The 144,179-nt window shown below is 35.6% G+C and overlaps 3 protein-coding genes and 1 pseudogene across 7 annotated transcripts in view; 1 reads left to right on the top strand and 3 right to left on the bottom strand.

Annotated features, from left to right (window-relative positions):
- The first annotated feature begins 1,269 nt into the window (after window positions 1-1,269).
- Window positions 1,270-8,799, top strand: LOC122469313 (annotated as a pseudogene).
- A 34,570-nt stretch (window positions 8,800-43,369) lies between these two features.
- LOC122478835 (UDP-glucuronosyltransferase 2A1) lies at window positions 43,370-96,838 on the bottom strand. Of its 5 annotated transcripts, XM_043572541.1 has the most exons (7): window positions 96,123-96,838; window positions 83,448-84,079; window positions 55,572-55,720; window positions 52,760-52,891; window positions 50,585-50,672; window positions 49,116-49,335; window positions 43,370-45,033 (listed from the first exon to the last, which is right to left on the bottom strand). In XM_043572541.1, the coding sequence occupies exons 1-7, from the start codon at window positions 96,836-96,838 to the stop codon at window positions 44,754-44,756; spliced, it is 2,217 nt and encodes a 738-aa protein (XP_043428476.1). In that variant the 3' UTR covers window positions 43,370-44,753. The 5 variants fall into 5 exon arrangements, with proteins under 5 accessions (XP_043428476.1, XP_043428478.1, XP_043428477.1 ...); XM_043572543.1 differs by lacking the exon at window positions 83,448-84,079 and having other exon boundaries at window positions 96,121-96,838; XM_043572542.1 differs by lacking the exon at window positions 52,760-52,891.
- Window positions 96,839-121,938: 25,100 nt separating this feature from the next.
- On the bottom strand, window positions 121,939-131,111 carry LOC122469309 (eukaryotic translation initiation factor 4H-like). Its single transcript, XM_043556575.1, is given in 4 exon segments — window positions 121,939-122,118; window positions 126,820-126,880; window positions 130,664-131,060; window positions 131,063-131,111. Coding segments are annotated over 4 exon segments (687 nt in total).
- Window positions 131,112-134,793: 3,682 nt separating this feature from the next.
- Window positions 134,794-144,179, bottom strand: part of SULT1B1 (sulfotransferase family 1B member 1) — a 16,583-nt gene continuing 7,197 nt past the window's right edge. The window contains exons 6-7 of the mRNA XM_043572540.1: window positions 140,354-140,534; window positions 134,794-136,517 (exon numbers count right to left, since the gene is read on the bottom strand). Coding sequence (XP_043428475.1) covers window positions 136,405-136,517; window positions 140,354-140,534 — 294 coding nt within the window. The 3' untranslated portion in view covers window positions 134,794-136,404. The remainder of the gene's footprint in view (window positions 136,518-140,353; window positions 140,535-144,179) is intronic.

The following is a 144,179-nucleotide window of genomic DNA, read 5'->3' as shown; positions in this document are numbered from 1 at the left end:
TAGCATAGAAAGTAATATTTGTTTTTAACTGGCATGGATCAGGGACAAGACATGATGATTCTGAAACATTTGCAGGCAAATATGTCCTCACCAGGAGCCTTATATAGTTTGAACTGAGCTACTAAGGAGGATGACCACATGTCTGCTGGACAAAGCCCTGCATACTTCTCCCACCGCAGTGCAAGTGCTCTCTGAGACACTCACTGTGGTGAAGACCAGGGCCCCTCCATTGACTTCCAGCTACACACAACACATTCTGATGAGACATCAATTTTACAATATAATTTCAGGGCATATGGTATCATATGTAGACAAACCCAGCAATATTGTTACTCAAATATGTAGCTACAGAAGTATATTTCCGGGTTATAAAGAAGATTCGTAGGATGCTTTCACAAAAGTTCAAACTATAATACCATACTCCTCAATGTCAGCAATCAGTAATTTAAGGACACAGTTTGGGAAATTTTGAAAAATTTGAAGGCAAGGTATAAAGAATTATAAGGCTGAGATAATGTTAGATATAAACTCATCTTAATCGTAAGTAACATTTTCTAGTGCTCATAGTCAGGTAAATGAAATTCTAATGAGTAAAATAATTCTCCAGAAAACCTGCCTGGAATAAACACAAATGATTTAGTAGAAGTATAACAATAAACGATAAATGCTGTGTGGCTCTCTTCCAAAAATCCACGGTAGTAATTAAAAAACAAGGTTTTTAAAAAAAATATTTATTTATTTTTGAGAGAGAGAGAGAGAGCGAGAGCATGAATGCGGGAGAGGAATGAAAGAAGGAGACACAGAATATGAAGCAGGCTCCAGGCTCTGAGCTGTCAGCACAGAGCCCTACATGGGGCTTGACCTCACGAACTATGAGATCATGATCTGAGTCAAAGTCGGACGCTTAGCTGACTGAGTCACTCAGGGGCCCCCACAGTAGTAACTGATAGCTTTATAAAGAATCTGAATATAATACTCTCTAAGAGTATCTCCTCCACACTATTGTGTGCTGGCTCTTTAATTTCTTGCTTACACACACACATACACTCATTTGCACAAATATATATAATAGAGGAAATTGACCTCATGGACACATCTCTTTCCCAGGATATGAGGGATTAGATCTGTTAAAAAACATCCATTACTGAAAACAACAAGGAGTTTCCTCAAAAGATTAAAATAGAATTATCAAATGATCCAGCCATTTCATTTCTGGGTATATATCTAAAAGAACTGAAATCAGGATCCAGATGACAGATTTGTACAGCCATGTTCACAGCCACACTATTAACAAGTGCCAAGAAGCAAAAGCAACCCAAGTGGCCATCAAGAGATAAAGTAATAAGCTAAACATGGTATGAACAAAAAATGGAATATTACTTGGCCTTTAAAAGGAAGGAAATTCTGACACATGTCACAACACGGACTAAGTTGACAGCAAGTGAAAGGAGCCAGTCACAAAAAGACAAATGCTGTGCAACTCAATTTACATGAAGTATCTAGACTTGTCAAATTCATAGAAACAGAAAGTAGGATGATGATTGCCAAGGGCTAGGGAAGAGGGAGATAGAGAGTTTTAATAGGTATAGACTTCCAGCTTTACAAGACAGAAAAGTTCTGAAGATTGGTTGCACAACGAATACACTACTGAACTGTATACTTAGGCATAAATAAGATGGTAAAATTTATATGCATTTTACAATTTAAAAAAACAGCTGCTCCCTTAATTCCTGATTATATTTTATGTGTTTCTATAGTTATCCTTTAAATAGTGTTTGCTTTGCTGTTCCTTTTTTTGTGATAGAGCAAATTCTTTTTTCACAGGAAATGGGAAAGTTTTCCCAGAGCCCTGGAAAAAAATGGTATTGTGGTTTTTACTCTGGGGTCCATGGTCAGTAACATGACAGAAAAAAGTGCCGACGTGATTGCATCAGCCCTTGCCAGATTCCACAGAAGGTAAAGTATCTTATAGCAAACAGCTACTTAATAAGTCAAGCTCTGTAAAAGTTTTGATTATAAACATTTCCTGCAAGACAGGTAACTATTATGCCTACAGATTTACCTCAGATATCCATTTAAAAACCAAAATAAAACACAGCAGGGGCTAAAGTAGTACCGAGGGTGTCTGACAGTAACTTTGACATTGACACTGTAATATATATCTATATACCATATGGAAATTATATATATATGTGTATGTGTTTGTGTGTGTGTGTGTATATATATTTATATATGAGTTGCACGATGAAATTTTGGTATTATAATGGTATTGTGGGCAGGTACAAAATCACTAAATTCTACCTTATCATTTGCTCCTTTTCACTGAAGGATTCCTGACGACCCTGTGCACGCTGTAGATGTTATCAGAAAAAAGTTAAACTTTCACAGTAGCTGTACTAGCACAATAATGTTAAGCAATATTGATAAAAATCTGAATGCATCATGCAGTTTTTACACATGCCATATAATCCTTCTTTTATTTCCTCTAAATTTCGAATAGGCCTATTCAGTGTGCTTTTCAGGATGGCCAGAGCTCACCAAGCCGTGTCCAGGTATCTAAGCCAGCCACGATGATTTAGAGAAAGAAAAATCAGTCTGTCCTGGTTGACTGGGCCCTACTAAAATCTGAAACAAGAAAATAAAAGATAGTTGAGATGGGTCCTGTCCTTAAGTGAACCCTGTGCATTATAAAATCTGGCCTCAAATGGACTCTGCTTCTAACTACTGCTCCTGATGGAGAAAGAAGGAATAAAAGGAGTCAAGCAGAGGGAAGACTGCATGTAAAGGGCTCAGATGCATCCTTCACCTTAAGATATAATAGTTTCTACTAACATATAAAAAATACCTGGGGTCTTTGGGTATTTGCGAACTACTTTTTAGTTTCCCATCTGATAGAATCTTCACTTAATCACCTATGCTAATTTTTTTGCTGAAAATCTAAAGTTACTTTACATTCTGCTTAACAAACAGAATTTAAACACTAGTAAATTATAATCCAAGTCATGGGGATTGCTTGGAAATTCCAAAATCGGCACCGTATTTTGGTACTGGTATATACATAAACCATGTTAAACAATGCCGTCAATGCTTTGTGCTTCATTTTTTAATTACTGGAAGTCAGCTGAATAAATTTTAGCATTACAATTTTGGAACTTTTTCAACAGCCACACTGCTATTTATACATTATCAACATCGAAAGAATTTCTCTGTTTACATCGAAAGAATTTCCAAACCAGCAGTAGTGTTAATACTCTGGATTCATGTCAAAACTTATCAATTGAAATTTTTCTTGGGGGTAGTGTTTTAACAATCTATAATCTAAAAGAAGTTATACTTATTTCCTAAGCAGAATTAATTATTAATTATAAGGAAATACAAATACTTCTCATAAGTAGTTGATTGCATATATTAGCCTTTTTGTATATCAAAAGATACAAAACTCCATGTAATAACTTGAGAAACAAGTGGATATAAGTAAATTCCCTTCTTAAGAGCCAAAAACAAATACAGGCTAATATTAAGTTTAGAAAATGAGAGCTAGTATATATAGCAACATAAATGTGTAGATTAATTTGCCACTGTTTTCTGCTGTAGAATCACGACAGCTTTACAATTTCTTAAGTATCTGAATTTGTCATTGATTATGCCACTATGATTTGCCTACGCCACAATATGTGACTTTACTCCATAGTTGACTTAACATAAAAAATATGTACATGTTATATGAGCATTTCTATTATAACAGTGTCTTACTGGTTCTCGTTACCTAACACCTCCGGCCCTCATTTCTTTATCCATCATATGGAAGGGATTTAACTGGATGTCTTTGAATCGCCCTAGAATCCTAATATGCTGTAACTTTGAAGTTCAACTACAGAAAAGTATTTTATCTTAACAGGTTTTATGGTGGTTTGATGGCAAGAAGCCAGAAACCTTAGGACCCAATCAATACTCGGCTGTATATGTGGATCCCCCAGAATGACCTTCTTGGTATGACTCAGGAGAACAAATACTGAAAACATAACAGCTGAGCAATGCGATAATAGCTCAACAAAAAACAAATTTAGTGAGCATTTATTATTGAAACATTAAAAAATAAAACAAGTTATTTTTATTATTTCCAGTCCTAGGAAAATTAAGGAAAAAATGTAAGAGTTGGCATTTCATTACATTCCTTATGGCCCAAATCAAAATACTTTTATTTCAGGTGTAATTACTTTTCACAGGTGAATTTTTCAATAACTTCCAAAATTGTTGCTGTCTTTTAATTCTCTCCATACACCTATCTATCTTTCTCCTAGTTGCAGGGGTATTTCACATGCTATTGAAAAATAACAGCGCTTTTATTGTACTCCATTTTCTATAGGAAAAAATATACAATGTTTTTCATTAATTAATAATACGTTTCATGAATAAATGTGGATTTTCCTTCTTCTGTTTCCAGTGTCACCACCATCACCCTTTCTGCTGCCCTGAAGTCCTTTATATCAGACTCAATGACTTCACTACTTTAAGAGAATGTTTCCAACATGCCCCCTCTTTTTTGCACATGTTTCTTTTTACCCAAAATGTTCTTCCAATTTGTTCACCTGCCAATCTTGTGTTCATTTTTGAAGTTCAAATGACACACCACTTCTTTCATGTAGTCTTCACTTACCTCTCCAGCAGACTTACATGCTTCTTGCTCTGAGCTCTGAAAGCAGTTTAAATGCAATTTCACATATATAATATTCTGTTATCTAAAAAATACTGCCTCTAGATTCAGTGCATTATAATGCTCATTTCTCATTTTAAAGACTTATAAAATAATTTTATTTTTATTTATTTATTTAAAAAAAATTTTTTTTTCAACGTTTATTTATTTTTGGGACAGAGAGAGACAGAGCATGAACGGGGGAGGGGCAGAGAGGGAGACACAGAATCGGAAACAGGCTCCAGGCTCTGAGCCATCAGCCCAGAGCCCGACGCGGGGCTCGAACTCACGGACCGCGAGATCGTGACCTGGCTGAAGTCGGATGCTTAACCGACTGCGCCACCCAGGCGCCCCCTTATAAAATAATTTTAGTAAAATTCTCTCAATTCTAGGTCATCCAAAAACTGAAGCTTGTATAACTCATGGTGGAACTGATGATCTATCACGGGGATCCAAAGGTGGGCATTCCTTTGCTTGTGGATCAACCTGGTAACATCGCTCACGTAAAGGCCAGAAAAGCAGCTGTTAGACTGAACTTGAACACAATGTCAAGTACAGATTTGCTCAATGCGTTGAAGTGAGTCATTAATGATTCTTCACGAGTACATTTTTTTTTTTTACTAGATACTATTTCTAGAGAGATGCTAATATGAAGGTCAGGTGAGCAAAAATGAGTCCTGACATGAACACAATTATGAGTAAGATCTGCTCAATGTTTTGAAGATAGCCATCAATAACCCATTTTGAGTGGCACAGTAAGTTTTCTTCAATGGTTTTAGGGGAAAAGTTTGTAACAGGTTTAAAAACAGTGGAGAAATTTTAGGGTGCCTGGGTGGCTCAGTCAGTTAAGCATTTGACTTCAGCTCAGGTCATCTCATGGTTCGTGGGTTTGAGCCCTGAGTCAGGCTCTGTACTGACAGCTCAGAGCCTGGATCCTGCTTTGGTTTCTGTGTCTCCCTCTCTCTCTGCACCGCCCCGCCCCCCACTCACACTCTGTCTGTCTCTCTCAAAAATAAATGTTTAAAAATTTTAAAACAAAGAATAGTGGATAAATTTTGAAATATCAATAAAAAGAATCACTGAAGTGGTTAACAGAAAGATTAAGAGGAAGCACTGAGAACAAAGTTGAAGTCGGGAACCATGAATGTTGTTATAGTGATGCCAGCTGGGTTCCTTTGCACGGGTACCACTTGTAGTGGCCTTGCCACTCTGCCCCTTACCTGCAGCCCTGAACTTTAAACCCAAGGATTAGGGCAAAAATGAAAAACAAAGCAGGGTGCCTGGGTGGCTGTTGGCTGGGCGTCCTACTTCAGTTCAGGTCATGATCTCGCAGTCCATGAGTTCGAGTACTGTGTTGGGTTCTGTGCTGACAGCTCAGAGCCTGGAGCCTGTTTCAGATTCTATGTGTCCCTCTCTCTCTGCCCCTCCCCCACTCATGCTCTGTCTCTGTCTCTCTCTCTCTGTCAAAAATAAATAAAACATTAAAAAAAAAGAAAAACAAAGCAAAACAAGAGAACAAACCACAATACAAAAAAACAAGGAGAAACAAAACAGCCAAAGATCAAAACAACCAACATACCTGGCCCTATGCCCTACACTGGGGAGACTATACCCAGAAGCTTTCTAAGCAGCAGAGACTAGTGTCTGTATCTTCAAACATACTTTGTCTAGGCTCTGACATGTAAAATCGCAAAAGCAGTTTCTCCAAACACCTCTGTCCAAAGAATCCGTTTGGACGTCTGGAGAAGGAAAAGGAGGAAAATATCAAAACTGGCATCATCTGCGAGGTTCAGAAAAACAGGAGGTACAGAGTATGCCTGCTTTCCAACACTTCCCACAGGGCTCTGAACCAACACGCAAGTCTCAGAAAACCAGGAAGGAAAACTGAGTTTTACAGAAACTGGAATAAAACTGACCAGTCTAGTTTCATTACCCAAGCTAGATGGGAAATGCAAAAAAAATCAAAAAAAGTAAACAGAAAAAAAAAAAGATTAGTACTGTTATAGTACTAATCTGCACAATTATGATTTTCTTTCAGCATGAGAACTAAATTGTTTTAAAACTCGTCTAAAATAGTTTACTTTCTGTAAACCAGTATGACCTGATCAGTCTCAAATTCCCATTAAATACTTCCCAAATTTTCTATGGTAATATTTTGATCCCACCACAGATAAATGATAAATAACTAGGGCTTTCAAATTTACTTGATTAAAAATTATGTCAACACTACTTATAAAATTTAGTTAAATTCTATTAATTTTGTTTATGCTTGTTTTTGTCTTATTTGGTAGAAGAACCATAAAATCAAAAAGCAATTGACTTAGAAGAGATATATTGGAATATTCCTTTTAAAAGTCAAATTTTCTGTATCAGAAATATTTGGTTTCCAAATTAGTTCAGGATGTTACTATTCCTATTATTATTCCTATTATTATTATTCCTATTATTCCTATTATTATGTATACATAATTATATCATAATTATGTATGCATTTTCTCCTTTTGGTTTCATAATGACTTTAGAAATAAAATTTTGCTTGAATATATATTGGTTATAGTATCATTTGCATTTTAAATGGACATTTGCATTTTAAAAACAATGTTATCTAGTTTTAATTTAGTCCAACTATTATTCATCTTAAATAAGCACCACGAGAAGCACATTTTTTTTAAAGATTGTATCTTCCATTTGGTGGTTTTATGTAAAGTCACATCTTTCTAATATAGATGTCTTTCTACATTTTAAAATTTTTAATAAGGTAAAGCTGTGCCCAAAAAAGAAAATTAGCTGATGTATACTGAATGTTTCTGATATGGTACACATTGTACTAGTAAATTCTTTGTAGGGAGTAAGTAACTTCTTCACTATAGTCTTTGCTTATTGTATTACAAATATGTTTCAGGATTACTTCTCTCCTCTCAAAAACCCAGCATTCTCACTGGTTTTTACAGGACAGAGACAGATATTACCTCCACTGTACTGCTACAGTCCCATGTTGTAGTACTTTGTGATTTAAAGTTTGTAAGCCCTCTTTAGCCTTCTTCCTTGTCTGTTAGTTCATAATCATTTCAACAGTAGAAACCAATGAAACTGGCAATGCCTGAAAGTGGAATGCTGAGCACTCTCCAGATTCTAAAATGACAATACCAACAAGAAAAACCACAACAGCAAACACAAACTGGGTCACCAAATGATAGGGTCAAATCCAAGAATCAATACATAATTCCTCAAAATAATCAGATAAGAAAGGTACTATTCCTATCCATTCAGAAATGAAAACCCGAGGAACAGAAACACTAAAAAAAGCACACAAGTGTCAGAGTCAGGATTTCAAGCCAATACAATCCACTTCCACACTTCTAATCACTAATTTCACTGCTATCATGTCAATACCAGCTCCTGATCAGCTCTGCCCGGACATGTCCATTAACCTCATCATGGACTTATATCCTATCTCTGGATTATAATAATATTTTGAAACTTGCTCAACAGATCTATTAATAATTCCTGACTGGATAATTCAAAATTTGCACACAGAAATCATATATTTCAATTTTTTTTCCTTGCCTTTCTGAACTAGAAATACTTGTCCTTGCCCAACTTCTCTTTCTTCACAGCTTGAAATCCTAGACATTAGCAAATTCTAGCCCGTTAAGATCTCTATAATCATCTCTAAGAAAAATGATAGATTTTTCTTCCAGGGTTATGTGGCACTCATTTTTACCCTCCACGTGAAAATCAACATACTTCTCCAGTTTGTTCTATAAATTATTTGATTTTCCTCCAGCTACAAAGAGAATGGTATGTGGTTATCAACCATTCATCATGATCAGCTTCTAAAGCCTTTGGATGGAGCAGTCTTCTGGACTCAGTTTGTCATATGGCACAAAGGAGCCAAGCACCTACGGCCAGCTTGTTACAACCTCACCTGTTTCCAGGACCACTCTTTGGATGTGATCGGATTCCTACTGGCCTGTGTGGTAATTGCTACTTTCTGTGTCATAAAATGTTGCTTGTTTTGTTGTCAAAAGTTTAAAAAAGAAAATAAGAAAAAAAAAGGGAGTAGGCTTTTGAGACACAGTAGGCGTAGTAAACATTTGAAATAGCTAGTAAGCACAAGCAAAGTCATTCTATTTAATTCAACCACTGTGGATCAAGTTGTGACAGATTCTCCTCCACATGTTGTAAGATGTGTGCCATACCCAGATATTTTCCTCTTGGCTAAACATATTGTGTTAGTTAACCCATTCCACCCTAAAGGGGAAATAACTCTATGTATTTTTTGACAAACATTTCTTCAATATTTATCTTGAAATTCTTCAATTCTGTTCATCAAATCAAAGAAGATGTGGTACCTATAGATGGATTATGCTCAATTTATAATTATAATTGTATAAATCCTCAAATAATTCTACTTTAATACTGACATATATAATTTCCTAACTGAAAAAAAAAACAGGGGTTTCACTAGAGCCTTATTCTGTGGTTTAAGAGTGAGAAGCCTGATTGTTTTTACCAAGCATTTTCAGAAACATCTACTGTATAAATAAAATCAATCAAATAGAACATATGTGTCCCTGACAAAAAAAACAACAACACAACTGAACAGTTGTTAAAGGTGGCAAGACAGATTTTATTCATTTATTTATAGAAGGGGAGAGAGATTCCAGTATGAAATGAGTTCAACTCCAACTAAGATAAAGGTGACTGATGTTTTTAAAGGGAGAGAAGACAGGGAACAAAAAGGGACTATGGAAAAGTAAAAAGGGGAACAAAAAAGAGACGAGGTGACTACATGGAAATGGAAGATTACAGAAAGGAGTAAGTGGAAAATTACTGAAAATGGTTTGGCAAGTTGGGTTTGACAATGTCTGTTTTGTTGTTTGGTAGGATCATAATTTCTTGAGCAAAGACTTTTTTTTAATGTTTATTTATTTTTGAGAGACAGAGAGAGACAGAGTGTGAGTGGGGGAGGGACAGAGAGAGAGAGAAAGACACAGAATCTGAAAGGCTCCAGGCTCTGAGCTGTCAGCACAGAGCCCGACGTGGGGCTCGAACTCACAAGCCCTGAGATCGTGACCTGAGCCAAAGTCGGACGCTTAACCAACTGAGCCATCCAGGCGCCCCAGAGCAAAGATTTAAATAAGGGAGCTGGGGCCAGTTTGAAGGACACAAGCCATGACCTACATACAGATGGAAGAGAAGTTAAAATTTGGACAAGTTCCTTAAGCACAGTGTTTAGGCAAGTCCTTTGTGTTTACAGTTCACAACCCTCATGAAATACAAAATATTCCTTCCTGTAAATTTCCTTTGTTACAGGAATCTGAATGGTTCTTACTGGATTCCTACCTAAATCTGGGCAACCAGTAAAAAAGATCTTTGGTTAAAAAGACTAAAGATAATTTCCACACAAAGCCTTGGGTATGTTTCAATTACTCTTCTCAATCGATCAAACAATGCTTTATAAGTGGATGGTAAAACACAAAATAAAAGGAGGGTAGGAATGCTAGGTGAGGCCCAGCAAGATTTGGCCCAATCCTCTGGATTATGTTAGATTTCCCTCCTCCTGCAATATGATCGCCCATATTTTGGTCTTACCTTGTCAAGTCAGTCAGATATTTCCAACTCTAATACCTGGGATATTGAGAATATCAAAACAGAAACTTATATAATCTTTTTATTGCTTTTTTCCCCCACACATCTCATAGAAAAATAAATTGCAGATGGCATAAAGAACCGAATATTGTATGCAACAATTTTTAAGTCCATGCATAAGAAAACATTTGAAATAGCAAAAAGATCTCCAAAGCTTGCCTTTAAATATTGGTAATCGAGCCTTTCGAACACAACTTAAAAAGTGAACCACAAAGAGAAGAAAGAAACCAAGTTAAGAGCAGTTCTTCTGCTTGACAAGAGACATGTTTAAACAGTTGGACAGAAATGAGGCATACTTTGCACTTTTGATATACGAAGATATTTTTATAGCATTCTTCTATACAACAAAATTACTTTCAGCAATAATCACTGATGAAACTAATTATAATAACATCCAGAAAGGAAACAATGAATATTTATTAAACTTGGAACATATAATAGTAAAGTACAAAAAAGAAAGAAGTAAGGCATTAGTGTTCTTTAATACATTAATATCTTTTTAAAAAAAAATAGGATAGTGGGGGAGGGATCAGAGGAGAGGAACCTTACACATACACATTAGCATGAGGCATAAGGAAGCCCCGCTATGCAATACTGAAACTGAATTCCAACCTACTGGTTTTCTTAATGAAGTTAACTTCTGCAGATTAGGTAATGACTTTGTCAAAACTGATCTTTTCAGGAGGAGGAGCCAAGATGGCAGAAGAGCATGGAAGTTTTGTATGTCTTGCATCCATGAAATACAGCCAGACCAACACTAAACCATCCTGCACACCTAGAAAACTGACTGGAGGATTAACACAACAATCTGCACAACCTGAACCACAGAATTCAGCAGGTACGCAGCATGGAGAGGTGAACTTGGGGAGAGAGAAGCCACAGCGGGCAGGGAGGTGCTCTTGCGTGCAGAGAGAGGATGGAGATGGTGGGGAGATTATGGGAAAAGCACCCCTCCCCAAAAGCAGCTTGGAGAGAAAGTGGAAAATTGGAAACAGCCGCAGGGACTAAACTAAAAAGGGAGAAAGGAGAAAGGAGAAAGGAGAAAGGAGAAAAGAGAGGGTTTAAATTCTATTAAGACTGTAAACAGGGGGAGCGCAGAGTCTGAAACTCCGCAGCTCAATACCTGGAGGTGCTCTGGTGGGAAGGGAGAATACCCAAGAGCAGAGTGGGGTCTAGGAGGTTCTTGGGCCACATGGGAAGAAGTGGTTCCACTGCTGGAAGGACATTTGGTAGAGGCTATGAGACCACCTGGGCCCAGCAGACCCCAGAGAATGGCCACATTTGCTGCTACTGGAACAAGTTCATTGTGGGTGAAGCCTGGTGCCAGATGTGTGTTGTGATTTTCCATAATCCCTGAGGCACTGCTGCTACACTGTCTTGCAAACTTTTTCTGGGGTGGGCTGGCACCTGGCCACAGTCTCTGGGCATCGGCAGCAGCACAGTCCCACAAGCATTCCTGGGTGCAGCCGGCACCTGGCCATTGCTCGGTGAGACCCTCCACAGAGGGACAGAGTGGGTCAAAGCTGCAGTTCCTCAGAAGTGGGGGGCTGGAGAAGGCAGCTGCATCTGAGGCAAAACTCAGGAGGGATGTGCTTCCTGGAGCTTGGTCATGGACAGTATGGAAATGGGGGGTGGACTGAACCCTAAGACAGACTGGTGCTCGATGGCTGACCAGAGAGAACAGAGTTCCGATACTAGAGACTGGGTAGGTGGGTGATGCCATTTTCACCACTCCTGCACATGCACATACGCACCTACAAGTGCCACAATAATTCACCCCAGTAGGCTAGCAGCGCTATCTAGTGGAGAACAGACCCGTTACACTAAACCCTGCCCAAGTGGGCCAACCTCGCTCTTCAGGAACACAAGTCTCATGCCTGCTTAGTTTATGAACTACAAAGCACCTCATAGTTGGACTTCTAGGGGAAAATGAAGGAATTTCAGTCATGTTTGAGTCTGTTAGCTGGTCCATCTATTCAATTTTCTTTTTTTCGTTTTTTTTCTCTTTTTCATTTTTCTTTTTCTTGAATACAGAAAAAGAAAAAATTCATTTTTATTATCAATTTTTATTAAAAATATTTTTAAAAATTTGTCTCTACTATATTTTTTACTTTTGTGAAAATTTATTCAAATTCTGTTTTACTTCCATCATCTCATCTTAGTCTACTTCAGTGTATTCATTTTTTCAAATTTTCAAACAATTCTTTTCCTCTTTTTTTCTCGAATCTATCAAGCCACTTTCCACACACTGAACAAAACACACCTAGGATCCAGCATCAGCTATTTAATTTTTTGTGTGTGTGTGTTTTGAATTTTTGAATTAATATTTTTTTAATTTTAATTTTTTTAATTTTAATTTTTTTATACCTCATTAATTCCTTTTCTCCCTTCAAAATGAATAACTGAAGGAATTCACCCCAAAAGAAAGAGCACGAAGAAACGACAGCCAGTCACTTCACCAATACCGATACAAGTAAGATGTCTGAACCAGAATTTAGAAACATGATAATAAGAATACTAGCTGGAGTCGAAAATGAATTAGAATCCCTTTCTGCAGAGATAAAAGAAGTAAAAGCTACTCAGGATGAAATTAAAAATGCTATAACTGAGCTGCAATCACGGATTGGTGCAGTGGTGCCAAGGATGGATGAGGCAGAACAGAGAGTCAGCAACATAGAGGACAAACTTATAGAGAATAATGAAGCAGAAAAAAAGGGAGATTAAGGCAAAAGAGCACGATTTAAGAATTAGAGAAATCAGTGACTCATTAAAAAGGAGCAACATCAGAATCATAAGGGTCCCAGAAGAGGAAGAGAGAGAAATAGGGTTAGAAGGGTTATGTGAGAAATCATAGTGGAAAACTTTCCTAACCTGGGGAAAGACACAGACATCAAAATCCAGGAAGCACAGAGGACTCCCATTAGATTCAACAAAAACCAGCCATCAACAAGGCATATCATAGTCAAATTCACAAAATACTCAAGCAAGGAGAGAATCATGAAAGCAGCAAGGGAAAAAAAGTCCCTAACCTATAAGGGAAGACAGATCAGGTTTGCACCAGACCTATCCACAGACACTTGGCAGGCCAGAAAGAAGTGGCAGGATATATTCAATGTACTGAATCAGAATAATATGCAGCCAAGAATTCTTTATCCAGAAAGGATGTCATTCAAATTGAAGGAGAGATAAATAATTTCCCAGACAAACAAAAATTAAAGGCGTTTATGACCACTAAACCAGCCCTGTAAGAAATTTTAAGGGAGCTCTCTGAAGGGAGAAAAGATAAAAATATAAATAAATAAATAAATAAATACCAAAAGCAACAAAGATTAGAAAGGACCAGAGAACACCACCAGAAACTCCAACTCTACAAGTATCATAATGGCAATAAATTCATATCTTTCAGTACTTACTCTAAATGTCAATGGACTCAATGCTCCAATCAAAAGACAGGGTAACAGAATGGATAAGAAAACAAGACCCATCTATATTCTGTTTACAAGAGACCCACTTTAGACCTAAAGACACCTTCACATTGAAAATAAGGGGATGGAGAACCATCTATCATGCTAATGGTCAACAAAAGAAAGCTGGAATAGCCATACTTATATCAATCTAGACTTTAAAATAAAGACTGTACCAAGAGATGCAGAAGGGCATTATATCATAATCAAGGGCTCTATAGACCAAGAAGAACTAACAATTGTAAACATTTATGCGCCAAATGTGGCAGCACCCAAATATATAAATCAATTAATCACAAACATAAAGAAACTCATCGGTAGTAATACCATAATAGTAGGAGACTTCAACACCCCACTCACACGATGGACAGATTGTCTAATCAAAAAATCAACAAGGAAACAATGACTTTGAATGACACACTGGACCAAATGGACTTAACAGATATATTCAGAACATTTCATCCTAAAGCAGCATAATATACATTCTCCAGTGCACATGGAATGTTCTCCAGAATAGACCATATACTGGGGCACAAATCAGCTCTCAGCAAGTACAAAAAGATCGAGATCATACCGTGCATATTTTCAGACCACAATGCTATGAAATTCGAAATCAACAACAAGAAAATTTGGAAAGGTAACAAATACTTGGAGACTAAAGAACATCCTTCTAAAGAATGAATGGGCCAAAAAGAAGTTAAAGAGGAAATTAAAAAGTATATGGAAGTCAATGAAAATTATAGCACCACAACCCAAAACCTCTGGGACACAGCAAAGGCAGTCATAAGAGGAAAGCATATAGCAATCCAGGCCTTCCTAAAAAAGGAAGAAAGATCTCAGATACACAACCTAACCTTACGCCTTAAGGAGCTGGAAAAAGAACAGCAAATAAAACCCAAAACCAGCAGAACACATGAAATAATAAAGATTAGAGCAGAAACTAATGCTATCAAAGAAATAGCAGAACCGATCAATGAAACCAGAAGCTGGTTCTTTGAAAGAATTAACAAAATTGATAAACCACTAGCCAGTTGGATCAAAAAGAAAAAGGAAAGGACCCAAATAAATAAAATCAAGAATGAAAAAGGAGAGATCACAACCAACACAGCAGAAATACAAACAATAATAACAGAATATTATGAGCAAGTATATGTCAATACAATGGGCAATCTGGAAGAAATGGACAAATTCCTAGAAACAGATACACTACCAAAACTGAAACAGGAAGAAATAGAAAATTTGAACAGACCCATAACCAGTAAGGAAATCAAATTAGTAATCAAAAATCTGCCAAAAAGCAAGAGTCCAGGGCCAGATGACTTTCCAGGGGAATTCTACCAAACATTTAAGGAAGAGTTAACACCTATTCTCTTGAAGCTGTTCCAAAAAATAGAACTGGAAGGAAAACTGCAACAATTCCACTGCAAACAATTAACGTGATTCATCACATCAATAAAAGAAAGGACAAGAACCATATGACCCTCTCAATAGATGCAGAGAAAGCATTTGACAAAATACAGCATCCTTTCTTGATAAAAACCCTCAAGAAAGTAGGGATAGAAGGAGCAGACCTCGAGATCATAAAAGCCATATATGAACGACCCAATGCTAATATCATCCTCAATGGGGAAAAACTGAGAGCTTTCCCCCTAAGGTCAGGAACAAGACAGGGATGTCCACTCTTGCCACTGTCATTCAACATGGTATTGGAAGTCTTAGCCTCTGCAATCAGACAACACAAAGAAATAAAAGGCATCCAAATCGGCCAGGAGGAGGTCAAACTTTCACTCTTCATAGATGACATGAACCCAAAAGATGCCACTAAAAAACTGCTAGAATTGATTCATGAATTCAGCAAAGTTGCAGGATATAAAATCAATGCACAGAAATTGGTTCCATTCCTATACACCAACAATGAAGCAACAGAAAGAGAAATCAAGGAATCGATCCCATTTACAGTTGCACCAAAAACCGTAAAATACCTAGGAATAAATCTAAAAAAAGAGGTGAAAAATCTATACACTGAAAATTATAGAAAGCTTATGAAAGGAACTGAAGAAGACACCCCCCAAAAATGGAAAAAGACTCCATGCTTCTGGATAGGAAGAACAAATATTGGTAAAATGTCAACACTACCCAAAGCAATCTACGTAGTCAATGCTATCGCTATCAAAACAACACCAGCATTCTTCACAGAGATAGAACAAACAATCCTAAAATTTTTATGGAACCAGAAAAGACCCCAAATAGCCAAAGCAATTTTGAAAAAGAAAACTAAAGTCAGGAGGCATCACAATCCCAGCCTTCAAGCTATACTACAAAGCTGTATTCATCAAGACAGGATTGTACTGGCACAAGAACAGACACTCAGATCAATGGACCATAATAGAGAACACAGAAATGGACCCAAAAATGTATGGACAACTAGTCTTTGACAAAGCAGGAAAGAATATCCAATGGAATAAAGACAGTCTCTTCAGCAAGTGGTGCTGGGGAAACTGGACAGCGACGTGCAGAAGAATGAACCTGGACCACTTTCTTACACCATACACAAAAACAAACTCAAAATGGATGGAAGACCTCAATGTAAGACAGGAAGCCATCAAAATCCTTGAGTAGAAAGCGGGCAAAAACCTCTTTGATCTTGGCCACAGCAACTTCTTCCTCAACACGTCTTCAGAGGCAAGGGAAACAAAAGCAAAAATGAACTATTGGTACCTCATCAAAATAAAAAGCTTCTGCACAGCGAAGGAAACAATCAGCAAAACTAAAAGGCAACTGACAGAATGGGAGAAGATATTTGCAAATGACATATCAGATACAGGGTTAGTATCCAAAATCTATAAAGAACTGATCAATCTCAACACCCAAAAACCAAATAATACAGTGAAGAAATGGGCCAAAGACATGAATAGACACTTCTCCAAAGAAGACATCCAGATGGCCAAGCAACACATGAACAAATGCTCAACATCACTCATCATCAGGGAATTACAAATCAAAATCATAATGAGATACCACCTCACACGTGTCAGAATGGCTAACATTAACAACTCAGGCAACAACAGATGTTGGCAAGTTTGCAGAGAAAGAGGATCTCTTTTGCACTGTTGGTGGGAATGCAAGCTGGTGCAGCCACTTTGGAAAACAATATGGAGGTTCCTCAAAAAACTAAAAATAGAACTACCCCACGACCCAGCAATTGTACTACTAGGCATTTATCCATGGGATACAGGTGTGCTGTTTTGAAGGGAGACATGCACCCCCATGTTTATAGCAGCACTATCAACAATAGGTAAAGTATGGAAGGAGCCCAAATGTCCATTGATGGATGAATGTATAAAGAAGATGTGGTATATATACAATGGAGTATTACTCGGCAATCAAAAAGAATGAAATCTTGCCATATGCAACTATGTGGAACTGGAGGGTATTATGCTAAGTGAAATTAGTCAGTCAGAGAAAGACAAAAATCATATGACTTCACTCATATGAGGACTTTAAGAGACAAAACAGATGAACATAAGGGAAGGGAAACAACAGGGAGGGGACAAAACAGAAGAGACTCATAAATATGGAGAATGAACTAAGGGTTACAGGAGGGGTTGTGGGAGGGGGGATGGAATATTCTTCCTTTAATTCCTGAAGAGGCCTACAAATCACTGTGTTCCTTTTAATGAGGGCAACCAATGAATGACAAAACTAAAAACTGCAAAATAAAATGCGTGTGTTTATTTGGGATCTTAGGAATTGCAATCTTGGAGACAGAGTTGACTAAAATCAAACATGTGCTTCTGAGAGACAAAGAAGTTTAGGGTTTTTAAAGAGGAAAGATACAATTTGCTTTGAATGAAGTCTGATTGGTGCTGGTATAGCTACAGTTACATGAATCTATATGTGATTGGTTACTAGGGCAAATGCTAGGCAGAAAGTACATTTATGTCTATTCTAATATGCATCAAATTCCTTGGCTTTTAACTGAGTTCAGCAACAATTCTGAGAATTAGAGACAGGAGATGTGCATAAACCCTAGTTCCTCAATGTCCTCCTAGCTCCATTTTAAACAACACTTTTAGCAATGTTTATTTCATTTTATTCTCTCCTTTATCAATGGAGAAAATGGCAAAATGTGAAAATATATTCTCTATTTGGGATGTGTCGAGGTTTATCTCCCACTTTCTGGATCTCATGTATCTCACACAAGTCTCCAAAATCCTAGCCACTTCTCGCTCATTCTGTGTGATTTACATAATGACATCAACATAGTGGATTAGAGAAATTTTCTGAAGGATTTCCATATAATCCATATCTCCTGGAGCTAAGTTATTTTATATAATCCTGAGGCAGAACTGTAAATGTATGCCAATGACTGACTGCTCCAACAGAATGAAAATTATAAGAATGAGAAATGTTTCTGATCCTCTTTCCAGATAGGGTTGGAAGAGGACACCAAAGCAATGGCCTCAAAGATGAGTTAATCTGATCGGTCAGGGAGCGCACCTCTGGCACAAGAGATGATACTGGAGCAGCTACTTGGTAGAGTTTCCAGGAGTCTACTATCAGTCTTCAGGATCTGTTGGTTTGCAGTGGCAAACTGCAACGGAGCTAATGGAAATGTAATGGAATCCATCATTCTACATCCTTTAAATTATTTAAGAATTTAAGACATTTAATGTCCACCCCTCCCCCAGAAATGTGATATTATATTCTATTCGTCTTTTGGTTGTGGCCAGGGAGATGGTGGAAGGAAGTTATTTCAAGGATATAGAGGGTTCAATAGTGGTCCTTCCAAAAATATGTCCAAGTCATAACATCCAGAATATATGAAAGTGACTTTAGAGAAAGAGTCTTTGCAATATAATTAAGTCAAGGATATCAAATAAATTCTGTTGGGTTTAGGATGGGCTTTAAATCCAATGACAGGACTATTTATAAGAAAAAAGATGGAGGTAGATTTTGATACCTATAAAAGAAAAGGTAATGTGAAAATAGTGACAGAGATTGGAGGGAAGCCACAGCCAAGGAACACCAAGGGTTGTCAACAACCATCAAATGGTAGGAGAGTGGCATGGAATGGATTTTTCCCCAAGCCTCCAGAAAGAATGGACCCTGACAACACTTTGACTTCAGACTTCTGGCCTCCAGAACTATTTGAACAATAAATGTCTATTGTTTTAAGCCACCAACTTTGTGTTAATTTGATACAGCAGCTTTAGGAAACTCATGAAAAGTGCTTCTATTTGGCCTTTCCTATTATGACCTTATCCCACAGGCTGAGGATGCAATCTGGGGCTTGTGCCAATGACAAAGTATACCTCTTCGATTATATATTTTAGGGACTGAGAAAATCATCAGTTGTTCCAGGAATTCTGTTGTCCCTTTAGGAAAAAATTGAGGGAGTTATTAGCAAGTACATGCACTGTGATGTTACAGGATTTTTTCTCTGGGGGACCCACTCTTATATCAGTCAATGAATTTGAGGTATGAAAATACTCAGGTCCAAAAACTTGGCAAGTGATTGTGATTCTAGGGAAGCAATTGTCCTCACCCTTTAGATATCTATCTTTGAAGTAATCTGGTAGTATAGACTGAGCAATGCCGTTTTTGGTGGCTTATCTATTTTGTCCCTAGCTCTGCCTGCTGTATAACCATATCCATAGCTTTAGGCCTGCCTGGCTGCCACTCTGACCTTACCGCTCATTGTGATCATCCTTATTGGTTGACTTCTGATGACCGAAGCACCATCAAGTGGTCTCTATTATTTTCAGATTTGATTATAATTAACCTAAAACTCAGTTTTGTAATTATCAAAAGAACTAATTGTCAGAGAACAGCCACATTGAGCATTTCTTATAACTTAAGTAAATAATCACTGGTAGATTTTCCAGACTTATATAGTACCTCTATCTTAGTATATCCACTGCTCTAAGCCTTTTGATTCCTTCTTCCACTATTTACCATGGCACTTTCAGCCTGTCAGTTTTACTTTGTGTAGGCCATTGCTTTTCCCAAGGTTCTGTGGGCATCCTAGTAGTCTGTTACCACCATGTCCTGGAGTTTGAACACAGGTATTCTGTGTTCTGAGAGAGTGCTACGAAATAAAACTATTCTTCCTTCTGCAGTTTTACATTCTACTTTCCTTAATCTTGTCCCTCAGCATACAGTTTCCAATATAATCTCCTAGTTACTACTAGGAGATATATTCTAGGTCCTCCAGTTCTTTTGAATTAGAGTAATATCTTTTCTCCCTTAATAGGTCCAACTTATACCTGGCTGTTGACAATGTGATTTAACCCTACTTATTGATCTATGGCCCAGAGCTATGGTTCTGAGAGGGACACATGAAGCCCTGTGGAAAAGATCATAATATATCATCTTCAAACAATGGAAAAGTATTATTCCTTAACAGCGAGGAGCAGGCCACTGTAGACTCAAAGCGTTCAGGGGAATCTTGGAATTCAAGATTGCCAAATACAATTAACCATTTCTCAGATGACTTGGGATTCTATTCTCTTTCAACTAGGGCCCTGACATGGGTAAGAGATCAGACTAGGTTGGGAATTTAAGTAGAACTGGAAATGTCTTATTTTAAATATATACGCTTTTTTTTTTTTTTTTTTTTGCCTTCTGCTAGAGATGAGAATCTCTTTATATGCTGCAAAGGAGGCCTCTCTGGCTTTCACACTTTGCCTTAATTTGATGGTTAATAACCATCACCTTTTCATTTTATTTTCCAAAGCATGAATTTTGCAGAAACCACTATCTCCACTGTCTTTGTAATTTGTCCTGTGTTCAAACTCCAGGAGATGGAGTTGTTTATCAAATACCTGAAATATCAACACTACTAGTGCCTTTTCTCCCAAAAGTATATGAACCCATTCACCATAGCTGAAAGTAATAAATATTTTAGTTCACACAGTCCAGGCTCTCTGGGTCAACACTGGAGTATCAGGTAAGTGAATTGTTTATTTATTACATTTTCCCTGCAGTTAAATAGAAACTTTGATTTGTGTCATATGTACATATGTATGTATGTATGTATGTGTGTATATATATACATATACACACACACATATACACACATAATCATTATAACAATTTAATATAATATATATTATACATGTACATAATACATATATTCATATATGCTTATATAATACATATATTCATATATATGTATATAATCCACATATTCATATATTCATATTTATGAATTAAAATATTTTACATCTGTTAGGAGTAGTGAGGAAGTGGAAATATGATGATTTCTTAGTCAAAATATATTTAGGCCATTATAGACAGCTTGTGCAAAGTATCCTGTAATACTCCAGACCTCTCTCCAGTTAAACATTGATCCATTATATTTACATTCTTAGGGCTTAATTTGAAGAGCAAAATATGCATGGTATTTTTCACAAATCCTAATGTCTCTGCTTATTGCTGTGTAACCCACTATCTTAAAACTTAGGGTTTAAATCAGAAACATTATTTGCTCATGATCCTGTGGACCAGCAATTTGGGCTGGACTCAAGGAAATGTTTCTTCTTTGGGGCTTTCCTGGGCTCACTCAGTAGGCTGAAGCTAGCTCTCAACTTAACTAAGGAGGAAAGGTCCAGGAAAGTGTCACTCATGTGGCTAGGTTTTCTAGATTAGCAGGACACTTTGATTCTCACTTCATGTGGCCTCTCCAGTGCACCATCTTGTGCTTTTTCTAGTGACAGCAGAAGTCTACAAGAGCTTGCATGAAAGTTCTAGGCCTAAATGTAGCAGTCACTCTATGTCATTTCTGCCACCTCTATTGGTAAAACAGGTCATGAGGCAAGTCCAATCAAAGATTGGAGAAGTAGTCTCATCTCCTGATAGGAGAAATTGCAAAAAAAAGTAACCATTTTTAATATACCATAGCAAAAAAATTCATTAAATGTATTTATGAAATCAAGTGAAAGTTAGTTTTGGGGAAATATATTTTCCAAATCTGTTTATAATAAAAATATACACTTTATATGTATGGAAGTATGACTACTTTGTATGAACTTTAAGTTTATTGCCCTTTACAATTAAACATTTCTATGAACTTATAGCTAAGGTTCCACTCAGCTTTGAAAATCAAAGTCTCTGATTTCTGTTTTCTAGATTCAATTTTCAGTTATATCTGTATTATTTCTTTCATCTGATCATGGAATATCTCCCTTAGGAAAGAAAATTGCCTAGTTGTGGATGAGTTATTTCTAGGAATTATTTACTATTACTCCTTTCTTTTTATTGGATCAAAATTATCTGCTAAGTAAACCTAAGATATTGGGAATTACATTAGAATTATCAATTTCTGTTTTTTGATGCTAGATTCAGCACTTCTCCTCAGTTTGAAAAATGAAGAAATATATGAGGGTCCAATGTATTTTTCATATCCGACTGATTCCTGTCATGATTCTGTGATCACATTCATTCAATAACAAAAATTTACTGAGCTTCACTTATGTCTTTTGGTTAAAGGGGAAATTAATAAACATTTGTTGAGAATTTACTCTCTCCCAGGAAATCTTCTATATTTATTAACTCATGAAAAAACACAGAGAAATCCTTACTTTTTTTAAGTTTGTTTTCATTTATTTTGAGAGAGAGAGAGAGAGAGAGAGAGAGCTGGGGAGGGGCAGAGAAAGAGGATGAAAGGGAATTCCAAGCAGGCTCCGTGTTCAGCAAAGAGCCCGACATGGGGCTCAGTCCCACAAGTGTGAGATGATGAGCTGAGCTGAAATCAAGAGTCAGATACTTAACCCACTGAACCACCCAGGTGCCCCCAGAAATCCTTTTTATAGGCATTATTATTCTTTTCATTTTACAGATGTGGAAACTGTAGTACAGAAAGTTCAGGTAACTTACCCTAGCTATCATGGAGAGAAAGTGGTGGAGATGTGATTGAAATCAGCAGCAGTCTGGCTCCTGGACCTAATCACTTCCATATTGCATTTAATAAAAGGAAATAGAGGGATCCTGACTTCAAAACCCAACATATTACTCATAAAGACATTGTACCAAACACCAAGGAAGACCATGAGGTTAGTTTTTCTTGATCTGGGTGGTGTTTTTAACAGACACCTTCCATAGCTAGAATATCACTCACCTATCCAAACTTATATTTGCTAAGAGAGATGTTCCCTCACTGCCATTTAGTAAGATATGTGAAGCATTTTTGGTTGGGGCATTATTGTCAACGTTTTAGTAACCTAAAAAAAATCCCTTTTGAATGGAACTTAACTGTCATTAACATAAATGTAATAATTACTCTCAAAGACTAAGAAGGTATGCAAGATTAATTTACGGTTACAGAGGAAATAAATACCTGAGTTCTAATAAAATATTAACCTTTGGCTGTATATATATATAATACATGAGGATACCAGTGCCAGTGAGTTGAAGCATAGGCCAAGACCAAAGTCTCCAGTATAAATCTGTAAAAATTAATCATATATCACAGGTCACAGAAAATAAGCTCTTGGAATGAGATTCCAAAAAAAGGCATGCAAGGTGACGTGAAGGAAAACAGTTCATCAATGGTAAAGAATCAAAGTAGAAAGCTGGATGGTGATTGAAATGAATCAGTGGGTTTGTGGATCTGTGGGAATAAAAGACTAAAATGAATAATCTGAAGTCACAAAGAAGCTTAGGGAACATTTTAGGTACCCTAAGCGATCCATATTTTATAGGTAATAAAAAGTATCTTGCCAAAAATCATAGAACTTGTCACATGGTGGGCCATCTGATTGTGAAATGGAGATGTGTGACCAAGATAATTATTAGAGGCAATGGTTGTATAAAAATTAGACTTATTCAACACATAATAATAGTCTTACTTCAGTCCTGTGATATTTATTTTGTACATTGGCTTCTGTTCACTTAAGTTTTACATTCAAATATATATAGATGATTGACTTCATGCATGTATAATTTCTTCAAAATAATATTTAAAAATCACTATATTCAGTCATAGTCCCAATAAATATTCTATTATCCAAAGATTATATTGTGAGCTAACCTCTAATGACTTGTATAAGACATAAAATGAGAAAGAAAGAGAGGAAAATGGTTAGTATTTACAAATAAAACATGTAAGTGACAAGCAAAGAGAAAATGTCAAAGCTACTGTAGTCCTCACTTCTGTAAATTGGTCATGATGTCATAGTTGATATCGATGGCTTCCTTCCTTAGCACCCATCTCATACTTCCCTTATCTTCAGCCAAAAACTTCTCGGGATTCTTTATCTGGTGGAGTGACTTAAATCTTTATTTCTGAAAGTTCTGAGTCTTTAGTCATTCTTCCTTTTTTGGTTGCTGTTAGTGCTCTCTTAACATTTACAATTTGACATGGAAGTAAAAGAGGCATTCTAGAGAATCCCCTGGGTTCCATACATGGTCCTATTTACCTCCATGTGTAGCAGTAACTAAACTTCTCCTTGTTAATCAGAATAAACCACTCCATACAGTAGACTACCTTTTTCCACCCTGTGGTTCAGAGGCATAAAAAGTCCACAATGGCTAGGTGGTCATCTCGTCTTTCAGTAGAACCATTACTGTGTTCCCTGGTGGAAACATTTCCCACTGAGGATTAAGATCAATTGCTGGAATGGGAAGCAAAAATTCTGCAGGGGTAATAGTGTAATCCCACTTCTACCCCTTGATTCTTGCACCCATATATTCTGGCTATGAGGAGAAGCACTATATAATAGTCTCTGAATAAAAGCATACACTATCTCCTATAACAAAGAACCCCACCTTTTAGGTGTTGCCTCTCAAGTGTTACCATAACTTACTCATCAGTAGGTCATCCCTCCTTTCAGTTAGGCCAGATACTTCTGGTCATATGATAAAGTCCATTACAAACTTGTCCACTCACTCTATGCCTTGTCTATTCACTGTTTTCATGGTGTCTTTAATGGGTTAAAGTTCTTTCCTTTGATGTGCTTAAGTTTGTATTTTTTTTTTTTTTTTATGATTAGTGCTATCACTGTCTTCTTTTCTAGAGATTTTTCTCTGTGTTGAGATCATAGAAATGTTGTTCTATAACATACTTTTAAAAAAATTTTTTTTAAACGTTTATTTATTTTTGAGACAGAGAGAGACAGAGCATGAACAGGGGAGGGTCAGAGAGAGGGAGACACAGAATCTGAAACAGGCTCCAGACTCTGAGCTGTCAAAACAGAGCCCGACGCGGGGCTCCAACTCACGGACTGCGAGATCATGACCTGAGCCGAAGTCGGCCGCCTAACCAACTGAGCCACCCAGGCGCCCCTATAACATACTTTTTTAAATAGTTGATAGTTTTGCCTTTCACATTAGGTTTTCCATACCTTGGGGTTGATTTTTTTTTTTTTTTTTGGTATGCTGTGATAAAAGGGGATTTTTTTTCCTATGAAGATAAGCAATTGTCCCAATGCAGTAAAATGGAACATGTACCCTTCTCCTCTTATGCCTCTAATCATTTCTGTCATATAGCAAATATCCATACATGCATTTGGTTCCACTTCTCAATCTGCCTTTCTGCTCTAATGTCATATTGTCCCAATGGTTATAGATTTCTCACGTGTTCAAAGTTGGGTCCGCATTACATAAGGCCTGTTACCAGGTTGCTTGCATGGATGTGGTTCTCCCCATGTTCCTGGGAGGATTCCTACTGAGTCATTGGGTTGGTCCTTGGGCAGGTAAGACTAGCCCTGTACCACAGGTAGAGGGGGTCTGGAACTAAGTCACAGAGATGCTTTAAGGTCCACAACTGAATCCAAGGTTTGCAGGCCTGCCTGTGGGAGCATTAATAGGCATCTCTCCTACTAGATTCCTACTCATGCAAGACATCTCCTGGATTGTGACTAGGAGGGGTAGGAACTCAATGAAAGGATTGCATCAGGACTTGCAGTGGACTGAGGTTTGCAGACCTGCCTCTAGGGGACAACGATGGGCATGTCTCCCATTGGGCCTCTGGGCTGGACCACGGCTGGGGTGGGGCTGGAGCCTCATGAGTTACAGGACTGCTTCGAGGATTCATAGCAGGCACCAAGGTCAGCAGGCCTGTTACCCAAGGCACACCTAGGCGTAGCTCCTCCTGGGTCCCTCCTTAAATGATACTAATGGCAGGACCAGGATCAGTCATGACTCTAGCAAAATCCACAAGGGTATGGGGATATTTCTGGTCTGTAGCTAGCATTATGGTTGGCCAGCCTGCTACCTGAGTGCCTGCCTTTTTAAAGGCCTTTTTAAAAATAGCCTTTCTTAGTCCTAGGCTTCATTGGGGTTTCCAAACTTCTTACCTGGATCCCAAAGCTCCCACAAAAGCACTTTTGTTGGCAGATGGCTGCAAAATTATTGTTGCTGTTGGTGGATATGAGTAGGGATCTCCTATTCTGCCATCTTGCTGGCATCACCTAGCCATGGGCATTTTCCTAACTGTATAATTCAAACAAGTCTCTAAGGTTATTCCTTAATATAGCAAACAATAGTCGATTCTGTTCTGTATTGAGCAAACTATACCCTCAGCATCATGTTCATATTCTAAATGCTACAATCAAGAATTATGTTTAAAAACAGAATTCTTTGCATATCAGAATTTCTTGGAGCAAAGAAAGCTAGAACGCTATTTTATCTCAGATGAAAAATACAGATGAAGCTATGTGACACTATCATGAAGAAAATAAGCGTTAGTGATTAAAGCTTGAAACTTATCTATAATGAGGTTATATTTTATTTTATTTATTTTTTTTTTAATTTTTTTTTCAACGTTTATTTATTTTTGGGACAGAGAGAGACAGAGCATGAACGGGGGAGGGGCAGAGAGAGAGGGAGACACAGAATCGGAAACAGGCTCCAGGCTCTGAGCCATCAGCCCAGAGCCTGACGCAGGGCTCGAACTCACGGACCGCGAGATCGTGACCTGGCTGAAGTCGGACGCTTAACCGACTGCGCCACCCAGGCGCCCCATGAGGTTATATTTTAAAATGCATTTATAGAAAAGCTGCCAAACACTTAGATGTATTTTATTCAATCAATTTTTGTGATATTGGTGGTTTGAATAAAGATTAATTTTTAAGTACATGGTGGCAGTTGTAGTTGCTGTGTAGGGAAAAATGGGTTGAAAAAACAGCTCTGTTGAGATTTGTCAGGACAGACAATTTTGTTTTCTCTTTTGAAGGACTAAATTATTACTACAATATAAATCCAGTTATTTCTCTGGACTTTAACAAATGAGAAATATATATGACCCAGAAATAAGCAGCAATATGAAACTAATTACGAAAATTGAGATTTTTTAGATCTTTCTCCTGTGATTTGGTATTGATATCATGTAATATACTTATATTACTATAAAACATTTAAGTATAGACATATTGGCAGTAAGAGTATAAAAGTGTATATGTGTGTGTGTGTGTGTGTGTGTGTGTTTTCTTTAATTGATACCTTAGCAGTAGTTACCTAACATATGGTCTGCCCTAATTAGATTACATGCCAGAGGAAGCTCCTAAAGTCATTTTAATTTTTCATTTAAAAAAGTCTTTCTCTAGGGGCACCTGGGTGGCTCAGTCAGTTAAGCAAATGACTTCGGCTCAGGTCATGATCTCACGGTTCGTAAGTTCAAGCCCCACTTTGGCTCTGTGCTGACAGCTCAGAGCCTGGAGCCTACTTTGGATTCTGTGTCTCCCTCTCCCCTCCCCCAGCCCTCACTCATGCTCTGTCTGTCTCTTTCTCTCTCTTTCTCTCTCTCTCTCTCTCAAAAAATGAATAAACATAAAAAAAAAACAACAAAAACAGAAGTCTTGCTCTAACTAAACCCAGACTCAAATCAAGCACAGGAAGCTCATAATCCAGAGTTATGATAAATGTATTCCATACTTCATTCTTTCATCCAGTTGATGGTGAATGGACTGAACTTTGGACAGCCTGCCTATGCCAACATTTGAAATTGAGTATAGTAGTTCTGATGTAAAAGGTCAATAAAATTGAGAAACATTGCTCAAACTACCAAAATTTTTCTAAAAGCCACATTTAGAGGATAGGAATACAAGTGCTTAAAATTTAATCAGAGTAGTTTCTAATTGAATCTGAAAGAAGTCATCATTGTACACAAGTGATCATTGTATTATCAGTACTTTTGCTATTCAAAGGAGAGTCTGCAAAACAGAGAACACTGACATCGCCTGGGATTTTGTTAGAACTGCAGAAACAGGTCCTACTCTGAATTGCCTGAATCAGACCCTGCATTTTAACAAGAATCCAGGTGATTTGTTGCACATTAAAATTTGAGAATCACTACTTTAAAATTTGTGCGAATTCTATGAGTCTTCTTTTATATTTAATAAATATTTAGTAAGAACTATTTTAAAGTATTGAAAAAGAGCTCATCATCAATGCCTGTTCAAATATAATACTTGGTTTCTTTAGATTAATTTGAATATTCATTTGAGCAGAATATATATTTTCTCTCACTGTTGTATTTTCTTAATATTGGAGTGATGGGAGATGTATGCTTTGAGGACTCATACTCTAATTTACAACTTTTTTGTTTTTGTTTTTGTTTTCGTTTTGTGACTGGTTTCTTTCACTTAGTATAATGTTCTGAAGGTTCATCCATGTTATGGCAAATGATAAGATTTCTTTTGTTTTTAATGCTGAATAACATTCTTTTGTATGTGCATCCCCATTTTATCTATTCATCTGTTAATGAATATTTGGATGACTTTCACATCCTGGCTATCGTAAATAATGCTTCATGAGTGTGCAAATATCACTTTGAATATATACCCATAAGTGAGATTTCCAGATCATATGGTAACTTTGGGAACTTGCATAGTTTTCCATAGTAGCTACACCACTTTACATTCCCACCACCAGTGCACATGTGTTCCTTTTTATCCACATATTTGCCGACGCTTGTCATTTTGTTTTTAGCTAATGGACAGGTCCAAAAGTTTCCTTATAACTTAGTAGTCTAGAGTTCAGAATCTCTTTCTCTCATAGAAACAACTTATACCCTATGACCCAGCAATTCCACTACTAGGTATTTATCCAAATGATACAAAAATACATTTGAAAGGACACATGCACCCTAATGTTTATAGCAGCACTATCAACAATAGCCAAGTTATGGAAAGAACCCAAATATCCATCAACTGATGAATGCATAAAGAAGAGGTGGTATGTGGGTATGTGTATGTATATATATATGAATAATATATATGATTAATATATATCATCATAATATATAATGCATAATATGTAATATTAATATAATATAATATATAAGAATATAAGAATATTTTTCAGCAATCAAAAAGAATGAACTGTTGCCATTTGCAATAACATGGATGGAACTAGAATGTATATACTAAGCAAAATTAGAGAAAGACAAATACCATATAATTTCATTCAATGTGGAACTTATGAAACAAAACAAGCATAGGGGAAGTGAAGGAAAAATAAAATAAGATAAAAACAGACAGGGAGGCAAGCCATAAGAGACTCTTAACTATAGAGAACAGACTAAGAGTTGCTGAAGGGGAGGTGGGTGGGGAATGGGCTAAATGGGTGATGGGCATTAAGAAGGGCACTTGTTGGGATGATCACTGGGTGTTACATGTAAGTGATGAATCACTAAATTCTACTCCTAAAACTAACACTACACTATATGTTAAGCAATTTGAATTTAAATAAAATCTTAGAAGAAAAAAAAAAAGAGAAAAAAAACTAGGTTTGAATTTTGTCTTTGCTATTAACAAATTGTGTTAACTGGGCCATTTAACCTTTTTAGACCTCTGTTTCTTATACATACAAGGTTGTTTTAAGAATCAAAGAATAAATGAGGTGCCTGGGTGGCTCATTCCGTTAAGCGTCTGACTTTATCTCAGGCCATGATCTCGTGGTTTGTGATTTCGATTCCCCCCCACCCCGTCAGGCTCTGTGCTGACAGTTCAGAGTCTGGGGCCTGTTTTGGATTCTGTGTGTGTGTGTGTGTGTGTGTGTGTGTGTGTGTCTCTCTGCCCCTCCCTGGCTCACACTGTCTTTCCCTCAAAAATAAATAAGCATTAAAAAAAAAAGAATCAAAGGATAACTATAGCAAAATAAAATCCTTAGGTTTATACTATAAGTTAAAACAATGCAAATTACATTTACTGAGTGAAATGAAAAACAAAACAGAAAAATAAGTCTGCCTATTTAAAATAAAGGACAAAAAAATCAACAACAAAAAACCAGTATTTGCCTAAGTGATAAGATATCAAAATTTTGATATTTAAACATTGAATGATTGTGAGGAATAATGTAGCTGTGGGTTTAAATAAAATATCTAAACAAAATCATTATATAATCATTATATAATCAATATATGTTATATATAATCATTATGTATATAATCATTATATATAATTATTTTTAGAGAAGACTGTATTTGAAATTGTGCAGAAATAAATAGTGAGCAGTGTAGAAAACCTACTTTTGATGTTCAGGTTTATCACCTAAGTCATTCCTGTTGATTCATTTCATAACTCATATTTGGATATGTTGATTGAAAGGCCAGACTAGCATGTTCTGAGGACATTTGAGTCTATTAATGTTATCTGTAAAGTGCAATGACAACATCAACAACATCAACACATGGAATTATTGAGAATTATAAGTTACTATATGAAAATCATGTAACATGATTCCTGGTAATGTTCAGTGTTGGAAATGGAGAATACTATGACATCGCAGTGTAAGTAGCATATTTGTTGATAATAAAATAGAAAATAAATAATAATAATGTTGAAATTTTCAAAAGGTATTTTCTTTTGCAGAAAGCAGAAATGGGAGGAAACTAAAACAGATTTTAAAGAGAAAATGGCCACTCATCAATAAGACTGATATGGATAAAACACATACAGTGAAACATAAGGATGTAGGGAGCAAGACAATCATAACACAGGCTTCTTACCTCCACTGTATCACACAAAGCTGTTTTTGAGAAAAAGACACTAAATATACTTATTTCTGGGCTGGCCAATAGATGACATGGTTGGACTCGATAAGACTAACAAAATCAGGACCTAGGGAATGTGGAAACAGTGTGACTAAATTCATGTGCACCAGTGAATGGCATAGAAACAAGGAATGCCACTCTTTTGAATAGTATTAATACTTTGGAAGGAATCTTTTAAAATCATTTACTTAGTTTTCACAAATGTGGTAAAACTTATGCATAGGTAAAACTTTTAATGACATACATACTTGATACTTAATTTAGACAACAGAATGGCTGACACTTAATTGACTAAACCATCCCCAAAATTTATCTGTAAATTATGGATCCCAAATAGAGTAATAACTATGTTCTCTGCTGAAATTGGATAAAAATGTATCAGTAGTTTTATTTATATGACCTAAATTTAATAGCATTTTCCTATATCTGCTAAAATTCTTCCTACACTTTGTGACTTATCATATTCTCCAGGCTTTTCATCTACCTTCTATTTGCTCCACTTAGTGTTTTCCACCTCCTCCCCATCACCCCCGTTATAGTAGCTTCTGTCTGTCTAGTAAATATGAGGGTTCCTTATTTATTCACTATTCCAGTTAATAATTACTAAGTATCTTCTGTATCTTCCATTGTTGTGGTCTCTGGATGGGATGCCCCTTCATTTTTTACTGTCTTTTTTTTCCAATTTTTAATTTAAATTCTAGTTAGTTAACACATAGTATAATATTAGTTTCAGAAGTAGAATTTAGTGGTTCATCACTTACATATAACACCAAGTGCTCAATGCAACAAGTGCCCTTCTTAATACCCAGCATCCATTTATCCCATCCCCCTATACACCTCTCCTCCAGTAATATGTTGAATAAAAGTTGTGAGAGTGGAATCCTTTCTTGTTCTTGACCTTACATGAAAACCTCTGTTTTTCCCCACTGAGGATATTAGCTGTGGGTGTTTGTTATATGGCCTTTATGATTTTGAGGTGTGTTCCCTCTATATCTCTTTTGTTGAGGATTTTTATCAAGAATGGATACTGTATTTTGTCAAATATTTTTACTGCATCTATTGAGAGGATCATATTATTATTAATTCTCTTATTAATGTGGTGAATGACATTGATTGATTTGTGAATATTGAACTACTCTTGCAGTCTGGAATAAATTTCACATACTTGTGGTGAATAATTCTTTTAATGTACTATTGGATTGGATTTGCTAGTATCTCGTTGAGAATTTTTGCATGTTCATCAGGGATATTGGCTTGTAATTCTCTGTTTTAGTGGGTCTTGGTCTGGTGTTGGAATCAAGGTAGGGTTGGCATCGTAGAGTGAGTTTGGAAGTTTTTCTTCAGTTTCTGTGTTTTGGAATAGTTTGAGAAGGATAGCTATTAACTCTTCCTTAAATGTCTGGTAGAATTTCCCTGTGAAGCCATCTGCCCTGGGCATTTGTTTTTGGGGAGACTTTTGATTACTGATTCAGTTTCTTTGGTGGTTATCAGGCTGTTCAAAGTTTCTATTTCTTCTATTTCAGTTTTGGGAGTTTGTATGTTTCTAGGAATTTATCAATTTCTTCCAGATTGTCCAATTTGTTGCAATATAATTTTTCATAATATTCTCTTATAATTGTTTGTATTTTTTGCTGTTGGTTGTGATCTCTCCCCTCTCTCATTTGTGATTTTATTTATTTGGGTCTATTTTTCTTTTTTGATAAGTCTAGCTAGAGGTTTATCAATTATATATAATTCAAAAAAACAGCTCCTGGTTTCATCAATCTGTTCTATTCTTACTTTATTTCTTTATCATTTATTTCTGCTCTAATCTTTATTATTTCCCTTCTTATGTTCACTTTAGGTTTCATTTTCTGTTCCTTTTCTAACTCCTTTACGTATAAGGTCAGGTTGCTTATTTGAGACTTTTCTTGCTTTTTGAGGTAGACCTGTGTTGCTATAAACTTTTCTCTTAGGACTGTCTTTGCTGCTTTCCAATGGTTCTGGATTGCTGTGTTTTCATCTTCATTTGCTTCTGTCTTTTTTTTCTTTAATTTTCTGGTTAACCTATTCATTTTTTAGTAGGATGTTCTTTAACCTCCAAGTATTTGTGGTCTTTCAAATTTTTTCTTGCAGTTGACTTCGTTTCATAGTGTCATGGCTGGAAATATGCATGGTATGACATCAATCTTTTTGTATTTCTTGAGGCCTGACTTGTGACCTAGTATCTGATCTATTCTAGACAGCATTTCATGTGAATTGGAAAAGAATGTGTATTCTGCTGCTTTAGGATGAAATGTTCTGAATATATCTGTTAAGTCTATCCAGTCCAGTGTGCCATTCAGAGCCATTGTTTTCTTGTTGATTTTCTGCTTAGATGATATGTCCATTGTTGTAAGTGGGATGTTAAAGTCCCCTACTATTATTGTTATTATCAATGAGTTTGTTTATCTTTGTTATTAATTGTTTTATATATTTTGGTGTTTCAGATTTGGGGCATAAATATTTACAGTTCTTGGGGATTGCCTGAAGCATGGCCAGTACACACTTTAGCTGTTTCCCCCCCCCCCCCCCCCCAAACACATTAGGCTGTTTTCCCCCACTTAATTATCCTTTGATAATGCTTCTGTCCTCTTGTTATCAACATGAGTCCTTCCAGAGGTCTTTACTAAAATAATCCAATTTTACTAAAGTATGGCAGTGACCAATTTATAGTTCCATCTCTTTAACTTACCTCTGAGGTGGACTTGAGGCCAAGATCCTTATGTTTTTTACCCAATCTATATATAGTCTAACATGTAGTCTGCATATAGGCAATGTGTACTGATTATTAAATTAATTAAATATAGTAAATCAATGCATTTAAATTAAAATCATGTCTAAATCTAAGGACTTTTGAAGTGGGTTCCTTTGAACATCAATTTGGTGAGATAATTAGATATTCAATGAATTAAATTAGGTAATATTTTCTTTCTAATATGAACCTTTGTTCATTACTTCATATCTATGTCTAATACTCAGAGACAATTGAAGTGGAAGTCTGAGTTGATCGATTCTGACCATACTTGAGTATATGAAAATTCCAAAGAAAAAGCATTTTTATCAGAAAAGGCAAGGAATTAAAAACAAGTAGAATAAATTTATATCAGTGAAGTAAAAAAAAAATCTCTTTTTTACTGCTAAGAAACGTTTCTTAGAGTTTTCTAATTGCTTTTTCAGGATTTTGTATGGTACTCTCTCCAAAAATATAAAGCATTCTAGGAAACTTTTCAGTGACAAGCCATGATGAAACTTTCCAAATAGGACTTTCTGAAGTTTCATCTACAATTTATAAGAAGGCAAAAATGATGAGCAGTCTGTTCCAATATGAATGGTATAAGATTGGGTGTAATAATCCCTAATTATCAATAATTTTTGGAGCAGATTCAGATAAATTAAATATTTTTGTTAATCTCCTTGTTAGTGTTGACATATTTCAATTTACTACTGGTGTCAGTAAGTAGGTTTTATCTTACTTTTAGAATAAATATTATACTATTTTTACCAAGAATATCTACAATTTCTTCCTATATGAAAACTCTTGGTACTGAACTGGTATGTCATAACCAAACCTGATAAACAATCTCTCTTACAGAGGATTAATAAATTTTTGAGTGTTTTGTATTGTTTTGGACATGAATTTAACAAATATGAAGGTATCTTATGGGAAATGATTTGATGACTATAAAGAGTAACCATGGCAAGAAATTTCTTGTCTCCATTCTCACTTAGTTTTTGATAACCAGTTCATTGTTGTCACTTGTAGAGTTAAAATGGAAGACAAATGTTTTAAAATGTATTCCTTTCATTGATATAGATTTCACTTAAATCTTTCTAAATTTCTTCTGATAACAAGTTTAAAATGAAAAGCAGTGTCTCTTAGCTAATGCCTCACTATAAAACTGTTTCAAAATGAATGTCATAATCCTGGATCCAGAAGTCAAAGAAAACAGAAAGCATTACATTTCTCATTCTTTCCGGAAAGGACATTCTGTTAATCCTGTCATGCGAACAACTACATAGGAAGGTAGGGCTGGAAGTTTCCTACAATGTTTCTCCTTCATGCTTCCTACAGAGGCTCTTAACGTGGTCACAAAAGGGACTGCAAGCAATTCTGCCACCAGCTCCCCAGAGGGCATCACAGGATCTGTAATCATTACATTGTAGTTGATTTTCTGGAATGTGATTGTAGATTGTACTCTCCCATAGGACTTTTTTTTTTTTTTTTTTTTTTTTTTTTTTAAATTTTTTTTTTTCAACGTTTTTTATTTATTTTTGGGACAGAGAGAGACAGAGCATGAGCAGGGGAGGGGCAGAGAGAGAGGGAGACACAGAATCAGAAACAGGCTCCAGGCTCTGAGCCATCAGCCCAGAGCCTGACGCGGGGCTCGAACTCACGGGCCGCGAGATCGTGACCTGGCTGAAGTCGGACGCTTAACCGACTGCGCCACCCAGGCGCCCCCCCCATAGGACTTTTTTAATTTCAGTCATTTCGACAAAGAAATCTCTGTTTCATTGTTGACTACCAGTATGTTAATTCTGGCAAGACATTAAGAGGTAGGTCTATAAGTTTATTATTTGAATTTTCAAATAATGTTTTGATATCCACTGAATGGATTACCTTGAAGTTCAGAGCAGGAAAGCTTCTTCTAGTCAATGAGGAGAGCATATGAAGGAGTCAACACTGTTACCTCATGGTCTTTCACTGTGAGTTTGTCCAGAATGATCTTCCTATGAAGCCAGTGGCTCATGTCACAGGGCCACCCCAGAATCTTCCCACAGAGTCTACAACCAGAGCAGAGCTGCAACAGGAGAACTGCCCTAGCCCCCTTCTCGGACACCAAGACAACAGCACCCTCACACATTGTTCTGCAGAGGTTGCAGTGTGTTGCTGCTGGATGCAGAGAAAAAATGACAGTTTAGACACAGAAAAACTTAAAAATTAATTTTAAAGGAAAATTTTTATTTATTGCTTGCAAGTTTTATGTTGATTGAGAGAATAAAACAGACAGGCAAAAATACCTAGGAAAAATTATTCCAAACTTCTAGAACTAACATAAAATAGAGATACATGTATTCTCTGGATTGGCAATGAGATAAACAACAAATAAGAACCCTCTATAATTAGTATTTCACACATTGAAACACACACACACACACACACACACACACACACACACTATGTTTAAAGGGGCCAGGTGGTTTAGGCAAGCATATTCCACATCTTTTTCCCAACGTGGAATAGCAACCAGTTTGCTTAAATACACTTGGATACCTAGAGGAACACATTGGTAAAAGTCAAATAAATAGTGCGGGGTGTTCAGAATTCCAGAGGAAAGTAAACGTCATTATTGCTATGGAACAATTAGAAACAACTTTAGTAAGGCAGATAACACATGGGATGAGGTGAAAGCTTTGGTAGAATCTAGGCAGAGTATGGCAAAAAGGCAGGTTTCACGATATATAGAAGAAGGGGGAAAGTTAAAGGATATTAGGGAAGTATTCAAATGGATATGGATCTCAGATAAAGCTGTGGGCAGTAGGTTATAGAAGAAAGTTGGATTGACATAAGAGACATTAAGTTAAACTTGAATGATATAAAATAAGTTTGGATTTTAATTCATAGGCAAAAAATATTTACTTAGGTTTAAAAAATCACAAGATCAAATTTTTCCTTTAGCAGACAGTTCTGGCAGCTAAATATAAATTGGCATACAAAGGCAAGAGTTTAAAGAACAGAAAATGAAAAAAAAAAGAACAGAAAATCTTTAAAAATATGGATTAATAACTTAGGCATGGAATCAAAATAGCCTGAAACATGAACTACTACTAGTAAATGTTAGAAACATAGTTGAAATTTGTAATTACTGATTAGGTCTGTGACTAGAAAAAATATATTAAAGATGTATGGTTTTGTACAAAGAGGTGAAGAAATGTGATTTCTGCCTCAATAACCAAAAGGCTGATAATATCATTAGGTAAAATGTGATACACAAAACACAGCAGGTCTAGGAATCAATATCATCTATTTGAGATTTTTTCCCCTACAGTGATTGATTTAATAAGACAACTTTATGGGAATGTTTATATGCCCCTTGAATATTAAGATTTAAGTACATGATAATGTTTCAAGATATGAAGTGGATAATCATTCATCTATTCATCTATCTATCCCTCCATGTTAATAATGAATGTACATCAATGTAATTCTTTTTTTATTAACACACTCAATATACAATGTCTACCCTGTTGAATGAAAATGTTTCCAGCAGTACTCAAACTGCACAAGATTTTATATCAATAGGTGAATTTGGAAAGGGAGGAAGAGTATAATTTTTCCCATCTTGCATCACTGAGATGACTGTGAAGAACTGTGACTCATTGTGTGGTATGTGTATGTTCATGTGAATATGTGTGTGTGTTTATGTGTGAAAAATGAGAGTAGAAGAAAAAATATAATATTAAAGAATGGGATATTATCTAGAGAGCCATGAAAAATGTCATGCCTTATTTTTTATGTCTAATAAATATTGACTCATTACTCCTACAATAGTAACTCTCAGTCGAGGTTGGATTGCAACTATAACTTGACTAGGGAAAAAAAAGGATATTCAAAATCTTGAAATAAAACTTCAAACATCAGTACACATTGTACCATAAATAGGAATCAAGATCCCTCCTTTACCTTGCAATCTTCCCAAAGAGATTTTACTCATATTCCTACAACCCAAACAAAAGATGGCCTCTCTTCACAGACCCTATTATTAGCTAAATAGGTATTGGTCCCTATTTATCGTTACTATCTTTTCCTTCTCAGTACTGTTTCTTTCCAAAATCCCTAACATGCTACATTTCTTTTTTGGAGACTTGGAATGTGTTATGCAATTTTCTTTTTTTACTTAAAAAAATCAACCATCACACTGATAGAGAACCAACCCATGTTTAGGTCTCTCATTTCCATAAAGTCTCCTTTCTGCTGGTGAGTTTCAATCTATTTCTTTTGCTATTTGCTGAGATTGAGACCTTGTGTTATCCAAATGACTTCTAAAAATCTCCATCCAAATATCACTTTGGCTCTTCAAAGTAAATAAGTTCAAGACAGAACACAGCATATTAATCTCAGTGAAGCTGCCCCTCAAGTTGTTTTCTATTTCTGTAAAAGCAAACTCTGTCCAAATACACTCACAAGGTAGAAATCCAGGAGTCCATCTTAATTTTCTCCTCCCTGGACTTCCCTTTCATCGTACTTTTCTCTATGAAAACTTAAAATCTAATAGAAGCTCTTAAAGGGCACCTAACTTAATTTCTGTTGTTGATAAATGGATAAGGACAGTCATATTTATGGTAGAAAAATACAGAAAGACATTATGGTCATAAACTTCTCAATATTATTTTCATATCCACACTTGCAATTCTTTTCTCTAGAAAATTACTCATTTTTCATAAAGAAGTACAGTGTTTAACTTATTAACTATCATATCCTCTGTAATAGCACAATTATTCTCCAAAACTTCTCCATGTTTTCTCTAAAAATATTTGTTGAATAAATGAGTGAATTAAATCAACATTGAATGAAGTTTCATATTTCTAGTCATTGTTCATTAGCACATATAATTTATACAAATGTAATTATACTTATATAAATGTAGTTATATGTAACTATTTTTTCCTCTAAACTGAAGGTTGATGGCGGATGGGGAAGAGGGGAAAGTGGGTGATGGGCATTGAGGAGGGCACTTGTTGGGATGAGCACTTGGTGTTGTATGTAAGCCAATTTGACAATAAATTATATTAAAAAAATTCTAAGTCAAATGTAAGAGGAGACTATTACAGAAATAAAAATATATATGCACTGTTAACATGTAGTTTATGTATATAGTTATATATAAACATTTGTTTTTTCATGTACCTTATGATTTTATTTTTTATTTTTTTATTAAAAATTTTTTTATGTTTATTTGTTTTTGAGAGAGAGAGAGACAGAGCATGAGTGGGTGAGGGGCAGAGAGAGAAGGAGACACAGAAACCAAAGCAGGCTCCAGTCTCTGAGCCATCAGCACAAAGCCTGATGTGGGGCTTGAACTCACGAGCAGTGAGATAATGACCTGAACCGAAGTTGAACACTCAACGGACTGAGCCATCCAGGCGCCCCTCATGTATCTTCTGATTTTATGTCCCCACAAAATAACATTAAGTACATACATATGGCTTTCTTACTCATTCTACTAAGATGAATATGTCTGCATCATGGAGTTGTTTTAAGTACTACAGAAATGTGTATAAATCACCTCACAAATACTTGGGAAAAGTTTACTCAGTAAGTTCAAGGATGTAGAATTTTTAGTATCTGCTCATTTTACTGAGATTCTACTAATTCTAATACTTATTTGATTAAATAAGTTTAGACCTTCAGGTAAACAATTGTATCTGTAAAATTGATTACATTGGTGTCCTTCTCAGTGATAACTCATGCGTGTCTTAAAAGTTAGTGTATTGTAAAAGTTTCCCTGGTTTTGCATCATGTATCAATGAGAATGCTTAAATAATTTCACAATTATTCTTTCCCTCCTTCTTGAAACAACATCCTCTCCTGGTATCCCTAACAATAAAATCTCCAGTTTTACTCCTGATACCTAGTCATTCTTTCTTATTCTCACTTTATAACTTCTGTTTCTTTGTCTCTGTTCTGAATGGTGGCCCTGGAATGCTCTAATTATTCTTTATTTATCTTACCAGATTTATTATCCTCAATTTTCTTTTCTACTTTTGGCTCTCAGGAAGCTCACATCTGTGCACTGTATCATGTGAGTTCCTCTGCCTTGTCACTTCTGGTTCAGACAATGGTAGAAGAGAGCAATTGTAGTTTTTTTGCTGTTTCTTCCTTGGTTTGGGACCTTGTCTTCAGCAATTGGTTTGTCCTTCCATTACCACATCTCTTGTCATTTGTTTCTTCCTACACAGTTCCTATTCTCACTAGTCTCTGGAAATATTACCGCTATCTTTTATGCCTTAGCCTAATGGGTTAGTAATGGCTTGAACTGTTGTTAGTCTGGGGGCCTCACCATTCCTTTTAGTATCCTTCACACTGTCCAGATATTTGCTAAGTATTCTTTTCATTGAAGTGATCCTGTTTGAAACATCTTAGGTGACTTTTGTCATCTGCATGGAAATTGAGTGATTAAATCTGAATAAAGTGGGCAGAAGATCTGAATGGACATATCTCCAAAGAAGACATACAGGTGGCCAATGTGTATATGAAAAGATGCTCAACATAACTAATCATTAGGGAAATGCAAATCAAAACCACAATGAGACATCACCTCACATCTGTTGTTAGAGTGGCCATTATAAAAGAAAGTATTGGTGACAATACGGAGATATCAGAATCATTGTGCACTGTTATAATATAAATGTAAGTAATGTAACACATATGGAAAGTAAAATGATGCATCCACTATTGAAAACAGTATGGATATTACTCAAAAAATTAAAAATTTATTTTTCTATGATACAGCAAGTCCTTTTCTGGATACTTCTCCAAAAGAATTAAAATCAGTATCTCAAAGAGATATCTGTACTCCCTGGTTAATTGTAGCATTATTCACAATAGCTCCGATGTGGAAGTAACATAAATGTCTACCCATAGATGAATGGATAAAGAAAATGTGGTATAAACATAAAATAGAATATTAATCAGCATTAAAAAAAGAAGGAAATCCTGTCATATGCTACAACATGGAAGAAACTTGAGGCCATTATGCTAAGTGAAATAAGCCAGGCGTGGAAGGAAAAATACTGCGTGGTTCCACTTATATGAGGTGTCTAAAGTAAGCAAACTTATTGAAGCAGAAGGTAGAATGGTAGATGCCAGAGGCTAGAGGGATGGGTCAACAGGAGTTGCTGCTCAAGAAGCAAAACATTTCAGTTATGCAAGATGAATGATCTCTAGCGATCTTTTGTACAAACACTGGGCTTATGCTTTAATAACACTGTACCATATACTTAAAATTTTGGTAAGAGGGTAGATCTCATGTGTTGCTTTGTTTACCACAATAATAAAGAAAATCCAAGGGTAACTACTATGCCAGTACCAGATAGCAATGTTAAATAAACTTTTGACAACCCCCAAAAAAGAGAATCTTAGGATTTTGAAGCAAAAATATGATCCATTTTCATGATATCTCTTTCCCATAAGAAAAAAAAAACATCTCCTGGCTTATTACTGAGCTCTGGCTGAGATGAGACACTTGACCATGGGTACCAAGTGACTATGCTACTTGTGATGGCCTATGTTGTGGTAGCAAGAAAAATGTGACTGAACGTTAGCAGCAACATAATACAATTAAATAGATACAGTATATATGAGAACAGGCCAAGCAGGCCCAGAAAAACAAGTAAATTTTCTCTGCAGGTGGCTTAGACTCTCATGGAACTTAACGAATATCTTTAAATAAATTTGTCAATCCTCACTTTCAGAATCACAAAGGAATTACCCTTTGAAAATAGGGAAAACATTCTTAGGGCTAATTTATGTATGAGTATATATGATATTCTCCCAGCAGCAGGAAGTAGCCATTGTTACAGCTCCACTGAAAGGTGTCTCTGAAAGATAGTGGTGAAAACAAAATTTTCCCCATGTGTAAAATATCAAGCAGTATATCTAGGTAACTCTGTTTTTATGGGGAAAAGGTGCTTTACAACTCTATAGATTCATAGGCAAAGACTAATGGATTGAGTGGTTTGTCAAAGACAGGAATAATTAGAGAGAAGATTAAAAGCAAGAAGATCTAAGGGTAGAGGTATGTGAATAAGCCTCTTGGAGCTTGCATAGATTATGAAGATACTTATAATCTGTAAAAATTCCCTTCAGAAGTCATGTGCTATAAACAACTATCTCAATAATAAGGTGGTTTGGATGAGCAGTCCTGTCCTGTTGGAGTCTTTTTCCAGACAGTCCAGAATTTTATCATAAAGCTCATGCACAAAGCAGTGAAGACTGGGATGAAACTATGTATGAATGCACAGCAAGAAGTTCACCTCACCAAGGCTCATCTGGCTGTGCCAGCTGTTACATGCTCAATCTGTTATTAGCAAATATGTCCCCACCTCCTTCCCAATATGGTAAACTGCCTAGGGTTCTAGCTATCTAGAAAGTAGAAAAATTGGTCACCTTCCACTGAAAGGATGAACCATTTTATTCTTCATAGAAATAGTTGTAATTTCAAGATAACAGATTTCCCCTTCACCTTATCTGTAGTATTTCTGCCCGATCACAAACTATGCACATGAGGCCTTAGTAAAATGTTGGTTTTGATATCAACATTGTGTATGACCAGGAAATATATTTACAGCCAAGGAAATGCTGCAAAATCTAATATTCATGGAATTTGCTGATTTTACCAAATTCCCCCTTAGCTAATGAAAGATTTTCAGGGTTTTAGCTGGGAGACAATATCCTATGTATTTCAGTTTCTGTCTCAAAGGATGCAATGTATGCTTCAAATCAGAGTCTTATATAAAAAGTCTTCTGTATTTTAGTTTGAATACATGGGTTCAGATCTCAAGGGGTTGAAAATGGTGAGTCCCCTACAAGTATGTGTCACCATTTTCCTTAGACAAGTTTGTTTTCCATTATTACAACTTGAAGTCAGGCAGTTGGAGGTTGCATTTCTCAAAAGAGGAATGATATGGCCATGATTTACTTAGATTATAAACCATGAATGTTTCTTGATTATTTTGAGCTCCTCTGCTTCAGAATTCAGTCAGAGATTGTGTTACTCTCTTGGCTGTAGTCATGGATTTAAAATACCAAAGGTAATTAAGCTGCTGACGTTTATTTGCTGTGGATGAAGTTTTGGATCACCCTATCAGGTAAAGAATCCTAACTAGAGGAGATGCTGTCAGAGGATAAGGGGAACATGTAATGCTTATGAACAAAATAAGTAAAAGTATTAAGTGCAGCCTCTTGAGTATCTCTAAGTTCTGAGAATGTAAGGGCTGTGGAACAGTGCTCTGATAGGACTTGGTTTCTGCTTGTTAGGGATGAAAATTTCCCCATTTGAATAGTTCTACAAACAACCGCTCAGGAAAGTTCATTTTCAGTGGGTATGTATGTATGTATGTATAAATGTATGTATGTGCATATGTATTATTTTTATTTAATTGTTTGTTTATTATCCAAATACATGTTGCAGTTAGACAGCTAACTAACAGGAATTTTTGCCAGCTGCCTTCTGATGTTCAGGCAGGGGAGAAAGGAGGTGAGCAGTGGCTATTGAACATAAACAAATCTCTATGTGGTAGGTGGCCAGTCTCTGAAACCAAATGGGTGTCTGAACATGGGTAGTGCTCAACACCATGAATAGCTAGCCAACCTCTCATTGGACCTTAAGCCATTTACTGCAATCCAATAGCAGAAAGTGAACTGGGCATAGAACAAACAAAAGCAGCTCTTCTGGGAACATGATCAAATTGTAAAATTAAAAACACATCAACATGAATCAACTACTAAAATGTTAACATTTAACAAACACATTTTCAGCCTTCACAAAAAATTTTTTAAGAATTTATTTGCATTTCCAGTCATGTACATATTCAAAAAGAAATTCTTATATGTTCATGTATCATATATCATTCAGTTATTTTAAAATTGGAAGTAATTTTCAAAATGCCACATTGAAATGACAACAGATTTCAAAATTTTCAGTAAGCCAATGGATGTTATTTATTGCCTCAACTATACAGCTAATACTGGAATTAAAACTTTAATTAGAACATGTCATTAAGTTTATAAAGGGTAAAGAAAGTGCAGTCTTTAATCTATTTGCTAAATTAATGCAAAGCTGATTCAAATATGATCTTTGCATGGTAACTATTTACTATAGCATGCCCTTAGTCATGTAGACCTGCTAATACCATATGTCCTTGGCATAATGCTTAATTAATAAATTTAAATTTGTAGAAGACAAAGACTGAAAAATGATACAATGATCTTATATTCCAAGTAAATATTTGTTTTTGCTAGAAAACTGAACAAATTTGATTATAAAGAGTGATTATAGATTATGTGCATTAGTCATTTTTCAATATACTAAATTGGCATTTAACTTTATCAATTGTACTGTTAATTAAACATTTCATAAAAGTACTAAAGTCTTTTCTATATTTCTTAGTTATTTCTTCCATAAATGATCTCTTCATCTTTTACGTTGCTGACATTCTCTGTCCCTGAGAGCAAATAATGACCCACTTAATCTCTTTTGTTTGAGGGAAGTCCCCAGACCCTTGCATTAGAGTCCACACAAGAGTACTGGTTGATTACAGGCTGGAACATAGGCCATGATTATCTGTGTGTTCAGTGGGAATTTGTAGACTTTCCCTAGAATGATACATTATTACAGTTATCAATATAGGCTCTGACTCCAGTCGCTTTGGGCTAGCAGAAGGGCTTATTTTTATGCAAAAAGAAATAATTACTCTTATTATAGCATACTAATCTTTTATGGTGGTTCCTTGATTTGTATATTCTAGGGGAACTTGTGAAGTTTAGTCTTCTATGTTCCCTACATCCATCACATTCAACTCATACTTTGTGTGTTAATGAGGATTCAGCATGTTGTCAGCCAGCACGTTCCTAAGGTTAAGCATACTGAAAAATAGTGATATTTTGAATAGCGTATACATAAAATTATTAGTGTCCCTGTGCCAGGAAAATGAGAAGAGGGTAAAGGCACCTGGGAGAAGACAAAAGAAGACTGGGACATGTTTACTAGTTAATGATCCTGTTGAATTCTAGGCTTTATCTCTAAGCTAAGGTAGAGGAAAGGGAATTTTGAAAACAGGATGGAGATAATGTGTTTTCATTAAGGTCACTGTGGCTAGAATGAACAGGATTGCCCATTAAGGCCTTTGCCAAACTTAGAAAGATCTATTCCCTCTTTTTCTTCTTTCCTGTTTTACCAAGTTTTTGGCAAGAAAACAAACAACATTTTGTGACCAAGAAGATAGCAGTTGCTGCACAGACCAGCAGGAAACCAATCACATCGAAAGAATGGTACTGGAACCAGGTGAGGTCATGGGCAGCTGGACGCAGGTGCTTGGCTCCTTTGTGACGCATGACAAACTCTATCCAGAAGACTGCTCGATCTAGGGGCTTTACAGGTTGATCATGTTGAATCCTTGATAACCTTGTAGCATTCTCTTTATAACTGGTAGGCAAAAATAGACAAATGAGAAATTACATAGAAATTAGAAAAAGGTTTTCTTCTCATTATAGGCAATATGTCATGCATGTTATATGTTAATTAAGCCAAAGGCCATAGATACCTTGAGAAAAAATTCATTCTTTGTGAGACATTAACTTTGTTGATTGTATAGAATCTTAAAAGAGGTGTTAAGAGAGGATGTAGAAGAAATATATTCTTAACAGAATGCGGTGAAATGCAAACATAAGAGATGGAATAAATTTGTTACAAAAGTATAGCCTAATTTTCCCAAGGAGCAATTTTGATCTTGTGTAAAGTATAGTTTCCAGGATAGTTCCAAAACCAAGACTGTGAATAACCCAATATTGTGGGAAAATATCCATAAGAAGTTCCATAAGCATGGTCTCTAATCTCTGGCTAGTTCATGACGATAGACAAGTAACTGATAATTAACATAAGTAAACCATTTCTTCGGTGTCTAAGACCTTGACTCTGATAATTCCTCTGCTGCACGCACTTGTGTTTTTGTAATGCGAAACACAGTGTCTGTATAGGCAATATCAAGATTGGGTAAAGATAATAGGGTAATTTTGGAAGTATCAAGGACATGAACTTTGAGTTTTTCAGATAATAGAAATATCCTGTTAGAATTATTGCCCCTAATCAATGTGACATCTCTGTAGCAATAGTTATATAGAGTTTTCACAACTCTAATCTCTCAAACAACAATGGGAATAAGTATGTATTTGAAAGGCAAGTAATGTCTTCACTGGACATTTCTTGGCTGGTGAGCCAGAATTAGTATATTTTATTTTGGTTTTGTGTTAGAAATAAAAGTTCCAAATGGAGACATGAAGCTAAAGGAAGGTTGGTGAAATACGAAGAGATGTCCTGATGTGAGTTGGACATTTGGGATTGGAAAAGGAGGAATGTGATCATTAATCACCAGTGAACATGGTATGCTATATCCAGTAGCAGGGGGTAATTTACTTGTATTCTTTTTTGGTGTGCAGGGAGAAAGGATAGTCATACTATTTCAATTGGATTGTAATATAGGTAGGGTTAAGTAGAATTTCACATAGCTCATCCTAAAACATTTCAGGCAAACTGTGGTGGCAATAAATGCCTATTTTTCCAAATCATATTTTTGTTCAAGGTTTTCTCCATTTATAGACAGATTTAAAATCTGAAATACATATATACTAGATAGATAAACTTGCATTTGTAAAATATACTTTCCTATCAATGTGAAAAGAAAGACATTTGCTCATACTTAAAATGATCATTTAATATTTTATTATACACTAATGTTATATGACTGTTATCTCAAAACATTCAATTAATTAAAATTACTATAGTTTATGTATTTAAGTGTAATCTTTTGTGTTCCTTAATTCCTTTATGGATTAAGAAAAATGGAAACTAAATATATCCATATATACACTCTACAGTAAACCCCTTTGTTCCCAGATAATTTCAGAATTAGAATTAGGTTTAGAGTTAATGGTAAGATATTTCAAGAGAAATAATTTTAGGTATTTTACTGGAAAATTCTGATTACTTATGTTTCTATCTTTTGCGTCAATAGTTTCCAAATTTACAATAAAATTTACTGGCATTCTATGCAATAAAGTAGAGTTTTAAAAAATTACAGAACTGACTTACTCTGATATTTAGTAAAAGGAACCACATTATCAGCAATTAACAACCCAGCAAGTCTAATGCATTAGACATCGAGATCATCATTTATGAGAAACAGAAGATCATAGTAAGCCTTGATGAAGCTCTTAACCCTAGATCCAGCTCGTGAATTGATGATACCAAGACTATTTTGAAAATTAAGACTTAAAATGCATTTAATAAAAATCATTTGATTGGAATGTGTGTGAGAGGGGAAAATGAACTACTAGCACTGACTTTTTAAGTTGGATATAAAGCAAACATTGAGTGTTCTCCTGCTTGGGAATCAATACCTTGACCCCTTTGTCTAAAAAATCCTGCAAGTAGGGCTTTGAATAGATGGTTTTACATAGATTAGTTCCACCAAAAAAAAACCAAAACAAAACTGCACAACATTGCCTTTGAGTTTACCTTCTCCTCTACCTCCTGAATTTCAGATTTCAGTAATATAAACAGAATGTGATAACTATCCTTTGAGTTTTGCCTCTGAATAAGATAATGGAGTCTCAGATAACCTGGAAACAAGTTTAAATACAAGACACCTGTACAAATTCAGAACAAACACTGAGAGAGCTAGATGAAAAAATATACAATATTGGGGGGAAACATAAAAATGATGGACTCAGAATGTAGTTAGGCATAATACATAGCTTAAGGAGAGTTGAATTTTAATAAGAATGCAATGGTGATCAACAAAAGAGTAAAAAATCAAGTTATAAAACAAAAAACAGTGATAAAGGATAGAAATAGGCAGTTTGAATGGTTAAAATACCTCCTTAAAGGATTAATAATGAAATTAGAAACAGTAATTTTCTAATGGCAAAAAGTAAATTTACTAATTATGGATTGTTTGAGGAAATCTCAATGAGTTAAGAAAAGTAAAAAATATTAGGACACTTAGAAAATAATACAGAAGCAAAACAATCCAAAATATTTTAACATAGAGAACATTGAACTTTGATGTCTCTGAAATAGAGAGAAAAAAAATGGAACAAACATTCTAATAAATAACAAACAAAAAAATTTTCTGAGAAGAAAAAAAATTAAATATTTTTTATTCTAGATTAACAGTACTGAAAGGACATACCATAACCCAGGAAAAGTGTAGACAATAACTGATAAAGATACATCATTAACTAGGTTTCTGAATTTAGAAAAAAAGATGATTTTTTTTCCAAACTGAAAAAGAAACAACCAAAAATAATCAGACAAGCCTCAAGTTCTTACAGAAGGAGTTAAAGCCAGCATACCATGAGTAATATTTACACAGTTCTGAAGAAAAGAGAGAGCTAAATATATTATATTCAGAGAGGTGTCATTCTTATATCAAGGCATTCAGCAAATAAGGCTAAACATGTTCTCAGGGAATTCATACAATATATTCAGTTAAGAATGAATCCAAAATATTTTGGAGTAAAAAATCTCTGAATCAATGGCAAATCCAGATTCCCTTAAGATACAGCCAAAAGAGTAAATATGAGGAAAATAAGTGGCATACATATTGACATGTTAAGAAAGAATTTGGAGGTGGGGGAGAGAGAGAGGGAGATCACGAGTGGGGGGACATGCAGGGCCCAACATAGGGCTTGATCCCAGGACTGTGACATCATGACCTGAGTTGAAATCAAGAATCACCTGCTTAACTGACTGAGCCACTCAGGCACGCCAACAAATTAAAAATTTAAGTAATACATATTAGAGATTATTTCTATAGCAGGAGTTCAACTATTGCTAAAATTAAAAATACATAGTTAAAAATAAAGACAAAACTGAGTTCATGTATTAATTCTTAATCTTGGTGAGATCTTTCAGAGAAAAAAAAACATAATGATATATACCTGAAGTTCAATATAGTTTATTGATTTATTGCAATTAATCTTTACCTAAATCAGATAAAATACAAAATTTTGTTTAAAAATCAACACATAGTAATAACCAATATTTATAAAATTATTGCCTACTCTATATTTCTCCTCCCTGTGTATATTCATAAACTGCAGAATGGTATATAGTCAGCGTTAATGATGGGTATTTTTGAATGACAGTGTTAATTATTACTTCCAATTTTGTACTTACTGAATGGTTATACTATTTAAATAAGCATATATATGTGTGTCTATACATATAAGCGGATTATTAAAAAATATCTGGGAGTTTATGTCATCATGGAAATTATTGATTTTGAAATTACATTGATAAAATATTTGAAGTATTAGTATTTTTTTGCAATTTCAGCAAATTACTCCAGTGTATGGGAAATGAAATAATAGAGTGGTTCTTATATTGATAATGTTATGATTGCTATTTGAAAATAAATCAGTTAAAAGGCATGAGACAATGGACGTTTTTCCAGGAGTGATGGGCAGTATAAACAATGGTAAGCCTTTAAAAGCAGTAATACTTACGAAGGTTCATTAATGACTGTTCTCAAGGCATTGAGCAGATCTTCACTTGTCATTGTGTTTATGTTCACCTCCACAGCTGCTCCTTTGGCCTTCATGTGAGCGATATTATCAGGCTGATCAGCAAACATGGGAACTCCCACCATAGGAACCCCATGATAAATAGCTTCATAGATCCCATTGGTTCCACCATGAGTGATAAAAGCTTTTGTTTTGGGATGACCTAGTTTGGGAAATGGGTGAGAAGTGGGTGAGGATTTCATTAAGACAGGTTAACAGAGTTTCAGGAAGAGACAGGGAAAAAACTACAGGGTAAGTCAATGAAGAAAGCAGCATTTTCCACAAAAGCTGAGCACATGGGCTATTTCTATGCACATAGAAAACAATGATCCCAGGAAAGGAGGAATTAGTTCCCTCTGCATTGTGCAGAAAGATTTGCTTGAGGAAGTAACACCTGAACTGAGATTGAAACTTGAAGAATAATGAGAGTCTTAATTGAAGATGCTCTTTTGTGAACCGAAGAAAGCATTGAATCTATAAAATCCACAGCCAATTCTCAAATATTTCTGCTTTGAAACTGTAAGTAAAATGTAACATTTTATTATTTTTTCTAGCTTTAGTTTTTAATTTATTTTTTAAATTTTATTTTAAATTCCGGTATGGTTAACATACAGTGTTCTATTAGTTTCAGGTATACAACACAGTGATTCAATAATTCCATATTTCACCCAGTGCTCATCACCATAACGGCACACCTTAATCCCCAGCATTTGTTTGATCTACCCCTCCCCCACCTCCCCTCTGGTAACCATCCATTTGTTCTCTGTAGTTAAGAGTCTGTTTCTTGCATTGTCTCTCTTTTATTTTTCCTATGCTCATTTCTTTTGTTGCTGTTTCTTAAATTCCTCATATGAGTGAAATTGTATGGCATTTGTCTTTCTCTGACTCAGTTCTCTTAGCATTACACTCTCTAGATCCATCCATGTCTTTGCATATGGCAAGATTTAATTCTTTTTTTATGGCTAAATAATATTCCATTGTGTAAATATACCACATCTTCATCCATTCATCCATCGGTTACACTTGGGCTGCTTCCATATCTTGGTTACTGTAAATAATGCTGCTATAGATATAGGGGTGCATGTATCCCTTTTATTATTGTTTTTATATTCTTTGGGTAAATGGCCAGTAGTGTGATTACTGAATCATATGGCAGGTCTATTTTTTTTTTTTTTTTTGAGGAACCTCCATAGTGTTTTCCAGAGTGGCTGCACCAGTTTGCATTTTCACTAACAATGCAAGAGAGTTCCTTTTCCTCCACACCCTTGCCAACACTTGTTGTTTCTTGTGTTTTTCATTTTAGCCTAAAATGTGACATTTTCAATTACATACTTATTGAATTTGTTTGTTGTTAAACAGTCCCTTTACTTGTCCATTTCCAATTGTACAGCTTTTTTTCTCCTCAGTCTTACCAAGAAGATCATTCTGGGGTATCCAATCATAGAGCCGAGTATTGGCTCCTAATGTGGCTGGTTTCTTTCCTTTGTATCTCCATAAAACCTGTGGAAGACGGTACTTTAATTTTGCAAGTGAAACAGAGAATGAAGTCATCTTAAGGCTATAGAGTTATTTATAAGTCACGTAGCCCACCACTACTTTATGTGATAGTGAGAAAAGTGGACATAAGGGATAGTTTGCAAACATGGAGATATAGTGGGACTGTTTACATCAACGTTGTCAAAAAGGGCTTGTGTTAATAGTCTATTAAATATAGTTTTATCATTTTTATATTTGTCACTCAAAGTATTGAGGTGTGAGATTGTAAGTGAAGAGAGAGAAAAGAAAAGACTAATTTAATCAACCAGAGTGTGGAGGTTCTAAAAAACATTAAAATAAACATGAATACTGTGTAAATTTATTTATGTCATAAGGCCATCTTAACTCTCATGTTTCAAATGCAATGTTTTCAAGAAATATAATTAGCTTTAAAATTGTATTGTCTGGTTTTTGAATGATAGTCTTTCCTTCTTTCCTTCTTCCCTCTCTCCCTCCATCTGCCTCTTTTTCTTTCTCCATTCTTCTGTTTTTCCTTCCTTCCTTCCTTCCTTCCTTCCTTCCTTCCTTCCTTCCTTTCTCTCTGCCTTGTTCTCCTTCCTTCTGAAGTTGGAGGGAGGAGGAGACAGAGGTTTGCCTTCTGTAATTATTTAATAAAGTATCTTCTTGGGATGTTAACCTTTTGTTACATACTTTTAGGGGTGAGCTCTGTATGACTAAGTTCAGATTGAATATCAGTAAGTGGCACACTGTTTAAGTTTTTATTTTATTCAACAATTCCATACTCACTTAGTGCTCATCACAACAAGTGAATTCCTTAATGCCCATCACCTATTTAACCCATCCCTCCCAAACTCCTCCCTTCTGGTAACAATCAGTTTGTTTTCTATAACTAAGAGTCTGTTTCTTGGTTTGTCTGTCTCTCTTTTCTCCCCCTATGCTCATTTGTTTCTTAAATTCCGCATATAAGTGAAATCATATGGCATTTGTCTTTGACTTATTTTGCTAAGCATTATACTCTATAGCTCCACCCATGTCTTTGCAAATGGAAAGATTTCACTTTTTTTTGGCTGAATAGTATTCTACTGTGTATCTATACCATATCTTCTTTATCCATTCATCAGTTGATGGACGTTTGTGCCCTTTCCATAATTTGACTATTGTTGATGGTGCTGCCATAACATCAGGTGCATGTATCCCTTTGAATCAGTAGTATTGTATTCTTTGGGTCAATCTCTAGCAGTGAAATTACTGGATCATAGGGTAGTTCTATTTTTAACTATTTGAGGAACCTCTATATTGTTTTCCACAGGGGCTGTACCAGTTTGCATTCCCAACAGTGCAAGAGAGTTCCTTTTTCTCCCCATTCTCAGATGGCAAAATTTTAGCAGAAAAGCTTAGAAATAAAAATTCCTCATTAGTGCACTCACGGTTGTAGAGTTTTATATAGTTTAACTAATATGCCAATATAATGAATTCTAGGGTATTTAATGAACAGGAGTATATAAAGAGTAGAAATCTCGAACTATAATGACAACACAAAGTTAATTGAGTATCATAAATCAGAAAATACATACTGTTTGATAATAATACTAGGATTTTTAATTGTGTTTAACTGTAGAAATTTCTGTTTAGAAAGATGAAGCTTCTATTTCTAAACCAACTAGATCATGATAAAATCTTAATAAAACCTAGAGATATAAAGTATATCCTTGAGTATGATTCTTGTCTACTTTATGTAGAACCTCTCTCCTTTCCTGGACCTTGGAGTTAACATTCTTGAGAATTTGAGGAGTACTCAGTGCAGGTCCTAAGATTTCAAAAGGTTATTGGGATCTTAACATTTTAATCTCTATTTCATTGAAAATAAATGATAGTATAAAAAGATGTATTTCCATAGCAATGCAAAAGTTTATTAAACAAGTGATCAAATGTGCCCCAATACACCGTTTTAATATTTTGAGAAAATTTTACTTACAGATGGTACTAGTTATGCTCAGTGTTTCAAGTTTGATCTAGAAAGAGAACTATTAGCCACACTTTCTCTCCAATTGGCAGAGTTGCTATGCACCAGGATCCAATGTTGTACTAACCTTTTGTGGAATCTGGGCCAGGGCTGAGGCAATGAGATTGGCTTTTTCATCTGAGAGGTTTCTGACCATTGACCCCAGAGAAAACACCACAATACCATCTTCACCTGAACTTTGGACAAATTCTTCCATTTCCTACAGAGACAAAATTATTTTCATTGCAAATATGCAGGATCATAGGGGGAGAAAAGTTTTCTCATTTATGCATGACATGTGTTAAAATTGTACCATGTCAATTTAGATCCAGTAAATTATTAAAAAATCAATCTAACTCCCTCTTAGGCATTCAGGATATTTTTCTCGTGTTTATTCTTTTCCTGACTAATAGGCCTACAAATGAATTTTTTAGAACTTCCATATATAATTATATGTTTTAAAAGGTAAACTTCTGCTATTGTCCTATCATGATAACATTTATGAGACATTATTTGTCTACCCTCCCACAAGTAGCTGACATGCCCTTAACTTGAGCCTTAGCGTACTGGTAAATATAAATTTCTCGACAAATAAAATTTTCTGGGTCACCACTTACAGTTATGCAGGTTGGGCTCTGCAAAGTCTGGGATTGCAGTCTTTTGTATCGTAATTTATGTGAATGTCAACTTCTAGAGATCTGTTATGCATGCCCTGTGCAACTATTGTGGCTTCCCTGTAATATTTCTCAATATATTTATTATAATTATCAATTATATTTATTTCTCAATGTATTTATCAATTTAAAGGTAGTAAAATTACTAGGGAAAGGATGATGTCGTAAATGAAAGTAGATTGCTATTTTAGCTTAGTTAATGTTAGGAGAATATCTCTGAAGTCCCAGGAATTGGTGTTTTGCCATTTTGGTTTACCACCCTAAGGACTGATTGAATAAACACACACACATACACACACACACGTACATGAAGCCTTACACATCTAGCAGCTGGATTTGGATTCTTGATTTGGCTGTTGTTCATTGTTTTTTTTTTCTGTGTATCCAATGACTGGCATAATTTTTTCATCAGAGATATAAGCTATGATTGGTGTCCATATTGTCCAAATGTTTGTATTAGTAATTGGGCTTGGGATGGAATAATTTTTCCTCCTTTACAAAAACATGTCTGAACTATTTTGTGAAATTTGTGCGTGTGTGAAAAGTGAGGATAGGAAGATAAATATAATAGTGTGGTATGGGGTTTTATCTAGTGAGCAAGGAATATGTCACATCTCTTTCTGTAACTCTGTTTAGATACTGGTTCATTATCTGCTATAATAACACTCAGTAGAGCTTACCTGCAGCTATAACTTGAGTGGTAAGAAAAGCATATTCAGAATCCTGCCATAATATTTAAACTTAAATGTGCATTTTACCCTAAATAGAAACTGAGAACTCTCCTAAGAGCACTATTTAACCTGCAATTGTCTCAGAGATTATGTTTATCTGCAACACGAGTAAATGAGTGTCTGCCTCTTCAATTCTTTCATAAAGACAGTTATTGATAAAGAGACTTAAATACAATATTCTTATCATGTTTTTCTCTTATTCTCTTTTACTTCTCAATATTGTCTTCTTCCAACATTTTTGGCTACCAATATTTATTTGTTGGTGACTTTGGAATGTGGTACACAATTTTCCTTTTTACTTCAGAGAAACCAGGCATCATGGTATTAAAGAACAAATTCAGTGACTGGGTTTCTCAGTTCTATGATTATTTTACCTAATCTGTTCTTAGTGCTCTCTGCTGAAACCCAGACCTCGCATTACCTGAATGATTCTTAGACATATCCACCTGAAAATTCCTTTGGCTTCTTAAAGTGAATAGGTCTAAACTGAATCCATCCTTGTCATCTCAAAAAAGCTTTTCTGTGAATTATTTTCTGTCTTGGTAAAGGTCACTGTTATCCAAGAATTGCTACCTGATTCCATGTCTTCTGTCAACACTTACTTCTTACTGACCAAAGTCTGTGAAATCTATCTGAGAGTTCTCATGAAGGCATCGTTATCGCTCAAGGAATCATAACTGTCTCACTTCATAACCCCATCACACTTGTTAGGAAGACCAAAGCACTTTCCTGAGGGAATTCCAAGGCTGTAGCTTCCTGTTCCTTCCATACAGTACCCAAACTATAGACACACTGATGTCTTATTTTATTTTATTTTTTTTATTTTTTATTTTTAAAAAAAAATTTTTTTTCAACGTTTATTTATTTTTGGGACAGAGAGAGACAGAGCATGAATGGGGGAGGGGCAGAGAGAGAGGGAGACACAGAATCGGAAACAGGCTCCAGGCTCTGAGCCATCAGCCCAGAGCCTGACGCGGGGCTCGAACTCCCGGACAGCGAGATCGTGACCTGGCTGAAGTCGGACGCTTAACCGACTGCGCCACCCAGGCGCCCCTGTCTTATTTTATTTTAAAGTTTATTTGTTTATTTTGAGACATAGAGTGCAAGTGAGGAAGGGGCAAAGAGAGAGGGAGAGAGAATCCCAAGCAGGGTCTGCACTGACAGCACAGAGACCGACATGGAGGCTCGATTTCATGAATTGTGAGATCATGAACTGAGCTGAGATCAAGAGTTAGATGCATAACCGACCCAGCCAGCCAGGTGCTCAACACACTGATATTTTAACATGCCACTTGAATCACTTCTTTCTTCACCTGAAATATCAAAGTGAAGTTCAAAAAGGTAATATAATTCATAAAAGACTCCTATGATTTGTAAAATAGATTTGGAGTAGCAAATAGTATATCTCTGTTATTGAGGCAACACACTTTAAATAAAGAAATAATAGGATTATATCATACAGTACACAAAACATCTTCCACTGTAATAGACATACCTTAGGTAATGGTTTGGCAGGTTTACAGTGCAACCCTCCTACAAACTCAAAATTAGGTAAGTATGGACGAGGAAATTCAAAATCCCAATATGTCCGGATTAACCAAATTTCTGCTTTCCCCATAACCTCACATAATGTAGTGGGTCTTCCTGGAGAAAATGAAAAAAAGGTAAGTGAAAGTTATTAGCATATATGTTTTTTAGGATAAAATGTACCACTAATTTTCTGACAAACAAGGGAAATCTTTGTCGTCTAGCTATCTATCATATCTAGATGTTAAAAGGAAGGGGAAATTAAGATTATAAGGAGAGAGGGAGAAAGAGAAGGAGGGAAGAAAGAAACCGGGGTGGGGGTTGGAGGAAGGAAGGAAGGAAGGAAGGGAATAAGGGAGGAAAAAGGGAGGGAGGGAGGAAAGGGGGTAAGGAAAAGAAGGATGAGAGGCGAGAAGGAGAGAAGGTAAGAATATATTTGGGTAGGAATAGTAATATGCAAATGAAGTTTCACAACTACAAATTCAATCTAAAATTTAACCACAACTCCATGTACTGATGAACCTAATACTCATTGTTTCTCTCCAGTTAAATGGCAGATGACAGATTAGCCCCAGCATATCAGCACCAAATTCCCTATCAATGGTTTTCTAACTATCTTCCAGCTTGTTATAGTCTCTGATTTACTCCTATTGTTTAAGAATCCTACCAGTATTTGTTTACTTTATCTTCCTCAATAAAATCCCATTATTTTCCACTACAACTGATTTGCCACTATTTTCTTAGTAGGAATTCCCTGATTCATACCCAATACAACCCCCTTTGGAATGTGAAATATACATGTCACCAATATCACACAGTTATTTTAGTGTTATCTTTGAATTATATTTTTTGAAAGGGATATTCTACGTATTAATTTTAGAAGATTTGTAGAGAAGAACAAGTGTTTGCAAATGACCAGGTCAACCAGTTTTAGACACAGGAAACATGTTTTGCCCTAAATAAAGAAAAATTCAGATGAGAAATCTCCTTTTTTAAGGATTATAAGCAAACTTGGTGATCATGTGCAACACAAAATGGATAGACTCTCTTTCTATAGTCATTGCTTTGTAGTGCTTGGATTTACATCTGAAGCTATATGGTCAGATGCCTTAATTTAATAATGAAGAGGAATTTCTCAAGGAAACTTAACTTGAAATTGCCAGAGATTGGATGAAAACCCCACCTCACAACCTTCACGTCAATATATTTATGTACTTTAGTTGTCTTATTCCATGTGTGTGACATCCTGTCTTGATTACCAACTCCTTTGGTGAAATTACTGTGTATAATATATAGATCACATTTTAAGAAATACCCAAATTAAAGTATTGACTAAAATTCTATATTTGAGATAGTGATGCACAGTTACAAATACAAAGGCAATCAAAAGTAAAGGAAATAAGGGGAGGGACCATGATAGCGGAGCAACACGGAAGTTTTTTGCTTTTTGTCCATAAAATGCAGCTAGAAATTCAACTCATCCATGAAATGCAAACAACAAACCATCTTGCACACCTATAAGATTGATCTGAGGATCAACCCCACAATCTACATAACTTGAGTCACAGAATTTGGCAGGTATGTGGCACAGAGAGGTGAACTGGGAGAGAGAAGCTGCAGAGTGTAGGGAGCTATTTTTGCTTGTGGAGAGAGGACAGAGACAGAGGGGAGAGTACAGCAAAAGCACTCTCCCTGAAAGTAGCTGGAGAGAAAGTGAATGAGTGGAAATACCCATAAGGGACTGAACAAGAAAGGAAGAAAGGAGAAAGGAGAGGCTTTAAATATGATTAGGACTCTATAAACAGGGGAGCACAGATTCTGGAACTCCACAGCTCGATAACTGGTGGAGCTCTGGTAGGAATGGCCAATCCCCAGGATTGAAGGGTCCTCGGACCACATGGGAGAGAGGCAGTTCCCCTGGTGAAAAGACATTTGGTAGAGGTTGTGCGGCCTCCTCACAGGCAAAGGTCTCAGCAGACCCCAGAGAACATCCACGTTTGCTGGTCTTGGAACAAAGACGTTAGAGGGAGGTGAAGCTTTGCGCCAGAGGTGTGTTTTGATTTACCATAATCCCTGAAACGCTGCTTCTACATGATCTCATGGACTTTTTCTGGGGCAGGCTGGCACCTGGCCACAGTCTCTGACATCTGCAGCAGCACGGTCACACAAATGTTCCTGTGGACTGGTTGGTACCTGGCCATTGCTCGGCAAGATACTCCCCCAGATGGTCAGAGCAGGTCAAAGCCACAGGGACCTCAGAAGTGAGGGGTTTAGAAACACATCCTCATCTGAGATAAAATTTTGGAGAGAGGTGCCATCTGGTAGGCTGACAGCTTGATCATGATAGTGTAGAAGTAGGGAGTGGACAGTAGCCAGAGACAAAGGAGGTGTGTTTTATTGCCGGTGGGAGAGACCACAGAGTTCTGTTGCCAGAGACTATGTAGCCGGGTGATACCATTTTTACCTTTTCTATGGATGCGCATACACGTGTACATGTGCCACAAGGATCCACACCAATAAGCTAAGCAGTACCATCTAGTGGAGAACAGAGCCGTTACACCAAGTCCGTCCAACTGTTCCAACTGTGCTCTAGGGGAACACCACCAGTCTCTCTGCCTGCTAGTTTATGGACTATAAAGTGCTTCATAGTTTGACTGCTAGGGCAAACTGGATGTAATTTCAATAATATTTATTCTTTTCTCTGATCCATCTATTCAATTTTTTTCTTTTTCTTTTTCTTTTCCTTTCCTTTCCTTTCTTTTCTTTCCTATTCTTGAATACAGAAAGGGAAAAAGGTTAATTTTATTTTATGCTTTATAAAAAACATTTTTCTTTATTGTTTTCTACTGTATTTTTTAATTTTTTTATTCCATTTTACTTTCCTCATTTCATTTTATTCTATTTTATTATATACATATTTAAAATTTTTCATACTTTTTCCAACCTTTTTTCCGTTCCTTTTCTTTTCTTTCTTTCTTTTTTTTTCTTTTCTCTTCTTTGCCTTTTTTCTCTATTCTACCAAGCTTCTTTCATCCACAAGACCAAAACACACCTAGGATCTAGAATCCTTCATTTGATTTTTAAATTTTTATTTATTTTATTCTTTTTCTTCCTTAAAAATGATGAAGCAAAGGAATTCACTCCAAAAGAAAGAATAGGAGGAAATGAGAGCCAGGGACTTAATCAAAACACATATGAACAAGATGTCTGAACCAGAATTTAGAATCATAATTAGAATACTAGCTCGGATTGAAAAAAAGTGTAGAATCCCTTTCTGGAAGATAAAGGATTAAAATTTAGTCAGGACGAAATAAAAAACGTTAAAACTGAGCTGCGATCTCAAATGGATGCCATGGTGGCAAGGATGGATAAAACAGAACAGTGAATCAGCAGTATAGGGGACAAACTTATGGAGAAAAATGAAGCAGAAAAAAAGAGGGAAACTAAAGCAAAAGAGTGTGATATAAAAGCTAGAGAACTCGCTGCCTCATTAAAACAGGAATAACATTTGAATCATTGGGTTCCCAGAAGGTGAACCGAGAAAAAAAGGGGTACAAGTTTTATATGAGCAAATCACAGTAGAAAACTTTCCTAACCTGGGGAAGACACAGCATCCAAATCCAGAAAGCACAGAGAACCCCCATTAGATTAGACAAAAAACAACCATCAACAAGGCATATCATAGCGAAATTCACAAAATACACAGAGAAGGAAAGAATCATGAAAGAAGCAAGGGAAAAAAGTCCTTAATCTACAAGGGAAGACAGATCAATATCATTGCAGACTTATCCACAGAAACTTGGCGGGCCAGAAGGGAGTGGCAGGATATATTTAACATGGTGAATCTGAAAAAATGCAGCCAAGAATTCTTTACCCAGCAAGGCTGTCATTCAAAATAGAAGGAGAGATAAGGAGTTTCCCAGACAAACAAAAACTAAAGGAGTTTGTGACCACTACACCAGCCCTGCAAGAAATTTTAAGGGGGACTCTCTGAAGGAAGAAACGATGAAAAAAAACAAAACAAAAAGTCCCAAAGCATCAAAGACTAGAAAGCACCAGAGAACATCACCAGTGACTCCAACTCTATAGGGTACACAATGGCAATAAATTCATATCTTTCAGTACTGACTCTAAATGTCAATGGACTAAATGCTCCAATCAAAAGACATAGAGTAACAGAAGGATAAGAAAACAAGATCCATCTATATATTGTTTACAAGAGATCCATTTTAGACCTAAAGACACCTTCAGATTGAAAGTAAGGGGATGGAGAACCATCTATCATGCTAATGGTAGCCAAGAGAAAGCCAAAATTGCCATACTTATATCAGACAATCTAAGTTTTAAAATTAAGATGGTAACAAGAGTTGAAGAAGGGTGTTATATCATAGTTAAGAGGTCTATCCACCCAGAATACCTAAAAATTCTAAACATTTGTGCCCCCATGTGTAAGAATGCAAATATATAAATCAACTAATCACAAGCATAAAGAAACACATTGACAATAATACCATAATAGTAGGGGACTTCAACACCCACTTACAGATGGAAAGTTCATCTAAGCAGAAAATCAACAAGAAAATAATGGTTTTGAATGACACACTGGACCGGATGGACTTAACAGATATATTCAGAACATTTCATCCTAAAGCAGCAGAATACACATTCTTCTCCAGTGCACATGGAACGTTCTCCAGAATAGATCATATACTAGGACGCAATCATCCCTCAACAAATACAAAATCGTACCATGTATATTTTCAGACCACAACACTATGAGAGTCCTAATTTACTGAGAATTTTTAACATGAATTGGGGTTGGATTTTAACAAATACTTTTTCTGCATCTATTTATATCCTCTTGTGTTTTTTGTTTGTTTGTTTGTTTGTTTGTTTTTTAGTCTCTTGATGTGATGGGTAACATTAATTGATTTTTGAATGATGAACTGGTCTTGCATACTTAGAGTAAATCCTACCTGATGATGGTATATAATTTTTTTTATACATTGTTGGATTCACTTTGCTAATATTTTGTTAAGGATTTTGGATCTATGTTTATGAGAAGTATTGGTCTATAGTTGCCTTTGCTGTAATGTTTTTGTCTGGTTTTGATATTTGGCAACACTGGCACCACAGAATGACTTAGGAAGTATTCCCTCTGCTTCTATCCTCTAAAAGTGATTATAGAAAATTAGTATAATGTCATTATTAAATATTTTGTAGAGGGGGCAGCTGGGAGGCTCAGTCAGTCAAGCATCTGACTCTTGGTTTCAGCTCAGGTCATGATCTCATGGTAATGGGACTGAGCCCCATGTTGGGCTCCATGCTGAGCATGGAGCCTGCTTGGAATCCTCTCTCCCTCTTTCTCTGCCTCTTTCTCTGTCTCTCTATCAAAATAAATAAATAAACATTTAAGAAAAAAATATTTAGTAAAATTCACCAACAAACAGCCTGGTGCTTTCTGTCTTGGATGAGTAATTATTAACCTAATTTAATAGATACAGGATTATTTAGATTGTCTACTTGTCCTCGTGTGAGATTTGGCAAATTATGTATTTCAAGGAACTGTGTTTTTCATGGAATTTGTGGGCAAATAATTATTCATAGTGTTCACTTGTTATCCTTTTTAATGTCCATAGCATCTGTAGTGATATCCTTTCTTTTAAGTTTTTATTTTGTTTAGGTTGGCTAGAGTCTGATCAATTTTATTGATCTTTTCAACATATCACATTTTTATTTCCTTGATTTTTTCTGTTGATTTCCTGTTTTCTGTTTCATTGATTTCTGCTTTAATTCTTATTATTTATTTTCTTCTGCTTACTTTGAATTTAATTTACTCTTCTTTTGCTAGTTTTCCAAGGTGGAAATTTAGATTATTGATTTTAGATCTTTCTTTTCCTTTTTTATATTGAGGTATAATTGACATACATCGTATTAATTTCAGATGTACAACATGGTGATTTCATATTTGCATGTATTGCTAAATGGTCAACATGACACCTAGTTTACATCCACAACCATATGTAGTTACAGAATTTTTTTCTTTTGATGACAACTTTTAAGACCTACTTTGTCAACAACTTTCAAATATGCTATGTAGTATTATTAACTATAGTCGCCATGCTGTACATTACATTTTCACGACTTTTTGTTTTATAACTGCAAGTTTGTACCTTTTGCCTCCCTTCACCCATTTTACCCAGCCCCCACCCCTGCTTTGGTAATGACCAATCTGTTCTGTTTATGACCTTGTTATTTTGTTTGTTTGCTTTTTTCACAGGTAACTGAAATTATATTGTATTTGTCTTTCTCTGTCTGGTTTATTTCACTTAACATAAACCAAACTCGGGAACGAGAGTAGAATGCTGGTTAACAGTGCTCGGGGCTGGGGCAAATGGGGATTGTTGGTCAAAAGGTACAAAATTCCAACCACAAGATGAGGAAGTTCTGGGGATCTATTATTCAACATAGTCACTATAGTTAACAATATTGTATTATATACTTGATAGTTGCTAGGAGAGTAGATATTGAATGAATAGTTTAATGATTTGTTAGATCCATTGACATCACTACAATTAAGTCAATGTAAAGAATAATGCAGATCTTAAAATATTCTGTGTCAAATATATATTTGTTAAAAAGAAAGGCAAAATGAATATTTAATAATTGCTTCTATTGGCAAAAAAGAAAAAAAAGACATATATAAATACTTATGCTTAATGATGCATAGATAATATCTTGCTGTAATGACAGGAATAGTTAATAATACTTATGTAGAAGAAATATGAAACCAGTTATTATTCACTATATATATTTTTGTTCCGTTTGAATTTTTAAGCCATTTGTATTGGTTATCTTTTATTATGAGATTGAGAATTAAATCATATTCATGGTGCATTCAGAATTTCCTGATAAAGAAAATGAGAGAATGAAAATCAACAAAAGTACACAAACAAACAAACAAACCTGTTAAAGATGATAGAGTTTAAAACTTACCATAGATCCTAAGGACTACATTTAATCCATAAAATTTATACATACAGAATCTTACAACTTTCCCCTATTTATGCATAATATGACAAATGTCCTAAAATCTTATTGATTAGAACTAGGAAAACATCCTTAGTTTTCAGAATATATTTATGTTTTTATGTCTTGCATTTCTTTTCTGACAATAGAATTGAGGCCAAGATACTTTCTGATTTACTTTAAATCCATAAAGCCCAACACACTGCCTACACCCAGGTAGTGTTTCTGGTGCTTAAATTACTTACTGTGAAATTGGCATAGTATAGATTTAAATCATGTATAAACCTCAGGATTTTTAAAGTGCCTTCCTTTGAATATACGTTTCTGAAAAAAGGTATCTACTGGGAAGTCAGTGTTATGGACTGACTTGTGTTCCTCTAACATTCATGTGTTGAAATCTGATTATATTTTGAGTTAAGTCCTTTAAAGATGTAATCAAGCTTAAGTGAGGTCCTAAGAGTGGGCCTGAATCCAATATCACTGGTCTTCTTATAAGAAGAGGAGGAGACACTGGGATTATATATACACAGAGGAAATACCACGAGAGAACATAGCAAAAAAAGTGGTCACATTACAAGCTAGGAGACAGGCATGAAGAGAAACTGGCTTGGCAACACCTTGGTTATGGACTTCTAGCATCCAAACTATGAGAAAACAAATTTCTGTTGTTTCTGCCACTTAGTCTGCAGTATTTAGTTGTGGCAGACCTATAAAACTAATACAATCAGAGAGTTAAATTAGTTAATATTGATGGAACCAAATGAGAGCTATCTGTGTAAAAATAACAAAGCAAAACCATTCCTGATAGAAAAATGCAAATCATTAAAAATAGATGGAATATATATGTAAGTAGTGAAGTAACACCTAAAGCTATAATTTTTTACAGTTTTCCATTTCATTGTTCAGGTTTCTGTGTAGTACTTCCTGAAGAAGTACAAAGCATCCTAGGAAACTTTTCAGTATGACTAGCTACGATGAAACAATTCACTTACGACTTACTGAAGCTTCATCCCAAATTTACAAAAGGGATAAGAATGTCAGGGACTCAGATTCAACACAGAGAATACTATAAATTTTGAATGTAATAATCCATGATTCTCAAAATTTGTGGGAAACAATTCAGGCAAAATAAATTACATGCAAAGTTAATCCCATTGTTAATATACCTCTGTTTTCAGTTTATTACTGGAATAAGGCAAGGAGATTATATTGTTCTTACAACAAACGTTACAGTTTTTTGACCAATAAAAAGTCAAATCTCCTCCACTACGAAAACTCAGTATACAAGACTTTTTTGTGATACCCTATATTGGACACAAAATACATCTTCCATTAGGTTGACATTTATTAGTGTGTTTCATATTTTGTTTTGTTTTGATACCAAACTTTAAGTATCAAGGTTTCTTACAAAATGGTTAGATGACTTTAAAGAAAGGGTAACCAAGACTTTTATTGCCTGTCCCTCCCAATTGGTTGTTGATAACAATCATTGATATCACTTACGAAGTTTTATGTGAAAGTGAAACTTTTAAAAATACACTCTTTTCATTTTCCTAGGCTTTTCTTAAACCACCTAAGTTTCCTAACTCCTTTAGAATGAGGAGCACTCTCTTACCTAATGCATAACTGTAAAACTGGTCCCAAAGCTGAGTATCATATTGTTGGATCCAGAAGTCAAAGAAAGTGGAGAACATTAAATTTTTTACCCTTTCCAGAAAGGTCATTCTGTCTGATAGTGCCGCCACAGTAACAGGCACATAGGAAAGTGGAACCGGAAGTTTTCCACAATATTTTTCCAGTGTGTAACCCATGGAATACCTTAGTGTATACACAAAAGGGACTTCCAGCAACTCAGCAATCAGCTCTCCACAGGGTAACACCGGGTCTATGACCATTACATTGTAGTTGGTTTCCTGGAGTTTCTTCATCATTGACTGGTTGTAGACTACACTCTCACACTGGAGTTTTAAGTGTCCAGTTATTTGAAGAAGGAATTGTTGCAGTTTCATTGCTGACTGCCAGAGTGACAGTGTTGGCATAACATTAGCAGCTATATCTAAAAAGTCATCTAGCGTTTTCTCAGCAGTCTCTCTGTTTTGTGGCACAGGGATCACCTCAAAGTTCATTGCAGAAGGCTTGCTGTAGTCGATGATGAAACTCTGTGGAGACACCAACACGGTCACCTCGTGGCCCCTTTCTGTGAGTTCCTCCAGTATGATCTTTAGGTTGAGCCAGTGGCTCATGTCACAGGGCCACACCAGGACCTTCCCACAGAGTCCACAGCCAGCGTAGCAGAGCTGCAGCAGCACAATTGCTGAAATCCATTTCTTAGGGACCATGACAGCGGTTCCCTCAGACACTGCTCTGCAGAGGTTAAATGTTTGCAGAGCACAGAGCTGAAGACGCAATTTAGATACAGATCAAGTTAAAAATTAATTTCTAGAGTTAGGAAATGATACCGTGTAGAGAACTTTGTCAATAGCGTGCACGGGCACAGTACTATAGGATATTTGTTAAGAGAATGCATGAAATATTTAAATATTCTGGAGGAAATGGCTGCAGCATTTTAGGAGTTCATTTTAAATATATTAAAATAAAAATGATACCTTTTAATGGACAATTTCTAATTACAATAGAACCCATTTAAGAAAGTCTAGTAAATAATATGGTATATCTTATGGAACATGATGACTGATAATTTGGGAAAACAAAAATGTAGTTCTTGACATAAAGTTGGTTGTATGATAGTATATGGACAAGATGCACACATCACATCACAATAACAATAGGAAGAGTATACTAAATATTATACTAAGGTACAATATTTCCAGGCTCCAGAAGATGCTATCACTCCAATGTGGAAAAAAAATCTCACAAAGCTTCAGGATATGGGTGCCTTTCATTGAGCCCAGTAGCGAACATGACAGAAGATGGGTTCTGAAGGTGAATGGAAGACAAGGAGAAAAAGAATGATGATGTGGAAATGATGGCCATTTAAGTATGCAGTTATCAGTTCAGTATGCATAGAGTCAAGGCTAACACAGAACAGTATAGACAAAGAAAATACTAGTTAAAACAGAGCACTTTGGAGAGTCTTGAGTGCTATACTCTGGGTTCAATTTTAATTTCCACAAAAGAGGTCTACTCAGATTTTCAAATCATGTCCAGAAAATGATCATATGTGTCCTATAATAAAACTCTTCCAGAATCTAAATAGGATTTGAGTGGTAGGGAAAAAACAATCTGTAAGAGGCTAAAAGTAAATATTAGGAAAACAAGATTTGATGAGTGTCAGGGAAAATATAATATTGGTTTGTGAATGGAAATCACAGAATGAGTCTTAAAAAACAAAGAAGTGCTCAGTTTGTAGTTTGACCAACCGGAGTAATGGATAATGACTAGCAAAACCACAAAATGTTAGATAAGTAGTAGCTATGGAAAGGTTTTTGACCTTCAGTGTGTGAGTTAAAAATTGGACATGTCTGTGGAAATATTAATTGGGCTGTGAACACTACAATCTCAAGGGAGGGGTAAAATTTAGAAGTGTAGATGTTGTGTGCAATCATCCATCTACACTTTAACCCAATTTCAGTTCCTCTACAAATCCTTTAATATTTCATACCTCCAAAAAACAAGTTTTTAGCGCATAGTGTATGCCAGATTCTATATTATGCACAGGGCATAAACAAGAAAGACCACTTCAGGTTCAAAATGAGTTCACAGATTACTACAGAAAATGTCATTGGAACCAATACTTATTCTACAAATATAATGGAGATGGATCTTAGATGGTCAGAACGAGTTGAGGAAGGCAAGCCCACGAAGGAGGTTGCTTACTGTAAGAAGAGAATAATGCAATAATGCTTTAGCTAAGTCTTTAAGAGTGGTTGGTAGCCACCAGGTTGAAAAGTATCATTTGGAAGTAAAAGAGAATACTAATGTATCTATGTTCTAAGAAGTGTAAATAGTTATATCAATGTTATATTCAGTGACAAAATTATATTCAATTAGATAAATTGACAGGGACATACTGAAATTTCAAGTCCCTTGAGAATTTTTCTGTTGCGCTAAAAAGAAGACCCAAAGTAGAATTGTTTAAAAGATGCAAAGATAAATCTAGCATCAAATCTCCAGCCAATCCTGCATAATTAGAATTTGTTTATAAGGAAAGGAGGCTTCATGACTGAGATCCATAAATATTAACAGAGACCATAAATATTAACAGAAACAGAGACCATAAATACTAACACAGTGATTTGAAATATTATTTGAAATGAAGTATAAAATTATTTTTTTCAGTGTTTAAGATTATGAAAGCAACGCCTAAAAGCATAAGGAGCAAGAGATTAAAAAGAATAATTGCCGGGACACCTGGGTGACTCAATCGCTTAAGCATCAGACTCTTGATCTGGGCTCTGGTTGTGATCTCATGGTTTGTGAGTTTGAGACCTCCATCTGGCTCTTTGCTGATGGCACTGAGACTGCTTGGGGCTCTGTCTCTCCCTCTCTCTACCCCTTCCCCATTTGTGCTCTCTCTCTAAAATACTCTCTGTCAAAATAAATAAATTAAAAAAAAACAAAACAAAAAGAATAATTGTGAAAAATTACTAAAGAACCAAAAATAATTTCTAGAAATTACAAATTCAACAAATGAAACTTAAAACTCAATAGATATAGTAGAGTAAATTAGATACCCCTGTAGAAATAAAACATAACCCAGAAGAGAAATCTTAAAGATAGTCTTTAGAATTAAGTTCTGAATAAAAACACATGGAATACGAAATAGGATAGAATGGTTAAGAGACATGGAGATTAAACTAAGATATCTGCATCCAAACGTTGGTTTGACCTACTTGGTGTCTCCTCTCTCAACTCCTTTTCTACTCTTTAAAGCTGGCTCTTCTTCATGCAACCAGACTGCAAAACCAAGCCCTAGATTTTAGTTCTCTCAAACATATCTTCCAGTTTCTTTTAATTTTTTAATAATTTTAGACAAAAAAGTTACAAGTGAAGTATTGAGACTTCTTTATACCCTGCAGTAATTATTACTCTATCACTATTGTGTTGGCCTAATGGTGAATTTCCATTTTCATGATTCCTTATGTAGTTACTAACTGGAATTTTACTGTAAAGGATTGCAAAAATATGTGCAAACATATGGTTAATATAATTCGCATGGTCTCACAGTATCTCCCTACAAGATATGTATTAATTACATAGGGAGAATCCTGGCAGAAACTATCCTATATAAATTATAAAAATTATCATCAATAATGATAATCGATTTATATTATGTACCTCCAGATATGCCACCCTGTGAAGGACACAGATTGCTTCTGTAGTATTCTTACGGAAAATGTAGAATCCCACTCTAATCGTGAGAATATATCAGAAAACCCAAATTGAAGGATATTATATATATATATATATATGTATATACATATATATGTGTGTGTGTGTATATATATATATATATGTGTGTGTAAGTGATGAATCATTGAAACCAAGATTACACTGAATGTTAACTAACATGAATTTAAATATATAAATATATATATAAATATAAATTATATTTATATATGTATAATGCCTCATACTCTTCATAAACAAGAGGCAAAGAAAGACTGTGTGAACTATCACAAGTTGGAAAAAAGTAAGGACCCTGGACAAATAAATGCAAGAGGGGAACCTGCATTATTTACTGGAAAGAAAAAAATTAGAAAGATAATTGACATTTAATAAGAATCCTAGTTTTGATCATTTTATTATGCTTATGTAAAATGTTATTATTAACAACATAATTAAAAATTTTTCACTCTTTCTATTTTTAATTTTTTTAATGTTTCTTTTTGAAGGAGAGAGAGATAGTGTGTGAAGAAGGGAGAGGTAGAGAGAGAGGGAGACACAGAATCTGAAACAGGCTCCAGGCTCTGAGCTATAAGCACCAAGCCTGTGCGGGACTCCAACGCATGAACCATGAGATCATGACCCTGAGCCGAAGTCGGATTCTTAACCCACTGAGCCACCCAGGCGCCCCATCATTCTTTCTATTTTTAATTGGCATTTAAGAAATAGCCTGTTTATTAATTTATTTATGCATATCAGTATAATGCATATAAATTTATTTTATTTTATATATTTTATCTAGCTATTATCATTATTTAAAATTTTTTTCAATTTATTTTTTGAGAGAGAGCAAGCCAGGGAAGGGCAGAGAGAAAGGGAGAGAGAAAAATCCCAAGCAGTTCTGTGCTGTCAGGGTAGAGCCCGACGCAGGGCTCCAACTCAGGAACTGTGAGTCAGAACCACGAGTCAGATGCTTAACCAACTGAAGACCCCCCCAGGGGCCTCTCAGCTATTGTCATTATTTATTTTTATTATTCAGTTTGTCCCAGATTTTGGAAACTTTTCCATATATTGTTTCCTATTTCCTTTTGATATGACCCCATTCTTTTAAAGCAATTTTCACTTTCTATTACTATATTTCACGCTTAGTTACTATTTTCACTGCTTCAACCTTAAAATCAACCATGTCTCCAAGGAACACTGTTTCATTTTAGTAGAGAATGGCCTTTAAAAATCAAGATGAGAGGGGCGCCTGGGTGGCGCAGTCGGTTAAGCGTCCGACTTCAGCCAGGTCACGATCTCGCGGTCCGTGAGTTCGAGCCCCGCGTCAGGCTCTGGGCTGATGGCTCTGGGCTGATGGCTCGGGGCCTGGAGCCTGTTTCTGATTCTGTGTCTCCCTCTCTCTCTGCCCCTCCCCCGTTCATGCTCTGTCTCTCTCTGTCCCAAAAATAAATAAAAAAACGTTGAAAAAAAAATTAAAAAAAAAATCAAGATGAGAATGCTAAATGTGTTCATTGCTACTGACATGTTAGTTTTAATCAGAAAGTAAACAAGCAAATATAATTGCACATCCTAATACTGTTATAAATCCCTGTCTATAGTTTCTATATCTAGCCTCCTCTGTTTATTCCCAAGTCCTTTCAACAGTGAGAAACCTGTATCCAATACCACTTTATGCTTACTTATTTGATCAGTTTTAGTAGACACATAAAATAGTTTCAGAATTGCTAGTCTATAGACCTGTAAAAAATTTTTTTTGCAACCAGAGTAAAATATTTGCCATATAGATTCATTTGTTAAAAGAACAGAGACAGCAGTCAAATTCCTTTGCATGGGAGAATACTACACCCATATGATTTTACAGGTATACACTAGCAAAATTACAGGTAATAAATCTTTATTCCAAAGGTTGGTGGGAGGGAAGAGGAAGAAATATTCATTTCATTCATCCCCCCCCACCAAAAAAACAGTACAGTCTTATAGGAAAATATTGAAATAGAAACATATTCAGAATCTATAATCACTCATGAATACAAAGGTATTTCTATTTCTATCAACACATGAGCAAAATGTACTACTAGGTATTTATCCAAAGGATACAAAAATGCTGATTTGAAGGGGCACATGCACCCCAATAGCAACTCTATCAACAATAGCCAAATTATGGAAAAACTTCAAATGCCCATCGACTGATGAATGGATAAGAAAAATGTGGGATGGATACACACACACACACACACACACACACACACACACACACTGGAATATTACTTGGCAATCAAAAAGAATGAAATCTTGCCATTTGCAACAACATGAATTGAACTAGAGTATTATGCTAAGCAAAATAAATCAGTCAGAAAAAGACAGACATCATATGATTTCACTGATATGTGGAATTTAAGAAACAAAACAGGTGAACATAGGGGAAGGGAAGGAAAAATAAGATAAAAACAGAGAGGGAGGCAAACCATAAAGACTTAAATACAGAGAACAAACTGATGGTTGCTGGAGTGGAGATGGATGGGGATGGGCTAAATGGGTGATGGGCATTAGGGAGTGCACTTGGGATGAACACTGGGTGTTATATGTAAGTGATGAATCATTGAAACCAAGATTACACTGAATGTTAACTAACATGAATTTAAATATATAAATTAAAAAATAAAAGTAATCAAATGAAATAAAATATGAGACTGCCCTATAATACCAACTTCTATTTAATATTAAATGGAAAATCTCGCTAATCACAAGAAAATATATTAAGTACTTAAGAATTAAAAAGAATGTGACTACCATATTGAAATTCAAAGAAACCTACAGCCACTGCCAAGTTATAGCTTTGCACAGTCAAGATTTAAATTTATATATGTAAATTATTATAAATTATAAAATATATAGATATGTTAATTATGTAATGCTATAAATTTATAATTATATATTTAATATATATAATTTTACATATATTAGAAGATGTCATACATATGTATTATTTTTTAAGTCACACATATGCATGTTTAACTAGATATGATATTACATAGGGTATTCTATATATAATATTATATAAGATATAATATTTATGTAGATAGATATGTTCAACTTTAAAAAACAATATGAATATCACTATAAATATAGATACACACACATATATAATATTGATGATTTTGGAATCAGAAAGTCATTAGAATAAGAAGTAAACCATAATGGATAATTTATTAAAAGAATGCAGTTCATGACTGCAATGTCAATTTCTTTGTAAAATGTTTTCTCTAAACCCCTTAACCTTGAATATGTATTTATAGCAAGTATTCTAAAAACAGCATGGAAACTATTTTAATTTATTTCCCATACTTAAATGTGACTTTGAGTAGATATTGAAGATTATCTTCTTTATCCATTCATCAGAGAAGGATAGATATCATGTATTTTCACTCATATGTGGATCTTGAAAAACTTAACCGAAGACCATGGGGGAAGGAAAGGAGAAAAAAATAGTTACAAACAGAGAGGAGGGAGGCAAACCACAAGAAACTCTTAAATACAGAGAACAAACTGAGGGTGGACAGGGGTGGGGAAGAGGGGAAAATGGGTGATGGGCATTGAGAAGGGCACTTGTTGGGATGAGCACTGGGTGTTGTATGTAAGCCAATTTGACAATAAATTATATTCATAAAAAGATATTGAGGATCATATAAAAAGAAATTATCTCAAATCCAACCTAATAAGTTGGAACTTTAATGAGACTTTATCCTAGTAGAGTCTTACCTTTCTCTTTGTTTTAAAGAAGATTTACCAATAGTAACAGCTCAATCTACTCATATACATTCTCCTGTATTTTTTCTCTTATATTTCTAAGACAGCTGGAGTAGGACCATATACATCAAGACCCTTACAAAGTTTCCTTCTCCCCAAATGTTCTCTGGGTGGTCTTTACTCCCCATGGTTCTCCTCTTCCACCTCCTTCTGGTTATAGTCTTATGCTGACTATGCCAAAGCTATCTTTGTCATTTCCCCAGGACCATAAGCTGTCATTTTTTCACACCCTTACTATATCATCTCCTACTTTTTATAAGCTTCATTACAGTTATGCAGATTTTATATTTACAATTTCAATTCTGAATTCCTACAAGTCACTCCAAATATCGATCTCCCTCACTCCAAGTAGAAAAATATTATAAACAAGGAATTACAAAATAAGCATCTAAATAAACACCAAGAGGAATGCAAATAAAATGATATAAATATTCAATAATTAAGCTGATTAAAAGCACTGATTATAGCTGAGTTGTCAAGGACATATTAAAATTATACACCTCAAATATTTTATTTTGTTAGTGGCATGGAATTACTTAGTGAGGACAAAACCATGAATGCAATCTTACAATCCCCTGGAGAAATCACTGGGGAACAGCTACTACAGTGCGTGGGCATGCTGTTTACACACACACACACACACACACACACACAATTTACATTATACTTCAATTACACATACATATGTGCAAAATTACTACATGGTGGTGTTTACTAAAGAATCCGTGACTATGTGTCAGAGCTAACAATGTTACCTAAACACTATTAATAATTGGTATCTGCTTTCTGTATTGGATCCCTCACACCCCAGTTATAGACAAACATTAATATAACTTTCTTTACTGTTCCCTTGTGAAAGAATATAGTGTTATTTTCCTATTCTGTAAAAGAAAATGAGTGTTACATGACCAATACCAAATGATTTTTTTTTGGCGGGGGTGCTTTTCCACTGGTTTATTTTCCTAAAAGCAGGGAAATAAGGCTTGCGTTAATCCTAGAACCATGGGGATTCGTATAAGGTCTTTAGTGAAATTAGTTGGGTGGACTTTGGGGATAAAGAGAACTCTGTTTATATACTGTACAAAATGATGTTTATGAATGAGAGTTACTAAATCTTCGCCTTTATTTCATTATCCATAAAAATGGAGTTAATGATATTTTGTTAGTATGTTGTGAAAATTGTAATACTAACAGAAATATTTAGGAAGATGCTTCAGCAGAGGGTTAAATCACTATATATTTTAATACTAAACTGAAGATAATGCCAAAAGAAAGTATGCCATCCACAGATTAACCACCTAGACATCAATATTGAGAAATAGGTCAGAGACACTTCCACATTCCAAAATACGACAGAATTCATAATATTATTTTGAACAAAAGTATTATTAACATAATCATAAAATCAACAAAAATTGACAGACAAGAAAAATATAATGCTTAGTATGAGGAATAAATGAAAGTTAAATGTTGATTTTTATTTAGTGGGCTTAGTTTAGAAAGATGTGGAGTAAATACATAGAAGGATACACAGTGTAGAGTTTAAAAGGTGCAGTAAATATAACCTGAGTTTAAATTTTTTTTAATTTTAAGTTTTTATTAAATTCTAGTTAGTTAACATGCAGTGTAATATCAGTTTCAGGTGGACAATTCAGTGGCTCAACACTTCCATATAACAGCCAGTGCTTACCACAACAAGTGCACTCCTTAATCCCCATTACCTATTTCACCCATTCCCCAACTCACCTCTCCTCTGGTAACCACCAGTTGGTTCTCTATAGTTAAGGGTCTGTTTCTTGGTTTGCCCCCTCTTTTTTCTCCCCTTTGTCATTTGTTTTATTTCTTAAATTCCACATGTGAGTGAAATCATATGATATTTGTGCTTGACTGACCTATTTCGCTTAGCATTATGCTTGTTAGCTTCATCCATGTCATTACAAATGGCAAGATTTCATTCTTTTTTATGGATGAGTCATATTCCATTGTATATGTATATGGCTGAGCATATATATTCCATTATTTGGCTACTATAGATAATGCTGCTATAAACATCAGGGCGCATAATATCCCTTTGAATTTGTATTTTGTATTCTTTGGGTAAATACCTAGAATGATTCCTGTTCCTGCCCATCTTCACCAGCATGTGGCTGTAGTTTGTGTTCCAGATTTTGGTCATTCTACGAGGTGTGTAGTAGTATCTAATTATCATTTTAATTTGAATTTCTCTAATGACAAATGATGTGGAGCATCTTTTCCTATGCTTATTTGCCATCTGTATGTCTTTGGTAAGGTGTCTGTTAATGTCTTTGAACCATATTTTCATTGGGTTATATGTTTTCTTAATGTTGAGTTTTAAGAATTCTTTTTATACTTATAATTGTTCTTTATCACGCATGTCCTTTGCAAATATTTTCTCCCAGTCTATAGCTTGCATTCTCATTCTCTTGACATTGTCTTCCACAGAGCAGAAGTTTTTAATGAAGCCCAGCTTAAAAAATATTTCTTTCATGGATTGTTTCCAAGAGGGAGGACATAGCATAATATTACAAAGTTAAAAAGAATTAAGTTTGTTAGTTTAGTGAGGCACACGTACTAAAGTGTAGTAAAAATTTTCCCATAACTGGAGGAAATTCCTTCCTAATCTCTAAGTGGCATTATTCTATTATAGCATCATTAAATTACCATGTGGATTAAAATATTTTTTCCAACTTCCGTTTGAAATGTTACCTTCATGAAATATAAAGCATGGTCAGGTATTGAGCTTCTATTACCTTTGAGGGCTAGAAGAGTGTGATACATCAGAGATCCAGTATTTCCTTGGATTCCCATTGTCAAAAGTTAATAAAAAGTGTGATTTTCTTTGTGTTTGTATTTTTGATAGTATCTACATGGTCTGACATGTCAAGTTTAGTGCACATTTACATTATTAGGGAAATATATAAGCAGTAAAAGGCCTATAACATGCAGAACAGTTGACCTGATCCAAAAGTACTAAATTCTAAAAGTAATTACTATTTTTTATTTGTGTTTTTTATATATATTAAAATGTTTATTTATTTTGAGAGAGAGTGCACAAGTGCGGGGTGGGGGAGGGAGAGAGAGAGGGAGAGAATCTCAAGCAGGCTCCACACTCAGCGTGGAGCCTGACATAAGGCTCAGTCTCATGAACCATGAGATCATGACCTGAGCTGAAATCAAGAGTTGGATGCTTAACCACCTAAGCCACCCAAGTGCCCCTAAAAGTAATTACAAATTTTTAAATAAAGGAAATTAAGAATACTGCATGAAATAATCAATTGTTACTTTTCATTTTCTTTTTTTCTTTTTTATATAGGTATCTAGTGCATAAAATACTTTTTATTGAAGTTTCAAGTATCCTGTGGCAGTGTACTAGATTAGTAAGTTGTTGAACTAGTTCTTTATTGTAGTATTGTTAGATTGCATATTATTTTTTCTGGAACATGATCCTTCCTAGAAGGTAAACTTTTTAGTAGTATCTTGGAAGACATTGGGAAAGAGAGTTATTGTATCCATTTAACTTTTCAGAAATATTTAAAAAGTCACAATTTTCTTGAAGGTAAAAAATGATGTATTTTAAAAATGTATGTATGTAAGTGGAGATGGGAGTTCTGTGGCTATAAAAAATGATCTACAGAGGAGGGCATTTATTTATTGCCCAAGATTCCTCTTGAGGAACAGATTTCTCCAAGAGAGAAGCTTCTGCTTTACTAAACACATAATTTGTATAAGCTTATACTTTGTTATATAAAGAAATCTCTGGGTCTAATATCCATAGGCCCAGATATTAGTCTGTAGCATGTGTTGGAGCAAAGACTATTTTTCAGCATAATAAGACTTATGTCCATGAACTTTGGGCATCTCAATGGATCAATGCTGGTGTCATAAATGGATATACTAGAGATTATCTGTACCTGGCTATTGCAGGTTAATGAAAGTTAATTGTTAACTTCCATGTGTTTTGCCAAGTTGCTTGTTATATAACAAATACCTTGAAACTAGTCAAGGTGGAAGGTTTTACACCACAGATATTGGTAAATGCTATGCAAAAGTGTTTTTTTTTTCTTTTTTCACCACAGAAAGCCAATTGGTAAACATTTAGAGCACATCATCAGATACTGAAGTGCAAAAAAAGAGAGTGCATATGTAGAGAGAGCAAAGTAGAGTTCCAGGATTTAACAAATGGAGTACCTAAAAGCTAGAAGTATTTTTATTAGTTTTCCATTATTGAATGATTTAGAGTCTTTTTTAAATTTTTTTTCAACGTTTTTTATTTATTTTTGGGACAGAGAGAGACAGAGCATGAACGGGGGAGGGGCAGAGAGAGAGGGAGATACAGAATAGGAAACAGGCTCCAGGCTCTGAGCCATCAGCCCAGAGCCCAACGCGGGGCTCGAACTCACGGACCGCGAGATCGTGACCTGGCTGAGGTCGGACGCCACCCAGGCGCCCCATTGAATGATTTAGAGTCTTAAAACAACTTTCTATTTAACTTTGACTCTGCTCCCAATTCTGCTTTAGACTAGAGAGCTTTTCTAGGCTGGCTTTGTTCATGTTCATGTGAATCAGACTCATCAGAGGGTGAGCTTATCCTAGAGGTCATCACATGCATGTTTTGCTGTTGTCTCTCTCATATCTTTGTGGGTCAATCTCCCGAGTTGTGTGTCCCTCACCATTCAGCATGCTAGAAGGTTAAATCACAGAACAAAGAGTTCACAGCAATATGGATGGACCTTAAGGGTATCATGCTAAGTGAAACAAATTAGACAGTGAAAGACAAATACTGTATGATCTTACTTGTATGTAGAAAATAACAACAACAAACAACAAGTTTATAGATACAGAGAAAAGTTGGTGGCTACTGAAGGCACAGAGTGGGTAAAATAAGTAAGGGGGGTCAAAAGGTACAAACTTCTACTTATGAAATAAATAATGGGGAAGTAATATGTAGCAAACTAACTACAGTTAACAATACTGTGTTGTATACTTGAAACTTGTTAAGAGAGTGAATCTTAAGGCTTAAGATTAAAGGCTTTCCCAGACAAAAACTGAAGGAGTTCATGACCACTAAACCAGCCCTGCAAGAGATCCTAAGGGGGACTCTGTGAGTGGAACACTGTACAGGCTACAAAGGACCAGAGACGTCACCACAAGCATGAAACCTTCAGATAACACAACGACACTAAATCCATATCTTTCAATAATAATGTTGAATGTAAATGGGCTAAATGCTCCAATCAAAAGAGATAGGGTATCAGAATGGATTAAAAAAATCCATCTATATGCTGTCTCCAAGAGACCCATTGTAGACCTGAGGACACCTTCTAACTGTAAAATTAATTAAAAATTATTTTTATCCCATTTGCAACAGCACCAAAAATAATAAAATACTTAGGAATAAATTTAACCAAGAAAGTAAAAAATTTGTACTCGGAAAACTTTGTTATTTTTAAATTTAATTGCAGTATAGTTAACATACAGTGTTCATCATGAGAAGTGTACTTTTAGTTCCCCATCACCTATTTCATCTATCACTCCAGTCCCCACCAACTCTCCTCCGGTACCCATCAGTTTGTTCTTTATAGTTAAGAGTCTCTTTTCTTCTTGGTTTTGTTTTTTAAATTCCACATATAAGTGAAGTCATACAGTATTTGTCCTGCTCTAACTTATTTCACTTAGCATCATACCCTCTAGATCTGTCCAAATTGTTGCAAATGGCAAGATTTCATTATTTTTCATGGCTGGAGAGTGTTCCATTGTGTATATGTATAGCACATCTTCTTTACCCATTCATGTATCAGTGGATACTTGGGTTCCTTCCATAATTTGGCTGTTATAAATAATGCTGCAATAAACATAGGAATGCATGTATTTTTTTGAATTAGTGTTTTCATATTCTTTGGGTAAATACCTAGTAGTGGAATTACTGGATCATATGGCAGTTCTACTTTTAATTTTTTGAGAAACCTCTATACTGTTTTCCACAGTGGCTATGACAGTTTGCATCTCATTAACAGTGCATAAGCTTTCCTTTTTGTCTTTATCCTTGTCAACACTTGTTTCTTGCGGTTTTGATTTTAGCCATTCTGACGGTGTGAAGTGATACCTTACCTCACCTGGTTTTGATTTTCATTTGCCTGATGATGAGTGATGTTGCTTATGTTTTTAATGTGTCTGTTGATCATCTGTATGTCTTCTTTGGAGAAATGTCTGTTCATGTCTTCTGCCTAATTTTAATTGGATTATTTGTTTTGGGGGGGGTTTGAGTTAATATGAATTCTTTATAGATTTTGGATACTAACCCTTTATTGGATATATCATTTGCCAATATCTTCTCTCATTCTGTAGGTTGCCTTTTAGGTTTGTTGATGGTTTCCTTCATTGCACAGAAGTTTTTTATTTTGATGTAGTTGTAATAGTTTTTTTTTTCTTTTGTTTCTCTTCCCTGAGGAGACATATCTACAAAACTGTTGCTATGACTGATGTCAGAGAAATTGCTACCTGTGCTCTCTTCTAGGATTTTTGTGGTTTCAGGTTTCACATTTAGACCCTTAATTATATACGGAGAACTTTAAAACATTGATGAAAAAATTGAAGAAGACACAAATAAAGGGAAAGGTATCCTATGTTCAGGATTATAAAAGTGAATATGGTTAAAATGTACATACTACCCAAAGCAATCTACAGATACAAGCAAATTCTTATTAAGATTCCAATTCCATTTTTTATAGAAATAGAAAAAGCAATCCTAAAATTTGTATAGAACCATAAAATACCCTGAATAGCCAGAGTAATCCCAAGAAAAAAGGATCAAAGTTGGAGGGATCACACTTCTTGATGTTAAACTATATGTATAAGGTACAATAATTAATATGATACTGATATAAAAACAGACACATAGACTAATAGATCAGAATTGAGAACTCAGAAATAAACCTATGCATCTATGGTTAACTAGTATTTGACAGGGGAACCACAAATACTCAATAGAGATAAGATAATCTCTTAAGGATATTCATATGCAAATGAGTGAAATTGGATTCCTATCTTACATCACTCACAAAAATGGTAAAGACAAATATAAGACCTAAAACCATAAAACTCCTAGAAGAAAACAGAATCAAAGCTGCTTGATATTGGTCTTGGCAATTGTTTTATGGATAAGACAACCAAAGCACAAACAAAGGAAAAAATAAGTAGTACTGCATCAAACTCAAAAGCTTCTTCACAGCAAAAGAAATGAAATGATCGGGCTCTGGGCTGATGGCTCAGAGCCTGGAGCCTGCTTCCGATTCTGTGTCTCCCTCTCTCTCTGCTCCTCCCCCGTTCATGCTCTGTCTCTCTCTGTCCCAAAGATAAATAAACGTTGGAAAAAAAAAAAGAAATGAAATGAGGAAGCAATCTATGGAACAGGAGAAAATATTTGCAAACTACATATCTGATAAAGGGTTAATATTTAAAATATGTAAGGGACTCATACAACTCAATCGCAGAAAACCTCATATAATCCACTTAAAAGTGGGAAGAGGAACTGAAGAGATATTTTTTTCAAAGAAAACATAAAAATCACCAACAGATACATGAAAAGGTGTTCAACATCACTAATCAATAAATGCAAATCAAAACCACCATGAGGTATCATCTCACACTTGTTAAAATGTTATTATCAAAAAGACAAATGATGGGTGTTGGTGAGGATGTGGAGGAAAGGAAACCCTTGTGCACTGTTGGTGAGAATGTAAATTGGTGCAGCCACTGTGGAAAACAGTATGGAGGTTTCTCAAAAAGTTAAATGTGGAGGTACCATATGATCCAACAATTTCACTTCTGGGCTTATATATAAAGGAAATGAAATTACTGTCTTAAAAAGATATCTACACTCCCAAGTTTACTACAACGTTCTCATAATAGAGAAGATATGGAAACCATCTAAGTGTCAGTACTGACAGTACAGTATGGTACTGACATGTAAAATAGGCTACATTGGCCAAATGGTGCCTAGATTAATACTGGGTTTCTGCTCTCTTGATATGTACTGTGCTTAGAAAGATGGAAACCAACTGGGAAACCAAAAGGTACAGACAAAATGGGGACATGCAGTTGCTGAACCTGTTTAGTTTTACTATAGCATTCAGCCCTCATCCTTCTTAGAGCTGTAGCAAAGGCCAGTCCCCAATCCTACCCACATTAGAGCTATCTACATGCCATACAGCAGATTTCTCAGAGGCTGGGGGGAGATCAAGCTCAGTACAATTTGAAGGTACTCTACAGAACACTTGGCTTGACCAAGATTTATTATCGATTCACTCCTGTATATGAATAGCAATGATTGTCATTTCCCAGATATGCCTGCTCCATTAGGTATTAGAAGCATATTTAAAATTGAATTGATGATGATTTTTATTTGCTTCATCTATAAAATTTAACATCACACTGATAAATAAAACAAGATTTTTAACCAGTGTAGTTAGATATTTCCTTGTCACTGACTTGTTTCCTTCAATATAGATATTTGGGTATATTCTTTACCATGGTTAAATATGCTATTTTTCTAATCTGCTTCCCCCAGAGACCTAAAGAATAGTCATTTAGAAGTGAACTCCACAGAAATTTGAGGTTATTAAATCTCCTGTGTTCTCCTATGCTTGAGGATAATATGAAGTGCAAGGCACCTGCCCTATTTCAGTATCAGTTTACAGTTACCAGGTGTCCTGAATAAGAATGTAATTGCAAACAAAAGACAAATTGGATTATACCACTCCTCCTGATTTGAAATAAAATACCCGAGAGTTATTTGTTGTTCAAGTATGTTTAGTAACACGAGAAGTATAAAGGATATAGATAAACAAAATATTTAATTTCTCAGAATCTAGGATTTCTGAAACTATTATCTTGTGAAAACAAGAAGTCAAGAACATTGTGTTTTACAAAGGCTTTTGCATGCATTATATAACTTGTTATGGTTCCCTTTGAAAAGGGAGATTTAGTATACTCCAGAGGCCATTTATTCTTCATACACACACACACACACACACACACACACACACACTACTCTACAAGCACAAAGCCCCATGGTAGTATAATTAGGGTTTTGTCATTGCAGCGTTCTTGTGCAGTTTGCTATAAACAATATTTAACATAAGTATAATTCTTTATAATTGACATAGCATATCCATATATATGGTGTCTAATGGTCATCCTAAAGAGTACAGTGAAATAATTACCCTTTTTTAAAGAGGCGGAAATGTTGTGACTCAGAGTTTAAGTCATTTGCCTGAAGTTACATAGCAAATGGAACTTGAACCCAGAGCCTCATGACTTTCCAGGAACCATCACCATGTTACTTTTTGTAATCCCCCTTTTTAAGGAATATAGACTGCTATCTCACCAATACCTGCAATAGTTGGTATGTGATACATATATGGGCAGGGGTAATTATTATAGAACACGTTTAAAGTGTCTTGGGAAATAATCATATGAATAACATCTAAATCTAAATCAAAATATGTCTTTGAGGCATAAGAAATTTGGAATCCAGGAAAAGGAAAATATAATTAGGTGACATTATAATGAATATAAGAACACAACATTTTACTTTCAAAATTCTAATTACTGTATGTATCTTCAAAAGTCTATGCAAATCTAATTATCTTGCATATGTTTTATTTATATGTGTGATGTGTTTGATATTTTCTCTCTAGACCAATTCTATGAAGCAATTTAAAAGTTTAAGTGATGGAAAATTGGATGAAGAATATTCCAAAATCCAATAAAGAAAAAATATATACAAAATCGGTTTGTGAAAGGTAAGATCAAGGTCAAGTTACAGTAAGGATATTCCTGGTTCTATGACTTACCACAGATCTTTCCATCTACTTGTTCTTATCGATGTCTAAAATACTTTTCCTCAGGGGTACATGGGTGGCTCAGTGGGTTAAGCGCCTGACTCTTGATCTTGGCTCAGGTCATGCTTTCATAGTTCCTGAGTTCAGGCCCCATCTAGGTATCTGTGCTGACAGCATGGAGCCTGCTTGTGATTCTGTCTCTTTGTCTCTGCCGGCCCCCACCCCCTACTCTCTCTCTCTCTCTGTCTTTCTCTCTGTCTCTCCCCCACTGGCACACATGCCCTCTTTCTCAAAATAAATAAATAAACTTAAAAAAACTAAAAAACAATTTTAATAAAATGCTTTTCCCCCAGGGATGCCAATGGCTCTCACCCTCACTGCCCTCAAGTCTTCATTCAAATGTCACCTTTTGAGACCTTCCCTGACCACTGTATTTAAAAGTGTAACCCTCCTCCCAGAACTATTTATTCTTATTTTACTATACAGCATATATCACAGTCTAACATCTTATATTGTATTCATTTATTGTCTGTATCTTCTTACTGGGATGTAAGCTCCATGGGGGTAGAGATTTTGATCTGTTTTGCCAACTGTACCTAGAAAAGTGGCAGGTACTGGGTTGGTGTTCAAGAAATGCTGTTTTTTACACAATGAAAGCATGATAGAAGGAAGGAAGGAGGGGAGGGAGGGAAAGAAGAGAGGAAGGAGAAAGAAAGGAAAATAAAGAGTGAGAGAGAGGGAGCCTGAAAGGTATGTAAAAGGACAATATTTTGCATATTATCTTCGTGAAAAAGTAGCATTGATATCATCAACAGTTAATTTCTGCTGTCAATTAATACTCCTGGTGCTACTGATAAATCTAGAGAAAAAAAAACATTCAGGAGAGAAGAAAATAGAAAAATGAAGGAGGGTTCATAAGGATCAGAAAGAGATCAGAAATATAAACAACCAACCAGAGCTGGCCTTGTTTACATTATTTTATTCGATCCTCCTAAGGGATCTGTGAGGCCATGAAACTTGAGGATTGCCAAAAGATACAGGGAAATTAAGTTGGAGCCATGCTAGTCTAAGCACCCAAAGGAGCCCAAGGATGGAGAGATAGAGAAGGGCAGGGTATAAAGTCAGGTTTCCAATCCCCAATGCTAGGCCTTTTATCAGGGTTGAACCTTTTTTTTTTTTAATGTTTATTTATTATTTTTGACAGACAGACAGAGTGTGGCCCGGGTAGAGGCAGAGAAAGAGGGAGGCACAGAATCCGAACCAGGCTCCAGGCTCCGAGCTGTCAACACAGAGCCTGATACGGGGCTCAAACTCACGAACCATGAGATCATGACCTGAGATGAAGTTGGATGCTCAACTGACTGAGACACCCAGGTGCCCCCCAATCCTAGGCCTTTTAAAGTTTTCTGCAGACCTACAAAAGAATGAGCAGTGAAGAAGAGAAAGTAAATCATGTATACTTCAAAATATTGGGCAGGTATTTTTTTAGCGGGGTTGCAGTTCATCCTAGTAAAGACACTTTCATTTATATAGGAAGATTGATTTACTCACTGGAAAGCCACTACCTAAATAGGCACGAGATTATTTGCATTGAAACACTACATACATATTAATAACACCATTACATTTTTTACAAACTTATCCAAAAATAATGATCTTGTAGAGAGAATTATATTTATAATAACTATCTGTACTTCAGCCTGGCATGTGCAGTGGAATAGAAACCTTTGCTATATTACTGTCAAGATAAATAAGGTATCTGGAGTCATTAATAAGACAGTATTTTAGAGACTTACCTAGAACTTTGCTGTAGTATGAATTCCATTCTCCCCAATAGGATTCAAATATGTAGTCTTGCAGAAGATAGGATATAGTATTTTTTACCCTCTCACCAAAGGTCATGTGGTCAGTGAGCTCTGACAAAGCTGCAGGAACATAGGAGGCAGGTGCGGGGATTTTCCCACAGTGTCTCTCCACTGTTGAGGCTGGAGAGAACCTCAGTGTGTACACAAATGGAATTCTTAATTTCAGAGCAACCAGGTCCCCACAGACAGTTACTGGGTCTGCTAACAACACATCAAAACCACCTTCCTGGAGTCTTGCCAGTAACTTGGTGTTGTTTAATACTCCATCACAGATTTGTATATTCATTCGAAAAGCAGCATCTAGAAATTTTCCTAGTTCTTTGTAGAAAGTCCAGAGAGTGAGAGGGGTTGGTCTGTGGTCTATCCACAGCATTATCATGTGTTCAATTAAGGAGTCTATATTGCTGCTCTTATAGGAGATAGGTATCACTTCAAAATTCACAGGAGAATCAGGATTGGAGTTGATGAATAGAGTTGCTGATGAAGCCAGTACAGTCACATTGTGATTTCTTTGGATCAGCTCTTCTAGAATGAGCTCAATATTTAACCAATGGCTACCATCCGTTGGCCAAATTAGCACATTTCCATTAAGAACAATTTTAGTCAAAGTCAAAATAAAAACCAGCAGCTGGACAAACTTCTTAGACATGGTGATATCCATTACAAAAACCATCCTACTGTAGATCTTTTAATATAAAAAGAAATTTTTAAAGTATATTTAGGCATATTTTTCAAATAAAATAATATTTAATGTGATGACTACACTCATTCATAGGTCAATTGATCTATAGATTAAAAGGAAAAAAGATATAATTCAAACCTTTATATGCATTAATATGATTATTCTGACAACAGAAATGATATTTTAAATGATATTTCAAATCCTATTTTAAAGGAAAAGAAGTCAAGTTATAAGCCTGGTATCTCTGTACTCTGTGATAATAACTATAAAATGTGTCTTCAATTTAATAAACCTTTTCCCAAATTAGGTTAACAAAAAATATTAGTTCTTATTGCTAAAGCCATTTACTCAGAACTTATGGTATCTTCAAATTAGATGTCCTTTATTACAAGGCATATTTTTAGTCTTTACTTTTTACTTATTTATTTTTGAGAAAGAGCAAGAGAGCAAGCAGGGGGAGGGGCAGAGACAGAGGGAGAGAGAGAATCCCAAGCAGGCTCCACACCGTCAATTCAGAGCCTGATTTGGGGCTTGAACTCACAAACCGTGAGATTATAAACTGAGCCAAAATCAAGAGTCAGACCCTTTACTGACTGAGCCACTCAGGAGCAGCTAATATTTATTTATTTATTTATTTTTGAGAGAGAGGAAAAGCATGAGTAGGGGAGGGGCAGAAAGAGAGGGAGAAAGGATCCGAAGCAGACCCCATGCTAACAGCAGAGAGCCTGATGTGAGGCTTAAATTCATGAACCAAATGCTGAGATCATGACCTGAGCCGAAGTCCAATGCTTCACTGACTGAGCCACCCAGGCAACCCATATCACAAGGAATTTTTACATACATTGTCTAATTCAGTCCTTCATGGAATCCTGTGAGGCACAAATGATTTGCTCCATTTCATACATAGTGAAATTAATACTGAGTTGCATACCCAAAAGCATATGACAAAATAGGGCAATTTGGGCTATTATCATACCATCATTTGAGAAATTGCTGGAGATCTACAGTATTATGCCTCATCTTTGAAAGTGTTAGAAGCTTTGGGAATGCACAATGACCAGCCTTATGATCACTTCCCCATGGCTCATATTTAGGAAAAAAATTAAAAACAACCTTCATTTAGAAGAGGTTTCTTGGACATTTCAAGATGTTTTAGATTAATTGGGTTATAGAGTAAATTACTACACATTTGATAGAGGAGAGTTTTCTTCTCTGATAAAGCATATTTACAATCATCTCCTTGGTGCAGGGAATTTTTCACTTTCTTCCATATGACATCTTCACACCAAATCAGGAGGATAGGGCCTGGCACCAGAAGGAACAACATGCTTTTTCACTTGGAGCTGTGTAGTAGCTTAAAATATGTGGACACTAGCATTCAATAGCCCCAGATTTAAAAACTTCTTTTACAAGCACTGTGACCCTGGAAAACTACCTAGACCCTTTCAGCCTTGGTTTTCTCATGCATAAATGAGAGATAATGATATTCATTTGTTATATTACTTTGTGGATTAGCAATAATACCTGCAAAGTTGTCTTATAAACTGCTTGGTTCAATGCAATATTTGGTAATATTCATAGTTTAATAAATTTGCCTAAAGACTGATCAGGAAACCAATGGGTTAGCTACAGAATGACCAGCTAGACATAGATAAAATGATATCTATCAGTTGAGATTCTTACTAAATGCCAAACTGAAGGAGGGCAGCTATATCATGGTTCTATTTGAAAAATTAAAATTATTAGAGGTTTCTATTAAAAAGAGAAAATAAGAATAAAGTGATTAAAAGGATAGAAAGCAGGAATTGAGAGTGGAAATAAAGTGGTTTGCTTTTTTTTCATGCTCTGTTGCCTCTGAATTGACTAATTACAGGCCTTTGAGTAACAAAAAGACCAGAAAGACAGAGAAAGGGAAAGAGAGGAGAGGGAAGTGATGCTTTTAGAATTATTGTGCTTGTATCCTTTTAAGAGTCAGCCTCAATTTCAATATTATGTCTTTAAATTTTTTTTGATGTTTGTTTGTTTATTTGTTTATTTGTTTATTTATTTATTTATTATGAGAGAGAGAGAGTATGAGCAGGGGAGGGGCAGAGAGAGAGTGGGAGAGAGAGAATCCCAAGAAGGCTTCTACCTTTGAGTGCAAAGCCTGACTTGGGGCTTGAACCCATGAACCATGAGATCATGACCCGAGCCTAAATCAGTTGGACGTTTAACCGACTGAGCCACCCTGGCACCCCTGTACTTTTAAAATTTATTAGATTTTGAAACACAACAGCAAAGGAGAGTATGAGTAATCCTGGAGACTATTAAAACTGACCTAGTAGAAAGAATTTGAAGTTTCCTCATAAATCTGTGCTATCACAACCTTCCAATAAATAGGAGACAAAACACAGCAATGTACAAGGCATAATCAAAAGTTTATCTATAAAATACTTAGATTTGTCTAATTATGGACGTCTGGATAAATAGAATATAATAAGTAATTAAGGATTATTCATTAACAATAGTTATATTAGCACTTAAAGCTTGTCAAAATATATGCCTGAATCAAATACATGTAGGCAGCCCTAAATCACCCTGAATAAAAAACAAGGCGAGTCCAAGGAGTCAATTTGTCAGTGTTAAACAGTGGCCTTTTCAGGACAATAACATAATTACCTAATTATTGAAGAACAATAGTATATAATAGAATTTATTAATAGCTAGTATATATGCTTTTTGATATAAAATTATACTTTGATGTTACAGTGCTTAATTTCACAGGTGTTGATAGAGATGTCTGTTATACTTATCCTCTGGTTTCCTGTATGCCTCAAATATATCATAGTTGCAAATTCAAAAATTTAAAAAGATAAAAAATAAATTATGTTTGGGGACAGATGTAGGTATAACCTTAGATTTAAATTTCCATCAATGGGAAAAATAACAACTCTTACCAAATATGCCTGGTTTCATGACAAAAATGAAGTTCAGTGATTTAAAATTATCACGTTTGTTTGCTAATAGGTAATCTGAATAAAGTTTGGGTAAGAGCATAGTGGATTGTCATTATGCAGAGAGCATGGGTCCAGTTTGTCCAACTCCATCATTTTATATGTAAGAAAACAGATCAAGAAAGGTTTAAGTAACCTCAAAGTCACATTGCTAGTAAGTGGCAGAATAGATGAACACATGAGTATTCCACTTCCCAGCCCAGTATTCTTTCTTTTTTTATTCTACTTTTAATTAATTAATTAATTAGATGTTTATTTATGTTTGAAAGAGATCCAGAGCACGAGTGGGGGGTCCAGAAAGAGAAGGAGACACAGAAGCAAAAGCAGGCCCCAGGATCTGAGCTGTCAGCACAGAGACCGATGCAGGGCTCGAACTCATGAACCGTGAGATCATGACCTAAGCCGAAGTCAGATGCTTAACAGACTGACTCACCCAGGAGACACTTTATTCTACTTTTTAAAATGTGAGATATATTTTATAACAGCAAAAATTAGAAAAACATATTTTGTAGTGGTGAATATTTGATATTATGACATCTTAAACATAATTAAAGAGTCCAGAAAATGATATTTTTAAATATGTCTCTGAAACATGAACATATGAGTAGGTATGAGTGAAAACTAAGTCAGCCAGAGAAAGTTTGCACCAATTAGCATATAATCCTTGTGCTTTGAATCAAGTTCTCATTTTCATTCTGCTTATTTTGAAAGGAAGTATTCCAAATGGTGATAAAATAAACAGAAAGTTCTCTCAATCTTATTTGATAAAATTTGTGTTTTTAAAGAGAGAAGTGCAGGCCCAAAATAAAGCCATGCTAAGGTTCCACATCAGTAAACAAAGACTTAATATCTAATCTAATTGCAGTTTCAATCCCCAGTTTGAAACCTTTAACCAGCCAAGCTGGAATATCCGGGTAAACCTCAGGAAGTAATCTGCTGAACTTTCTGTTCCCCTTAGGAAGGCAACTTTGCCTAAAACACTGCATTCTTTGGTAATAATTCTCCCCAACCAGTACCGTTTCAACCTTTCCTTTTCTATAGCTCTACAGAGCTCCCCTCTACTTACTAGATGGGATGCTGTCCAATCCCTGAACCATTTAATAAATCCAATTAGATATTCAAATTTACTCAGTTGAATTTGTGTTGTTTAACAGTGTATATAACACTTGTTGGAGAATATCATCCATATAAAATTAAATTAAGATTCAAATTCTTTAAAATATGTATAAGACTATCAGTTTGAATTGAGAATCCTTAAAATAACATTTTTGTATTCAAGTTCTTTCTTACAATTTTTTCCCCCCAATTACATGCCCTGGCTTGAAGGTTTCCTCTTCCTGTGTATGCTCACTGAGTATTATAATGAATGGGTAGAATTTAATTGTACTAATTCATTTCTCATGGATTTGGAGATGGTCCCAAAGGCCATAAAAGCCTGGAGACCACCCTCCATACTGATATGGAGAACAAAGGCAGAAGAAATTTAGAACAAATTAAATTTCCTTACAACTTACAGCTGAAGTACTTAGGACTAACAGAGTGACCTTCCTCCAGAAACTCAACTTCCCTGATGTTAATACTTTGCTAAAAGCAAAAGGCAAACAACTTAACATTATCCTGACCTCCAGGACCCTGTAAGTCTCCTTTTACATATAAGAATTACTTTGGAAGATTCCTTTATCTTGAGGCCCTCAAGATATATGTTAGTAATCAACTTCCAAGCATATGGTCCCCTGATATACATCTAAAGGGTCTCATGACTAAGGTTTTACTAGATGGTAATAAATGACCTTTGCCTAACAACAGCTAGCCCCATCAAGGTCCTGGAAACCTTGCTTCTTAAATTCCTTAGAGACTTTTGCTATCCCTAACCCCCTCCCAGCTTGAAAGTATATAATCAGCCACTCCTCACAAGCCCAGTGCAGCTCTTTCTGCCCACGGGTCCTGTCCCTGTGCCTTAATAAAACCACCAAAGATGCTCCAAAAATTCATTTCTGAGCATTTGCTCTTAACCCCAACATTTTCCCATCAATACTATTTTAAAAAACTGAGTAATCAACTCCTTAGTGATGTTAGAGTTTTAGCTTCACATTAGAGTTTCCTTTTTTTTTTTTTTTTTTGAGTACCTTGTTTGGTATTTAGTTAATCCTTTTGAAAGTGTTCAATTAGATTACTCCCCCCCCCCCCCCGCTTTGTTTTGTTGTATATAAACTGGGTATCTTTCTAGAACTTTCCTTTTAGCTCAGTGTCTTGCATCAAATGCTTCACGACTTTCTTGATTGTAACCTCAGGCAAGTTATTCAGCCTCCTCATTACAAAGTGGTGGAGAATGATGGTGCCTATTTCCTATCGTTATGAGGACTAAATGAAAAAAAAAAAGCATGTGAATTATTCAGAATGGCATCCATGCTCAATAAGTGTTAGCTATTTATGGTAATGTAAGGAGAAAATCTTACTTTAAGAATTACCAATTCAGTGGCGCCTGGGTTGCTCAGTCAGCTAAGCAACCGACTTTAGCTCAGGTCATGATCTCACGGTCCCTGGGTTTGAGCCCCGTGTCGGGCTCTGTGCTGACAGCTCAGAGCCTGGAGCCTGCTTCAGATTCAGTGTCTCCCTCTCTCTCTGCCCCTCCCCCGCTTGTGCTCTGTCTTTCAAATAAATAAACATTAAAAAATATTTACATAAAAAAAAATAAAAAAGAATCACCAATTTAACCAGATCTCATCACCTAGACCCACCTCCTCTCTTCCACTTCTCAGGGAATGCTCCCCTGGGGCACCTGAGCTTTGGTGCAGGTTTTCCCGTGTCAGTCATGCTCAGTCTGAGGCCCATCACAAATGATATGATTAACAATGTATTCAGTACCAAAGTTCACAAAGGGTTTACTTTAAGAAGTCCACAGATATAGAATTCAAGATTATACCCATAAAAATGATCATCTTCATTCCCTTTCATTGAGTGGGGGTAAAAGAGTGACCATACTCTTGAAACTGCTCATGTCCCATACCAAATTCTATCTTGGATGTCATCTCATGGCTGTCAGCCCACTCAGGGGTCATTATGGAAAAGGGGATACTACCAGAGGTCATTTGATTGGTTCTAACCAATCAAAATTAATTTACATAAAAAAACTGAAGGAGAAAGGAAGGAAGAGAGGAGAGAAGGAAGCAAGAAAAAGGTTGGGAAGAGAGAGAAAAAGAAAAAAAAAATGTTCTGAACCAACATGTATTACTCTTTAGGGAAAAAACTCCAATACATTTTTTTTTCTCCTTTAAAATATCTACTGGAAATCAAGCATTTTGGAGATATACACATTCACATTTGTTTCATTTCTAGCACTTTATTTTACATTAATTACCTGTGCTTAGTGTTTAGTTCATGCAAAGATCTGAATATTACAATCATAAATTTTTTTGAAGATTTGTTGTTTTTCCTATTTAATATATTTACAGGAAAGTCTATTGTTATTATAGATAGCAGTAGTTCTCAGAGATTATTCACCAAATATTAATGGATAATAAAACATATGTATTCATATAAATCTAATATATAAAGATTATTCACATAAAAAAGCTATTTGTTTCTATACTGGCTAAAGGATAAAACTGTGATAGCAATAGGTAATGTTTATGGATTATAAATATTTTTTACTGGCATTAAAATGCCATATTGTTATTTTCTTAATTCTTCCCCCAATTTTGGTGGAGTTTTATTGTTATTAATATGTACACAAAAATAAAATTTTCTTGGTTCAGTTTTATATAAATACATTTGAAATCTGCAGAAGCCTTTTCATACTTTCAGTTAAAGGTTGCTTTTAAAGTTCTTTTAGGACCAGAAACCTATCCTCAGACAATTCGCTCCAGGCAACAGTCACATGGAGACATATGCCTAAAGAAACAACAAGTTTCCTAGTGATAACATGAGTCAATTAAACTCCATTTAGCAAATTTAATTAAGTAAAATCTGGGATAGCAGATTTCAAAAGCTAAGTCCACCTAAAGGAAGAGGAAAAGTACCCAAGAAAGTTTAACCTAAAAAATATTCTGAATAATTGATGGATTTGCAACTGAAACTTTGAAAGGAAAGAAAAATTGTTCTAGAAGTTTTGGTGTCAGACTTTCATATGAAAACTGTTTTCTCCTACCAGTCACTATATAATTTTATGTTGACTATCGATATTTCCAAGCCTCGATATTCTCACCTGTGATAGTAGTTTTTTCTTCATAAATTCATTGCAAAGATAAAGAGATATAACATGTGAAGGACTTATCACAGTGTCTAGTGCACAGGAAGAAATCAACAAATGTTAACTGCTATTGCTATTAAGATTTTGAACCATGAGTTTGAACCAAATACCCACAACCTGGGATCAAAGAAGTAATTTAGACATTATAATATCTGATTCCTAATAATTAGCAGAGATTAAGAACTCACTCTGAGCTTATTATTACATTCCACTACAGAAAAGTAATCTTAGAGAAAGTTGTCCTAATTTTTGCTCAGGTGTGCCAGTTTGAGACTTGAGAGTTCATTGCAATGACTTTGATCAGAGCATTCAAACTAAAGTAGAAGAAATTACACATTGGAAGGAAGTGATTTTTATGTCAGCACTATTTATCATTCTCCCTGTACAAAGGCTTGCACAAAAATAAACTACTCTGTCATGTCAGTACTTTTACTTCTTACCTGGTCTTTTCAATATGAGTGTTCATGTCCCTCAGCATCAATAAGAAGAATATTGCTTGTAAAGACAAACTTAAATAGTCATTTTAAGTCAAAAGAGTGTAATTTGATTGGAAACATGATATTATCAAAATCGAAGGATAAGAACATTTTTAGAAATCTTCATCACACTTCCATGAACACATTGTTAAGAAAGATTAGTCTCATGTCTTATGACTGGGAAAATTGTGTGGTCTTATTACCAGTATTAATTTACAAGCAAAATACAAAGGAACATGAGATTCTATGACTCCCAGTATGAGGAAGGTTTATCTGGGGAATAATCTCACCAATATGAATAAGAAGCATTATGATGTGATACTTACTATTTCAAGACTGAGAACAAATAGTTGAAAAAAACCAAGTAATAAGATAAAAATGTAAACATGTATCATGACCAAGGAGCTCTCTACGTATATTCCTCTATTTCATTAACTGAGATACTGCACATGTTCAGATGTTTCTGTTTACTATATGCATGAGAAGATTAAAGAGGTTTTGCAGATCTTGACAACTTGATTGCCTCATAAAATTGCCATTTCTTTATCCTCTTTCTTCATTTTTAAGATCCTGTTTTAGCCCTACAATGTTGATCATTCACTTCTATCTTCATAGGATAGTTTATAATCAACATAGTAGCTATGCTTATTCTCTCTTTTTTTTTTAATTTTTTTTCAACGTATTTTATTTATTTTTGGGACAGAGAGAGACAGAGCATGAACGGGGGAGGGGCAGAGAGAGAGGGAGACACAGAATCGGGAACAGGCTCCAGGCTCTGAGCCATCAGCCCAGAGCCCGACGCGGGGCTCGAACTCCCGGACCTCGAGATCGTGACCTGGCTGAAGTCGGACGCTTAACCGACTGCACCACCCAGGCGCCCCATATGCTTATTCTCTTTGAATAACAGTACAACTCAAGTCTTCTTTCACATCCCCGGAGATAAAACATCTACTTTTGAATTTGGGGACAACTATTGAACATACTCAGTGGAGATGATGAGCCAATTAACAATCCTCTTAACAATCCTCATCAATGAACCCACACATTTATGGTCAATTAATTTATGACAAAGAAGCCAAGAAAATGTAATGGGGGAAAAGACAGCCTCTTCAATAAGTTGTGTTGGGAAAACTGGACCGGCAGAAGAATGAAACTGGATCATTTTCTTACACCATACACAAAACTAACTGAAAATTGTTTAAAGACTTGATGATAAGACCTGAAACCATAAAACTCCTAGAATAAAACTTAAGTGGTAAGCAGATTGACCTCAGTCTTGGTGATGATTTGACTCCAAAAGCAAAAGTAACAAAAGAAAACAAAAACAAAAACAAATGTAACTACATCAAACTAAAAAGTTTCTACACAGCAAAGGAAACCACCAGAAAATGAAGAAACAACTTACCTAATGGGAAAAATATTTGCAAATCATACATCTGATAAGAGGTCACTATCTGAAATATATAAAAACTCATATAACTCAAGAGCAAACAAAACAAAACCACCTGATTAAAAAAAAACAGCCAGAGGATATGAATAGATATTTTTCCAAAGAAAATATACTAATGGCCAACAGGTACAAAAAAGTGGTCAACATCACCAATCATGAGGGAAATGGAAATCAAAACTACAATGAGCTATTACCTGACACCTATCAGAATGGTAATTATCAAAAAGATAAGGCATAACAACTGTTGGCAAGGATATGGGGAAAAAGGGAACCCTTGGGTACTGTTGGTGGGAATGTAAATTGGCACAGTCACTGTGGAAAACAGTATAGATATTCCTCAAAAAATTAAAAATAGAACTACTATGTCATCCAATAATTCTACTTCTGGGTTATACCTAAAGGAAACAAAATCACTCTTTCGAAAAGATATCTGCACCCCACATGTTCATTTCGGCATTATTTACACTAGCCAAGACATGGAAACCACCTAGGTGTCCATCAATGGGTGAATGAATAAAAAAGCTGTGGCATATGTATCTAGAATTGAATATTATTCAGCCATAAAAAGAAGGGAATCCTGTTATTTATGACAATGTGAATGGACTTTGAGGGCATATGCTAAGTGAAATAAGTCAGAGAAAGACAAATATTGTATGATTTCATTTATACATGGAATATGAAAAAAAAACCCATCTCATTGTTACAGAGGACAAATTGGTGGTTGCCAGAGGTGGAGAGTTGGAGGGTGGTGAAATGGGTGAAGAGGGTGAAAAGGAACAAACTTCCAGTTACAAAGTAAATTAAGTCCTAGAGATGTAATAATATACAGCATGGTAACTATAGTTAATACTGTATTGTATATTTGAAAGTTGCTAGAAGAGTAGATCTTAAAAGTTCTTACCACAGGAAAAAATTATTTATGTATGGTGACAAGTGTTAACTAGACTTAATGTGCTGATCATTTTGTATATATATATATATATATACACACACACACGATATATCTCTCTCTCTAAATATATATAATATATACTGTATATAATAATATAATATTAAGATAATATATAATATAATATTTTATATTAATATAAATTAATATAATATATAATATAATAATATAATAATTTATTATTATATATAATATATATTATCTCTATAATATATAATATATATTATCTCTCTCTATAATATCTCTCTATATAATATCTCTCTAAATATATATAAATAATATAAATATAAATATAAATATATAAATATAAATATAAATATATATATATTTAGAGAGAGAATCATTAGATTGTACACCTGAAACCAATATGTTATATGTCAATAAAACCTCCATTAAAAAAAGAAACCATCTTAATCTCTTCCTCATGCCTCTTAACATGCCTTACCAATTAGCCATTAGCTTTTACTAATTTCACAGTTAACACAGCTAACACAAATTGAATGGTTCTAGCTCATAGACACTTTTGTAAAATCCTTGTATTGTTGACTAATTTAGTCCTTGCAGTAGCCCTGTTAGAGATGGGATAAATAAATGCAGGTGTAAAGAGAATTAATTACTTCTCCATGGTTGCACACTTGTAACCAGAAATTGTTTATCAAGAGCCTTCTTTCCTAATTGCCTTACTATACAGTTTCATCTGCATTATTCTTCTCCACACGTAAGCTACTTCATTCATACATGCTCTTACCACATCTTTCCTGGAGTCACGCAGAAGCCTGTAGCCTAAGACCATCTCACTCTGGGTCCACATCTATCTAGATATTTTATATAAGATGCAATCTATACATCCCTTTAAACAGTTCCCAGTTGTTCAATAGATAAAAAACCAAATGATTAGCATAACATACAAGAGGCTCTGAAAATATTTATTGGATTAATTCATTTTTGCAATCCTGATATCTCCATGGTTCTTTCACATGCATCTTACACTTTGACCTTCATAAATAATGAGTCATCAGTAATACCCAGCACACATGTGCTATTTTAAGACTCCACAACATTGGGCACAGTTTCCTTCCCCACACTTATTTTGCAGGGAAATTCATATTCACTGTTTAAATTTTTCTTTGTATATCACCTCAACTCTAGTTTCTCAGAATGTCACTCTCTTCTGTCACATACTGTTCATCTCCTTTATGCCCTCTCTGTTCTTTATACATATTTCCATTACCTAATCATTCATATTATAAACATTCTCTTTCTTGTATGACGTCTCTGCTTGACTTAAATTCTTGAAGCCAGGAACTCCATCTTAATCTATGTTGTAACCTCCCTACCTAAGGGCGTACCTAGTAAACAGTGAGAGATACATGAACAATGATCAGAGATTATCTGTATGCATGTATGTTTTTAAAAACACACACACACACACACACACACACATTCTATGTTAATAATGGACTTGTAGGAAACAATCTCTTCCAGTTTTCCCTACACACCACTGAAGTTTCTAGGCAATATGTGTTTTCAGTGCAATATCTAAATGAGAATTCAGTCCTATTTTTAAACTAAAATATTTGTTGCTATATGTTACCCATAAAATAATTTAGTTGGTATCTTTGAGTCCATAAAATTAGAAAACCCATGATAGTTACAAAGCATATTGTTACTTATCTTCCTTCCTGCTCTCAAGTGATACTAATAGTAATCAATAGGTAGGATTGAAAAATAATAGCCACAGGGAAGTAAAGAGGTGATACAAAGCTCTGTTCTAATTCATATAATAATAAAAAAATATTACATACCCAAAGCTTTACTATAGTAGGAATCCCATGATTTCCAAAGAGTGTTAAACATGTAGTCCTGTAGACTGTAGGAGATGAAATTTCTTATTCTGTCAGTGAAAGACATCTGGTCCGTGAGTTCTGATAAAGTGGCAGGAACATAGGAAGGAGGGTATGGTACCTTCCCACAATGCTTTTCCACTGTTGAGGCTGGAGAAAACCTGAGGGAGTACATAAATGGAATTCCCAGCTTTAAAGCTACTATATCACCACAAGGAAATACTGGATCTGATATCAGGACCTCAAATTTGCTTTTCTTCAGCTTTTCCATCAGCTTTTGGTTTTTAAGAACACCATCACAGATTTCTCTAGATATCATGTGGAAGTCCTTGATGACTTTGGCTATATCTTGATAGAATCTCCAAATGGTTGAAGGAGATGGCCTCTTTTCCATCCATGTCAAAACAAAGTCCTTGATCAGTCCTTCTATTCTTTCTTTGCCAAAGGCCACCTTATATATTTCAAATGTCAGAGATGGGGTCGAGGTTGGCGTGATGAAAAGTGCACCAGAGGCAACTAAAACAGTCACATTATGCTCTTTTTCAATCAACTCATCTATAATTATCTTAATGTTCAGCCAATGACTACCTTCCATTGGCCAAATCAGAACATTCCCACCAAGAGTGATTCCTAGGAGACTAATCTGGAGACACAACAGCAGAATGTTCCTGTTTAACATGATGTAGCTTGATGTAGAAGATTTGATGAGATATGACAAATGAATTTCTCTGTTTTTCAAGCAAACAAGAAAGAAAAATTATTTCAGTTTTGATTCAAAACGATACCCTTAAGAGCCTTCTCTCTACCAAATGGTTTTCCTCATGGTAGCACCATATTTTATGATAATTATAGGCTTGGGGTAACATGTGTCTTACCTCTCAACCTGTTGCTTTAGCTTGGGTTATGATTCCTGCTCTCTGATCATTTTCTTAAACTTGATCCTTTAACTTTTTCATTGCATCTCATAATTGTGAAATTCTTACTGTTAAATTGCTTGAAGCTGTTGTGTACATCAACTCTACCCTCGGGCCTGGCTACTGAAGCCTCAGTTTGGGGCAGAACTTATTCAGAAATGTGGAGAGGCTAAGGCTATCAGTTTTCCAATATTTAACACATTCAATATAGTGTCGATAGCAACAATGAAACATTATTATAGTAGTTACTGGTTGTTAATAGATAAGATTATTACAAAGGGAATACTTAGAAAAAATGTGAAGTACAAGCAGATAGAGTAATTATAATGTTTATTGCTACTTTAATAATATGTTTAGGAAAAAATTTTATGTTAATACTGAGAAAAAATTATAAGTAAATGAATGAACTGTGTACAAGTATACATGCAAAAGATGATGGGTAACATTACTAGTCAATAGGAGTTCTTTGAAGAGGAACGCTAACTCAAGCATGCTTTTATGGAAAGTGCTGCTTGAAAGCTAGTTGGCTGGTCTGAGTAATAAATAATTTACATTAACATTCAACCTTTAATAATTGCTAGCATTAATTAAGCACTCACCGTGTGTCAGACATTGTGTAAAGTGTTTTACATATGTTAATCTCATTTATTTCTCACTAAAAAAAGATTCAACGAAGTCGATCCTATATTCTCCCATCAGAGAAGGAAGAACCATTGCTCAGAGAAGTTTAGTAATTTGCCAAGTTCACATACTAGAATAAGAAAAGAACTGGTAGTAGCAGCCTTCAGGCTCTTTGGCTTCCAGAGTCTATTGTATAAACCACTAAAATAGATTGCCCTATCAGCGTGTATCATATCCCCTTATCAAGTATAAGCAACCTACCCATGTAAACCACAAAGTGCCCAAAACATGCTGACACAATATAAATTTGTGTCACAAATTCACACATTATGAATCTGTGCAGCCCACACTGGATAATGCAGGACAAATCATCTGAAGAAAATCACCTCTATGAAAAGTGTACATGTATGTGTATGCATATATCTGTGAATAAGTAGAAATGACTTATTTTTGTTTTAATAAATCTATTGAAATTAGAAATCCTATGTTTTTTAGTGATGTCTTTGCTGACCTCCCCTATAACCACAGATAATCTATAGTGAGACATTTGCTGCTTCTTTAAAGCAGTTACTAACTTTTCCAAAGTACTATTGGGAGTTTGGCAGACTCATCGTACAGTTCTTGGGAGTAGATTTTAATTCAAGACTCTGTATACTAAGATTTTATGGTATGCACAAAATTTTTGGCTGCTGGTGTCAACCTCATCCATAGTTAATTGCCAAAATACTTTAAAATAGTTGTTGTGATTCACTAGAATGAACAATCGGTCACAATTCACTGATATTTTACTCACGTTATTCACTATCAGGGAATCAGATTCAGTTCTAAACAATTAAACTGTAGCCTTTATTAAGTTTATTTGTGTTTATTGTGTGGCTACTAGACAGAGAACTCCCTGCTAAGTGAAAGGCAGATGAATAAAGGAGATAATCTCATATCCATTTTATGCTCTCTGTGAAGGTAATTGCAGATGTAACTATAATAAAAATAGGCCTAGTATATTAGAGTCAGCATGATATCATGAGAAGAATTTAGGTTTTAGAATCAGGCCAAAGAATTTTGGCCTGTTTAACATTTATGAGACTCAGTTTTCTCCTCTGTAAGGTAGAAATGAAAGGCAATTTAAGAGACTTTTATATTAAGTAATATAAGATAAATAAAATGTTTATTAATATATAATAAATGAATAACTATTCAATAAATACTATAAATTATGTAATGATATGAGCATCATATAAGATAAAGTTATATATTTAAATAAATAAAATAATATCGATTAAGCTACAACTATAGTGCCTGGAATAAAAGACACATTTAAAATCTATTATCTCTCTCATTTAATTCCTTCTCCTTCTCCTAACTTTAGAGAAAGCGACGAGTACCTTCAGATGAAATGGCACAGGTAAAATGTGTCAGAGCTCTGTACAGATTGCTTTCTGTTTTTTGGGAATTAGAGGTAGGGGTAAAGAGAGGGAAGTTTTTATTAGAAATGTGGTATTTGAGGCTCATCTTGGAGCTTGAAGTGTCTGCACATGAGTGATAGGCAATGACCAGTATTATGTCATAAATTAACTTTTTGATTTTTTAAAAAGTATCTTACTAATGGGACAGTATTAAGAAAACTTCTCAAATTATTGAAGTTAAATTTTAGATTTGTGTTCTTAAATTTAATAGAAAACTAAGTGAAGAAATTATATTAAACATAAAGATTTAAAGAGGTTGTAAAATAAGTTTTTTTCAAAAACTAAAAATGTGATTTTAATTATTCTGACCTTAAGATCCCTGAAAAGCTAGTCTCTTTCCAGAAAAATTATAGGAAACTATAGCTAAACATATGACTAATATATTTATGAAATCAGATGAGTTGAAAGGAAAGCTAAAGTAATTTAAAAGAAGCTACTGTATACAAATAGTTTTATCATAGAGAGGATAATAAAAGATGTGCTTCAATTAATTGCACAAAAAGAGAGCACACATAGTATTTACATTACCCCAATTGATTATTGCTTTTACAACAGAATTTTCTTTCTTTCTTTCTTTTTTTATGCTTATTTGTTTATTTTGAGAGAGAGAGAGAGGACACGTATGGGGTACGGGGTGGGAGGGACAGAGAGAGAGGGAGAGAGAGAGAATCCCAAGCAGGCTGCACAGTCAGGGCAAAGCGGGACACAGGGCAGCTCCCTCTCACGAACCATGAGATCGTGACCTGAGATGAAATCAAGAGCCAGACACTTAACCGACTGAGACACCCAGGCACCCCTATAACAGAATTTTCTTTAGAGAAACTTTAATATCCTTTTTTTAAATAAATAAATTTGACTTTGCATAAAACTTATTTGATATGTATACATACATGTAAAATATATAAACATACAAAATCCAGTACACAACATTAAGAAGATAAAATACCCATCGAAGGATGATATCTTGGCTCATCTACCCATGCTATCTTAAAGATGGTAGTGGTCACTGGTGAGAATCATATTTGCCTTTATGTATTTACTTCATGTGTCACCTATTAAAGGACCAAATTAACTCTTCACTGGTAGAAATTCGAGGTAATAGATAGGCCAGTGAGCTCACAGTTGTATACAACTTTAACTTTACTGCTTTGTCGTACACTTCCCTCAAGATCTATCAAATTATTCTGAAGTATAACACCCGGGGGGAAAACCCTCCAATTATGTAAAAATACAACTGAAAACTTTTCTAAAGTGATTAAACAAGCCAAAAGTTAACCCACAAGCATGTAATGATTGACCTTTCTTTTAGAAGAAAACATAAATCCAAATGTACATCATATATTGCTTATATATTATTTGTCATGAGATTTTTAAATTTCTTACCTGAAGTTTCCAGCCAGAACTTTAATAGTACTCATTTGCTATTTGAAAGTTGAATTTAAAGAAATCCTAGTTGACTAAGCATAACATGATGCGAAATGTGATCTTAAATAGAGGAGAGATTATACAGATTTGTTTACTCCTAAGGCATTCCACTTCCTCTACATTATTAAGCACCTAATCTTCTGTTAAAGGTGTTTTCTTCTACTGGTTTTCTGGCAACTATTTGCATTAAATATTGCCTTTGTTATTACAGTCTCTGCAACCTTCACCACCACCCCTTCCAACCAAGTATGTCTAGGCATGAGAAGATGGACTGGGGATGAGTATGCCAGATCAGGACCCCTGTCTTCTCCTCGTTTGTGATGGTGCATGTTCCATTCCAGGCATCAAGCGTTTCAGCTGGTGCAGCTTGCAGCAGGACGATAGGATCCCAGGGGAGATTGAGTAATTCCCCCTCTTGCAGGAGTGGGAAGTAACTCACCCATCTTGGTGGGCAATATTCTATTGTAAATTCCAGTAGACAACACCTTTTCCAACTGGGTGATAGGACTTGGTGTTCTCAGCAGTGTACCACATTAGTCTATAGTGAGAGTTGGGGCAGTGTCAGTTTCTTAGGATTTTCATAACTTTATGGTGTTGGGTGCTTTGGCAGAGGTCCCCAGTCTGGCATATAGAGCGCAAGCCCTACTGGTTGATCATTCAAATATACTGAAACCTGGAACAGTACTTTAGTTCACCCAGCCAAGGTGGTTTTACCTACTAACGATTTACTTTGCTGCTTTAATATTCATTTTCTTTTTCTATCAATCCTGCTCAGTGTAGATTATAGGGGTGATGGAACCTCCATTTAATGTCATGTGCTATTGCCCCATCTTGCAAATCATGACCTTTGAAATGTGACTTCCCAGTCACTATATATTCCATGAGGGTATCCATACATGGTATTCTGTTTCTCCTATCCCTACTGAAATTGGGAAAGAACCGTGAGAAATAGTAGGTGGTGTAGGAATAGTTCATGTTTTCCCAACTAGAGTGGAAAGACCTGTAAGCAGTTTAAGCAGAGTCCTTAGATATGTACTACCTCAATGGTGGAGTAAAATTCACCCTAAAATAAGTATGTTGTGAATATGATTTAACGAGCTCTATAGCACACTTCTAATGGATCAAATTCCAAATGTCTCTCTACTAGAACAAAGACCCTGTATATCTAAAAGAATACCAAGAAATGGAAATAAAAACCCATTACCCAACAAAGTAAATCCATAATAAAAATTTATGAGACATTGAACAAAGTATGAATATATAACTTATAGGGTATAATATACAGTATCCCATTCAATAGATAAAGTCATAGTGATGACAGATGATAGAATTAGTTGACAAGGACTTTAAAACAGCTATTATAACTAGCATATGGTCAAAAACATAGTGATAAGCATAAGCATGTGAAGAGAGAATAAAAGAGCTCCAGAGACCTACCCATATTAAACTTCTGGAGATGAAAAATCCATCAGATGGGATTAACACAGTATAGAAAAGATTAGACACAGTATAGAAGAAAAATTAACATCCAGACATAGTAATAGAAGTTACACAAAATGAAAATCAGAGGAAATTAACCACTCCCCTCCACCACCCTCCCCAAAAGAACAGAGCAGCCTACCATACATGTAATTATGGCCCTGAAAGAGGGAGTGGATATAGAAACAAATATTGAAAGAAATAATAGCCAAACTTTTTCAAATTTGAAAAATCACATATACACATGGATATAAGAAGCTCTAATAATCAATTTTTTTCAAAACAAAAAGAAAGAGAAAAGCACCTCTAGTGCATCATAATTAAGATGCTGACCATCAATGATTAAGCAAAAATCTCAAAAACAGGAAAATTTAGAAAAACACATTGCCTAACAAAGGAACAAAGAAATGAATTAAACATTGTAAGCAATGCAAGCTAAAAAACGGTGGAGTGACATCTAAAAAGCGCTAAAAGAAATTAAAACTCTTCTAATTAATATATATACCCAGAAAATTATATAACTAACAAAATTTTTACAATAAAGACTAATTAGACTTTTCTCATGGCTACAAGAGCCAAGAGAATCTTCCACAGACCACAAGTTTAAGAAATGTTAAAGGCAGAGGGAAAATTATCCCCAATGGAAATGTATTTCTAAACAAATGAAAGAAGAATACTGGAAATGGTAAACATGTGGGTGTATATGAAGGACTTTTTTTCTTATTTTATTTAATATCTCTCAATGTCAAATGACTATTTAAAACTAAAATAATAACAAAGTATGGTGAAATTTATAACACATAGAAAAAATACATGAAAAATACTGCAAACTCTGAGAAGGGGTACAGGACGTACACTATTTAAAGTAATTACACTAAAAATGATACTTAGTCTTTAGAGCAGCCACTGGAAAATAAAACCAAGAGAAATATCTACTAAGCCAATAGAAATAATAATACTCTATTAATCCAAATGAAAGTGGAGAGGAAGAGGGGGTCCTGGGTGGCTCAGTCGGCTAAATTACTTTGGCTCAGGTGATGATCTCATGGTTCATGGGTTCGAGCCCTGCATCAGGCTCTGTGCTAACAGCTCAGAGCCTGGAGTCTGCTTTGGATTCTGTGCCTCCCTGTCTCTCTGCTCTTCCCCTGCTCATGCTCTCTCTCTGTCTCTCTGTCTCTCTCTGTCTCTCTCTCTCTCAAAAATAAACATAAAAAAAGTAGAGAGGAAGAAAAAAAAGAACAAAGAAGAGATAAGATAAACAGAAAACAAATAGCAAGATAAGCAAATTAAATGTGAATGGTTTAATTATCTTAATTAAAAGTTAGATATTGTCATAATGGATTTTTTTAAGAAGGAAGATTAAACTGCACGCTGTCTACAGGCATCCACTTTACAAGAAAAAAGAGGTTAAAAGAATACACACACCATGATAATATTAACTTAGTAAAGCTGAAGTGGCTATCTAAATATCAGATAAAGTAGATTTTCAGAGTAAAGAATATTATTGGGATTAAGAAGATCACTTTATAATTAAAAGTGCCATTTCATCAAAAAGACGTCACTACCTTGAGTGTGTACGTACCTAACATCAGAGCTTCGAAATACAAGCAAATTGATAGAAATAAAAAAGAAATAGATCCTCCATTATACTTGGTGATTATGGTAATACTCTCTCAATAATTGATAGAACAAGCTGACAGAAAAATCAATGAGTAATAAAGGAGTCTGTATTCATGGCAAAAAAATGTATGAAAATCAGGCAATTTTGTGTAGTTTACAATACACAACATGCCTCTTTAACGAACTTTATCTGTGCTTTTTTGCCAGCGTTAATTTTGTAAAATCTGTTTCTTTTTTATTGCCTTCATTTTTTTAACTCATTTTTGCCCAGGCCCTAATATTTGTTTAATTTTTTTTCAGATCAATTTATTGTAAAAATCATTAAGTTGGATTTTTAACTCTAATTTCAAAGGTTTTATGTAAATGATTCTAGTACTATATTATAAATATTACATATAAAGTGAGATAAGCAAATACTAATTGTAAGAAGGCCAGCTAAAAAAAATTAGAAATTATAAATCAATTCTTTATAGTTTACTTCTCATTTGCCCCTCATAATAATGAATTCCGTTCTTTGCATTCTCTTGAATTTCCTTGTACTGTTATTATTTTTGTTCTTATCATTAAATAGCATGTAGTATTATTTTATATTTTTAATCTTCATATAAATATTGTTAATTTTCTTATATGTGAACAAAAATGCATACATATATTTTTTGGGTAGAGCAAAGAAAATTGTAAACATATGGTTAAATCTAACCATTAATTGAATAAAACATTAGAAAAACCCTCATGAAATTGAAAGATATAAAAGAGAAAGAAAGAAAATATTTCATTCCAATAGCATGTAAGTCATGAGGGATAAACAGAGCTAAAGTGATGTAGGATAATTTATTGAGAGAAAAATGAAAATACTGATTAATGTTATGAATTAATACATTTAATAAGAAAGTTAAATAAAAAATGAAGAAATAAGTTAACCAAACTGATGCAAGAAGAAGGGGTAAATCTATTTGTCCCAAGAACCATATAAGAAATTCAGTCAGTAGTTAAATAAATTCCCACAAAAACACTCCAGGTCCAGACCAGATTTCTGAGCAACTTTTGATATGTACTGTACAAAAGAGAGAAATTACAGGAAAATCACACTGATAAGTATAGAGGCAAGTAATGACACAAATTTAGCAAAACTTTTCCAATTATGTATAATAAGCTTCAAGTACAAGTCAGGATTATTCCAGGAACTCAAATTTAACTTTCAAAAATCAATTAACATAATCCACAACATTAAACAGATTAAAGGAAGGGAAATAATATGGTGATTTTTACAGATGTAGAAAAAGCCACCAGTAAAATTCAATATTTATTCATGATTTGACAAAAAAATAGAATACTAGGATTAAAGGGAACTTCTTTAACATGATAAAGGGAATCTACAAAAACAAACTCTTTTAAATAGCTTCTTAAAATGTAAAAACAAGCAAAATTAAACTACATTGTTCAGTAATGAATTCCCATCTGCAAAGATAGCAAAAAGATTTATTATCAAAAAGTCAGGATAGGGGTAACCTTTGAAAGAAAAGAAGGAAGAAACAATAGTGATGAAGGTGTCTTCTAAGTCACCAGACACATTCTAATTCTAAAATGGGGGTGGTTACATTGGTGAACACTTTATAATTACTGTTTAAAATGTTGGAGAAAATTTCAATCTTTATTAGTCTCTTCTCTTCCCTTTACAGGGGAATCTTCCACCAGATTCATTAATTTGACTTCCTGAATTTCTGGCTCTCCTGATTTTCCTGCCCCAAAAATATTTTCAAGAGAACTATAACCACTCCAGTCAAATTCAATGCCTATCTCCCATTCCTCCAAACAAATACACAAACACTATGCTGCAGACCCATTTCTCTAGCTGTTCAATACGAAAAGAACCTTGCATTTAATTCTGGCTGTACCACAATGTCATAGAAAGAACAATATATGTAGCCAGTCACTAATTTCAACTTTACTATTACTATTACTACTACACACACACACACACACACACACATATTCTTGGACAAGTTGTCAACATGAGGGCTTTGGTTTCCTTGCATGTGAAATAATATCTTTCTCATAGAATTGTAGAGAATATATAAGATGTATATGAAATCTATTTATTAAAATATCCAAACCAACTTTTCCACAATTTGAATTTCTTTAGACTCCTAATTGAACAGTTCTGAAATAACTAATTCCTAAGGCCTAGCAAATTTTCTCTTTTATCAAATTGCAAATGTGAATGATTTCCAAAAACTCTGTTAAAACAGAATAATAGGATAATGACACCTTGTTTTTCATTGTTTTGCTGTTATTATTGTTACCGTCTTTAGATTTCCCATGGAACTAAGGAGTGAACTTCTATTGATGAAAAAAACTATTCTCCAGCTGTATTTTGAAACCCAGCTATATTTTACTTCAATAGTCTTGAGAATTACATTAGACAATCTTACATATTTCTTAAATTATAAGGAATATATTTTTAGAAATTTTAACATCTAATAATAAGAAATAATTTATATCATTTTAATAATTTTATGTAACATGCCATTGAGTCCTATATGTTGCTAATGAAATCGGCTTAAACTTTTAATACACTTGTTATTTTATAAATAGCAGTGGCCCTAATGTAAAAAGACTTTCCTGGCTAGATATCAAGGAAATTATTGATTAGAGAATAGCCATGAAATTTCCTATTATAGATGTTGTGTATATCGTGTTGGTTTTGTATATCTATGTACATACACAGACATACACATGTAATTTGTGTGATATCATGTATTCGTTTTCTACATAAACATATCTTTATATTACATATTTATATAAACACACAAAAAAGGGGCGCCTGGGTGGCTCAGTCAGTTAAGCGTCCGACTTCTGCTCGGTCATATCTCCCAGTCCGTGAGTTGGAGCCCCGCCTCAGGCTATGTGCTGACAGCTACGAGTTCCGAGTCTGGAGCCTGCTTCAGAGTCTGTGTCTTCCTCTCTCTTTGGTCCTCTCCAATCGCACACTGTCTCTCAAAAATAAATAAACATTTAAAAAATTTAAACACAACAAATATATACACAAATATATACACAACTACATCTCGATAAACCTTATATTTATTCCATGAACAAAATTAGGAAAATCCTAAGAATTCAGACTCATGATACCTGGTCAGCATTATCCACTACCATCCACTTGGGGGCGGCATATCCCAAAGTTGGAGGAACTAGGCTCTGGAAAAGAAGTCCTGAGTGAAATCCAGGTCTAACCTAAGGCCTGATGATACACATTTGTAATATTATAACTTCAAAGGTGCTTTACAAACAGTTTCTTGTTGAATGGTCACAAATGTCTGTGATATTAACTTTATTTTATAGATGAAGAAATCAAGGTCAGAGAAGTTAAGAATTTCCTGACAATTGAAAGCTTTGGAATCAGAACTCATTTCCACCAGTCACATACTTCTCATTTAGAGGCTAAATTGTTCTTTTCTTTTGTCTTCAAATTTTATTAGCTTTCCCATTCAGATTGACAACTATCACACATACATGATCATGGCAATCCGTCAAGGATTTCAGTTATTTAATGAAAAATTTGATAATTTTTTCTTATCTTCTTCTCAAGCTTTTCTGACTCCCCCATCCCTGTGGCTAATGTTAATCATTTGTTGTATATTTTTCCTGATTATTTACACACTCCTACACATAAGTACCCACATATACCCTAATATGTATGTGTATGGGGACATGCATATGCATATATATATATATGCACACAGATGTATACAATATGTTTATTTATTTATAAATACTATGTTTTTTTATTTATAAAAGCTGATGTTGTTGCTGCCTATGACATGTTTTTATCAAAATAATATCATATCGTGCACGTTAATCTTGAGAAAGACAAAAGTAGCCTTGAGAGCTGTCAGCTGGTCTGTCCTACCAAGAATATCACCTTGACCATGTTTCCTATTTAACATAAAAGATTTTGCAGAACGCCAAAATCCAACAGGCTCTGTCTGTGACTGGATAAATGAGACAAAAACAGGATCACTCTGTAATCATGACTAAGCCCAGACAAAAACAAGAATACCATGGAACAACAAAAATAGTATATATCGTTCTCTTTTAGCTAACATGGGTGACTAATAGTTCTCTAACCATGACAGCTTTAGCTTCACTCCATCCCTCCCACTACCTAGATAAAATATAAAGATTTTCATCACAGAGTTGCTCCCATTTTCTGACTGGACCACCGTAGGACAAACCCCACCGTCATGACCCCTTTCCCAAATCACTTAAAACAAACCCAAAGTTTCTTGATGCAGTATGTAACAAGTCTCACTTTTTAAAAATGTAATCTCTTTCCAATGTGGGCTTGAACTCATGACCTTGAGATCAAGAACTGCATACTCTACCAACTGAACCAGCCAGGCACCCCATACAAATCTCACTTGTATGACAGGTGGCCTTTAGCACTCTACAATTTGCTTCTTAAATTTGCTATACACCATGAGCCTTCTCAAGGTCAATATAATTGACTTATTTGGTAGTTTAGGTTTACCACAGTTTGTTGTACCAGATCCATACCGGTGTACAAAAAAAATCCAATTTTTGTTACCACTGCAAACAATGCTACAATAAATACATACTGTTGCTTCTGTTTCTTTTGAAGATATTTTCCAATAATGACATGGTATTCAAAAAATATTTTAAATTTTTTTTAATGTTTGCTTGTTTTTTAAAGAGAGAGCGACAGAGTTAATGGGGAGGGGGAGAGAGAGAGAGAGGGAGACACAGAATCTGAAGCAGGCTCCACGCTCTGAGCTGTCAGCACAGAGCCTGATGCAGGGCTCAAACTCACCAACTGCGAGATCATGACCTGAGCCCAGGTCAGATGCTTAACTGACTGAGCCACCCAGGTGCCTCTATGGTATTTTTAATTATAGTAAACTTTATTTTTTAAAAGCCTCTTACATAGCACCTGGGTGGCTCAGTCATTAAGCATCTGACTTAGGCCATGATCCCAGGGTTCGTGAGCTCAAGTCCCACATCTGGTAAGCTTGAGCCCTGCTTCAGGTAAAAAACACACAAGTCCTGCTTCAGGTGAGCCCTGATTTTCTCTCTCTCCTCCTCCATTCCCTCTGCCCCTACTGGGATCCTCTCTCTCTCTGCCTTTTGCTCACTTGAGCCCCTGCCCCGCCCCCCCTCTGAAACAAAAACAAAAACAAAAACACCCTGTTAAAGGAGCGCCTGGGTGGCTCAGTTGGTTAAGCACATGACTCTTGATGTCTGCTTCTGTCATGATCTCACAGTCAGGGGATGGAGCCCTGTATGGTCTCTACCCTGAGCATGAAGCCTGCTTGGGATGCTCTCTCTTTGCTCCTCCCTGCTTGTGTGTGCTCTCACTCTATCAGTTTTATTCTCATCTGCAGCAGTAGATGTCACAAGAATTTTCTTTGTCATTACAGAAGCTGAAATGATCTTTTACCATCTTAATAAACAGTCTTCTATTAGTGTGCTTGGGAATCTTCTGTGTCCATTCATTCATTTAGTGAATATTATTTAACACCTGCCACTTATTATTCTGCATGCTGAGCATACAGTAGCATACACGCAGATCAAGTTCCTACACTCTCGGAGTTTGTATTTTTTGAGAAAAGACAAACTCTAAACAAGTAATGAAATTAATATATGTTAGATGATGATAAGTGGTGTGGAGAAAAAATTAAAGTTGGTCAAGAGAAAATGGATTGGAGAGTGAGCTATTAGGTTTATAGAGTGTTCAGAGAAGTTCTCTGGTAAAATGACCTTTGAAACAACTGAGGGAGTGAGTCATCTGGATGTTTAAGGAAGCATGTTTCAAATACAGAGAAGAGCTGTAGTCTGAGGCAGGATCATGCCTAAAAAGCTCACAGAGCACTAAGAGGTCAGACAAGACTGGACAGGGGAAATAAAGAGGTCCAAGAGATAAAAGGAACGATACATTGAAACTTGAAGGCCATTATAAGAACATCGGTTTCTACTCTGGTGAGGAATGCAGTGTCGTGGTAGGGTCCCCTACCTAAAGAATGAAAAAACAAAACAACAAAACAAACCCTCAAGGCAACCCAGCTACACACATATGTAGCAACATCCCTCACGACCTTGTAACATGAGACCACTTAATCAGACTGCATGTTTGTGTGTTACCACATATGGGAGACAAAGAATTAGAAAATGTATTTAAAAAAAACTATGCCACGTGGCGTTCAGGGCTCAGTTCTGCATGTAGGAACCCAACTGAGCCGTGCTGACAAAATTGCTTCCTGAAAAAAAAAAAAGGGCCTCAGTGTCACTGGCGACTCTCTGTGCGAGAATCTTGCCACAGTGTTAACAGGAGGGTTTTAGGCTGAGGAGTGGCATTATTTGATTCCTGCCTTTATGGAAGCTTTCTGTCCTGGGTTGATGGTTGAGGGTAAAGGCGAAGGGCTGAACCACAGAGACCAGTTAGGAAGTTGTTGCTATAATCAAAGCTATTAGTACCAGAAGTTTGGGGAAAGGTATTAGTGAGAGATGTGGTGAGAAGAGATCAGATTTGGGATATACTTTGAAGGTAGTGCTGCAAGTCTTAGGAAAAAAGGAGTAGGGAATGATTCTAAGGTTAATTTACTTGCACAATTGAGAGAGTTGACATTTACTGACATGAGGTTGTGCTGGAAGCAGGTTTGGAGTTTGGAATCAAAATTTCAGTTTGGAACACATATATTACACTGGACACACTCATTTAACATTCAGGTAGTCATACTGAGTCACACTTTTGGAGGCAGAAGTTTTAAACTCAAAGCAAAAGTCCATAATGAAATATAAACTTGGAAGTCATCAGCTTGCAGATGATTTTTAAAACAATGACAACAGATGAGCTCATCTATGGAGTAAGTATAGGTAGAGAAGTGATCCAAGAACTGAGTTCTGGATGACTCCAGTATTTGGAGGTTGGCAAGATGAGGGGAAAGCAGGAAAGGAGACTGAGGGAGAGCAGCCAGGGAGGTAAGAGAAGAAACTGGGAAAACAGGCATACCTCCTTGTATTGCACTTTTCTTTACTGTGCTTTGCAGATACAGCCTTTTTTTTTTTTTTTTTTTACAAATTAAAGGTCTGTGGCAACCCTGTCTTGAGCACCATTTTATAGCTGATGGCAGCAAGTCTCCTAACACCATTTTCCCAATAGTATTTGTTCTGTCACATGATGATCATTCTTGAAATATTCCAAACTTTTTCATTATTGTTGTATTTGTTACAGAGATCTGCGATCGGTGATCTATGATGTTACTATTCTCATTGTTTTAGGGTGCCACAAACCATGCCCATACAAGACAGTGAGCTTAATTGATAAATCCTGTATGAGTTCTGACTACTCCATCAACCGGCCGTTCCCCCATGATTATCCCTCTCCTCCCTCCCCGTTCCCTGAGACACAACAATATCGAAATTAGGCCAGCTATTAATCCTGCAATGGCCTCTAAGTGTTCAAATGAAAAGGGGTCAATCAATAAGGCTAACTTCATTGTCATCTTATTTTAATAAATCACCGCAGCCACCGCAGCCTTCATCAACCACCACCCTGATCAGTCGGCAGTCATCAACATTGAGGCAAGACCCTCCACCAGCAAAAAAAAATGACCACTCACTGAAAAGTCAGATGATGGCCAGCATTTTTTTTAGCAACAAAGTATTTTTTAAATTAAGATATGTACATTTTTTTAGACATAATGCTATTGCACATTTAATAGACATGATATAATGTATATATGGTGTATATGTAATATGCACTAGGAAACCAAAATATTCATTTGACTAGTTTTTTTTTGGGATATTTGCTTTATTGCAGTGGTCTGAAAATGCACCTGCAATATCTCTGATGTGTAACCGTAGTGTTCCAAAAGCCAAATGGCAGTTTTCAAGAAGAAAATAAGAACTATCTGTGTCCATCGCTGATTGTAAGCCTATTGAGATTTGCCATATAATTTAGCAATATGAAGGCTTTTGGTGAACTTGGCAAGGGCAGTGTGATAAAGTGGTGGGGGGTGGGGGGAAAGCCTCACTGGAGTGGATTCAAAGACATTGTGATGATAGTCAACACCTAAGAGTTTACTGTAAAGGGAGCAGAGAAATGAAGTGATTGCTAGAGGCCAATGCAGGGTAAAGAGATTTTTGTATATATATTTTTCTAACATAGAAGGAATAACATTCATGGGATGAGGGAATGATTGTGCAAGAAAGAAGGAAATATTGGTGGAGTGAAATTCTTGAAGAGGTAAGAGGGTGAGGAGAACTTATTTTTGCAATCCTTAGTTAAATACCAAGCCCCATGACCTTGAATAAACTCCAGAGTACTGAAGAGTACTGAATATAATTAGTTAAAAAAATCATTATAAAAGTGAACATGTACATCATACGTCCTGTAACAACGATGGAAGTGCCTAATTCTCCTCATGGCTTTCAATGTCCGTAAGGAGAAAGCACTTACTTTTTCAAGTGAACATTGTTCTGAAAAGTAACTAACTCCAAGATTAACAAACTTCCCAAGCATGAATATACCATCCTTCTTTCTTTATCTTTAATCAAGGGGGCTCCGCATATTATCACTAAACTTTTATTTCTCAAATTTAGCTGTAGCATTTTGTAAGAAGTATATGATTTAGGATGAGGCGAAGATAAGTCTTTCAATAATTTCATAAAAACAAATAAGCCACAGAAAGAAAAATTTTGAAAGCCTCAAGTATTCAGCCTTTAGGATTCTGACTCAGATAGAGGACCCTCGCTGAGCTCAGAGCCATCTGGAACCAGACCTAAACTGTCCGGCTTAACCTGAATATCACTGTTTCTCCACTTTTGCATTGTAGTCTTCTGAAAAGTTTCTGTACCTAGATGAATTCAAGAAAAATGGTACTATTTTCATGAGAAGAATTTTAAGTGGTAAACTTGTTTTGACGTCTGCTTCAGTGTAATCAACCATTACCCTGAATCAACTGTAGTCATGAAATTCATTTGTAAATCACATGTTTTAGAACACATTTTCTGTTCTGTAGTTCTCAACCGGCCTAAACAAAACTCTTTCCCTAGGACTGATTAACTTCATGAAATATTGCACATAACAAACTATTCTATATGTCTTAATCGCTGTGTAACAATAACTCTCTGGAATGTGTGCTCAGAGCTCCAATTTGGAAGTGTCAGGAGTGGTGGGTGTCCCTACTGGTGACTGTACACCCTGTACCTTTTGTTCAGACAAATAATAACACAGGGTGAAATGTATTACATTCCCATATCTATGGACTCATGTATCAGGAAAATAAATTAATATGCCAGTGTGAAGAGAGATTAGGAAAGAAGAGCAATTTTATAAGTTACTATTTCTTCTTCTTCTTCTTATTTTTTTTACCAAACAGAAACAGCCCGGAACTGGCCCACTGCTGACATTTGTCAGCACAAATGGAAGCCCTGGACCACAGCCCCAGTTAGCTCCATTTGCCACCCAAAGGGCCTCATATAAATGTATTTGGACCAACTAAGCCACAAGTTTACACTCTGTCCACACCTCTCCCTCCTGGCTAAAAGCTCCCACTTGACCATGCTGGGCATGCTGCTGCAGAGGTCAGCCTGGGGAGGACTGACCTGAGAAGAACTTTTATAGATCTGAGAGCAAGCTAGGGCTATATGTGCAGGGAATTCCAGGGTTCAAGACTCCTAAAACATGGTCCAGAGGGAGGAGCAGACTCCCTGGCTTCCAGAGAGGTGCAGCCAGAGAAGGGCCAGAGTGTGGCTCTCTAAAGCTTATGAGCAGGTAATGGCCAAGAATATATTTCTTCCAACTAAAGTATGACTGACCAAAAGGATAACAATTCCTGAGGACTAAACATGTGAGAAGAGGAGAGGAAAAGCACTGTAGCTCCATGAAATCCCACTCAGGTAGGGAGGGGGGAGGGCGGGACTGAGCAGTAAGGGTTAGTTTTTACTTTGTGGTATCATCTAGCTGTTAAGTTTTTACCTCTTTTACAAGAGGTTGGTCCTCTTGCTCCTATTTCTACGCTAGGCACCTAATATTTTTAACCAGGACTTTGCTCTCCCTTTACTCAAGCAAAATCTGCTGTCTTACACCCTACGTGTAAATTTTTATCCCTAAGGAGAGCCCACAGAACTGCTTAGTATTATTTCAATGCTGGGGAGAAAGTCTAGGAGGAGAACGGATTCATTCCCCCTCCTGAAGATTTCACTGCTCTTCTTTTACTTAGAATCAATAGGAAAAACAGTCATAATTAAAATCTAGGGATATTTATTCCAATGAACGAAATAGTGAGAAATCCAGATTTCAGCTATAATAGGAAATTTTGTTTTAATATTTATCTCCAACACTATTGCAGTGGTTTTTAAAAACATGAATGTAAATTTTGAATACTCCCCTCAGTAAGAGTGGTACTCTTTACCTCCCCTTGAGAAAGGGAGTGACTGCTTTAACCGAAAGAAGACATTGAAAATGCCACTATTTAACTTTTGATGCTGAACCATACAACGCTACGTAATTACTAATGTGTTTACCAGAACACTTGCTCTTGGAGCCTTGCACTGTCATGTAAGAAGTCAAGCTACAGTGAAGCCACCATTCTGGAGGAAGCCCAAGCCACGAGAAACAAACATGTGGCTCCCTAGTCTCCCTTACCAGCTGAGAGTAGTCTTCCAGTCAACACAACCTAGACTCCCAACATGAGATTAAAAATGCCCCAAGGAAATTTCAGCACCCAGCCACTTGAGATTTGAGTCTTCACAGTTGAATGTCCTAACATTACAGAGCAGAAACAAGCCACACTGTCTTCGCCTTGTCTAGATCCCTGATCCACAGCAACTTTGAGGATAATGTTTTGTTTTCCACCACTAACGTTTTTTTTTTTTAATTTTTTTAAAAGTTTATTTATTTTTGAGACAGAGAGAGACAGAGCATGAACGGGGGAGGGGCAGAGAGAGAGGCAGACACGGAATCGAAAGCAGGCTCCAGGCTCTGAGCCATCAACCCAGAGCCTGACTTGGGGCTCGAACCCACGGACCGCGATATCGTGACTTGAGCTGAAGTCGGACGCTAAACCGACTGAGCCACCCAGGCGCCCCCCACCACTAACGTTTTTGAATAGTTTGTTACATAAAAGTAGACAATCTCAATGCTGACAATGGCCTTTGTGTGTCCGTGTGTTCTGCATATGCATGAATATAGGTCACCTAACACAATAAGTAATTCAGCTATTTATAACTTGATCATATAGTCAAATGTACGTGGAGTGGGATGAAAGGGACAAGAACACGTTAACACTAATATTGTGCGAGAAAGGAAATTTGAAAAGAAAGAAGAAAAAAAAGAAACTTTTCCATTTTAGAATCATTACAAACAGCCCTTATTCGTCTATCAGGACTTCGTAAATCATCTTGTCTTAGAACATCAAGACAAAAAGAGAAAATATGCATGAATCCAGTTTGAAAATCCTGTCTCTATAGTGACATTGTACTGTATTTTCACTTCGGAAATTTGTCATATTGGCCTTCAGAACCCAGGGGTTCTTTTGTCTCTAATAAATGAGTCATGAAACATAAAATTCAACACTTGCTTATATTTGGGGTTTCACTGACTCTTCAAAGGACTCATGCAAGAGCATTAAAATTTGGCTGCTATACCAATGCATTTTGGCAATCACATCATAGTATCTCATTATTACTCACATCAGAATGTTCTCACTATCTGGGAAATTTCACTGGAGAAATGGTTTTAACCAAACAGACCTGTGGTAGTTGAATGGGGCCGACTCAACACAGCTCCAAATCAAGCTTTGCCTAAGGCAGTTTGTAAATGTCTCCCAGTCCCAGGCATGCCTGTGTCTGTCCTCTTTTTCTTTTCTTTTTCTGATTTCTTCTTCTTCTTTTTTGTTTTTAAAATGTGTTCTTAAGCATGTGTTTACTCAAGATTAGTCATATTTAATTTTGTTTTTCCATGGTACACGAGACAGATTGCTTTGATAAGACAATTATGAGGCAGTACTCTCTGTGTGTTTCTTTAAGAGTCATTTTTGTTTCCTAACTTTTTTTTCAGAATGAATCATCTGAACACAATTGTCTGTTAAGGATTTTGGAATCCACCCTTATATATTAAGTTTAAAAGTTGAAAACACATTATAATCCAGTAAGAATTTACTGATGCAAGACACTATACCAAAGCTTCGATAATATATTGTTTTCAAGTGTGGTTCTTCCTTCACAGTGTAGATTAGTAGCATGGAGATTAATACTTCTAATCTTTTTTCTCCACAAGAATCTTCTGGCTCTGTGTGTGTAAGTGTGTGTGTGTGTGTGTGTGTGTGTGTGTGTGTGTGTTTCCCATTCTGCCATGTTTGTTTTAGGCATATTATCTTATGTTTGCTTTTAGAAAAGTTATGTTGCTTTCAAAAGTAAATGTGTCTTTGCCAGGCCAGTGTCTAAAGATGGCAATACATTCACTCTCTGAAATGAAATTCCTTCTGAGAAGAGTATCTAACATTTATTGAGTCCTACTACATGTGAATCACAGTTCTAAGAGCTTGACATATGTTACAAACTTTACCCTCATTACACCATGAGTAGGAACTATATTTATGCTCATTTTTACAGAGGAGAAAACTGAAGCAGAGGGATTAAGTCACCTGACAAACATCACATTGCCAATAAGCAGCATGGCCAGGATTTGAACACAGGCACTCCAACTCCAAAGCTTACAATCTTAACAACTCCAAGACACTCTGTCATTGAATACTTTCAGTAACAGTACTACTAATATCAGCAGTGACCATTTCTTACATGCCTTTTAGGTACTGCGCACACATTATGAAAACATTCTTCTTCCTTTTTTCACTTCATGTACTTTGCAAGAACTTCAGTTGCTCTTAAATTCTTCCAGGATTTTTCTGGAAGTTGTTAGGGGATGTGTCTGGTCTAGTTCCAGGCTCCTGTGGTGGTTTCTGATTTCCTCTCTTTCATCCCAGTTCATGGAGGCATATATCCTCTGATGCCAGTGTCCATATTGCAACCATTTACAGTACCCATCTAAAGACCATGATTTCTGAAATTCTCAATACTTCCCAGTCTCCATATTCAGTGTGCTGATGGGTGAAACCAAGAAGGAGTTTTCTTAGTTGTGTCTGCCCTTGTGTTGTGAAGCTCTGAATGACAGGGATAGAGGGAAATCTGAATGACGGTAGTTCCTGTGCAGCACAAAGAATTACTCTACCCCTCATACTCTGGCCCACTGTCTATGAACCAAAGTTTGGGCTTCGACTCCCTTCTCCTCTTGAGTAAGCTGTATGGATCCACATGTGAAAAAGCGTATTTAGATCTTTAATGCCACCATAGACATAACTAGACAATCTGTAGGTAAGTCCAAACTATCTATAAAACCATCTATTAGAGGTCCCTTATAGTAGAATGATTTTGGAGGGGGGTGCTATTCGTCAGTATCATCTTTTCTTAACACCTCTACCAATAAAACTCAGGAGATAAAGCTTCCAACCCGTAAGTTATAAGTCAACCTATTTATAACCCTCATCAACTAAAGTTTAAAAACATATTTATCCCAAGATATAGCAAAAGAAGACAATTGTCTTATATTTTAGAAACAACAAAATATCTCAATAATACCCTTAATCACTTCTTCAATTTATATTTGTAAACAGACTTACAGTTTATATAAATATATTCAACAACCCTTTAGTGAATGTTTAGCTTGTGACTTTACTATGCTAGCAATTGGGAAAAAAACAGAGGTAGGATACACTGTCATTTATGGACAATTAAAACAAATTATTTATGTATCAATGCATAATCCATAGTGGTAAGAAATACAAAAGGTTAAAAAATGTGCTTTGGTTTTCAACAGAAGAAGACAACATAATGAATACAATAAACACATAAATACATGAACTTTCATGACTTAAGACTGTGACTTTCCTCTATATTTCCTTCTGTCTATCCAGAAATGTGAATGTATATAATATGTGACATAAAAAAGAAGGGGTTGTTAAATCAGTGGGAAAAGGTAATCTGATCTATGAAATGGTATTGAGAGAACTAGTTAGCTAGTTCATTACTCCGTCAAATTATATGCCTTAGAAATGTGGCTGTAAGTTCTACGTAGGGAAAAGTCAGTAGAAGATGTGGGGATGGTTGTTTAATAGTTGTACCTGGAATAACTGGGAAAATAATATATTTATGGAAACCAGATATTAAGCTCTCTAAATAGATCCCAATATAGAGAATCCCTGCTCTCCATTGAAGTTCTGAGAAAGGACATATGAGGAAAAGATAGAAGCTAAAATAACTTTATTATTGATTGAAACCAAGTTCATGAATTTAATTTTATGTTTGTCAGTCAAATAGGCTTGTTAATACTGGCCTCAAAACTAGGGAGACATAGTTGTGAGTAATTCTGAACTGGGGTAGGTCTATAGGTCTATATGGTCTACAGGTCCAATAGGGGGGTGGCCTATACCTGGAGAAGCAGAGCAGAATACCTTAGTGGCCAGAATAACAGTCAGAAGGTGAAGAGTGCAGCAGAACAGTGCTTGCTTATTTATTTTCCCCAAATTTACTAGTTTCATGACTTAACCTCAGGTTTAGAATCAGTAGAGGAGAGAGGCCTTGAGTTAAATATCAGAACTCTTTTCACAGAAAGAAAACACAAAGAGGAGGAGATGCTTCCTACTAATACTCTTTCAATATTTGTTCTCTTTATTCCTTTGGATTAATCAATCAACTATGATCACCTAGGGATAATGTCATTTCTCTTGAATGATATTAGCAGTTTAAATTTTTTTAAGGTTCATTTATTTATGAGAGAGAGACAGAGTGTGAACGAAGTAGGGGCAGAGACAGAGGGAGACACAGAATCTGAAACAGGCTCTAGGCTCTGAGCTGTCAGCACAGAGTCCAACAAGGAGCTTGCACTCATAAACCACAAGATCATAACCTGAGCTGAAGCTGGATGCTTAACCAACTGAGCCACCCAGGCACCCCGAGATTAGCAGTTTAATCAGGACTGTCCTGGTGACACCTTTCCAAAGCCACTCCTCCAATACCAGTCTATCCTTTGGGACTGCTGGTCAGTAGTTAGATTTTGCCCTTAGAAACCTGTGAAATTATCCAAACAGCACATTAAGTCAACAGAAACGCCATTCTATAATTTACTCCATATTCTATTTCTCAGCCCAATTATGTCCATCCCTATTGATCATCATCAGATTATTAGAGATTCTGCAATGAAATTAAATGATACAATTAGGATAAAGCTCCCCAAAAATTCTAAAAACTGCTAACAGCATAAAAATATCCCAAATTGGACTATATTCTCACTTCTTTTGTCAGTTTCCTAAGAGAAGTTAAAGGTTAAACATTAAATCCCATTGCAACTCCAACTCCAAAGAAACAGAATTACCAAAATAAAATTTTCTTTCTTTTCTGAAATAGAAGTACATAATCCAGGGGCAACTGGGTGGCTCAAGACGGTTGAGTGTTAAACTTTGGTTCAGGTCATGATCTCACAGTCTGTGAGTTCGAGCTTCACGTTGGGCTCTGTACTGACAGCTTGGAGCCTGGAGCCTACTTCGGATTCTGTGTCTCTCTTTCTCTCAGCCTCTCCCCTACTCGTGCTTGTTCTCTCTCTCTCTCTCTCTCTCTCAAAAATAAATATTTAAAAAAATTCTTTTAACGTTTTTAAAAAATTTTTTTAATGTTTTTATTTATTTTTGAGACAGAGAGAGACAGAGCATAAGCAGGGAGGGGCAGAGAGAGAGGGAGACACAGAATCTGAAGCAGGCTCAAGGCTCTGAGCTGTCAGCACAGAGCCCAATGCGGGGCTCGAACTCACAGACCGTGAGATCATGACCTCATGAGCTGAAGTCAGACACTTAGCCTACTGAGCCACCCAGGCACCCCTTAATGTTTATTTTTGAGAGAGAGACAGAGCATGAGTTGGGGAGAGGCAGAGAGAGAAGGAGACACAGAATCTGAAGCAGGCTCCAGGCTCTGAGCTGTCAGCACAGAGCTCCACGTGGGGCTTGAACCCACAAACTATTAAAAAGAATAATAAAAAAAAGAAGTTCATAATCCAAAGCCCAATTTCTCTCAACTTGGAATTCTCCTGAGTCACAGACAGATGGATTCTTAATAATTTAGTAGATTCTGGGGTTCTATTAGCAGTTGCAGCCTAAATTTTGTCATTAGAATGAACCTAATTCCTTCAGGGTCTCAGAAAATCTAAAAAAAGTTTCTGATATGCAGCAGATTAAAAAGTTTGAAGAGTTAGTAACATATAAAATAATATCACGACCCTGCCACCATCTATACCACATTTAGAAAAAAAACTATTCAGCTCATCTGGTTAAGTGTCTGACTTCAGGTCAGGTCATAATCTCAGAGTTCGTGGGTTCAAGCCCCCCATCAAGCCCTGTGCTGACAACTTGGAGCCTGGAGCCTGCTTGAGATTGTGTCTCTCTTTCTCTCTCCCTGTCCCTCCCTCACTCATGCTCTATCTGTCTGTCTCTCTTTCAAAAAAAAAAATAAACATTACATAATATTTAAAGTAAAAAAAAAAGATAACATTAAAAAAAAGGGGGCACCTGGGTGGCTCAGTCGGTTGGGCGTCCAATTTTGGCTCAGGTCATGACCTCACAGCTTGTGGATTCGAGCCCCACATCAGGCTCTGTGCTGACAGCTCAGAGCCTGGAGCCTGCTTCGTATTCTGTGTCCCTCTCTCGCTCTGCCCCTTACCCGCTCATGCTCTCTCTCTCTTAAGAATAAATAAAACATTAAAAAAAAAAGGAAAAAAAACTATTCCCTAAGGCAATTATTCCAGGCAATGTTGAGCTACTGAACCTCAATATTGAGTATTCATCAAGACCACAGCAGGAACTCAATGGTATTCAAGGAAAAGAGAAACTATTCCTTGTTTTAACCTTTCCAGGGTGCCAATTACTTTATGCCTGTTGCCCAGATACCATGTGAGGTTTTCAGGATTCTTCAGAGCAACAAAACCAATATATGTATGTAATGTATGTATATATGTCTTTATATTCATACATATACATCCAACGATATATATATATATATATATATATATATATACACATTTATGTGGGAGGAAGTTTGGGTGATTGTAGGTATGTGGGTGTGTAAAGAGATTTTTTTTAAGTTTATTATTGTTTTTTAGTAATATCTGCACCCAACGGGGGCTCAAACCCATGACCTTGCGATCAAGAGTTGCATGCTCTTCCAACTGAGCCAAGCAGGCGCCCCTGAAGAGATTTATTTCAAGAAATATGCTCACATGATTTTGGGGGCTGACTAGTCCAAAATCCATAGAGTGGGTTGGCAGACTGAAACTTAGGCAAGAGTTGATGTTGCAGTCCTGAGTCTGAAATCTGTAGGTGGCCTGGGGAACAGTAGGGTAAGGTTTCTATGTATAGTCTTGAGGGCAGATTTTTTCTTTTGGGGGGGGGTGGGGAATCTAGCTTTTTGTTCTTAATGCTTTCAACTGATTGAATAAGGCCCACCTACATTGTGAAGATAATCTCCTTTACTTCAAGTCAACTGATTAGAAACATTAATCACATTCCAGAATACCTTCACTGTACCATCTAGACTAGTGTTTGATCAAACAACTGGGCAACATAGCCTAGCTATGTTGACACATAAAATTAACTATCACATCATGCCCTGTATACTTAAATTAAGCTGTGAACAAACTCCCAGAAAGATGTTGGTTTTGACACAAGATTTGGTATATTAGAGAGAGTTGAGTACATGAAGGAATCCTAAGCTTCCTCTTATTAAATAAGTCAATAGCCAACATAAAATCATGCCATGGGAGGAGGGTAGCCCTCAGTTTGTGTTCAGTACCAGATGGGTCCAAAGTTAGCTTTTCTACAGCTCCTCTGTGGCCCTAAGCATGGAATAAAATTTGGGTTAGTGATTCTGTTGTCTAGATCCTGCTAGAACCTGAGTTTTAAAATATCTGCTTTCTAGAAGCTGATTTCCATAATAACAAGGAATATAACTTCTTTGCAGTTTAGAAGCAACCAATACTCTTCTGCCAACCATTGACCAAAAAACATTAAAGGATCTTTTCTCTGTCTGGAATGTTTGTCTCAGCTGCTCCAATTGAGGAAAAGCAGGGCCTGCTAAGAGGTCTCAGAGCCTTACTTTATTAAGGTGCTATTGTTGGTGTTCTTGTGTATTTGTGCCTATAACTGAGTCTTTGAGTCTACTGAGACAAAGCAGAAAGTTCTGCTGTCATCTGCAAACTCTGTCTCGCAGACCTCCATCCATTCTCTGAGGCTATCCATTTGGCCGCCTTTGGCTTGGATCCTCTTCTGGCTCTTACCGAGGCTGCTCTCAAGGAATATACCACCTTTGCCCAAGACCTGCTTAAAGAAAAAACAAAAAAACAAAAAAAACACTCATTTAAGGTGAAATCCTACATAAGCTGCAGTTATCTATAAGGCCACTATACCATATGATTGACACCAAGGTTACAGGGGTCAAAACTGGCCCAGTATAACCCTTATTAAAACATCAACTTCAAAAATCTTTCCCTTTATACCAGAGATTAAGGACAGAAACAAATGCCCTTTTCATTCCAAAAACCTCTCCTCATGAGTGTTTTATCTAATATTTTGTTATTTCATTTTTAGTGTTCTCAACCCAAGCACAATTGGGTCCTTTACAGACCATCGGAGGCTACTCTTCTTGGCTCAGCTTCTGTACAATATTAAGAAACAAAATAAATGATTAAAGATGATGCAAGAATATTGCCATTATTATTGACAGAGGAGAAGCTGGAAAATATGACTTTAGGTCTTAGCCAAAGAGAATTACTAAACCACAGATTTACGCAGCATTTATCTTTAAAGAAAGAGTACATGCCCACTCCCGGAAGAGAGTAGCAATGAGCAAAACATGCCAGCCCTTCTCTCCAAATTACTAGTTAGATAAGACACTTCACCTCTTCAGGAGCAGAATGAATAAGGGAGTAAATAGCAATTCAAAATTAAAACAACGAATCTCCTTTTGCTTTGAGCAAATCTCAGAAGTACCCTCATTATCATGGAGCAATTAATGATCATCTGTTCACATCCCCCCTCCCACACCTGCCCCAGTCGTTCATTTTTTATCATTTTGGGATTTTGGCCAGACCGGCCTGAGAAGGGGCTTCCTGGTGCTTAGCTACAAAGCCTGAGAATCATTATTGTTAGTGGGAATCATGCAGTTGGGAGGAGTTCGGCAATTAAGATATATCTTGGTTCCTAGCACTGCTAAATCCTTGGAAGGGTGCTATTTGAACCTAATTCTAACTGCGTAGTTAAAGAAAAATGGATTTTGTGAAGAAAATATCTGCAGAAAAGGATATGGTTAATGAGCTCTATTGGAATAAAATAAAGGGTCAAATAGGTCTTCAGGGACCATCTGCCAAAAAGAACTCACAAAGACCTGAGGCATAAACTGTAAGCACTGTATGACATTCCTCAAATTGTTTGTTTTTGTTGTTATTCTTGTGAGCCCATTGTATTATCAGTAAAAAAGGGCACAAATTGGGTTTCAGGTATCGATTTGAGAAATTGCAGGTAAGTAGTAACAAAAACAATAAAGTGAGAATGTTTGGTACACTCTGCAGGCAGTTACTAGAGACAGATGACAAGGTATATAACAGATGGTGGCAATTTAAAAAATCTGTTATTAGATTTCTTTGATGAAGAATTACTTTGAAGATGATATTTCTCTATCTTCAGACTTTCCTCTAATTCTAAGCCTAAGACTAATTATGAACTATTATTATAAAAGAAAGAAGTAGTGAGAAAGGAGGGTCATGAATTTACTGTGGGTTGGGTAGGTAGAGATTTGTTTAGTAAATAGTTGTTTTCCTCTTCTATATGTAGTCTCCAAATTTTCTTTGGAATAGAAGTCATGTTTTCATTGTGGAAGTGTTAGTTAAGAAAATAACTTCAGGCCTCAAGTGCTTTCAGTACATTTGTTCTATGACAGATTAGTTAAGGAAATAATTATTTCCACATATCTTTGGCAAATAAGAACAAATTCATAAATTGTCATGTGCATGATCATGTGAATCCGAGTTTCCGTATCTTAGTTATTTTCTTTCATAGTAGTTCAGAGCTGAAATTTATTCATTTGAACATCTTAATTCTTAGCAGTGGTTGGCCTACCTTCTATCTGAATGAAATTATTTTACAAATAAGAAAATAGATAAGCCTATGAATTAGAACAAGGCATACTCTTATTATACTAATCATTAGACTTTATTATTACCTGCCAAAACATAATGTGACTATGTATATTTAAAGCTGAAAATATTTTCTTGAATATCTTAGTTTTCTCAGAATTATTTGAATGGGTAGAGGTGGGGGTGTGGTATTATGGAGAGCCAGAAAAAATATTCTCAAACATTCTATTCTGGATATGTCTATGGAGGGAAAACATTTCTGGAGTTCTACCATAAAAGTATTCATTACAGAATGATTAGACTTGTTAAATTAAGCAATAAACCTTTTAGATGAAGAGTAGAACATCTTAATGACCTGATATTAAGCAAATATTCTTACATAGGACATAACTATAAGGGAAAAAATGACAAATTAGATTATATCAAGATAATAATACCAAAAGATACCACTAAGAGACCAAAAGTTAAGTCACAGAATCAGGGAAGATATTTGAAGTACATATAATAAAGGAAATATAACCAGTATGTGTATATATACACATATATATATATGTACATATACACACACACCTATATACATCTATGTGTAAACATACTCAACACACATACACACACTCATAAATATAATAGACACACAGTATCTTTCAAATCAATTTTATTTATTTATTTAGTTTCAAGTTTTTATTTAAATGGTAGTTAGTTAACATAGAGTGTAATATTAATTTCAGGAGTAGAATTTAGTGATTCATCACTTATATGCAACACTCAAGTGCTCATCACAAGTGCCCTCCTTAATACCTATGACCAATGAGCACATCCCCTGCCCAACTTCCCTCCAGCAACCCTCAGTTTATTCTCTATATTAAAGGTCTGTTTCTTGGTTTGTCCCTCTCTCTCTCTTCTCTTTTTCTTTCCCCTAGTTTCATCTGTTTTTTTTTTCTTAAATTCCACATATGAGTGAAATCATATGGTATTTGTCTTTCTCTGATTGACTTATTTTGATTAGCATAATACGCTCTGTCTTTAGACAGTCAAGACATTGAAAATAAGTAAAAGATTTGAGCATGCATTTCATAAAAAAAAAGGATATTAAAATGACCAGTTAACATAAAAAGTTACTCAACTTCACTAGTCAATAAGGAAGTGTAAATTATAACCACGGCGTGATACAAACTCACCAAAATGACTAAAATGAAAATTACATAAAATAAGTCATGGGGAGAATGTGGGACTGAACACCAGTAATGTAATTGAAAATTAGTATAACTACTTTAGAAAAATCTATGTGGTATTTTTTAAACCTGTGAATATCATATTTAACTCTTAGGTTAAATTCAAGGAAAATACACCAAAAATATGTCTGCCAAAAATATGAACAAGAATGTTCATAGCAGTAGTATTTGTAAAACCAAACAGGAAACTCTTTCAATGCCATCAAGGGCAAATAAATATTGGTATATTTCCACAATGAAATGTCATATAGTAATGAAAATGAAAAAAAAAAAACTACTAGTACAAGCAACATGGATAAATCCTCCAATTATAATATTGAGTGAAAATAATCAGAAAGCCAAAGAATCTATATGTATCATTCCAATAGTATAAATTTCAAAAAAAGCAAACCTAACCCGTGGTGTTGGAACTCAGGATTGCAGTGTCATTGTGGGGAATACTGACCGGAAAGGGGTCCAATGGAGGGGAAGGTCGGTATGCTGTTCTTCTGTTTCTTGAGTTGTGGATCTAGTTACCCAGATGCGTTTACTTGGGCATATTTATCTGGATACTTAAGATTTGTACATTCTTCTGAATGCATGTTATGCTTCACAAAATGTAAAACTGTATTGACAGCTGAAAATTCACATATTGCCATAGAACTTCTGTAACACTAAACACTATGCCTTCCCTAGTAGGCTGCATTGAGCTTTATTTTATATCTATTTACTTTATGTCTATTTGTTATGTATTCCTGCCTTTTTCTGATTTACTTTCCTTGGGTATTGGCTTTGTTGTAGAAATCCAGTGTACTTCAAGTATAAGACCTCAAAATATGTCCATAAGGACAATTCAGGCAAAACAATGTAAGAACGGAGTTTTCACACATACCAATCTGTTTAGAAATTTAGCTTTTAACCAATGGAAGGAATAACATTCATGAAATAAGCAAAAATTTTAATGAAATGGAATTTGCACCAATTATTTAAGCTAGTGAATAGGTCACACATTGAGCAAACTGTCCTGGAAAAGTTACTAATTTCTTTTATTTTGAAACAGCGCACATTTGGCTAAAGGTCCAAGGTAGAGCTGTCTAATTCACTAAAATTCCTTCCTCCTTTCCAATTATTTTAAACCACTGGTTTTAAGTTTTATTTGCTGAATTTTTTGCATTTCCAAATAGGAATCCAGTCAGTACAAAAGAGTATCTTGATAGCTGTTATCTCTCTCTTTCTCTCTCTCTCTCTTTCTATCATCTATCATCTCTCTATCATCTGTTTATCATCTATCACTACCTGTCTCTATCATCTAATCTATCCATTTATTATCTATTTATATATTATCTATCTCTATCTATCTATCATCTATCATCTCTCTTCTATCTTTCATTTATCACTACATCTTTATGCATCATCTATCTATATCTCTCTATACCTATTATCTATATATCTATTTATCTATTATCTATCTATCTATCTATCTATCCATCTCCATATATACCTATAATCTTTCCATCTGGTATTTACTTGGAAAACACGAATAGCTCTTCATCACTTGGAAATAGTAATAGGTAATATGGCCATTGGTTTACCTTTGACGTTTACATAAAATGTATAATCTGAAACCACTATCCAGGCTATCTTAGAATCTCTAAGGAGAACCACAAGAATTTTACTTTCTTTACAAATGCTTGAATTTCAGTATGCTCAAGAATTTTGGTACTCCTGCTCAATAGCCTAGAAGAAAAGAAGAGATATAGAGGGTACAAGTTGCAAGGAAATATTTTGTCCTTTCTCCTCCTTCTCCTCCCCTATTCAAATTTGCACGAGAAGTTTCTCCACAAGATTTATGACAGCTTGTTTTCTTCCTCCCTCAATAGGAGAGAACAGGACAGGGTACGGTCAGTCCTCATCTTATGAATAGACTGCATTACAAAAACTATCGTATTAGTTATGTATTTGGACTCTTAGTGAGCTTTTAAATCAACACTCAAAGCACACAGTAATTTAGTTGAACTTGAGCTATACTGATGCCATCTTTTTAAAAATGATAAACAAATGCCAATTATACCATAGTTTATCAGAGAAAAACATTCACAAATCTAACCTCGCACGGGTTTGCAGGCAGTGTCCCTGCAGCAGTAGGTCTCTGAAAGTGGACGGAGCTTGGAACATTTACATTGTAAGCTTGGACATCTTTACCTGAATACATTTATGTTAGTGCTTTGAGAAGTCATCTCATATCTAATACCTGAAGGAGATTATTTATATATAATTCTATGTAGTGTCATATAATTGTTAAGAATGACATTTTGGAGTAAACCAGACTTAGATCTATTCCTAATTTAAAGTTTCAGGTTTCTCACTTTATTTTCTTCCAGTTTTATTAAGAAATATTTGACATGCATCCTTGTATAAGTTTAAGGCATACAGCATGTTGGTTTGATTTACATACAGTGTGAAATGATTGCAGTGGGTTTAGCTAAGATCCATACTCTCATAAAAAGAAAAGAAAAAGATAAGAAAGGGGGAAAAAAGGAGGAAACATCTCCTTTGATGAGAATTCTTAGGGTATACTTACACTTTTTTTTTTGACAACTTCCCTATTTATCACACAGCAGTGTTAGACATAGTTTTCATGCTGCACATTACATCTCTAGCACTTCATTATCTTATAACTAGAAGGTTGCACCTTTGACCACCTTCCTATAATTCCCTTTTCCACTACTCTTTGTCTCTGGTAGCCACCAGTCTCATCTCTTCTGAGTGTCCCCCCCCCACTTAGATTCTTTTTTCTTTTTTAATATGAAATTTATTGTCAAATTGGTTTCATACAATACCCAGTGCTCATCCCAACAGGCGCCCTCCTCAATGCCCATCACCCACTTTCCCCTCTTCCCACCCCCCATCAGCCCTCAGTTTATTCTCAGTTTTTAAGAGTCTCTTATGATTTGGCTCCCTCCCTCTCTTTTTTTTTCCTTCCCTTCCCTCATGGTCTTCTGTTAAATTTCTCATGATCCACATAAGAGTGAAAACATATGGTATCTGTCTTTCTCTGTATGGCTTATTTTCCTTAGATTCTTCATATAAATGAGATCACACAGTATTTGTCTTCTCTGTCTGACTTATTTCACTTAGCACAATGCCTTCAAGGTCCATCCATATTGCTACAAGTGGTAGGATTTCCTTATATTTTCTTGTTGAATAATATCCCATTATCTATATATATCTATATATATCTATCTCTATGTCCGTATCTCTATCTCTATCTATCATCTATCATCTATCTGTTGCATTTTTTAATTTGTTCATCTGTTGATGGACACTTAGCGTTTTTCCATGTATTGCCTATTGTAAATAATTCTCTCCTATGCTTTCTATGTTTTGGCTATTGTAAATATCGTAAAAAATGTTTATTTTATATACATGTACTATCACCTCTTTATCCGTTCATCTATCAATGGACACTTAGGTCATTCCCACATTTTGGCTATTGTAAATAATGCTGCTTAGAATATGGGGTACAGATATTTTTTCAGGTGAGTTTTTCTTACCTTTGGATATACTCCCAGAAGTGGAATTCTTGGATCATATAGTAGTTCAATTTTAATTAAAAAAATTTTTAACTACTTTAATTTGTGAGAGAGATAAAGAGGGAATGAGCAGGGGAGGACTAGAGAGAGAGGGAGAGAGAGAATACCAAACAAAGGCTCTGAATTGTCTATGCAGAGCCTGATGTGGGGTTTGACTTCATGAACCGTTAGATCATGATCTGAGTCGAAATCAAGAGTTGAACACGTAACCAACTTAGCCACCCAGGCACCCCTCTATTTTTAAGTTTTTGAGGATTTTCCATACTGTTTTCTGTAATGGTTTTTTACCAATTTTCAATCTCACCAACAGTGCATAAAGTTTCCCTTTTCTCCACATCAACACCAGAGTTTGTTATCTCATGTCTTTTTGATAATAGCCATTCTAACAGACATGAGGTGATCCCTCATTCTTGTTTTCATTTCCATTTCCTTAATGACTAGTGATGTTAAGTAAATTTTCATGTACCTATTGACATTTTGCGTATCTTCTTTGGATAATGTCTATTCAGGTGCTTTACCCATTTGTTATTTGCATTATTTGGTCTTTGTTTGTCTTTGCTATTGAATTATATGAGGTCTATATATGTTTTGGATATTCATCCTTTATTAGAAAAGTGGTTTGCAAATATTTTTTCCCATTCTGTAGGTTGTCTGTTCACTTTATTATTTCTTTTGTTGTGCAGAAGTTTCTACTGTGATGTATATCCATTTATTTATTTATTTATTTAGTTGCCTGTGCTTTAGGTGTCATGGTCAAAAAATAATTACCAAGACCCATGTCAAGGGTCAAGGGTCTTGTTCTTTTCTTCTAGGAGTTTCATGGTTTCAGTTCTTAATGGAAGATTTAATTTATTTCAAGTTAATTTTGTGAGTGGTGTAAACGTTGGGTCCAGTTTTATTCTTTTATATGTGAATATCTAATTATCTCAGCACCATTTATTGAAGAGACTGCCTTTTGTCCATTGACTATATTTGGCTCCTATGTCAAATATTAGTTGACCATATGTGGTTGGGCTTATTTCTGGGCTGACAATTCTGTTCCATTGGTCTCCTTGTCTGCTTCAATGCCAGTATCATATTGTTTTTGTTTGTTTGCTTTAAGTATTTTGTAAGATTTTCTTTTATTTAAAAGATTATTCACAAACTGCCATACCCACATATTTACTTTCTGACATACAGCTGAATGTGGAATTCCATTCTCACGTTTAAAAGTCAGCTGGATTGCACAGTTTAGATGAATTTGTTTTGTTCTTAAGCTTTCCACATTGAAGATGTAAGTAGTCATCTGAAAGCATCAGGTTTGATTACAACCACATAATACATGTCTTTCTTAAGTATTGGTGTTACACAAATGGTTCTTATTTTGGAAGGAGAGGTGTCAGGTAAAGGAGGGAAAGGAGAGAGAGTTCATAGTTGCTGAGACCTCAGGAGAGACACAGTGAGAGAAGCCAAGGATGCCAGCTAGTGAGGACAACTCCCTAAGCACACTGCTAAGCAGGCTAGGGGACCTTGTAGCACCCCGTTCCCCTCCCACTGGCTGGTCTCTTCCACTGGCTCTAGTTGCTGGCTGGCCCTGAACTACTCTCAATTGGAAGGACTGGGACTCGGTGCAGGACCCAGGTTGTTCACACACAGGCGTTGGAGCTCAGAAGCAACGGCCCAGGCCCTGGCCCTGGGTATGTGCCAAACACAGTGTGTAGGAACAGGCAACCGTGTCCTAAGGAGGAGACCTGGTGACTTATAGCCTCTGAAGGCTCTTGACAGCTCTGCAGAGTAAAATCCTCAATTCATCAAGTGAAACAGTAAAGTGCCAGATTTTAGGCCCATTTTCATTATAAAATTCAGGGAGGGTGGTAAGCACAGATCTCACTGTTACTTACGCCAAGGAACAAACAGATAAATGCAAGGCAGAGACGGGGACACACACCTGACAAAGGTCTGAGGAGCACCCGTGTCCTCACTGCGAGCACAGCCTCTGTCATCCGGTCCACCTTTCCTGAATCCAAAGCCACTTTTATCTTGTTTTGTGTCTTCTGCAATGTCCGCACGAAGTGACTGATCACCGAACCATGCACCATCATGTGTCAAGCCTTCATTATGGGAATCCACCTCATCAAATTCTACATAGCAGAATTTGTCTGCGTTTTTGTCTCTGACTAGCAGTACACCCCTTATGCTGAGATCCTTAAAGATAGCATCTGTGTCGCCCTGAACTGTATTAAAAGGTAGATTTCCTACATATGCTGTGTAGTGGGGCTCTGTGGGCATCTCCTTCTGGCTATGGGAACCATGGCCACAAGCACTGCTGCAGGACCCTCTGCCGTGCCAGAGCTGCTGTAGGACCTATCATGGTAGCTATCACCAGAGTCTGCCATTTGCCTTCTCCTCTGGGAGAGGAACCAGTATCATACTGTTTTGATGACTGTAGCTTTATAGGATAGCTTGAATCAAGAGGAATGATATCTCCTGCCTTGTTATTTCTCAAGGTTGCTTTGGCTATTTGGAATCTTTTGCAGTTTCATATAAATCTTATGAGTGCCTTTTCTGACATCTGTAAAAAATACCATTGGAATCTTGATAGAGATTGCATTGAATCTTTAGGTGGCTTTTGGTAGTATTGACATTTTAACAATATTAATTCTTCTAATCTATGAATATGGGATGCGTTTCCATTTATTTGTATCTTTGATTTTTTTTCATCAATGACTTATAGTTTTCAGCATAGATATCTTTCATCCTTCTTAGAAATTGAGACTAACTATTATTGTAATTACTAGAAAGAAAATTCTTTCAATATCAGATGGACTTCAATTCTTGGCTTTCAACAAATAACAAGGAAGGAGACTTAATAAAGTTGTCATCCAATAGATTATTAACATTTTAATTTTTTTGATGATTTTTGATATTTGATTTTTGTCAGATAAATCAGAACAAATGGGATGTATATATATACACACACACTACAAATGTACATGCATATATGTGTGTGTTTGCATATACATATATATGTATATATCATGAGATTTATTGCAAAAAGTTGATTTGTATGATTGTAAGGCCTAGTTAGGCAAGTCTGAAATCTGTAAGGCAGACCTTCAGACTAGAAACTCTAAGGCAGGAATTGATATTGCACTTTTTAAGTGGAACTTCTGAATTACTTCTTCCTCAGGTATATCTCAGTTTATCAATGAGAAGCTCCTTTACATAAAATCAACTGATGGTAAAGAAGATATCCAGATGCCCAACAGACACATGAAAAGATGCTCAATGTCACTGATCATCAGGGAAATACAAATCAAAGCCACACTGAGATACCACCTCACCCTGGTCAGAGTGGCTAAAATGAACAAATCAAGACTATAGATGCTGGCAAAGATGTGGAGAAAAGGGAACCCTCTTGCACTGTTGGAAGGGATGCAAACTGGTGCAGCCGCTCTGGAAAATAGTGTGGATGTTCCTCAAAAAACTAAAAATAGAACTACCCTATGACCCAGCAATAGCACTGCTAAGAATTTATCCAAGGGATACAGGAGTGCTGATGCATAGGGGGCACATGTACTCCAATGTTTATAGTAGTGCTTTCAACAATGGCTACATTGTGGAAAGAACCTAAATGTCTATCAACGGATGAATGGATAAAGAAGATGTGGTTTATATATACAATGGAATACTACTTGGCATTGAGAAAGAATGAAATCCTGCCATTTGCAGCAACATGGATGGAACTGGAGGGTATTATGCTAGGTGAAATAAGTCGGTCAGAGAAAGACAGATACCATATGTTTTCACTCATATGTGGAACTTGAGAAACTTAACAGAAGACCATGGGGGAAGGGAAGGGGAAAAAATAGTTACAAATAGAGAGGGAGGTAGGCAAACCATGAGACTCTTAAATACAGAGAACAAACTGAGGGTTGATGGGGGGTGGAGGGAGGGGAAAGAGGGTGATGGGCATTGAGGAAGGGCACTTGGGATGAGCACTGGGTGTTGTATGGAAGTCAATTTGACAATCAGTTACAAAAAATAAAAATAAAAAAAATAAAAGGAGTCCTTGTCCCACATAATGAAGATATTTCATTTTGGGACTTCACATAATCTGTGTTCTTTTTTTTGTTGTTGTTTGTTTATTTTTGAGAGAGAGAGAGGCAGACAGAGTGCAAGTGGGGAGGGGCAGAGAGAGAGAGAGAGGGAGACACAAAATCTGAAGCAGGCTCCAGGCTGTCAGCACAGAGCCCGACAAGGGGCTTGAACCCCTGAACCGTGAGATCATGACCTGAGCTGAAGTCGGATACTCCACCGACTAAGCCACCCAGGCGCTCTGTCACATAATCTATGTTCTTTTGGGAATATTCTTTTGTAATAAAAATGTTATTTTTATTAAAAATTTCAAAAAATAGTCAATTGATGGTAGATATTAATCACATGTATAAAATACCTATTCAGCAACACCTATATTCATTTGATGAAGTAGCTGGGTAGCATAGGCCTATCTAAATTGACATATAAAACCGATCATCGCACATACCAACCCCAGTAAATTAATATTATCAATATAGTGTTGTGTTAAGAAGGTGTCTGAGGCTACAGTTTAATCCAGCAAAGTGCCTTAACCTATTAGTGCAATACATATATATGCTATGTTTGTTTAATTTGTGTTATTTAATGTGTATTGAAATAGATTGTGAATTTGCAAAAGAGAGGTTTACAAATAAACTTTATTGGATGAGTTCAAATGACTCTAATGTCATCATGCAGAACATGGAGCTTGCACTAGGCATTGTGGAAGCACTAAAAGGTGAAAGCCAGTACTTGTCATCAAAGAACATAGCTTAATTTGTTGATAGGTAGGTAGCTCCAAAGGCATAATGGTGTTTAGGAGAATACCTCTTTAGTAACTGTCAGTTAAATTATCCAGGGGACAAATACTAGAAGACTCGGATGGAAGGAGAAGTTTCTTTGAGAGAGAGCGTGGCAAGAGAAATGTTTATTGAAATGAAATTAGTAAATACACTTAAAAAAAAGAGAAATAAAATTAGAATTGGGCTTTTAATCTAGGGAGGTGGAAATATGGCATCCTGGATGTTTGTGGGAGTGAGGTTGGGAGGAGAAAGGCATGATGTGAACAAAAGCACTGGTGCAGAAACACAAAGAACATTCAGGCACTGATGAAAACAGTTGGATTATGGAAGCATAAGGCCAGGATAGCCATAGTTTTAGAGTTTTAGAATATGGAGGAAACACGAACTGATTAATTTTACAGAATGAGAAACTAAAATCTATTTCTTTTGTTTTCTAAAATGTAAGCATTTCACTAAAGGAAAATCCATGATTAAAACACAGTTCCCTTGGGAGTTTTTGTGGCTCTTTTCTTTTTATCAATAATGGCAGTTTTATAATAGGCACCTACTCTGGACAAGTGCCAGTACTTGCTTTGAATGCCACAGTGAAACAATATTTGTGGACACATTTAGTTTCTTGGAAAACGGTCTTTGATTGATTAGCAAGGGGCCAAGGATATGAAAGTAATCTCATCCTTGCCAGACATCTGCTATCACTATCCCTGAGGTATGTGCTTAGGTAAGAGAAAAATAGAATGAGATTATTCTAATTTTTTTTTGTTTGAAAATTGTATGGATGATTGTTGAATAGGAAAAATAATGATAAAAGCATTATTTTAGGAAAATTAACTTGATGGCAGTTTTTAAGTGATTTTAAAAGATATCAGGCACTTCTGAAATTGGAATTCTAGTAGGAGTGTTACTCTGTAGTGTGAAGCTTGAGTTGATGAGAGAGTGAACAGAGTTCTGGCATTTGGATCAGAGGCAACACCTGTAAGAAAAGTAAATGAAAATCTAAATTCAATTTGTTTCTCCACTCTATATCCAGTGCCTAATAAAATACCTGGGACATAGTTAAAGCTTACTTAATTTTTTAAAAATTAAAATCCAGGTACAGAAACTTATTTCCACAAAGGAAAACTAGGGAAAATAGAAACTATCCTATCCTGCTAGTGAAGGCAGTCAGTGTAGCCGATCTATTACCCAAATTAAAGACTAGTTCAGAAAGACACATTTTTTATTCAAAAATAGACCATATAATCCAAAGCATGTATCACATTAACTGATTAATAAAGATAATAAATCAAGTAGATCTGTGATCGGCTTTACTTTTGTGTTGTTAAGCATATTCTAGAAAGCTGAAACTAGTTCACCATATCCCTAGGTATTCAAGATTAACTACTACTAAACATATTTCTAAGGAACATACAAAAATAATTTATAATACATATTATAATAAAACTATCAAAACAACTATTTCCAAAATCATATATATATCACTCCCAGGAGATTTGCAGTTGCCATTAGGTAAACAGTTTGCTGGGGCTAGGGAGGAGAGCAGTTACATGCCTGAGGCTCTATTCCCACTTCAGAGGCTGATGGCAGCCATTTGCCTATGAAGGCAAAACACCATCACCCAAATTATTGGAACTGTCTCAGTCATGGCTCAGCTCCAGAACTCTTCTCCAGAACAAGTAAGACCCAGGACATTCTCACCAAGCATGAGTTTGGGAGGTTGGGCCTGGCATGCAATTTGTCACATGCTGATATTATCTGCAGATAAAAGATCTTGCTGCACATGGAGATATAGATAAGTACATCTAAGGCAAAGCTGGAGTTGAGAAACAAATGTCCCAAGGAAGCATTTTATCAAATAGCCCAAGCTGATGGGCATAGGTGTTGGATGGTACACAGAAGGGAAATGGGGTAAGAAGGGTATAGTGGAAATTCAGAACAGAGTCTCCCTTTGGTACCAGTTTGATAAATGCCACACACACACACCAAAAAAAAAAAAAAATCACAAAATGAAGTAACTGAAATTCCTGAATGCTGCCCAGAGCATGGCAATAGACAATTCTCAGCCTTGCAGTAGAGACTGTTGAGGTTGGGGAGGACTTTGCACAGGAAGCAGGTTGCTGCCTCAGTCCAGGCTCTCAGAGCAGAGCTACAGTTCCCATGGAAGGGTCTTAGGGAGACCAGTATAGGCCTTTCACCTATGGAGACCCAGAAATTGGATCCTCATCAATTAAAAATTTGTACGCTTAGAAATTAGGTATAGGAACAACATTTCTGAAATCTGAACCACATCATCTGGGACATGAACTATGTTATCCAAATAGTGGCACTGTGAGAAGATGATCTATGTTGTTCAAGTTGTTCAGGGAACAACTTGAAACCCGGAACACAGCAATGGAACACAGTGTCCTGAGTCAAATTTTCAACAAAGGGAAGCTGGGGCAGAGCTAGAAAATATAGTTTCAGGGTGCAAATAGCACTTCTTGGACCATGTTAATAGGGAGGGGAACGGAATTCTCAGCCACAATATATAGAGATTGAGTAGGATAAGTACTTTGCGGTTCATACTAGTCTAGGAAAAGGCAGGAAGATCCTACAAAAAGGTAACAATTGGACCTAACTTTAGGGAATTTGGAAGCTCAGAGTCAGGAGTGAAACTGAGACCTGATTAATGACGCTAAAAAAAAAAAAATCCATTTTAAAAGCACATTTTCTCCTTTATAAGTCCATTTGACTGCCCAAGTAAAGTCATAACTGCCCATTTTAACAAATTACAGCTCAGTTCTTCCTCCTTCAGATTGGCAGTGTAGGCTCTTTAAATCTCTGTGCGGAACTGAAGTGCAGTTCCAGACATTTCCTTCTTGTAAATGGCATCAAATTTCTCATTTTGGGCCACTGTGAAGTAATTCTTCCAGTCACCTGCAGTCCCTAAAAATAAATAAGAAAACATGAAGGAGTAATATATTTCCAGTATGAGGGAAAAACTAATGTATACTAAAAGAAAAGGTTAGAAAAGAAAGACTTTCCTTGTATTTGAATACTTTAAAATGTCAGGTCTCTTTTATCGGTAATTCCTTCCATCTAAAAAGGTGGCTTACAACTAAACAGAACCTGAATTTTTTTGAAGTATAATTGACATCCAATATTAGACTCGTTTCAGCGTACAATATAGTGGTTCGACATTTCTATCCATTAAGAAATGATCAACATGATAAATGAAGTTATCATGTTATTACAATATAATTCACATTCCCTATGTTGTACTCTGCATCCCTGTCACTTATTTATTTCATAACCAGAAGTTTGTTCCTCTTAATCCCCTTCATTTATTTCGCCTATTCCCCCACTCCCCTCCCCTCTGGCAACCATCAGTTTGTTCTTTTATTTATGAGTCTGTTTCTGGTTTGTTTTGTTTAATATATTTTTTTTAATTTCACAGTAAGTGAAATTGTACGGTATTTGTCTTTCTCTGTCTGACTTGTTGCACTTAGCATAATACCTTCTAGGTCCATCCATGTTGTTGCAAATGGCAAGATTTTATTTTATTTTTTATGGCAAGTAGAATTCCATTGTATGTATAAACCACATCTCCTTTATCCCTTCCTCTATTGCTGAACACTTACATTGCTTCTATATCTTAGGTATTGTAAATAATGGTGAAATGAACATAGGGGTGCATATATCTTCTCAAATATATGGTGGTTATATTTTTAATTTTATTTTTAATTTTAACCTCCACACTGTTTTCTGCAGTGGCTACGATTTACATCCCAACAACAGTGTACAAGGTGTTCCCTTTTTTCCACATCCTCGTCAGCACTTGTTATTTCTTGTCTTTTTGATACTAGCCATTCCAACAGGTGTAAGGTGATATCTCATTGTGGTTTTGATTGACTTTTAAAGATGCATTCTGAAAATGATTAATTTTCTTGTCTAAATTTACAGGCTGTACAATAGTTTCCCGAATGAGATTCTTTTAGTGTTTCTGTTTGTCATGGGTCATAAGGTTACTACTGGGCATTGGATCAATGGTCAGGGCAGATTTTATCTCCTGAATTAGTTTTGGAAACTATACAAAGGACTGGTCATCAGCAAAAACAATCCATGAACAGAAAGTTGATAAGTATAATTTCCCATGAATTTATAAATGAAGATGGTATGACACCTGGAGGATCCCTGCTTTCCCTGAGTTCATTAGTCTTATACTGTATTTGAAGTTTAGATGAAAAGAATAGCATTTAAAATCAAATATATAACATCTCTGAACCATTTTTACAAAGCTTTTGGGATACAAATTTACATTTATTTCTTATACTTGGATGCTTATAAATATTTATTTGGAAAATAAATTAATTTTTAAATTTTTTTAAAACTTTAACATTTTTGAGAGACAGAGAAAGAGCACGAGCAGGGGAGGGGTAGAGACAGAGGGGGTCACATATTCTGAAGCAGGCTCCAGGCTCCAAGCTGTCAGCACAGAGCCTGACGCCGGGCTTGAACTCACAAACTGTGAGATCATGACCTGAGCTGGAGTCAGACGCTTAATTGACTGAGTCACCCAGGCGCCCCCCAAAATAAATAAATCTTTAATGTACTACAAATGTGCTTGGAGATAAACATCTACTTTTGCTATTTTATAAAATATGAAGTATGTCCTATTGAATTGCAAGCTACATTAACTCATGATGACTTGATGAAGATTTCAAAACCTTTTATTGAAAAACATCCCCGTAAACAAGGTTTTTCCCTGGTTATTATACTTTGTGTTCTATGTTCACTCACTATGCTCTCTAGGGTTAAGAGCTCTTTGAAATGCAAGAGTAGTGTATATTTGGAACAGTACATCTGTAAAGATGCCATTAAAAATAAAAAGCACGGATTAAACAATAAAGAGTTATATATAAAGTATTCCAATGATCTTGTATTTTGAGTATTAATTATATAATATACATAAACACATTTGCTTCACAAGAGTAAGGGAAGTATAAATTTTTTTGACAACATAAATGCTGGTTGAAGCCCAGATTTTTCTGTTTTATTGCGATTTGGGACATAAGTAAGAACATTGTAGATCATCTATCCTCTCCATACTACTTTTACTATTGTGTAACTAAATTATGACCTTGACTTAGACAACATGGCATCCTTCAAGACTGAGTGCGCCTGGCCCTTTGTTTATACATCAGTCTGAACCCTGTTTAACATCCATTTACATGCATGCCTCTTGCATTGCATTATAAGCCTCTTAAAGCAGATGCATGTGTCATTCATCCAAGCATGTTCTAGAGAATACATGCTGCATTCAGGTGTTCATGAAGAGTGTTTCCTATACGCAAATGAATGAATAAATAAGGATTCTTTAAGTGTCTCTTGAGTGAATGAATAAGTGGATAAACTATTTAGACTAATAAGACTTGTTGCTTTTTAATGTATTATTTATGATCAGAAAAAACATTCCAAATGTTTGCATGTCATTTACCATAATCCTCCCCCAAAATTTATGACACAGAGCTTGTTACTTTCTCCATATTTTCAGTGATGTAGCCAGACCTTTGGCAGATCGATTCAATGTATTCAAAGTCATAGATTCAGGGAGTGGAATAACCTGGATAAACACCAGATCAATCTGCCCTCAAAGAATACGTGTGGTTGTTTTTTTTTTTTTTTTTTACCACTTCCAGAGCAGATGTAAAGACTGACTCTCCCATTAGACCAGCATGCACTCTTTTCTGTTTGAAGTTGGAGAAACATAGAATCCAGTTATGGAACTTATTTCATCTACCTCAAAAGTTGAAAAGTTAAATGTAATGCTTTTGAAAATAAAAAATAATTTGAAAACACCAACACTATTTGCTATTTTAATAACTAATAGAGAAAAATGTTTTAGAAAACAATTTAACCATGTAAGTCTTTGAAAATCAAGGGTTTTCAGCCACATGTTCATATGCACAGTACATTTTAGGGTTGTGTTTACTTCCTAGCACACTAACTGTGATTTTACCCCTTTCCCTCCCACTTCAATAAAGAATATTGAAAATAGAAGGTGACGTTATTAGGTGGATAACTTCTCAAATTTGTTTGTTAATAATTTGTTAAATGCATTATTTTTATCACTAATAAAACATCTTTTGACACAAATCCTGTACAAGAAGCCACAAGCTAAAAGATTTGCTTCATTGGAATCAATAGTGAATGCCATATTCCTCTCTTGTCATCTTTTTAATTTAAATTTAGATTCCATGTTTCCTATAATTCAGATGGTATTTTTAGGGAACAGAATCTTCCCATAGGGTAAAAAAAAGTCCTTTCTCCTGGTGGATCCTTAACAAAGTGACCTCCGTTTTCTAAGTGATATGGGGTAGATGGTTCTGTATTGAGTGACGTTAACCAATTACTGAGGAAGAGAGGGAGGCCTATGCCTATTTAAGTAAAGATTCAAGATTTAAGAATAAAAATTTTGGAATGACTCACATGAGAACTGACAAAACTAGTCCCATTTAGTAGCAGAGTAAATAGGAGAAGAAATACACATCAAATACCCAAGGTATTCAGATAACAGGTTTATAAGCATTATTCCCTCTGGTAATTTCTAATCTAGTTCAACAACTTTTTGTGGCAGGTATTTTTAATGTCCTTATATTACAGATAAAGAAATTGGTGCCCAAACTGGCTAAGTAACTTGTTAGAGATCACAAAGTTAATCCTCATTTCAGAGTAATTCATAAGAAAGTGAAAAGGGAAATTCAATTCAGCAAAATACTTACCTTTACGCATAAAAGAGGATTTGCTGTGATCCATCACTGTACTTGGTATGTGTGTGTAATTCACCAGAGGGTTGTCTTTCATCATTTCAAATGAGGTGTGATGGATGATCTTATCCAAGACCTCACCATTCAAATTCTTCTCTAGAAATCTCATAATCTTCTTGACTTCCTGCTTTGGATTCTATCAGTGGGTAAAGAGAGACATACCCAAGAAAATGGTTAACACATCATTAACATAATGTGAAAACTGTAATATTTATAATTTGTTTTCTTAAGTCTTGGTTCTGAATATTCAATCCATATTTTTTTGGGTCATCAATGTTTTTTTAAATTAATCATGAAAATGAAAAAATCAATAATTTATGTTTGGGAAAAATAGGCTAGAAATATTTTGTTTATTCTAAATTTCATATTATATTCATTTATATCAAAAGTAAAATAAGAACAAAGCTTGGCTAAATAGTAACAATATATGGAGGAAAAAAAGCAGCTATTTTAAGTCAAGTTGTAATCAGATTTGAACAGTGAAAGTTTGGGGACCCAATAGTATTTTTTTATTCTTCCTGGCTTTATTTATTTGTTCTTAATAGAAATTCCTTTCTTGTTTTTATTTTTATTTAAAAAAAATTTTTAATGTTTATTTGTTTTTGAGAGAGAGAGTGAGCTGGGGAGGGGCAGAGAGAAAGGGAGACAGAATCCGAAGCAGGCTCCAGGCTTTGAGCTGTCAGCGCAGAGCCTGACAGGGGGCTCGAACCCACGAAATGTGAGATCATGACCTGAGCCAAAGTCCGACTCTTGACTGAGCCACCCAGGCACCCCATCCTTTCTTGTTTTTAATAACAATATTTGAAAACAAAAATAATAAATTCATGAACAACTTCAAGTATGTTTGCCTTAAAGTATTTATACCTTCAACCTTGCTTGGATATAAATTATCAAAAATAAACTCCCATGAAAGCGCAAAGATATCAAAACTTAAGTTATTCGTGAATAATTGAGGATAAAAAGAACAAAATTTGATAAACAGATCACTTTCCGGATTCTAATGACATAAATTTAATATTTGTAAATTTAAGGGAGCTAAACTAAACTCTATATGGGTATGTCTAGAAATACTTTGAGAAGGTGATAGCTAAGCTGAGTTGAAAAAGGGAGTCAGAATTTACCAGGATGTGTGGTCTGCTGAGATGTTGGAGAGTGCATTTCCAGTAGAGAAAACAGTCAAAACTTTTGGGGGTATAGGGTCTCATAATATGTTGAAGGAAGAAAAAAAAGGAAAGAGGTTGAAGTTTGGTCTGAGTTGTTCATAGGAGTGAGAGAGGGCTTTAAAACTGGAAAGATAAATTGGGGTAAAACCGAGAAAGTCCTTGGATGTCCTGCTGAAGGATTTGTACTTTTTCTCTTATGCAGGGAAGCAACAGCATTTAATAATACGTCATTCACTGTATGTGTGTTCATGTACATACATACGTACATTTTGGCAGGGAATTCCCTACAAGGGAAGGTCTGGCAATGTTTTATATGTCAGACAATGAGAGCAGAAAGAGATGACTAATTAAGGGATGCTTGGAAGAAGTAAAAGGTCAGAAATGATGATAATGGAAACAGGGCCAAAGAAAAGTTAATAGTGGTGCTAGGAAAACCACAGATGGACAGACAAATAGAAAACAGTTTCTATTAGGGATTCAAAGTGTTTGGAGAATAATCTGGCCACTGCCTAAATATCAATGAGCATGTTAGTTTATAGCGCAGTACAAGTGAAAGCGGGGTGCTGGCTCCTACAGAATCTCCTTCTGCTGTATTACTCTTTCACCTCATTGGTTAAGAATTTATGCAGATGCTCATAAACCTGATGTAAATTACTGGACCTCTCTCTGAATTTTATTACTGATATGCAATTATGATTTTGTTCTATTGTTGATAGAATAAACTTCTTCATATAATATTGTCTAAAAATGACTGGTATGACAGGAGAAAAAGATCATCTATTAGTACTATGATTGTAGCACGTTTGAGTGGAATTAAAAATATGCTTATATTCATATAAGATATAAGATATGCTTATAAAGCTGATTGGGTCGGACCATAAATCAGTATGAACAAGTGGGTTTGAATAACACATTTTAGCTAAATAAGGAGATACATGGTTAACACAAAAATGTCATCTAGAGGACAAAATGCTGTCAGACTCAGAATTTGGATACCAGCCCGGCCCAGAAAATGTACTTCCCCATCCCTATGGAGAAAAAGGACTATATTCAGAAGCTAAAATTGATCCTTTCATAAAGTTATTAAGGGCTACGCTGGGTCTAGGAAGTGAAGAAAGATAGAACAGAAGGACAATTTTCTCTCTTATGAATTCATGACTTAATTCTGGCTAATCAAACATTCATGGGATAGTGTCACTTTTTAAAAGTGTTTTCATCAGACCACTTCAGTTTCACAGCTGCATATTACCAGCAAATTGAAATAAATTGCCTCAAGCCCTGTGTAAGTGGACAATAGTAAAGCTTAGACCATGAATTCTCTATGGGCTGCAAACAGATGTGATGGAAGATGGGAGCCTGGGCAGAGCAGAAAAATTCAAAGGACTCTTTTGGTTAAAATGTGAGAAGTACCCTGAGGCATTTTCAGAAATACTTGGATCAAGGGAAATTTTACATGGGGCAGGATTTCTGTTATAACAAGTAAAGTTTTTGTCTCTAAAAAGCTTGTTATTACTGCTCATTTATTTATTTATTCATTCAAATAATCAATTATCCATACAAGTTATCCTATGAGTCCCTCTGTATATGTAAGGTGCTATATTATGTACTGTGAATGCAGCCATGAAAATGATAGATATTGTACTTTCCATTATGAATCTGAAAGGCTAAAATGTATCCTCATTTTTATGTCCAGGCTTTTTCAAATAGAGAGACTTGGTTTCCACATATTTCTCAGGTGTGTGTGTGTGTGTGTGTGTGTGTGTGTGTGTGTGTGTGTTTGCCTAATTTAAGTAAAATAGCCTCAGAATAGGGCTGGAACTATGCAGTATTTGAAGTAATAGTAGTTCATACAGGAGACTACATGAATGCTTATGAGTCTCCAAACTAAGAGGGATATAGTAAGAGAGAAAAGGAGAGGGGTACATTTCAGAGTTATAATAGATAGGTCATATGAACCAATGAGATGCTCACAATAGAGTGGAACCATATCCATTATATGGAAGCCAATGAAGACAATATATTTTCAAACTTGAAAATTAATGGACAAATGACATCATTAACCAAAGAGAGAATAAAAGGAGAAAAGGCTTACGCGTTGGAGAGAGAGAGAGAAGCAAAATGAGTTTAGTTTTGAATGTGTTAAATTTGAGGGTCATTTTAATTAAAGCATGCATCTGAATTAGGGTGGAAGTTAAAATGGGGTTTTGGGGGGTCATTAGCACATAAATAGTTTTGGCAACAGCGGGCATGGGTATGATCACCAAAATGTAGCAAGCAGCTTAAAAAACAAAACAAAACAAAACAAAATTAAGTGATAGAGATCCACAGAAAAACCAGAAGAGTATGATAACTTGTTAAATGTAGGAAAGAATTTCAAAAAGAAAAGGTGCTCAAAATAAACACAGTGGTGAAAAAGTATGAGAAGATAAAAATGTCATGGATTCACAACTAGAAGTCACTAATGATCTTAGAAAGATTTGAGTAAGCAGGCATGGAGAAGAGGCAAAATAATTGTAACATTTTTTTAGTCCATAGATTAAGTTGAAAATATATATTACCCCTTGGCCCCAACCCTTTGGATGTAGTGGGGGAATTATCCAGAATGAATTTCTATTTAC

Source organism: Prionailurus bengalensis, chromosome B1 (assembly GCF_016509475.1).
Source record: "Prionailurus bengalensis isolate Pbe53 chromosome B1, Fcat_Pben_1.1_paternal_pri, whole genome shotgun sequence".
NCBI classification, from domain to species: Eukaryota; Metazoa; Chordata; class Mammalia; order Carnivora; family Felidae; genus Prionailurus; species Prionailurus bengalensis.
Note: the sequence above shows the minus strand (reverse complement) of the source record. Positions and strands in the feature narration are given on the sequence as shown.

Excerpts from the sequence above, each read along its gene's own strand:
- LOC122478835 (XM_043572541.1), bottom strand. The coding sequence starts at position 96,838 with ATGTTAAACAGGAACATTCTGCTGTTGTGTCTCCAGATTAGTCTCCTA. Across the intron at positions 55,721-83,447 it reads ATACTACAGCAAAGTTCTAG|GAAGACCCACTACATTATGT; the intron begins GTAAGTCTCTAA and ends CATTTTCTCCAG. Across the intron at positions 45,034-49,115 it reads ACAGTCATTAATGAACCTTC|TTATAAAGAGAATGCTACAA; the intron begins GTAAGTATTACT and ends TTTGCCTACCAG.